At 39.0% G+C, this 143,200-nt stretch overlaps 12 protein-coding genes and 1 long non-coding RNA gene across 22 annotated transcripts; 8 read left to right on the top strand and 5 right to left on the bottom strand.

Annotated features, from left to right (window-relative positions):
- Nucleotides 1–5,592: 5,592 nt before the first annotated feature.
- On the bottom strand, nt 5,593–9,088 carry LOC116197033 (carbamoyl-phosphate synthase small chain, chloroplastic). Of its 3 annotated transcripts, none has more exons than XM_031527037.1 (11): nt 8,727–9,088; nt 8,401–8,612; nt 8,146–8,278; nt 7,697–7,785; nt 7,553–7,613; nt 7,400–7,467; nt 7,189–7,317; nt 6,961–7,070; nt 6,507–6,854; nt 6,208–6,373; nt 5,593–5,968 (listed from the first exon to the last, which is right to left on the bottom strand). In XM_031527037.1, the coding sequence occupies exons 2-11, from the start codon at nt 8,516–8,518 to the stop codon at nt 5,919–5,921; spliced, it is 1,272 nt and encodes a 423-aa protein (XP_031382897.1). In that variant the 5' UTR covers nt 8,519–8,612; nt 8,727–9,088; the 3' UTR covers nt 5,593–5,918. The 3 variants fall into 3 exon arrangements, with proteins under 3 accessions (XP_031382897.1, XP_031382896.1, XP_031382895.1); XM_031527036.1 differs by having other exon boundaries at nt 8,401–8,589; nt 8,680–9,081; XM_031527035.1 differs by having other exon boundaries at nt 8,401–8,589; nt 8,727–9,081.
- A 4,938-nt stretch (nt 9,089–14,026) lies between these two features.
- Nucleotides 14,027–14,999, top strand: LOC116193657. The gene is made up of 2 exons (XM_031522397.1): nt 14,027–14,344; nt 14,439–14,999. Exons 1-2 carry the CDS (start codon nt 14,027–14,029, stop codon nt 14,997–14,999), a joined length of 879 nt encoding a protein of 292 aa, XP_031378257.1.
- Nucleotides 15,000–32,108: 17,109 nt separating this feature from the next.
- LOC116193808 (hexokinase-2-like) lies at nt 32,109–54,084 on the top strand. 4 transcript variants are annotated; one of them, XM_031522553.1, is made up of 10 exons: nt 32,109–32,270; nt 32,353–32,651; nt 50,213–50,360; nt 50,444–50,626; nt 51,046–51,120; nt 51,299–51,454; nt 52,000–52,098; nt 52,190–52,320; nt 52,548–52,629; nt 53,332–54,084. In XM_031522553.1, exons 2-10 carry the CDS (start codon nt 32,380–32,382, stop codon nt 53,677–53,679), a joined length of 1,494 nt encoding a protein of 497 aa, XP_031378413.1. In that variant the 5' UTR covers nt 32,109–32,270; nt 32,353–32,379; the 3' UTR covers nt 53,680–54,084. The 4 variants fall into 4 exon arrangements, with proteins under 4 accessions (XP_031378413.1, XP_031378412.1, XP_031378415.1 ...); XM_031522552.1 differs by having other exon boundaries at nt 32,111–32,651; XM_031522554.1 differs by lacking the exons at nt 32,109–32,270; nt 32,353–32,651 and adding an exon at nt 48,967–49,348 and having other exon boundaries at nt 53,332–53,679.
- Nucleotides 54,052–57,596, bottom strand: LOC116193807 (receptor-like protein kinase 5). The gene is made up of 3 exons (XM_031522551.1): nt 57,234–57,596; nt 54,721–57,084; nt 54,052–54,604 (listed from the first exon to the last, which is right to left on the bottom strand). Exons 1-3 carry the CDS (start codon nt 57,535–57,537, stop codon nt 54,171–54,173), a joined length of 3,102 nt encoding a protein of 1,033 aa, XP_031378411.1. The 5' UTR covers nt 57,538–57,596; the 3' UTR covers nt 54,052–54,170.
- Nucleotides 57,597–63,778: 6,182 nt separating this feature from the next.
- Nucleotides 63,779–66,067, bottom strand: LOC116194752. The gene is made up of 3 exons (XR_004154519.1): nt 65,404–66,067; nt 64,499–64,603; nt 63,779–64,404 (listed from the first exon to the last, which is right to left on the bottom strand). It is a non-coding gene; the product is annotated as an uncharacterized LOC116194752 (long non-coding RNA).
- Nucleotides 66,068–71,740: 5,673 nt separating this feature from the next.
- LOC116197660 (probable 3-hydroxyisobutyrate dehydrogenase-like 1, mitochondrial) lies at nt 71,741–73,123 on the bottom strand. The gene has a single exon (XM_031527854.1). The coding sequence runs from the start codon at nt 72,987–72,989 to the stop codon at nt 72,048–72,050; it is 942 nt and encodes a 313-aa protein (XP_031383714.1). The 5' UTR covers nt 72,990–73,123; the 3' UTR covers nt 71,741–72,047.
- Nucleotides 73,124–76,728: 3,605 nt separating this feature from the next.
- LOC116197519 (probable 3-hydroxyisobutyrate dehydrogenase-like 1, mitochondrial) lies at nt 76,729–78,123 on the bottom strand. The gene has a single exon (XM_031527687.1). It carries the CDS (start codon nt 78,008–78,010, stop codon nt 76,979–76,981), a length of 1,032 nt encoding a protein of 343 aa, XP_031383547.1. The 5' UTR covers nt 78,011–78,123; the 3' UTR covers nt 76,729–76,978.
- Nucleotides 78,124–86,096: 7,973 nt separating this feature from the next.
- LOC116196153 (uncharacterized tRNA/rRNA methyltransferase slr0955) lies at nt 86,097–88,088 on the top strand. The gene is given in 2 exon segments (XM_031525736.1): nt 86,097–87,596; nt 87,599–88,088. Coding segments are annotated over 2 exon segments (1,662 nt in total). The 5' UTR covers nt 86,097–86,266; the 3' UTR covers nt 87,931–88,088.
- A 515-nt stretch (nt 88,089–88,603) lies between these two features.
- Nucleotides 88,604–91,379, top strand: LOC116196154 (senescence/dehydration-associated protein At4g35985, chloroplastic-like). The gene is made up of 5 exons (XM_031525737.1): nt 88,604–89,385; nt 89,863–89,993; nt 90,284–90,450; nt 90,556–90,640; nt 90,965–91,379. The coding sequence occupies exons 1-5, from the start codon at nt 88,765–88,767 to the stop codon at nt 91,131–91,133; spliced, it is 1,173 nt and encodes a 390-aa protein (XP_031381597.1). The 5' UTR covers nt 88,604–88,764; the 3' UTR covers nt 91,134–91,379.
- Nucleotides 91,380–93,425: 2,046 nt separating this feature from the next.
- Nucleotides 93,426–95,332, top strand: LOC116193656 (zinc finger BED domain-containing protein RICESLEEPER 2-like). The gene is made up of 4 exons (XM_031522396.1): nt 93,426–94,212; nt 94,320–94,405; nt 94,505–95,092; nt 95,198–95,332. The coding sequence occupies exons 1-4, from the start codon at nt 93,426–93,428 to the stop codon at nt 95,330–95,332; spliced, it is 1,596 nt and encodes a 531-aa protein (XP_031378256.1).
- Nucleotides 95,333–96,935: 1,603 nt separating this feature from the next.
- LOC116197755 (uncharacterized protein C3F10.06c) lies at nt 96,936–101,300 on the top strand. Of its 4 annotated transcripts, none has more exons than XM_031527990.1 (7): nt 96,936–97,310; nt 97,546–97,703; nt 98,694–99,366; nt 99,585–99,685; nt 99,827–99,935; nt 100,070–100,167; nt 100,686–101,300. In XM_031527990.1, exons 1-7 carry the CDS (start codon nt 97,019–97,021, stop codon nt 100,710–100,712), a joined length of 1,458 nt encoding a protein of 485 aa, XP_031383850.1. In that variant the 5' UTR covers nt 96,936–97,018; the 3' UTR covers nt 100,713–101,300. The 4 variants fall into 4 exon arrangements, 3 of the variants coding, with proteins under 3 accessions (XP_031383850.1, XP_031383849.1, XP_031383851.1); XM_031527989.1 differs by having other exon boundaries at nt 96,938–97,310; nt 100,070–100,129; XM_031527991.1 differs by having other exon boundaries at nt 96,976–97,310; nt 97,551–97,703; nt 100,070–100,129.
- A 17,745-nt stretch (nt 101,301–119,045) lies between these two features.
- On the top strand, nt 119,046–126,520 carry LOC116197806 (putative ABC transporter B family member 8). Of its 2 annotated transcripts, none has more exons than XM_031528055.1 (10): nt 119,046–119,441; nt 120,067–120,121; nt 120,860–121,038; nt 121,953–122,410; nt 122,529–123,069; nt 123,362–123,541; nt 123,638–124,606; nt 124,760–125,092; nt 125,206–125,624; nt 125,971–126,520. In XM_031528055.1, the coding sequence occupies exons 1-10, from the start codon at nt 119,163–119,165 to the stop codon at nt 126,320–126,322; spliced, it is 3,765 nt and encodes a 1,254-aa protein (XP_031383915.1). In that variant the 5' UTR covers nt 119,046–119,162; the 3' UTR covers nt 126,323–126,520. The 2 variants fall into 2 exon arrangements, with proteins under 2 accessions (XP_031383915.1, XP_031383916.1); XM_031528056.1 differs by lacking the exon at nt 119,046–119,441 and adding an exon at nt 119,712–119,730.
- Nucleotides 126,521–131,177: 4,657 nt separating this feature from the next.
- On the top strand, nt 131,178–131,728 carry LOC116193655 (RING finger protein 141-like). Its single transcript, XM_031522395.1, has 2 exons — nt 131,178–131,557; nt 131,653–131,728. Exons 1-2 carry the CDS (start codon nt 131,178–131,180, stop codon nt 131,726–131,728), a joined length of 456 nt encoding a protein of 151 aa, XP_031378255.1.
- Nucleotides 131,729–143,200: the final 11,472 nt, after the last annotated feature.

Here is a 143,200-nt window from a genome sequence, read left to right as displayed (position 1 = left end):
TAACATAATGTATTTAAAATAGATGAGAAGATTTTATTATAGGTATAGATAGATATTATTTAATAATCTTGGAATTTTATTAAAAATTTCATCGCATAAATATTAACATCAAAATAAGTATATATTCATACAACATATATATATAAATATATGGCCTCAGAATACTTGGTTTCTGAATGAAATTTAATAAGTACATATTAGTGTGTGTGTGTGTGTGTGTGTATATATATATTATTTTTTTGAATATATATATATATATATATTTTTAAAGGAATTTTCTATATTCTTATTTTCGTTATTTTCAGAATTACTTTTAAATGAAAATATCTTTTAAGATATCTCATCATAAAATCTAATCTATTGATTTCTTTAATTTTTTAAAGTTATATAACGCGATGTATTTGAAATAAATGAGAAGATTTTATTATATATATATATATATATATATATTATTTAATAATCTTGAATTTCTCAAAATAAAAATTAATATTTCATCAGATCAATATTAACATCAAAATAAGTATATATTAGCATATATTTTCTAAAAGGAGTTTTCTAGGTTTTTATTTATTTTTATTTATTTTCGAAGTTATTTTTGATAAAAAAATTCTTTTTTTAAAGATATCTCATCATAAAATCAAATTTTTTGATTTCTTTAATTTTTTAAAATTTATATGAAATAATGTATTTGAAATAAAAGAGAAGATTTTATTTTATATATACAATATTATTTACTAATATTGAATTTTTTAAAATAAAATTAATAGTTCATCACATCAATATTAACATGAAAATAAGTATATATTAATAAATATATTTATACATAATATAAATATATTAATATATGGCTACATGGACAACCTTCAATATATATAGGAAGAAAAGTATCTATAAATTATATGTTTTTATAGAAATCTATTTAAAAAAATAAATTAGATAATATTTTATAGATATATCTGAATTACATTTTCTTTTAAAAAATAAATTAGATTTATTCACCAAAAAAGAAAAAAATTCATATTATATTTTATATAGATTTTGTATGATAGTTATAAATATGAATTATCATACCCTATTCAGCTCTCAAACAATATATCTACAACTAGATGCGAGCTCTCGAAACATATGTCTATCCTTTTTCTTTTTTTTTTGGCTAACCCGGGATGTCCAAGATTCGCTCGACTAATCCCCGGGGCTTTGTGAACCCCTGGCGGCGCACAGAGATGGTAATTACACCAAAGGCGCTCCAATAGCCCCAAGGGAATTCGAACCCGAATCTCGATGCAAACTTAGGTGCACATTAACCACTAGGCCGAACCCCTTGGGGTTCATATGTCTATCCTTAGATGCAAGTGAGTTGATTAAATTAGGGGTTTTTACTAAAATGGCTCATGGTTTACCCGTTTTATCAAATCTATCATATGCTTTTTTTTATCAAATCTATCACATGGTTTACTTTTTGCATCAAATCTATCACGGCATTATCTTTTCCGTCAACATTTAATGGTCGTGCTGACGTGGCACGTGGAGAGATAGTGGGCCACACTTGCCACGTAGATGCCACGTTAGCACGGCCGTTAAATGTCGACGGAAAAGATAACGTCAGGATAGATTTGATGCAAAAAGTAAACCATATGATAGATTTGACCAAAAAAAGCATATGATATATTTGACAAAACAGGTAAACCATGGGTCATTTTAGGTAAATTTCCCATTAAATTAATGATTTGATTTTCTTCTCTCATTTTTATTGTTATTTTTTATTCTTTTCTCTAATTTTGCTTTTTTTTCTCATATTCTTTTTCTAAATTGGTGATGTAAGTTTCATCTTTTTAAAGACTACCCCTGTACGCAAGCTCTTAGGAAGTATGTTTGTCTAGGTTTATTGTTTATTTTATTATTTTTGTTTCACTTTTGATTCTCGAAGGAATTTTTATTCTTAATTTTTAATTATAATTTCTTTTCAAGTTAATTTACTATCTCGTCCAACGCACGGACTCCCATATATATATATATATATATATATATATATATATATATAGAGCACGAACAGCATCTGAGGCATAGTGTGTTGATTGACAAAATTGATGATTAGAGTGAGATTCACAAGATTGTGGGATGCGTGAACACAAGGACTAATAAAGTCATTAGCCTTGACGTGATTTTCCCTATGAAGAGGTATGTTTTGGTATTTTTGCCTAAATATATTATTTTGAATTACAAAACTTGATTATTATTTAATTATTATTATTTGTAATGAAATCAGGGTTCTTTAATGCATGCAAGCATAAGAAAGTCTCATATCGATTGTTTAAATTGTTACTTCGTGAAGGAAGATTATACGGCGTCAAAAATTTCAAGATAACTACAGCCTCATCGAGGTATTGCCTAGTGAATGCTAATGTAAAGATATTATCAAAGATAAGTCTGTACTTTAGACATCTAATACTACATTTACGTTCTATCATATAAGAAATAGACAAAGGACGATTGCCTACTACAACATAGTTAATTTAATATTCACATAAAGAATTCTTCTAATTAATGTATTTAATCTTCATAAGATTACATGAATTAAACATAATTAAAAATTAAATTAACAAAAGTGCCCGCGTACGAGCGGATATTCACCTAGTTTGCAATTATTACACCATGTCACCAAGCAGTAGTTATTTCAAATAAATTTATACTCAACGTGACAGTTGCATTAGATTAAATTGGCATAATATCACATGCATGATGTAGGGGTCGAAATACACTGAAAGCATTTCGGCACAAAGACCATGTCCATAAGCTAGCTAACAACATCGGTGATATTATTGAAAAATTACTCTGATTTTCCAAAAACCTCTCTTCTTCTTTTCTTTTTTTCACCCAAAAAGAAAAATTAAAACCGGTTAATCCAATTTCGCAATAACAACATCATATTTAAATTTACCAAATAAGATTTTTCTTTTTCTTTTTTTTTTGGGATAGTGTTTCTTTTTTTCTTTTTTCTTTTTTTTCGGTGAATGAAAGCTATATTGTAATTATAAACCAAAATTCATGCAGAACCAGACATAGAAGATCAACAGAGTGATCTGTCAATCCATGGAGTCTTCAAGTTCCCTGAAATTTTTACTTCTTTACATCCTGCATCTATCAATTGAACTGAGCGCTTGCTCCGGTCCGATCGAAGAAACCTTCGTTCGATGTCTATCAACTAATTCCAAGCTTCTTGTTCCTCTGTCCTCATACTACACACCCAAGGCATCTGTGCTCAACTCTACTGCACAAAACCTTCGTAGTTTTCCCATGGGAAAAAGAGTAACGTTCACAGTTTTCCCATGGGAATTTGCATGACCCTCGGCATCGGCAGTCACATCACTGGAGGTGCATATGGTTCAATGATGAGGAAGTTTAGCCTCGGGGCTGATAATGTGTTGGATGCTCAAATTGCAGACTCGAAGGGTAGGATTCTAAACTGAGCAGCTATGGGGGAGGATCTCTTCCGGGCTAGCCAAGGAGGACGACAAGGTAGCTTTAGGTTCATCCTCTCATGGAGGATAAAGCTAAATGTCCCAGAAACCGTGACAGTCATATTGGCGGCCTCAAATGGGAATGGATACCACGGCGAGACCAAGCTCCCCCACCGGTGGCAGGAAGTTGTCCCCAAGCTCGATGACGACCTCTTCCTAAGAGCAGTCATATTGGCGGCCTCAGATGAGAATGGAACCACCAGTAGGACTGTGACAGCATCATACAACACCAGTTCCTGGGGAGCGCGAGGAGACTCCTCGAGGTGATGGGGAAAGGATTCCCCGAGCTTGGCTACACTAGGAAGGACTGCATCAAGACAAGTTGGATCGGGTCTGTCCTCTACATGGCAGGGTACCCCAACACCACAGGGCTCGATTTCCTCCGCCACGCCATGCCCTCAATTAAGCCAACCTACTTCAAAGTGAAGTCGGACTTTGTGTGGGTGCCCATCCCTGAGAGTGGGCTGCTCGGGCTGTGGAAGCTCTTTCTCGAGGATACAACCTATCCATTGTATGGACCCCTAATGGATAGAATTCCCGAGACAGCAACTCCTTTCCCATACAGGAGGGGAATATTGTTCAAGATCTTCTATTTTACGTATTGACTTGATGGGGATGAAGACTCATCGAAGCACGTGAACTATATGAGGAGGATTTACGATTACATAGGTCCTTATGTGACAAAAGTCCCCTACAGAGACCTATGTGAACCACAAGGACCTCAACTTAGGGGTGAACAAGAACAGGAAGAATGCCACTGATTATAATATGGAGGAGGCAAGTGCTTGGGGAACTAAGTATTTCAGAGGGAACTTCTATAGGCTTTTGGAAGTGAAGAGTAAAGTCGATCCCGAGAACATCTTCGGGCACGAGCAAAGCATTCCTCCTGAGCCAACCAAGAGGCAGACCTGATCTGATTCTGATCTGAGGGAGGCAGTTCAAGTTTTCCTTTTATCTATATGCATTGTTAGATGGAATTCATATGCAGGCACCATTATTCACAGATCTTTCCTTCTATCTGACATGAGTGTGCGCACAACCACAGGCAGTACCAATAATCGTGCGATGAATCAAACATATGTGATGTGGTCTACACGATTTCTTTTTTGGTCATTTTATTTGCTTCTCGACATAATGAAACTACATTTTGGGTGATCTCATTCTTCTCGTTAGTCTCTATGGCTCGGTGGTGAGGCAGAGGAAGCGTGTAGGGAAAATTATCATCGGCTAATGCATCTGTAATTGTCCCAAACCGTACTTTGACATGGACCAAGGGCGTGATTAATTTATAACCAAGATTAGTCTCAAACTAATTACAACATGATACATTGTCCGGTTGGTCATCAATTAGTTCGAGGGCTGATGATCCCAACATCAAAAATTGAGAGAATGTGTTGATGAATTAAAATCAGACAATTAAGCTAGATACGAACAACTAAGGAGTCTCAAAATGGATAAAGCTGACATCAAAACCAGGAATCCAATTGGCAGACCGCCAAATTGGTCTTCGTATAGATAACTAACAAGTGTGACGAACGATTTTTTGTCTCCGCTCCAGGGGCTCGTGAGGAAGATCACCCAGGACTTTAAGGTGGAGCTGAGTTCCGAGCAGCGCAGAGGCGGCGCTCCAGGAGGCAGCGGAGGCATACCAGGTGGGGCTCTTCGAGGATACCAGCCTCTGCAACATCCACGCCAAGAGGGTCACCATCATGCCCAAGGACATTTAGGGCGCTCATCTGATCACGGGTGAGAGGCTTGATCACTAATTATTAGCACGACCAAGGTCCTTTTGGCAATTTCATGCTTTTGTTGGTGGGTTTCTCTTTTGTAGCGTACTGCTGTAATCTAATTTCATCAGTCAAGAAAATAAAATGGCTCCTCTCTATCCGTCAATTGTTGATGTCATATATACTACACGTCATGGAAAGAATGACAGAAGATTCCCCATACTATTTTGCCTGAGAAATCTTGATTTTTACACCTTAAACTCCACTTGTCGAGGTGGCCGAGCCCATCCTCAAATTGAATTGAGGCCGGTGTTGGTTAGGTCTCGACAAGCTTGAAGAAAGTTTGGTGCTAAAGCAAATACTAATGCCTTCATTAGTCAAACACCGTTAACAACACATACTAACCATACAAATTTAAGCTACGCAGTAATCACATACCAAACGAGCTATGAAAAAAGAACTCGCATTACAAATGGGTCTCTTCTCTTGATGCCCAATCTACATGAATGATTAAAGGCTGCTACGCATTCTCCGAACAAAACTGCGATAAATCAACGCCAACTTCATGATGCAATAGCCCAAACTGGTTCTCTGATAGGCATCCATCCATCTTTGATCAATTGGTTGATTCGTCCATATAGCTAATGATTAAATTCAGAAGCTCATGTCTCGCTCAAGCACTTCTTTTAGCTTGTCTCATTAGTTCTATGAATTCCCCAAAGACTGCAATAAACACATAACCCTCAATCAATACAGAAAGCAGAAATCAAGAACCTACAGCTGATAGCATGCAAATGAGTGCAACCTAAGAAACTAATTAAATGTTGCATCCGACTCTTGATATTTGTCTTCCAGGTAACGGTTGTACACAGTTTTGGTTTATATATGGCTTATGCACCTTCTCTGAATTAACCCTACTGCTGTAAAAGGAAAGCTAAGGGAAAGGGAAAAATCCAACTTACCGGAATCCGAGTCATGGGGTCCGGGGGATGCCTCTGGATGATACTGGAGGGTCATGATGTTCATTGAAGGGAAGGCGAGGCCCGCACAGCTTCCATCATTGAGATTTATGTGAGTCACCTCCACACCCTCAGGCAACGACGCCGGGTCCACGGCATAGTTGTGATTCTACAACATCAATTGAATTGAGACGAACCACAAGAGAGAGAGTAAGGAGCAAATTGCAGGAATTATGCTACACGCAAAGTACAACACAATCTTTATTTGAAGAAAAATTAAAGATTTCATAAGACGGATCCACCTGAGCACTAATCTCAACACGGCCATTGCGAAGATTCCGAACAGGGTGGTTGCCTCCGTGATGACCAAATTTCATCTTAAAGGTTTTACCGCCTAATGCTTGCCCTAGCAACTGGTGACCCATGCAGATCCCAAAAACGGGAACCTTCCCTATTGTTTCCTTAACTGCCTCGACAGCATAAGGAACTGCAGATGGGTCTCCCGGGCCATTGCTAAAAAGAACTCCATCTGGGTTCATCTTGAGGGTTTCTGATGCAGGCCACGTCGAAGGGACAACAGTAATTTTACATCCATATGATGCCAAGCGCCTCAGTATGTTTTGCTTGATCCCAAAATCATAAGCAACAACCTTCACATCCATTCATGAACAATTATAGAGACAAGTCAGTGGGGTCTATCAAAGAGTATGACCGTCATATATAAAATAAAAGGAGATGTTTAGTCAAAGTGCAGACCCTGAAGCTCTCTCCACCTCTACCGTTGGAGTTGAAGCCCCATTCGGAATCTGTCCTATCAATCCACTCGTAAGGAGTTTTGCACGAAACACCACTTATCAAATCAACACCTACAGAAATTCAGAGGAGATTTTAGTGATTAGCGTTTAGCTAGAACTTTTTTTTTTATAATTTCTAGATTTTAGTGATTAGCGTTTAGTCAAATAGCTCATTAAGTAAAGTCCTCACCCACAATGTCCCAGGTGCGAGACATTTCAAGAAGTTCTTTGTCTGTCTTTGACTGCTCTGTGCTTAACACACCAATGAGACTTCCATCCTCTCTTAAACGACGAGTAATTGCTCGGGTGTCTACATCATCTGCCTCGCACATAAAACCTTGAAATCAACAAATGAACTAAAAGAAAAGGGCAACTTGAAAATTAATTCGTCAGTTGCTTACATATTCCCATAATGTTCCTCTCTGCTAAATAATCACCAAGTGTTTTTGTGCATCTCCAATTTGATGTACTACAGAATGCCACAAAAAATAAAAAATCAGATCAACCTAACCCCATGAACACATTTAAAGAATAGAAAGAAGAAAAAAGCAAACCTTATACTTAAACTTCTGATAACAAGGCCAGCCAGAAAGCACTGCCTCGACTCTTCATCATCTAATGAGGGATGGACAGTGCTCACCATTAAGCTAAAAGTATAAGATCATTAATTAAGCCAGAGAATACAAAACTTGACTTACCAAAATTAACTCCGGTGTTCCCAATATGTGGATTCGTCATCAGGACAAACTGCCCAGCATAACTAGGGTCAGTGAGAATTTCCTGGTACCTGCAATCCCAGCACAAAAAAACTTAAAGTTAGAGCTGATATGTTCACAATCAGCCAACCCACGAAGCTAGGCAGAGATCTTTGGCAAACGAAACGGCCATCGATGTATGTAATCCTTCTTCAAAGTAAGAATTATTCATGAAAAAACTTCAAGATAATGTACTAAGTGAAAAGAGAAACTGCTACATAATTTTTTGGACATGACAAAGTATCCAGTGCCCACGTGAAATTGGTTCTCGAGTTCTATCTTCGCATGTTCTGTTGAGTTAGTTCGATCAATTTGATTGGACACTTCATTTTTGCACAGGAGCAGCTCTTTTCCACAGGGTCATGATAAAAGGAAATCTTTTTTCTCCCTACCCAGTCAAAGAAGTATTGAATACAACTTCACCGACTTGTGTCCCAGAAGCACCAAACGACTTGGCCTTCCAAATCGAGCCATCTTGAAGAACCAATCTCGCGTCAGCCACCTTCCAAGGCCTTTCAGCGACTCCTGAAATCAACCCACCAATTTCAATTTACCTTACGAGTCAAAAAAAAAAAAAAGCTTTTTATTGTTGGCTCTATGCACACTCTAATGAGATTCCGGAAATGAGTGGCACGGCATAGGGATACCTGTGGAAGCGCCGGAGGACACGGGGACCGAGCAACTGACTCTGAAATGCCGGAGTTTCGACGAGTTCGGTGGTACAGCAAAGCCGGTGATCAGAAAGTCTACAGCTTTTGCCGCCATTGCTTCTCCCTCCCTCTCCCTCTCTCTCGTTCTGTCCCTCTCTGTGGAATCAGCTGAAGAATGCAGATGCACTGCACGGCACAGCAGAATAGACCTTCAATACATACATAGTTCAATCACCATCAACTAATTAATAACCAGCAATTAATCACACTACCCACAAATGAGCAACTAATTAACCAGCTCGGGAGCGGAGGAAGGGACCAACCACCAGCCAGAGAGAACTCGAGTCCTGTGAGGTTCGGTTGCTCGGTTCTTCGTGAGCTCAGTTCTTATCAAGGAGCCGGAGCAGCGGACCAGGAGACGAGCAAAGAAGGAGCCCGAACAAGAGGCTCTCAAACGAGCAGAGCCTTTCGGACCAGGAGACGAGCACGAGCTGTAGCTGAAGATGACCAGAGCCGGATCAGGAAGGAGACGATTCGGAGACGACCGAGCAGGGGACGAGCAGAGGTCCTGTGGAGCCCCAGCAGGCGAAGACCAGAGCCGAGAGCGCTCAGTGGAGGCGGAGCAAGAGACAAGGAGATAGGGTTTGAGAGAGCTTGAAATTGACAAAACGGAAGAAAATAAAACAAAATATATATATATATATATATATCACATTGTTAAAAGTGCCAAGCCAGCTGCCTTTACTTTTTTTTTTTATCGTACAGGTCAATCTACACGTGCAACTTCTCGATTAAATGGTAATATGCAATGCATATAAAATATTAAAAAATTAAAAATTAAAAAAAATTAAATTTCATTTGAAAAATAGCATCCAGGCTCGACCTGGCCTGCTCACGAGTTATTATCGATGCCCATGCTTGGCCTGTTTTGGCACGGGCCGATTAATTCCTGCCCCAAACAGGGCAGGCCAGTTCATGTATCCGCACACGCCAGGTATATTGCCATCCTTAAGAATCACTTTTCTTAGAGAGCTTGCTTTCTCACAGATAAAAACACGCCTCGGCACGGGTAAGGCCATGCGGATTCGAGCTTGCCCTTACGAGGGGCAGTCTGATCTGCCCCGACCTGCTTTAGTTAAAAATAAATAAATTCTGTAGACACCTCATTTTAACCTAGGGATAAAGGCATCCAAAGCAAAAGGAGAGTCTGGGGCAAAACAGTTAGAGTGGCATATTGACACATCGAGGATGGCTGATATTTTCACAGGAGGAAGGAGCCCAATGAGACGTACATTCTAGGATTTTATGACGCTCATAACTCATTTCGGATCCCAAGATACGAGTTCTCGAAGTCCGAACATTAGAGATACTGAACAGAGAAAACAACTTCTCTGTACTTCATATTTCAATAAATCTAAGCCCCATCCCAACCCAGAGGTCAATATTTTTCCATTGAAATTCAGTAAGTCGGTGACACAGTAGCGCAAAGATCACCCCGATGGCCCATCAGAGCTAAGAGATGTGATTTTTAAAAGTCGGGATACCAAAACAGTGCACTGGAGCTGCATGAGTCCAAGTTTGAGCAGGCGTATCTCGATCAATTCGGGACCAAATTCAGAGATTCTTGGGAGCATTCAGTAGGTCATCGAGTTAGCTTCGAAGTGACATATAGCTCACCCCATGACCTCTCTCGAGGATTGAGAAATAAGCCATTATTTGAACAATGCGCGAAACAATGAAATCATGACAGGTTTGACATGCCTAACGGAATAAATCATGAAAAATTCTCATGCCATCCATTTCCCCTATATGTACTACCACTCTCTTGCGAAGCCCTAGACATTACACATTCCCCTCCCCAATTCTCTCTTCCGCCTCCTGCCCAAAACAAAGGAGAAAAGAAAAACAATTTATATATATAATAAAGGGAAAGAACCCTATCGGCAAAAGGAGAAAAAGGGAAGAGGAGGGTTCCATCTCTGCACGATTCGACCTCCGGCGAAGCCCAAACCCCAAGCGGCGACCTCCCCTGTACAGCCACCACCCGATAACCTCTCTCGTCTTTGTCTCTTCCCTGTGCAGCTCAGCTGGGGTCCAACTCGTCCAAGTCACTAAGAACTACAGCAGCGACGACCCTCGTTCCTCTGTGGAGCGACCTCCAATGCCTCGGGAACTTCTACTTTGTCACTTGGTTTCGTTTTAATAACAATCCATCATTGAAATCTATTTCTATCTTGAGTCGGATATGACACATAATAAACTTGTCTTACTTGCTAGGCAATAACGAATGGATCGTCATCCCCTATCTTGGCACCACGCATTACCTCGACAATGCCAATGTCGTCGTATTTACGAGATGATGTTGGGTTGAACCATTGGCCTTGGAAAAGGACGGTCGTCTTGCTTAGCAGTCCAACATAGACTAATATTCTACGATCTTGTTTAGGATGCCGTAATAATCACTCTTAACACCATCACCACAAATCCCCTGTAAACCATATACCAGTATTGCACGTCGCATTTCCCCACCCGTAATCATATACCTAGAACTCGTATCCATTCACGAAGTACGTGGTATATTTTCTTACGCATATAGCAGGGCCCTAAGCGAGATCCAATAACACTGGATCTTTAATCCCATCATTGGGATTATGTACCTACGAGTACATGCCTATCGTAAGACGCGATGCCCATAACCATGCGTATAACATTGGGATTATAGTAAGTTGTACTTACGAATATTTTGAACCTCCAAGGGAAGACATTTTGATTCGGAGCAACATTCGTACTATTAACAAAGTAACTGCATTTTCAATACCAACGTGCAAGTGATTAGCCATGATCATCAGATGTTAAACTTACTCAATGTGGCATGAATAATTCTTTAGATGTTCTTACTCAATGAAAGGCTTGACTTCGGGGCAATTTATCGGCACAATATATTGTGCGACCTTCTAGTTCCCATCATTCAAATATTCTTCACTGAGATACCTGGAAGCCCGACTAGGTTGGTTGAAAACATTATACAACAGCGTTGCAATAGTTGAAGGACCTCTATCATCATTGCGGGGCACTCGTGTTGTACACATTTGAACATGGTCTTCAAAGTAATATGAGCAGAAATTGGTTGTCTCTCGAGTTAAATAAGCCGCGCATATTGAACCTTTAACCTGAGATTTCTACTTCACGATCCATTTTAGTTTCCCAAGATACCTGTAAACAATATCATTATCCTCTGCAGGTTTAGCATATCAAAATCGTCAACGAAAGTTGAATAATGCTTTTAGATAGGGTTACCTCTCGAAAGGGTACATCCGCATGTACTGTATGGGCCCTCCATACAGTGCTTCCTCAATAAAATGCATTAGCAAGTATTCCATACAGTTAGGGGGGTGGATGTTCTGCTCCATAACGTCCAGGTCTTCGTGTCTTAAAGTTGTTGAACACAAATCTCGAAAGAACTTGCTGAATTTAGCCAAAGGCTTCCAAATGTGGTTTGGCAGTTCTCTGAAGGTGATGGGCAGCAGTTGTTCCATGAGCACGTGACAGTCGTGGCTCTCCCATCCTTGGAAAGTGCAATGGTCAACGTCCATTGATTTTGCTAGATTCGACAAATATCCATCAGGCATCCTGAGGTTCATCACCCATTCATGTATGGTTCTTCGCTAAATTAATGCCAACACGTATTGGGCCTTCGGCTTCATGGTTTGTCCATTCGACATTTATCCCAAACTTTGTTCGAGACATCTACAAATTTCTTGCATATCCAATTGAGCTACAACATTGTTCTTCGTCTTATCCTTGATGTCCATGATGGTGTTGAAGATATTGTCAAACACATTCTTTTCAATATGCGTGATATCTAAATTGCGTCTAATGGGAAGATCTTTCCCATAAGGTAACACCCAAAATATATTGTGTTTTCTGAAATTTTGATTTCTCCGGTGACCAGCAGGTTCGACTGGTTCCCCCTCTTTGGTCACTTTCTTCATATTGCGAGAAAGCCAGTATAAGATTTCTACACCACTGGCTTAGGAGGTAGTGGGTCTTGCTCGTCCTTCCCTTTTTAGGGGTTTGTTTGGCAAATGAGCATGGGTTCAACTCTGCTCTGTTTAACTAGCAGAAAAACAAAATTGGCCGCAACATGCATCTGTACCCGTGGGTCCCAGATCTGCTGGTTAGTTTGACTAATGCATATAATATATGTTTTGTTTTTTTTGGCCCCTGTCGGTGTCAAGCCAGAGAACCGTTGAAGCTGAGTAAAGACACTGCCGCTCCTCTTCATCCCCTCATCCTTCCTGCATTGATCCCTTCTTCCTTCTGAGCTTTGTGCGCATCGGCCGAAATCGAAGAAATTTCTTTGTTCTCCTCGGTCGGAAACTGTCTGTTTACTGATTTGATTTTACAAATTTCACCGATTATTATGGACTTATGAACGCTGTTCTCTGCAAACAGGCTGTTCGTCCGTGATCTTGCCCTTGTGCATCTTTGGTGCGAAGAACAGTGAAAAGCACGACCTTTGTAGGAGAGATTCGCGAAGGACGTCATCTCTGTCACCAGCTGCCAGAGATTCTCGACTTTCGTCGCTATCGGGGCCCCTCCAGTTCGCTGGTCTCCATCAGGGTTGGGGTTTAAAAAGCCCAGGAAGTTGTTGTTTTGGAGAGGCATTAACAGTGAGGTAATTCTTGTGATCTCTATCTCGATTAATGATTTATGATTGCAAGAGTTGGTGGAATTTCGACGGTGATAAAACTGTTATCGCCTTCGGTTTAATAGCCCCCATTGCCTTCTCCCTTTCCTTCTCTGCAGACTGTATACTTGCAGTTCTGATTACAGAATTGAAGCAGTGGATCATTTTATATATATCAGAGGATTTAATTAACTTTCGTGCGAAATATATGTCTAGATAAAAACCAATCTTAGGTTGTTATATGCAATATCAGTTGAACTTCTTTTTCCTCCTTCCCCTCGATTAATCCAATAGTTTTTTCTATTCTCCTGTACACTTTACTAAAATGGTTCCATGCTAAGGCATAATTTGCTAAATTAATGCATTTACTGATATATAAGATTATTGAGTTAATCGGAATAAGCGTTCTAATTGATAGTAGAGCAAATTTTATTGCTGTCTGCTTAGCAAGACCTCCTTGGTCATCTGGTGCCCTTGCCCTGTTACCGTAATGTCGCCTACTTGTGTGGGGGTTCATAGATCTGTTCTGATTTCTGATTGAATGAGCCTTGTTTGTTGTCCTTTCCGGAATAGGCCAAAGTTATCAGCTTGTTCTTCCTGATCTGTTAACATAATGTTTCCATGTTGTTGTGGGTTTATGGTTCGGACTATCTGGGCTTGTCTTCCTTGTATGGTCAGTTAATTTCACTGCTTCTAATGTGGTTGCGCTACTATGCGTTGATGCCATGCTGGTCTGGTTCAGAATTTTTGTTTGTTTTCAAGGTTGCCATCTTACTGTGCTTTCTGTCATAACTGGAAGATGCATGTTATTTGCATTTCAAGAAGGAAAAGACTGACTAAGTTTGGTGTTGCATACTGTTGTTTATCGCAACTGATAGATCATTGTTAAGTGCATTGTTAGATAATTGTTATTCTAGACCAAGTGCATGCATTATGGCTCCTAAAGGCGAAAATATCATCATCGACTGGAGTGATGAAATGGAGTTCGCTTTCATAAACATAATGCTCGAGAAGCTGAGAAGAGCACACAGTACAACATGGAAGAAAACTACTTGGAAGGAGATTACAGCTGAGATGGTAAATCTATTTCCAGAACAACAGCTGTGTTTGCAAAAGGTAAAGGACAAGCATCAGAGAATGAAAACCAATTTCACCCGATTCTCTGAAATAGTTAGGTATACAAGCGTTGGGTGGGATGCAGACACAGACACCATCACAGCCGACCAAGATGTTTGGGATATGTTTGCAAAGGTACATTCTCATAAATTGTTTGTTCGGCTTCTAAGGTTGTTTTGAATGAATTGTCACTGATCTTTTTTGAGTCATGTCGTACTTCATCGTATAGAAGAACAGGGCATACAAGGCATTTCGGAGCAAGGGCTGCAACCACTACGATTTGCAGAAGCAACTCTTTAGTTCTTCAGTGGCTACCGGTGCTCTGCGCATCTCCTCGACCGATCCACCTCCAACGTTAGAAGAAGAACGCCGATTAAATGAGGAATTCTTATCTAGGGGGAAGGGGAAGGGGAAACAACATGTCGACCTCGAAGAAGGCTCCGATGACAGTGACGACCTCGTCCATGTTCAGGCAGAGCCCATGATAACCGAGTCTCGACGTAGAGCGCCGAAAAGACGTCTAAGCAAGAGTTCACAAATGCAGGAATGCATGGACCTGTTCAGGGAGAGTTACACGAAGCCGCAGCCACAGAACACCCCACCGTCGGCAAAGAGAAGCAAGTCGGTAACGAGCCCTGAGAAACCTGAGAAGAATAGCATCGAGGAAGCCCTGGAGGAGTTGGCAAAATTGAAATCGAGAATCCCTCACTCCCTGTATGTGAAAGCCGCCAAAGCCCTCCTTGATCCGGGAGCACGGAGGCTTTTCATGTGGTTCAAGGAGGACGACTGACAGGAATGGATAATGCAGCTTCCTCATACTTGAAGAATCTGTGAACCCATTTTAATTTTTATTTGGCTATTTGACTATGGTTTTTTTTAAAATGACTGAACTCTTGTTTGTTTTGTGTGTTTTTTTTTTGTTGATGATTTTCTGTTTGCAATTCAATGATTATGATTAATGTGTTTCACTGTTAACGAAGTGTTCGTGATCTTATGTCCACACCGACAGGCGATCATTTGTCAAACAGCATGTCTCGTAATGCGTCGTCTTCGGGCTATGCCAATAACTCTAGTAACGACGATCCTGACAGTAGGCGACGGGCGTTCTTCTACTTGATGATGCAATATGATCAGCTCGATGATCCCGTTCCACGTAACAGGCCTTGTAGAAATTCAGCACTTCAAGGAAGACAGTACATTGTTGAACTACTAGGGAGTGATGTTCGGTGCTTCGAAAGTTTCAGAATGGAACCTTACGTGTTTAGAAATCTATGCGACACACTTCGATTGCGGTGTGGCATCACAGATACCAGTAGAGGTATCACAGTGGAAGAGCAAGTCGGTATGTTCTTGTTAGTTATTTCACACAGTATGCGATTTTCAATGGTGGCAGAAAGGTTTCAACACTCGAAGGAGACGGTGTCACGATGTATCAAAAAAATTGCACGCGGAATACAACAATTATCACAAGATTTTATAACACCACGGAACGTTTCTGTCCAGCCGGAAATTGAAAATGATGAAAGGTGGCGTTTCTGTAGGGTATGTTTTCTGCTAATTTCATACTATAGAAAACTATTTTCGGCATACTATGTTCGGTACATATAATTATGCGTTTGTCATGCGGCATTGTATTAGAGCTATCGATGGAACCCATGTTGCTGCATGCGTGCCACAGGCGAACAGAGTACCTTATCGCGATCGAAATGTCGAGATATCTCAAAATGTATTGGCTGCTTGTTCACACGACATGATGTTTACATACGTGATGACGGGTTGGGAGGGTTCCGCACACGATTCACGAATATTTTCCGAAGCTGCATCAGTGGAAAGTTTTCCAGCACCGCGTGGTCGTGAGTATTTGCTTATACATGCAACGGTTTTCTATGAAATTGCAACTCTAATTTAATTAACTCTAATTTTCCTTATATTCTTTGCAGAACAATATTATGTTGTTGATGTAGGATTTCCAAATATACCAGGATATTTGGATCCGTACAAAGGGGAACGGTACCACCGGAGTGATTTTCCTCGGCAAAATCCGCCAACAACGGAAAAAGAGCTATTTAATCAGCGCCATGCGTCAGTGCGTAATGTAATCGAACATTGCTTCGGTATTTTGAAAAAGAGATTCGCCATACTAACTTTAATGACGAATTTCATACCGTATACACAAGGACAACTTGTCCTTGCATGTTTTGTTTTGCATAATTTTATTCGCCGTAATAATTACCATGACAGATTATTTTTAGAGTACGGCGATGCGTGGATGGATTACGATGAATTTCGCAATCCTCCACTACAAGAAGGAAATAGAGTGGATATAAATATGAGTAGCGCTGAAATGAACGCTGTACGCGATCGTATCGCTAATCGGTTATGGCGTACAGAGAGATGAGTGCGATGACATGCACTTACATATTGTATTAGGAGTTGTCTTATTTATTGAATGAAAAATATGAATGTATGTAATAACTTTTGTACGTTTCTTTAACGTGCTTACTTTAATCTGTCAAATGTGCGAAAGTGTATACTTGACCTCTGAAAAGTGGCGACATTTTCATGTAGCAAAATGCCAAGGAAAGCTGAAAAAGTAAAGGAAAAAATTTTGAACCTGAAAAAATGTTAAAGACAATTTTTGAATAAAAAAATCAACACCTTCGAATACATTCCAATTCCTAGAACTAAGAACAGGTTGGAGCTCAGCAAAAAAATTCAACCGCCCTCCATTGTTGACCGTCGTACATGTGCTGCAACGCCTGGGTCCCACATGAAGGAATTTTGCTGGCAATGTTGTCCTGTAGTAAACCAGGATTGAGCAGAGTTGAGCAACATTTGGTTTTCAAACAGGCTCTAGATGTTCTCGACGTTCCTCTTATATTCATGGGTTTTAGGTAAGAACATCCTATGGCAGTCAAACCAACTGCACTTACGACCATTCTTGAGGAAGAACGCCTTATTATAACTCATGCAATGAGAGCAAGCCAATTTCCCATGGGTAGTCCAACCAGGCAACATGCCGTAATCCGGGAAATCATTTATGGTCTAAATCAAAGCCACCCTCATGATGAAGTTTTGCTTTGTCGAAGCATCATAAGTCAGCACCTAGACGCTCCAAAGATTCTTGAGCTCATCGATCAATGATTGTAAATAAACATCTATCATGAACTTTGGATTTTTGGACCCTTGAATGATACATGTCAACATCATAAATTTCGCCATCATACACATCTTCGAGGTAGGTTGTATGGATTTACAATAATATGTCAACAAGAGTACGACTCTTTCCCTCTGGTACAAGGAGCGAACCCGTCCGTGCACAATCTGAGTCGAACATTACGAGGCTCACACAATTCTTGTGCATGCCGTCGTAGTCCTTCCAAGCTTTTCCATCGGACGAATGACACATAACATTTGCTGGTCGACAATGCTCGTAATGCCATCTCATTTTGGATGCAATCCTCATTAAAGCGTACAATCTCTTCAATCTCAAAATCAAAGCACGTAGTGCTTTTTTTCCTTGTCGCTAACTTCGCATTACCGTACTTGTCGTACCCTTTCTTATATCTGGGCTCACTGCAGAATTTGCAACATATTAAATCAGAATCATCCTTGTAGTGTTGCATGCAACCCTTTGGACACCATTCTATTGTCACAGAGCTTAGACCAAGAGATGACAATAACTGCTTTGCCTCATAGAAATTCATCGGAACATTGTTGATCTCAGGGGCAATCTCACTTGAAAGTATGCTGATAAGGCGATTAATGTTGTCCTACGGGATATTAAAGTCACATTTCACGCTCAAATATCTGGCGGCAGTTGAAAGGTTGGAATACCGCTCTTGGCCATCCAACATTAGCTTGTTATAATTCTCCAAAAGGTTGTAAAAATTTCATCGCCTCTGGATTTGGACCTTTAGCATGCATGTCTCACCCATAATCATGTCCAATCACATCATCTACCATGTCCTTATACCAGTTTAACGGATTGTTAAAGTCCTCCAATGCTGGAGGATCTGGTACGAATGCATCTAAAGATGACTCCCCGGCATTAGGATCCCTCTCTCTATGATCAGTCTAGTACCGATAATTTAGCTTGAAACCGTCCATATACAGATGAATGTGACTTCTTCTGCAGTCAAGAAACGTCCTCTAAATTGGCACTTCTTCTGCAAACTGCTCAGTGTGCTTAATAAATTCTTTAACCACATCCGTGAAGGTTCTCTTAAGACCCGACCTATTAGGATGAGTCCTATCGTACATCCACAAGCAATGTGAAGGAATATTCATCTACGAATAATAAATTACCAACATATATAATTTGAAAACTTATAATGCTAAATTAGTAAAACAAATAAATTCATTGATTCATCAAGATAATGTCTTTATTACTAAGGAATAACCAAATGCACAATAGGAAGGCTACAAATATTCCCCAAAGCTCATCCTCTTTTTCCATAATTATTTAATAAGTAAAAGCGACTCATCTAGGCAGGATCATGAAAAATCAATAATCGATTTGTATTTAAAGTATATCGAAATTCGAGCCTACTTCAACCATGTGTAATCAAACAGCAGGTAGAACGCTTATATAATTTGAAATTGCCAACATATATAATTTGAAAACTTATAATATTAAGTTAGTAGGAAAAATTAAATTCTTCGATTCATCAAGATAATATCTTTATTACTAAGAAAAAACCAAATGCACGATGGAAAGGCTACAAATATTCCCCAAAGTTCAACCTCCTTTTTCATAATTATTTGATAAATAATTGCGACTAATCTAGGCATGATCATAAACAATGAATAATCGATTTGCATTCGAAGAATCTTGAAATTCGAGCATACTTCAACAGTGTGTGATCAAATAGCAGGCGGACTACTCCTAGATGCGATCAACAAACCTGCAACATTATAAATTTAATTTGTTAATAAATTGTTCAATATTTGTGCTTAAAATTATACATAAATTAATGTAACTAAAAACAAAATAAAAATGCACATATTATCTATATATATTTATACCCAAGCATATTAGTTGAGATAGGCAAGGAAGGAGGGCGTTGGGAAGGAGATGAGGTAGGGGGCGACTATTGGGAAGGTGGGCACTAGCGCGAGTAGGGGGCAGCTAGCACCAGCAGGCCAAGTCGGGTCAGCACCAGCAGGAGGATCACGGGTTAGGACAACAGGTGGGACGAGAGGGAGCAAGGCAAGAGTGTGAGGAAGGGACCTCGAGGGGGACGGCCACCAAGAGGGCGAGAAGGGAAGGGAGGCAGAGTAAGCACGGGGTCAAGGCCTAGAGGGGGCGGCCACACCGGGAGGGTCAGGAGGGGAGGGAAAGGCGATAGAGAAGGGCGCGGCCACTGGGAGGGCGAGGAAGGGCAGCATTAGCTGGGGCCAGCATCGGCAGGGGGCGTGAGGGGCACTATTATATAGAGAGAGAGGGAGAGCTTAGAGAGGGAGACAGCGAGAGAGAGGGGGGAGAGCTGTCATAGTAACATTTTGGTATCAGAAATTGATCACATTCCACATAACTTTGTATTACGCAACATTTCCATGCTCCATGAAATATATATATATTAATCGTGGAGTTCGTGTATTGCACATGATAGAACGTGATTCATTGTTCTTTCTTGTGAGTTTTATTAAGTATAGCATGCGTATTTTAAATTGTTATAATCATTCAACAATCCTTAAAATTATATTACATTATGTATATGGCTAATGTTAATTGACTTTCGCAAACATGATAATAAAAAATGATATTACAGATCACCCATACAATCATATATTATGAGAAGAAATATATATTTATTTAAATATATTTATGTCGTATGTATAAATATATGTGTAATATTGCCATATATATATTTTAAAATTAATATTGATATAACTAGATATTTTGTAAGATATCGATATAATATAATATTTACTCAAATATATATTTATATCGTATGTATAAATATATATCTAATATTAATGTATATGTTTTAAATATTAATATTGATATAATTAGATATTTTTAAGATATCGATATAATAGAATATTTACATAGATAATAAAATTTTCTCAAAATGTTTCAAAAATCTTCTATTATATTGATATATTAAAAAAAATATTCACTCAAGTTTTTTAAAAATTCAAAAATAGTTAAAGAAAAACTACATTAAAAATTGCCCCCACAATCGTATGTTATCAAAAAAATATAAATACTAGTATATATATACACTAATATATATTTATTTTAATATATATTAATAGTAAAATTCTACGAGGCCTATAAGTGATTGGACCCATTTTTAACCCAAAAACTTAAGCTGGTAAAATGCGGAACTTAATTTCATATAAACTCATTCAATTCTTCTTAAACTTTTCATTTGGGATCTAAATCTTTACACATGTCATCACATGGTAACGTGTGGACTAACACGTGCCTTGTAGACTTAAACATCCACCCTCAACAACTGACGACGAGCCGAACATTTTCTTCCTTGCTCGGGTGTGGGGATAAACTTAAACTAACCAGTTCTACACTTGGGTCTGACAAATATGAGGTGCACTTTTGACTGCCTTGAAACTTAAACTAACCAGTTCTACACTTGGGCCAAAGATGGGCGCACTTTGGCTACCCTCAATAAAGAGACTTAGCGCGGTATGAGCTCGCATGGATGAGGGCGGAAACATAATCCGTTCTGATACTATGTAAAATTCCATTTGGCCTATATGTGATTGGGCCCATCTCCAACCCAAAAACTCAAGTTGGTAAATTGTGGAATTCAATCTCATATAAACTCATTCAATTCCTCTTAAAGGTCTTGACGTGGGATCTAAATCTCTTCATTAATATTAATATTTATGTGATTAGATATTAATTTTTTATTCTCAGAAGAAAATTCAAGGCTAAAAATTATATATTGAAAATAAAATTTTCGAAAAAAGTCTGAAAAATATCATGTTATATTGCCATCTATTAAAAAGATTCATTCAATGTTCAAAAATAAAAAAATATGTGATTTATTGACTATTTGTAACTAACAACATTTCATCATAAACTAAAAGAGTTTGATGTTTTATTCGGATTATATCATGAGCTATATTATAAAAATTAAAAAAGAAGACATTTTTATTGAAAATGTTATAAATATTAAAAAACTCAAAAAATTGTGAAAATTAAAATTTAATGGGCAGGACAATTTGAGTGCATGGCTCATCATATCTCCGTTTTATTTTACAAATACAAACACACAATATATATATATATATATATATATATATATATATATATATAGATGAAAGCAAGACTGAGTTGGGTTCGCAAATGTTACATAGAATTAAATCTTTTATACTTTTCTCACGCTTCAGTTCGATAGAAGCAGTTCTACAAAAAACACTTCTTGGTAGCTCGGCTTTCTAAATAGAAAACACGGCAGCAAACATCTTTCAAGGATCAATCGCCGTACTAAAGGACGCCAAGGTTTTCGTTTTTTTTTTTGAGTATTTTCTGCTAAAAAGTCCAGCTAATTTTGCCTGATAAGTGCAGTGTCTTATGAATGGCGGCGTTTAGCCAGACTCCCTATATTATTTCTGTTGCAGAACACTAATTGGATTCTCCTTTAGTCCCCCTTAGATTCACCATTGGGTTTTATTGTATTTTATTCTTTTTGGATGATATTATGATATGATATACTCCGCCTGATAAGTGCTAAAATCTAGCCTACGGGTGGATGTGAGGCCGTAAGAATCTCTGCCTTATGGAGATCCCGGGAATCATATTTCATAAAATCTATGAATCTTCAGCATCCACCGTATCCTATATTCTCTCTCATGATCTGATCATTACAGATCCAAACACTCTATCTATATGTATATATTTAAACGTGCTATCTGACATCCCACACTTACCAGATTATTGAGATTGAAGGCGAAGGAAATATATGGACAACAACGAAGGAAGCATCAGTTGCATGCTCAATTCTTATGAGGCCATTGATGTCGCTGCCGCCAACGGTGGCATGTCTATTGATTCTACTATGGGCACACAGTTACCAGCGCCGTCTATTGATGCTACTATGGGAACACAGTTACCAGTGCCGGTAGCTGTTCCCAAGAGTGATGGACACCATGGACAACTGGCTATCGTCTCAGGTGAGGTAGGCCAGCAGCCGGAGAAGAAGGAAGCAGTCAGCGAGGCTGTCGATGATGCGGCTGGACAGACCTGGAATTCGGGACAAGAGCACGGACAGGATGCCGTCGCCAATGGTGGCATGACTCTGAATAAACATTTACCACCACTGGTAGACCGTCTCGAGGGTGATGTAGACCATGGACAGTCGGGTATCATCCCAGGGGAGGCTGGCCAGAAGCGAAGGAGGAAGGAAGCAGTTCGCGAGCAGGTGGAACAAAAGCCCAAGAGGAAGAAACCCGTCCCCTGGACTGAGGATGATTACAAGTACGTAATATACTGATATTTTCTTCGACTATCTCTTATTATGACATTCCGGTGGTGTGAAGAAAGAGAGAGAGCAATTCTCTGCGTTTTCTTGTATTGCTAGGAATCGTTACATAGGACTTATATGAAGAGTTCGGCTGATAATCAGTCCTACCCATAAAAGCATAGCTAATATATTACAAATCAGATCCCGAGATCAAACGTGTGCATGCATTAGTCCATAGACAATCTTGTTGCCCATTGTTTGCTAAAATCACTAGTCCTTCCAATTTATTTACTTTTTGTGTGTGTATATATATATATATATATATTAATTCGTGCTTTGTGACAAATAAATGTTTCTTGACTAATAGGATATTCTTGCTGGGATTGAAACGCTTGGAAACATGCCCAGAAAGATGGAAGAAAATGGCAACATATTTGTTGCCGAATAAGGCTCAAAGCGAAATTGCAAGTCATGCCCAAAAGTACTACAAACGGCAAGGGCACCAGGAAAAGGGGCAGAAGAGGAAGAGCATCAACGACACAATCCTTCGGGAGGAGGATGTGGTCAGACTTAGCCCCTTGATCGAGAAAATGCTCCAACCTCTGCAGCGGCTCGAACTATCCCAAGAAATCCCCACCGTGGTGCAGTCCCATGCCGGTCAGTTTTATCAGGTTCCAGGAGCGTCCTTTCCTGTACAGGAGCAATACCATCTTAATCAGATGCCTGTGATGGGGACCCCGGCAGAATCAGATGCAGCCCGCTCTGCAATATCTTGAACTATCCCAAGAAGCCCCCACCGTGGTGCAGTCCCATGCCGGCCGGCAGTTTCATGGAGTCCTGGGGGGGTCCTATCCTGGACAGGAGCAACTTCATCAGATGCCTGTGATGGAGGCCTCGGCAGACCCTAGGCCAAGCTTCGGCGAATATGGTCAGACTCAGATGCAGCCCACTCTACAGCAGCTCAAACTATCCCAAGTAGGCCCCACTGTGGCGCGTTCCCATGCCGACCAATTTCATCAAGTCCCGGGAGGGTCCAATCCTGGACAGGAGCAACTTCATCAGATGGCTATTATGGGGGCCTCGGCAGGCCCTAGGCCGAGCTTCGACGAGTGTGGTCAGGCTCAGATGCAGGCCCCTCCACAGAGGCTCAAACTATACCAAGCAAGCCCCACTGCGGCGCATTCCCATGCCAACCAGTTTCATCAAGTCCCTGGAGGGTCCTATCCTGGACAGGAGCAACTTCATCAGATGGCCATTATGGGGGCCTCGGTAGACCCTACGCTGAGCTTCGACGAGTGTGGTCAGGCTCAGATGCAGGCCCCTCCACAGAGGCTTAAACTATCCCAAGTAGGCCCCACTGCAGCACATTCCCATTCCGACCAGTTTCATCAAGTCACGGGAGGGTCCTATCCTGGACAGGAGCAACTTCATCAGATGGCCATTATGGGGGCCTTGGCAGACCCTAGGCTGAACTTCGACGGGTGTGGTCAGACTCAGATCAGCTCCAATGTTACTTGGAGCATGGCGCCAAACACACCCAACGCACATCTTCGCGAGGAACTCTATAGATTCATCAGAGGAGTGCAATCCATCAGACAGGAGTTTCAGCCCGTGCCTACTGTTCAACCAATGGTCCGGCCCCATATCCCGAACAGTGCCAGCACATTGATGCCACTACCAATGGGTCGGGACTTTCCGATTCAAGGCTTCAACATCTCTAGTGGTGCCATCCCGATATCTCCGGTGGCAGAGTATCAACAAGTCCAACCGTCCTTTTACGACAAACAGTGTGTGCCCAGCTTTCCGACCCAGCCTATGCCAACAGCACAACCAGGGCAGAGCACCGGCGCACATGAGAAATGGCCTGGCTTCTTGACCAATTAGATGTGATCCAGACTGTCTTCCATATGGACACAACTGTTGCCATTAATACTTGACCAAGATTTTCTGTAAATTCAGAGATTCTTGTTACTTTTTATATGGCTGAAGCTGATCTACTTTATTAGTACTTTGGTCGAGATAATTTGGAAATTTTGAGGATTAGCCTTTGAAAGGTATTTAAGGCACAAGAAAGCTAACAAATTAACAAAATGGAAGCTGAACTTTTTTGGGTTACACACCCAAGATAAGTCTCATATCCCCTGGAAGTGAAGAGGGCAACCATGTCCAGATCAGAGAACCTCAGAAGCAGGCCATGGAAGCTGGTACACAATGAGAGGAGGGTAGTCCAAGCCCCAGTAACTGAGATCATTGCTGGTGCTGTTGGTGTACTTTGCCTGCAATCTCTAAATGGCCCCTGTAGGGACAGGTCAATGACAGACAAGTAGTTAAGGCAGGTGTTTTCTTTTCAATGCCTTCATAAGTTAAGAGTTTCGGTTTCCACACTACATAACCGAGTAAAATGAAAAACTCTTGCAATAATTAGCCGCTATCTTTCGATTTGTCCACTGGAAAAAATAGAAATCAGTTTTTAGAAGTATGGGGATTCGAACCAACGACTTCTTGAACTAGATATGTTGAAATAGCCTAAGATCGTTTATGCATCCTTTTAAGGATCTATCTGTTGCAGAACATTAATTTTCCACCATTCTGGCATCATTTAAGATTATAAACAAACAAAATAAAATAAAATCTGCATATAAACTTAAGTCGGGTAATCCATAGACTAACCATTACATATCAAAAGACACTCTAAATAAACGCTCTCCTGACCTGCACATCCTACGACACTCTTTCCCTCATAGCAATCGCTCAAGGTCTCAATGGAAAACTCCAGTTTCAGATAGAGATCGTGGACCGTTTTTCTTTGGATTTTGATGATTTTGCAGAGGGTGGCAAGACTCTAGATGAAATGCCGAATAAAAACTTAGCATCCCTGCAGGAAACCGTTCTCAAGGGTGAACTACCCCGGGGACAGTCGGGTATCGTCCAAGGCAGGGCGGGCCAGGAGCAGAAGATGAGGAAGGAAGCAGTTGGCAAGATGAAACAGAAGCAGAAGAGGAAGAAAGTAGTTCATTGGACTGAGGATGAGCACAGGTTTGTACTCATATGTTCTTTTACTATCTCCTATTAATCATAAACATTCTGGTGGCATAAAGAAAGAAAGTAATTGTCTTTGCAAAGGATCGTCAGAATGGCTTATATGAAGAGTTCAGCCGATAGTCCTATGCATAAAAAGTACCGCTAATATATTACAAATCAGATCCCAAAATTAAATTTGCATATATTAATCGATAGACAATAATTTGTTCCCTTTTTTTTTGCCTAAATAAAATAAATTGCATTAGCTGATCTTGTTCTTCTCATTGGTCTCTTAATTTGTTGGTTTGGTGACATTCTGCAGGTTGACTTACTGATAAATAAGAACAGATCAGCTATCCTAGAGTTTGTGTTGCAAATCGGCTTGGAATTTATTAGCCCAAAAGGGTACTTCGACATAAATCGAATTATCAGCTATGCATATGGTCAGTATCAACTTATCACCTCATAACGTTGGTAAAAATAACAGATATTTTCCCTCACGTCCCTCTTCAATTTCTTTGTTATTTTTTAGAGTTTCTGCAGATTTATGCATTTCCTTGAGTCTCGATTCTATGTATAGTAATTACTTGAAAGCTGAGCCCCCTGTCTTGTATTTTATCAGTTCTTGGCCTTTTCTTCGATTTTTTCCTTTACCGTGCTTGTTTTATTATTTTTTTTTTCTTTTTTGGGTTTTGAAAACAGAGAGCACCGCAAGATTCCATTAAGAAAAAAGAAAGACTACAACGAGAACAGCCTTCTATACTGCACTTCATTTCTATTTTTAAATAATTACTCTTCCCTCAGAATTTTATGAGTTATTCATGATAAGCAGTCTTGGCATAAGGCTTGGTCGCCCCTTCTGCTTATACTCTACAGCCCTCGGATAACACAAGCTTGCAACTCACGGCATGCAAGCTGAACGGGAACGATTACATGACGTGGTCGAGAGCGATGATGATTGCTCTCAAGGCGAGAAACAAGCTGGGATATGTCAATGGGAGCGTGAAGAGGCCTGCAGATGGTGACCCGATGGGATTCTTGCAATTGGCACGTAATCTCGTGGATTATCAACACAATGGAGCAAGATTTTACAGTTGAGCGTTGTGTATGCTGACAGCGCCAAGACCTTGTGAGATGATCTCCGAGAGAGATATTCACAGGGAACGAAACAAGGGTCTACCAGCTGAAGGCAGAGACAAGCCTTGCGAGACAGGAAGGTCTCCCAGTGGCAAAATACTATTCCACGTGTTTTTAGTTGTAAATTTCTTACTCGGGAAATTACTATAATGGTTCGATTTTGCAATTAAACATCGTAAAATACGATGCAAACTTAGGATTTTTCTTGTAAAATTAGAACTTTACATCCAACCTGAAAACCCCACAAAGGAGGAGGTGACATCGGTGGGCTTAGGAGCTGCGGGAAGTTGGGCCAGAGCATTGATGGGTGCTGGTGGGTTGGTGGAGGGTACGGCCTGCACATGAAGTTGGGCAGTGGGTTGGATGGACAAAGGCGAGAAAAGAATCAGTGAATTTCCCCTTGAAATATGTCCCGAGACATTAATTAGTTTATGAAAAATCATGCTCGATGAACCGGATACGGAGAGATATGTAAATCGGACCCGATACACGTTCAAAGGCACCAATACACTTTGGTAGTGAGGCACATAGCCCAGAAAGATATCGTGCTTGGACCTAGGTTCAACGTTATGGGTCGTATATATAGGCTGCAAATATTAGAATAAGATGTGGAGATAAATATCATATATACACAATAATATCTAAAAGCTAAATCATATTTAGAATACACCAAAGAATGTATATCAATTTAATTAACTGATTGATACAATCTTTTTCATATAATTTAAGATTTAAATTATAGGATAACATGTCTTACCGCAAATGCGTAACATATTCTATTCTATGTAGGAAATGACAATAGCACGGCTGTACGGTTATAGAGATCGTGTAAATGTATGGTTCCTTTTATTATAAATTTTTTAATAACAATCACATCATGCATTCAATAACTAAATAGGTAATGTTCCCTATAGGGTCGAAATAAAGATGCAAAAAGAGAAAAACTAAATTAACAATTTCATTTGTGGGAGAGATATCTCACGTCAATTGATGTAAAATTTGATCAACGACCTATTTTAGATATAGAATATATCTATCGAAATTGAAGCTGTTAATTTACTCAAAGAAAAAATATTATATATATATATATATATAACAATATTAATTCATACTTAACTAGAATAATACGTGGACACACGTGGGAACAGGTCCATTTCTTCGTATCTGACGTGCCAAGTATAATTGAGGAAGGGTAACTTGTCTTTGTTTAGCTTTTGAAGAATATGATATTTCTTGAAAATGGATGCTTGTTTCGACAGGGACAGATAGGTATAGGACCACCCTCGAATCCTTTTTCTTTTATGAAACTCCGAGCTCACTTCAGAAACGGTGGTCCTAAAAAATTGGTGAAGAAGATATTACATAACCTCAAAATATTTTCGAATATTTAAATTTATAATAGAAATTTAATACGACTTTTTATCGTGAAGAAACATACATAAAATGTGCTGTTTATGGTATTCAGTTTGTCATGCATGTCCGGTCAAGTAAAAGTGGCATCCACAGAGAAAGTTATTGCGGGCATGGAAGCTGGATTTAATCATCACTGCATATATATATATATATATATATATACACGGTGTACTAGTTATACTAATCACGCAAACACGACCTAATAATCATGTCGTTGGCACATATATACCGTCATAAGAATGAATCATTATCCTTAAAAATCAAATAGAATTATTGTTTATTAGCAAGAAGTTAAATCATTTTGCATGTATATAATTAAATATGAAAAAGTGATGTAACTATCAGTATATCCTCGTAGCGCATGCATGTTAATTATGTGTAAGAGGTTAAAAGTAGTACGTAGGACTTTTCGTCTTCAACGACAACATGCAGGTGCATAATATTTTTTTTTATGTACATAATTTTTTTATGTACATCGTGATATTCAAAAATTCAATTGGCCTCAACTAATCCAGTTCGGGTCGAGTTGATCCATTAATGGATAAAACTCTTCTAACATGGCTATTCTACATTTACCAAATTCGAATCCGAAATCTTAATTGAATGAACAAATATTGAATCATTTGAATCAATCCACTGATGACATGATTTCTGATCTTATAATTTTCTTTTTCTTTCTTTTTCTTTTTCTTTTTTTGTTTTTTGAGATTGGTCCTTATCTTATCGACTGTATGACTTTTTAATTTAGCGAATAATATAATATAAAGAAAATTTCACTTGGTTAATTAGCACCGGCCGGAACTGCGGTTTGCGTGATAAGATGGTGAACACTTCCACACCAACTAGCAAGCCGAAATTCAAAGACAAGTAGCCAAACAAAACAACCACCCAGTTGCATGCTTCTCGGGTGTTGCAATTTCATTTTTCCGAAGTGGATTAGATTTGGAGGTATTTGACTTCATCAATATCTCCAAATCATTTTGGATTTTGAGCAAAAATGCTCGTATATGTCAGGAATATATTTTCATTTCTGAGGGCTTACTACTTATAAATCCGTTGGCCAAATTGATCGTGACATAATTTGGTATTTACATTATTTATAACATAGCTCAAAACAAAAAGTAGGCCTTATTCTTATTCTTAAATAAAAGGTAGGTTGTTCTTGATTTAAAATAAGAAATTAGATAATTTATTTTTTTTATTATAAGAGGGACTCATGAATCTAATATAAAAAAATTGAGAATCTAATTATTAAAGCAATATAGATAGTCCCACCACAAGAATCAAATTTGAAAACTCTTAATTAATACGTATGTGTCACTACCTTACATTCTTTTTTTAAATAAGTCGTTTTCATATAAAACCAGCTCGTTTTATTTTCTTTTTCCCCTTAGTTTTACAAGATTGTGCATGCATGGGTTTCGTGATTTCAGAATTAGATAAAAACTAAAACAATTTCAACTTGGTCAAGATAAGATGCGACTTTAATTAAGAAAATGGGGAAAAAAATAAAAAGGTTTGTAATTTATACTCATAAGAATTACAAACCAACTTGAACTGATATAAACGGTGCGGTATCCTTTTTTTAAATAAAGATCTATATTTGAGTTTTATGAATAGAAAAAATTCATGATTGGAAGACCCAATTTACCTCTTAATTAAAGTGCTTATCTTACTCGAACATGAATTAAGAGCTTCGCAAAAAAAAAAAAATTACATCCTCTCAAAGATAATCACGCATCTTTCAAAAACTATAAGGAAAAGCCATGATTAAAAGAAAAAGGAGTTTGAGAAAAAAGACTCTACTTATTATTATTATTATTTTGCTGAACAAGGCTCTACTTAATTAATTTATACGAATCAGCAGCTCAATGCATTGTTTACGAATGAAGGTGGTCCCCCATAAAGGTTTATATTATATAAAAGAGTTTAATAGATATTCAGGAAAAAGAAAAAAGAAAAAAAGAGTTTGATAGATTTTGACTTGGGAGTTAAGAGAATATAAACACATATGTAATGAACAAAGGATACCTATGATTCATGTTCACGCGTAAAGCATATCCAACTCATTAATTAATTAATGAAATTGTAAGCTAATACTATTTTATAAAATTTGAAATGACCCATCAACAATATTAACTTTATCAAATAAGGAATTGTTGACAAATAATTACTTGAAAAACCAAGGACCCTTGACCTTACATCTGCTATTGTTCATCAAAATGAGGTGAATAGACCAAAATGGTCGATGGACTTTTTTGAGGAGACTATTCGATGTTATTCTACATGCTGAATCAATACGAATCGTGTTTTAGATTTGAATCATAATTGAAATCCGAATAAGAAAAGATGATAGTTACCCTAAAGTTTTTCGAGGCCATAATTGTGATTTAAGGCAAAGAGACAGACAGGAATATATAAAAGTCCACATTTTCAGCCACCTATGGATGTGACCATCAATATAAATGTAAACCATCCACGGATCAAAATCCAATGCTAAAATGGGGAAAAAAAAAAGAAAGAAAGGAAAATGAGATAGATTCTGTAATATTTGAGCTCAGTATGGATTTGAATCATCAGTAATTCTTGTCGATCATCATATCTTTTTCTTCTAGATATAAATTCACTCTTTCTGCTCCTATTATGCTTCTGGGTCTATATATCGACTATGCTTCACATTGACATTAAATTTAAATGTAGAGATAAATACATAAACTCGAGATCATCAGGTGAAAGAGTATATGCAATTTTTTTTTAATAATAGCATAGAAAGATATACGTTTTAAATTTAAAATCTATCGGACATTTCAATTATTATTAAAAAAAAGTTCGAACCACTCTAACTAATATGGGACTCTCATGGATCCTTTTCCTTTATATTATTCACTAAATTCCTTATTTTATTAAGGTTCGAGATACCATACCACCTAACACCTCGACTTCTAGCAATGTCAACCTTCAGGTGTATTGCCTCTAATTAATAACCTTTTTAACATAGATCCAATTGTGACCGTTGTAGGCCATAAAGTGTTCTATTTATTACATCTCCCAAAAGAATTTCGTAACTTTCATTCTTTTTTTTTTTTTTTTTTTTTCCTTCTGAGAACTTTCAATTTCTATTGGAAAATGGAGTCCTAGGCACTTACAATGTCAGGAAAAGGGGATCAATGTTCTTTAATAAAGGATTAACATGGTCTCCCGTAAGCAAGGATTTACATCACGGGGTCTTTTTTACAGTATTAAGACAGATTTCACTTGTCTAGAAACGGAGAAAGTCTATCCGTTGACTCTCTTATGCAATTCTTGCTTGGTAAATTAAAATTTGGAAAGGATAAAGTTTCCACATACGGGTGTTTCTTTCTAGCCGGCACAACTTTTTTTTTTTTTTTGCTTGCTTGAGTTTCTAGCCTACACCTTAGAATGAGATGAAGCAAAATTTCTATAATTACAATTAAACATTCACAATTTTTTTTTTGATATGCGGGTATTTTACCAATGATATTCATCATAATTTTCGCCAATTATTAAATACAAACTATGCTAAGTTAATTGATACTGGTAATTTGATATTTATTCCATTTAAATATGTCTCGTATTCGAATTTTATGAATAAAAATAATTTACGATTGAAAGAAATTTATCCATTACTGAATCAATCTGGGTAGAAATTAGATTAATTGGGTCTACTGAAATTTCGAATCTACCTAAAACAGGTTAATTTATTTTCAAATGGATTATATTCATGGTATACTATTTGGTAATCTAGCAAATTATATATATCTTTAAAAAATCAAATCAGCTTATATATCTATATCTATTGTGTGTACGAACCTATATATATATATATATATATCTATATCTTTCTATTGTATAATCGAAAACAGAAGAAAAATTGTCGGATGACCTCGTCCGTTGGATATATCCGTAAGAGAATCCTGGCCATAAACTGATCATTCGCTACGGTCCGAGAAGGATTGCAGAGGGTCCGGTCCGGATCCCATTTATGTGTTGAACGCCACATCTCTGCTCTGTTCTGATGCTCTTCTTCTTCGGTATCAATAATAATCTCTTCCTCTTTGATTCCGGTCAGCTAAACTTTTCCCCTCTGCAATCAGTCTTCCTTCAAATCTGTAGAGGAGTGGCGGCAATTGGCGGTCCGTGATGGGCAAGAAGGCGGCGGTGCTGGGGGCGTGTGTGGCGGTGGCGGCGGCTGCCGGGGCGGCGGTCTTGGTGAGGAAGCAGATGAAGAAGTCCGGCAAGTGGGCCCGGGCCATGGGGATCGTGAGGGAGTTCCAGGACCAGTGCGACTCACCCATCGGGAAGCTCCGGCACGTGGCGGACGCCATGACAGTCGAGATGCACGCCGGCCTCGCATCCGAGGGTGGCAGCAAGCTCAAGATGATCATCAGCTACGTTGACAATCTCCCCACTGGGTACCTCACTCCCTCGCTGCCTCGCGTTTCCTCTGTTCCCGGTCAACCTTTGGGTTTGCACATCGTTCTGCGACCCATTAACCCATTTCCCATCTCCAAATCTTGATTTTTGTTTGAGCTCGAGGTGGTCTTGATTTGCTCAGCGGGGAGTGAACATTGATTGCCTGACTGATGGAGTATAGATAGGCAAAGTTGTCTGATTTACGAGTGTAGGGGCTTTCAATTGCAATTACTTGCCATAACATCTTGTGGGTCTTAATTGGTTTCTTATGAGTTCGGAGTTTTATGGTATGGAAATCTTTAGGTGGGCACTTTTGTTCTTATGCAATGAAAGCTCTGAGCTTTAAAGGCAGCTCTGATCGAAATGTATGTTGGTTGACTGCCGTGGTGTTCGATGTTCTTATCGAATCGATTTATGGAGCTTAACGCGTCGGCCCCCACTTTTCCCTTCTTGTTGAGAGATTTTTCTTGTCCATGGAGATTCAAATTATTGGTCATGAGGGGCCAATTTTGCAAAATCTGTCGTTTTGCCAATATGAAACTCTTCTGTTGGATTACAAGAGCGAAGTTGGCATTATTATTATTATTATTTTTTTTTTGTTGGGGAGAATATGGTTCTTTATGTATTGAGAGAATTTTTATCCTATGTTTGTGATTCTAATATTGAAGGCTTAATCATCTAGTGCTCTTACTTTCCTGCTGCAAAAGCAAAAACCATCATATGTTGTTTCATAAGATCAAGAGATTTGTTGGAGGACACGAATAATTTTGTATTTTTATTGTTGTGACAAGCTAAATCGCCATCTAGCTCTCCCTTTGCTGCTTGATCATAGCTGTTGAAAAAAAAAAAATCTTTAGTACATTGTTTATTTGAGAGTTTCATGGAGGCAATTCTTACCAATAACATTTCCATTGGTGTTAGTTGATAAGATAATAAAGTAGTCAACTTTTTTGTATCCGGAAAACATACTGAGTATCCACGAACTCATCTCTTTTGCAGTGATGAGGAGGATTGTTTTATGCTTTGGACCTTGGCGGCACGAACTTCCGTGTCCTACGGGTGCATTTGGGTGGGAGAGGGAAAGGTGTTGTCAAACAAGAGAGTGAAGAACTCTCGATTCCACCACATTTAATGACCGGGTCTTCACATGTAAGTATATCTCCAGAACCAGATTAATTCAAGCTTTCCCTTGCCTTATTGGTTAACATGCTTTTTTTTTTTTGGCAACTTCTGTTATAGGAATTGTTTGATTTTATTGCTGCGGAGCTTGCAAAATTTGTTGCTGGAGAAGATGAGAACTCCCACCCTTTCCCCGTCAGACAGAGGGAGTTGGGCTTTACTTTCTCTTTCCCGGTTAGGCAGACATCCGTAGCATCAGGAACCCTTATAAAATGGACCAAGGGCTTCTCAATAGAGGATGCGGTAAACCCCGATCGAGCTGTCTCTTCTGTTGGGGTTATTTATTATTATTCTGTCTTGCATTAGGGGCTTTTTGGTGAAAAAGATCTCCCATAGTTGAAGCTTGTAGTCGGCACGCTTAATGACTGAGATTGAGTGATTATTCATCGGCCAACAGTTGATTGCTGTCCAAAAATAATCTCTATATTCTTTTAAAAACTTGCTGCCCGTTGAATAGTTCAAGGTGAATTTCGAAGGTTTTTAATCCCTATTTATCATAGAAGTCAAGATTGTCCAGATTTTGTCAAAATACTTAAAATCTGGGATATAGAATGTATCTTCTTTTGGACATTTTTATTTATCCTATTGACTTCTGACCTTTATGATAACCTTTGCCTCTGTTGGTCCTGGTCTAGGTTGGAGAAGATGTGGTTGGTGAATTGACTAAAGCCATGGAAAGAGTTGGCCTTAATATGCGTGTTGCAGCTTTGGTACGTATAAGCTTTCATCTAACTCGTGAGAGCTTAGCTTTAATGAGTGTTTGAAGTATGTCGGAGCATTAATAGGCAATTAGACATGTTAATCTGTTGCTACTTCACATTTGGATTTCTTGAATGTCTCAAATTTGATGTAGGTTAACGATACAATTGGGACACTGGCGGGAGGTACATACTATAACCCCGATGTCATTGCCGCTGTCATATTGGGCACCGGCACGAATGCAGCTTATGTTGAAAGAGCCAATGCTATTCCCAAATGGCGTGGACCTTTGCCAAAATCAGGAGAAATGGTGATTACTTACTCTCATTATTTCTTGTCTTTTTGATCTGAGCAATTTACCTTTTGTCTCGTTGAGCTAAATGGAAGGCTTCAGCTTTACTCAACTCGAGAAACTCGAGCTCGAAATTTGCTTTAGAGGATGATCAAGTATCGTTTTCAGTCAAGCTGTCTTGGAGTCATATTCAATAGACTAGAGCTTTGGAATGTAAAATCAATTTTGTAATTTAAACTTGACTAATTTTAGAATAATTAATTCATGAATTCCGACCTGAGCTTGAGTTGGGCTCAACTAATTTGAGAATATCAGGTTGAATGTGATACCATCATGAAACCCTAGTAGCATGGAGTAACTGGGCTTGCTTCTGCAATATATTTTTCTGGATTTTGAGCTTGATTGATGACCATTTCACTGGTTAAATTCAATAGGTTATCAATATGGAATGGGGCAATTTCCGGTCATCACACCTCCCTCTTACAGACTATGATCATGCACTTGATGTCGAATCTCTGAACCCAGGAGAGCAGGTGATAGATGTTTCTCTTTTGAGTGGATAGTGAGATGACTTTGTTACTATGCTCCATGATTCAACAACAGCTACTTCACCAATTGCTTGCAGATATTCGAGAAGATCATTTCAGGAATGTATCTTGGGGAAATTCTGCGGAGAGTTCTGTTGAAGATGGCTGAAGAAGCTGAATTTTTTGGTGATACTGTTCCAGCAAAGCTGAAAATTCCTTTTATATTAAGGTACAATGATGTTAATAATTCTATAGTGCTATCTGCTTCTGCAGTTGATAATAGTTGCTTGAGTTGGACTTGGACATTTTTTAGATAAAATAACATACCTTCTTTTCATTTGCATCTTTCACTTGCCCTTTGATTCTTAAATTTGTGATGCTGTAAATGCAGGACACCTCACATGTCCGCAATGCATCATGACACGTCACCGGACCTCAAGGTGGTGGCAAACAAACTCAAGGACATCTTGGAGGTATGGTTTCTTACCACCCAAATTTCCTCTAACATATTGCATTTAAATGAATGGCTGAGGGAGATCCAAAATTGACATATGTTGTGACGTGATGCCTCCATCTACTAACTTGACCACTTCGCAAGACATAATCCTGCATATTTACTTTCTGGGAGTTCCATCTCTCAATTATTTATGTGTTTTTTCTTTTTGAATGTTTTTGTTTGGGAGTTCCAGTCTTTTTCTCTCCGGAAAACAGAGAACATTGAACTGGCCATGCTATGGGTTGAATTGTGGTTTAGAGGATTTAATGTTGTTTTAGGTATATGTTATGAGGTGACCGTTTGAAAAGCCAATTTTAATGATTTGAGAAAGGCGCTTGTTCAAGGTTTGCCGATGGCAGTCACCTGCTTCTTTTGCATTACGGTTTTCTCTTTAGAACTGGACAGTTAGGATTCTGGTTCTTAACAGTCCGGTCAAAGCAGTCACTCTATTCTGGTAGTTTGCGATTTGTATTGATATAATCATGATGACCCTCTCACTTTTGTTGGTGTTGCTCTTTCTTACGTACCAGATAAATAATACCTCCTTCAAGATGAGAAAAGTGATTGTTGAGCTATGTGATACCATTGCGACACGCGGTGCCCGATTATCTGCAGCAGGAATTTATGGCATCCTCAAGAAACTTGGACGGGACGCTGTGAGGGACGGGGAGAAGCAGAAGTCCGTGATAGCTTTAGATGGAGGATTATACGAGCATTATACAAAGTTCAGCGAGTGCATGAAGAGCACCCTCAAGGAGTTGCTTGGAGAAGAAATTTCTGATGACGTTGTCATTATTCACTCAAATGATGGCTCCGGCATCGGAGCGGCCCTTCTTGCTGCTTCTCACTCTCAATATGTCGAGGTGGAAGAATCCTGAAAATATCAGGATCCATGATTGAAGGACTAGGATGATTGATCAAATTTTCGTTTTTTTATTTTTTTTCCTTGTATATTATCTGCATCCTCCTTTCCCGGGACCTTTTCGGATCTTTTGGCGCTTTCGGGACACCAAACTTGGAATGCCTGGGAAGAACAGATCTCAATCGATAATTAATCGATGCCAGGTAAGGAATAAAGGGTGAGGATGCAGAGTGGGTGTTTCCTTAGTTAAATGATCTCCTTTCATAGGACAGCTTGTCTAGTTTCTAATGCCAATAAAACAATTGTACCAAATTGGGATTTTTGTAGTTTGTGATTATTTAGAATGAAGTGGAGGTTAGAGATGTAGTTGAGTTTCGGTGAACACTTTTACAGCCGAACCTTTTCTGGTTTCTCCATCTCATTCGCTCTGTAGTCCATTGTTGGCTAAAGATGACGCTAAGGGATTTGGCAATTTCCAGTTATATTACCTTCTTCTCCGATATATATACATATGAGCATGTATTTAAGATCTAATATGTGCGACTTTGGAGGCTGCTGTCCTCATCTTCCAGTGCTCGCTCGCGCTTAGAGTTCCTGAGCAATGGAGCGGTATCAAACTCATCCCTTGTGTTCTTCTGCCCCCGGATATCCAACCGGCTGGTGCATCTTTGCAGGACCTGCAAGACTGACTTCATGGAAGGACTTTGTTGGCGCGGGGGTGGGGGGGTGTTGGGGGGTGTGTGCCTGTGCAGATGATTCTGAGCTTGAACACGGAGCTCATTTCGTCCAGGTAACTTAGCTCCCTGATCTCATCTAAAGGGTCTGAAATCCAGTTGCCTTCTTGCATATGGCGGGACGCCCACTCAGCGAGGGACATCTTCGTCTCCGTCATTGGGTTCCCTTCCGATGGCCATCGTCAACAGGATTACTTGAAAACTGTAGACATCAATCTTCGCATTTATTTTCGTCATGTGAGCGTATTCTGCATGAATGTATTACAAATTAGGACCAAATGTTTGACTAAGAGACCGGGAAGGTACATCGATCGCTTGTACTATAACATTGATTACTTTGAAAGCAAGTCATAATTTATTACCTTGGAGCGATGTAATCTGAAGTACCAGCACCCGCCGACACTGCATCGACTTCGCTCGGCTTGATCAGCATGCGGGCGAGGCCAAAATCTATTTGGCATTGAACTCCCGAGTGTAGCAGGACATTGCTCGACTTCATCTCCCTGTAAATAATCGGAGGTGAGGAGTAAGGAACTCTTTTTCAAGCTGTAGTCTAACTTCCTGGTGTTGAAAATCTTCTTCACTGCTACAAAGCTGCCTGATTGATTGATCGGGACCTGGTAAACTTTTCCCGATCTTCCGCTCCCGACAATGTTTTGCTCTATGAGGAGAAACAACCTTTCAAAAGCTCTGGAAGATCCCATGAGCCCTATATAGCTGGTCCCTTTTCACATGCTTAATAATAAGATTGCCTCAATACACAAATGAAAGAGATATCAGATCTGGTTTGATTGGAAGGAGTGACAAGGGCCATCGATCCCCATTTTCCAGAGCCTGGACCAACTTGAGGCAATCGGGTAAAATCGTACTCGATCTTCCTGCAAGTCTCGCGGCTAGTTGGAGTCCCACCCTACAGCCCAAACGTTCGGCCACAAGCGGGTCGTCCCCTACCACCTTCTCCACTCGTACCTCCTGAATATCTCCTCCATCATAAAGAAGAACAGCTGCCCCAAAAAGCAATGACGAAGGTCCCCTGTGTTGTACTGCGCCATCCACTTCAATGTGTTGTTGAAGGGACCTCTCCTCCGGTCGATGGGCTTTCCTTCAAGATTCATCTAATATACGGAGCAACCCTGCGTGAAAAACTTGGTCAGAATTAAAAGCCAATATATTTTCATTCGAGACATTCAGGATGTGTGATGATACTGACCCCACGGTGGGAGATTTTCTGTCGAACACCACTGGATTCCTTTCACCATAAGACAATGCATTTAAAAGGCAGTAAATCATCCAAGCAAAAACTGATATCATCACAATCCCTATAAAACAACCAATCCCCTAAGCCACCGATATGTATAAACTGAGTCTGCACCCTCAAGCTGCTCGCATACCAAACCCTTTTCACAGAGTCACATTCCCAAAAGAGATGGAATTCTGATTCTTCTTCGTGATTGCACATGGGACATCGAGCATCCCGCTGCGGCATTCTCTTCTTTAAGTTTCTTCCTGTGGGTAATTCTCCACGCAGATTTCTCCAAGTAAAGATCTTCAGTATATATGCACCAATGATATTGATAATGACTTTCAACGATGCTGAACCTATTGCTAAAACAATGAAGATAAGGCTCTTTGAGGAGACTTCTTGTTAAACTCTCACCCACTCACACAGGACAGAGAGAGGGAGGTGGAGGATAAAAGGAAATGTATATTCACAGTGTTCAAACCGAGTCTGAGTACAAGGAACAAGCATAAAGAGAAAACTGAACAAAAGCGCAAAATACTCTCAAGAACTACCTCTGCACACCTGTCCCACAATCTTTAAAATAAGCGACCTGAGGAAACTGAATAAGCAAACTAGGAAACTGTCAAACAACAACTGCAACCTAGAATAACTTCTTAACTGACAAAGGACTAAAACGACACAAATAATAGCAGCTTTGAGACATCGGCATGCAACATACTCCTCCTTGGATCAGGAGTTGCTGAAAACTCCAATCTTCTCCCTTAACTCAAATCTTCCACCATAAAGGGCTTGGTAAAGATGTCAGCAAGCTGGTCTTATGTCTTGCAATGCACAAGCTTTACTTCTCCACTTTGCCACACTTCTCGATGAAAATAATACTTGACCTTGAAATGCTTGGTCCTTCCATGAAACACAGGGTTCTGTGATATAGCCATTTTGGCTTGATCATCCACAAACACATCAGTGCTTTCTTCTTCTTCAATCTGAACATCATTGCAAGCTCTGGGAGTCTCCTTCAGTCCATAGAACTTCTCCTCCTGTCCTGGTATAATGAAACCCTCTGGCTGCTCAACATAAATCTCTTCTTGAATGACACCATTTAAGAAAACAGAATGCACCACTTGTCTGGCCCTGTTCTTGTTCACTGAGCCATCAATCGAGTTTTGTCTTGGGCTCTATAATGGCCAACTCCTCCTTCTATGCATCTATATCCTTCTTTGATCTGCTTTGGCTTCTCCATATCCTGCTGGTTCTAAAACAGCAATATTGCACCTTTGATATTTGTCTGCAAGTGACTTTGTCCCTTTAACAGACCAATCATCCACCAGATCATCATGCTTCATCTCCATTGGATTCAAACTGAAGCTTTTAACCTGCATCTTAATTACCTTACCACTTGAATCAATGATCAGACACTTTCTCTCCTCAAACAACACTTTGAAACCTTTCTCAACAAGTTTGGCCAACACTTAGTAAATTCTGATCAATCTCATGTACATACAAAACTTCATATATTTGTTTTGTACCTGTGTAGCTCTCAATGGCTACTCTCACTTTTCCCTTCACAGAGATATACTCTCCATTTCCAATTTTGACTCTTGATGTTACTGATTTATCAAGCTCCCTAAAGAGATTTTCATCACTTGTCATTTGGTTTGTACAACCACTATCAACAAGCCAACAACCATCTAAAACACGTGAGGTAAAACAATAAGCAACAAAGAGTTGCTTTACCTCTTCTTGATGTGCAGTTTGTGCCTCTCCTTGCTGCCGAGCCTCATCCTCCTTGCAGATGATCTCAACATGCCCTAACTTTGGACACTTCTTGCATCTCATGTCAGGCTTTCTCCAACACTTGTAGTGCGAATGGTTCCTTCTTCTACAGTGCTGACAAGGAGGATGATTTCCCCCTTCGTTACTAATTGAAGCATCTGCACTTCCTTCACTCGCAGCAATCTCAAAACTACTGCCATTCCCTTTCCATTTCTTGCCTTTTCCTCCATAATTCTACTGCACCTTGGCCTATAAAGCTCCCTCTACACTTGCTTTTTGCCTCATCATTCTTCTTTGCTCTTGTGCTTGCAAAGCACTCAACAATTCTGTCAGATCCTTGGTGTTCTTTAGAGATGCAATTGTTGCCTCAAATCTCTCTGGTAGAGACACCAATATCTTCTGCAAGAGCCTTTTATCCTTCAAGTCAGTCCCACGCACTATGATCAGAATACTCCTTCACAGTTTCACTCTCCTTCATCTGTTGTCTCTCAAATTCTCTCATGAAATTCAGCACTTTCATACCTCTCACCTTCTCGTCTCCTTCGTAACTCTCACCTTCTTGAGGAAGTCCCAAATAGCTTTGGCTAACTCTCATCTCACGATCTTGGCAAAGATTGTTGGTGAAACTGCAACATAAAGGCACGACTTTGCTTTTCTCGTTGTCTTCTCCTTGTGTAACTTGATTAGAGCCAGAGTAGGATTATTAGGAAGTGGTGGAATCTCATAATCTGTCTCTACAGCCTCCCACACATCACTACCCTCCATGAAAGGTATTATCTTCACAGTCCATGCCTGATAATTCTCCCCATTGAACACCGGTGGTGCCATGACAGAGAAACCAGTTGAACCTGCCTCCATCTTGCCTTGAACTTCTATGGATGCAGACAAAAAAACACTCGATCAATCTAATACCACTGCTAATTTACTTTCACACGCACACACAGACAGAGAGAGGGTGGTGGAGGATAAAAGGAAATGTATATGCACAGCTGTCAAATCGAGTCTGAGTACAAGGAACAAGCATAAAAAGAAAACTGAATAAATGTACAAAATACATTGCAGAACTACCTCTACACACCTTTTCCACAATACTTAGAATAAGCAACCGGAGGAAACTGAATAAGCGAACTAAAGAAACTGTCAAACAACAGCTACAACCTAGAATAATTGCTTAACTGACAAAGGACTAAAACGACAGGAATAACAACAGCTCTGAGACATCAGCATCCAACACTTCTTTTGAGCCTCGCGATTCGGCATTGCAAGCATTGAGTTGGACTGCTCCTTTCAGTTAAAATCCCAGGTTCGTCCTTGGACTGAATGTAATTATAATCCATTTCACTAAACAAAATTATACGAAAACATACACACAGGTAGACGGACGCAGAATTTGAATTGAGGGCACGTTCAGGAAGAAATTTGTTTTTCTAATTAAGGTCGAATACAAGAAACTTCATCAAATTTGAAAAACAATATATAATTTTTTGCGAAAAATATATGCCATAGCATAACATTTTACTTTTGTGTTAATTTTATCATAACCTTTTAAAATTACACTATATAGCACATCATTTAGAGTGTAGTGTCAATTATGGGCTAACATTAAATTTTCTATGAAAATCGAATGAAAGGTTGACATGGCACACCCGTGAATGAATAGTGGGGCCCTTTTACCCTCCTGACTCCCTTACCATCAATATCCAAATCTCATTCCTGCCTTTTCACATACTGAATTGCTCTTTCTAAAAATGACCACATCATCAATAGAATGAAAAAAATTACATATAAAATTTATTGTAGTTCATATAGTGAACAAGAGATGAAAAATTGTTAAAAAGAAAATGGAAACTCATACATGTCAAAGAAATGCAAACCTTAATTATTTTTCTTCTATGGGAATAAAAGAGGGAGAAGTGTGAAGAAAGAAACTGACAAGCTCATGGGTGAAGAGAGAGGAGAAATGACAAAGCACTAAAGAGAAATTTGGGATTGCAGTGAGTCGGGAGAAGTGTGAAGAGGTAGGAACGGGATTCGGGTATCTATTGTGGGGGAGTTGGGTGGGTAAAAGGGTATCGGACAGGTCGGAATATGGTATTTCGTACATGGCAAGAGTCCAAGCTCACTATTCATCCAATGCGTGCCCCTTATCATCCTTCCATTTAATTTTCATGAAAAATATGACGTCAGACTATAATTGACACTATACCCTAAATGATGTGCGATATAATGTATTTTTGAAAAATTGTGATAAAATTAATACAAAAGTAAAAAGGTTGTAAAGTTATGACATATATTTTTTCCAAATTTTTTTATGACATTTAAATTTTAGAATAGGCGATTGTCACATCAGCCCCTAGTGAGGGGAGTTCCATGGTCGTTTATACACTTTAAAACTAGTGACTGGTTGGAAAATACCACTATAACAAGCAGCCAAATCCAATTTCCAAAGTGCAAGGCTATCTTAATTTGAACATAGACTATTATTATAAATTCTAGACCAATCAAAAGATGTTTCGAATCTTTCGATGCATTCGAAAGAAGAACGCCTTCTTTGACCGAAACCCTCAATTTGTTTTGTGGTTGGCGATTTAATTCTTCTTTGGCCTTCGTCGTGCTTCTTGATTTTGGGTTCTTTTGGTAATGTCATAATTAAAAGGACTTTCTGAGACTGACGATAGGAAGATAACACATAATTAGAAGCAAAATTGAACGGAAATCACTTAAATTGCAATCATAGAGTCGATGGAATACAAAGATAAAAATGAAGAACATAACTCAAACCACAATTACAAAGGATGTCTTATACTGCTTTCCATTTAGCTAGAGTATAATAGGCTGTGAGACACTGATCTGAGGTCACCTCTATCAAGGATGAAGGATGCAACCACGTTGAATAGCTCAAAGCAAATAGCCATGCCGTTGAGAATGGATCCTACCATCACAGATTGGTGAATCTGAATTGTTGATGAAAACCCTGCGACCACGAGCTCGAAATCTATGATCTAAGATAAGTTACACTACTCTGAGCGGTAGACTACTAATGATATGCTAAAATATGTGTTGATAAAAAATTCTCGTCTTCCAGTATTTATATATTTCCTCCATGCTTGAGCAGTTATGGTCTACTCTCTTTGAAGTGGTCAGATTGTGGGTTGAGCAGTTGGAGCATGGCTTCATCTTCACGCAGAGTTTTAGAGCTCATTTATCCCCATTTTCATTTAATTCCAACACGTTATAAACGAGCTAAGGTCGCTCAGAGTGACTAAGGAGAAACTCGAGCTTTGCCTTGCTTCTAGACTATGTCGTTTGTTCAGATTCAGAGGTCGTTGATCCTTCTTGCCTCCAAATGATGCCGTATGCGGCTGCTTCTGGGATTCTGATTCTAATTTTTACCGACAGTGTCTGTCACACTTAAGATTTCAATCACTGTGGCTCCATATCGCCGCTGCTTTAGAGGTTCCCGGTCTCCTTTCTATTGGTTTATTGAAACGCTGTCTTTTCATTGAAATGAACTTGAGTATTACTTAGACAGTATAACATTCAATAAAAATGCACGTAAATAGTAAACATAGCCACGATAGTCTCACAGATTTCCACTAGTTACATGCATTTTAATTGGTTAGTTGTTACTTAAACAGAACGAACCGGTAACGCTCATTGAATATTTAGTCAAATAACTTATAGGCCCAAAACCTTTCACAACTTACTTAAACTAGACGAAAGACCTGTGTATATGCTCGGGTTAAAATTATCGCGTGTATATATATATATATATATATATATTAAAAGGACTGGGTAATAATTAAATGGACATATAGCTATAAATTTAGCCGTGATTAATATTTGTCTATGAGGAAGTTAATTTCCATATTCTTCAATTATGACAATTTATTTACTTTGATTAGAATATTCATTTCTCTCGTCAGACCAACTTTCACGATAATGAGAAATTCCCATAATTTTGGGGTAGAAGAGTTTTTTGTTTTACTCTTGCGAAGATACTAAGGGTGCATATCAATAAGTTCAGAGTTTTTTAAAAGTTTTGAACGCTAGGTGTAATATATATGTCTGCACATATAAATATAAAAAACTTTTCAATTTCTATAACTGAAAATTTTTGGAGTTTGGTAGGTAACGTGAAACAATAATAGCACATCGTTTACCGCATAGTGCTTGGTTGAAATTTAAGTGTTACTCAACTATAGACTTTGTGTGAGTAAACTAGCAATTTCATCCCTGACTTACGCAAATTGCATCATCTGGGTCCCTAAAAAAATGTTACATCGAATTCGTCCCTGGTCATATCAAAGTTGTCCATGTTTACATCGAATTTGTCCTTGGTAACATCAAGTTCGTCTCTCGTCACATCAAATTCATCCCTGGCCACATCAAATTCGTCCCTGGCCACATCGAATTCGTCCATGGTAACATCAAGTTCGTCCCTAGTTACATCAAATTCGTCCATGGCCACATCAAATTCGTCCCTGGTCACATCGAATTCGTCCCTGATAACATCAAGTTCGTCCCTCGTCACATCAAATTCTTCCTTGGCCACATCAAATTCATCCCTGAACACATCGAATTCGTCACTGGTCACATCAAGTTCGTCCCTGGTCACATCAAGTTCGTCCCTTGGCACATCGAGTTCGTCCATGGTCACATCAATTCGATCTTCTGTCACATCAGTTTGATCCTTGGTAATATCAAATCCATCCCACGGTCTTTTGCCGTTATAGCTCCGTGAGAGACCCAGATTGATGTGTATCAAAAAGGTCCTTATGTATCAAAAATGTCATTATGTTATGTACCATAGACGAGAGGGAGTGATAAAAGCGGGACAAAAAAAGAGGGAATAAATTGAACAGTTACATAGAAGGACGATATTGATGAATACAATGTTTTTTCGTCCAGTGTTAACGATAAATTTGACGGAGGGATGGATTTGATGTTACCGAGGACCAAATTGATGTGACCAGGGACGAATTCAATGTGCTTAGGGAGGAACTTGATGTGACCAGGGACGAACTTGATGTTACCAGTGACGAATTCGATATGTCCAAGGACGAATTTGATGTGGCCAGGGACGAATTTGATGTGACGAGGGACGAACGACGAACTTGATGTTACCAGGGATGAATTCGATGTGACCAGGGACGATTTCAATGTGACCAGGGACGAATTCGATGTAACATTTTTTTTAGGGACCCGGATGATCCAATTTGCGTAAGTCATGAACGAAATTGCCAGTTTACTATATCCACCGGGACATCAACTCCCGAACTCGTGTAATTACGAAAATGCCCTCTGTGCGCACCCGACTTTCGTCTCATCGGGGCGCGCGCCTATGCAACGCGGCTTGGGAGTGTCCACCTTCCCGGAGACGCGCGACAGACACACGTGAGAAAGAGTCGCCACTTGCCATTTTACGACCCGAAAGTCGAGGGCCGGCAAGTTACCCGGGTCTAGGGGTACGGGGTACACCTAAGATGCTAAGGCAATGGTCTGTACGGAGCCGAAAATTCTGAATTCGGGGGTTCTATTACGTGTGGGCCTATATCCCACATGCCCTTTCGGTACTCTAGCTTGTCTAGGCTTGCCATTTTAATTTAATTACCGCTTTATTAAGTTCCGCTCATCTTATGCGTTTTGACACCGTAAATTCGAAGAAACACTCTGACCGTCCACTCTCCGACCGGGATTTTACATGAATATATGTATAATATAAAACCTTACATTGTTCTCTCAAATAAATAAAAGACAACTACAATGACTAAATCTCGGTCGGTTCGCATTCGGCCATGATTTCACTCATGCTCACCGTATAGTTTTGGAAAAGACCGAAAATCAAATTAAATGCGCACTCGGTGTATGGGGGTATTGGATCCCGTGATCGACGGTTATGGGCGTTGGACCTAGTCTGAATCGAGTCCTAAGGGATCAGGCTCGATCTGCATAACAATCAAGTGCAAAAGATGTAACAAGCAAGCTCAAATAAACAATCAATGGGATTTTGTTATCGCCGAATTTACGTGAATTAACTGATTATTACCCGAGGTATCTTGGCATACAAATCCTACCTTAAAACAAGCAAAAAGGGGTGATGGATAGAGTATGTAGCATCCGGCATTATTTTAACGGACTCGACAGACGTGATGTCCATAGTCAAGTCTCGAATGTGTGGGTTGTTGTTAGATTATTCTGTATCGTGACAATATGGCTTTTACAGATTAAAAGTATTTTCACCTAAAACCCAAAAAACCTAACCCTCTAATTGACTATTGCCCATGTTTGATTTAAGCCGAGTTTGTGATTAATTTGTTTTCCCATGTTTTGACCAATTCTAAGCACAAACCTACGCTAGGATCACGGCAGAACAAGAACCGGTAATCATGTCCTTGAATCGGTAAATATGTGTGTGCATGAAAATCAAGATTACGTTGTTCGTATCTCGGTGCTTTTGAAATTGTGAATTTTGAAAAAGGCATGACTAACAGTTCTTGAACTGTCGACGCTATTACAAATTATTAATCAATTCGTGCAATCCAATTAAAGAAATCAAGTGATTTAATTTAGCCAAATTTAACGTCCCGATTATCCCGTATGTAGAATTTTAGGTTAATTAAAAAATTGCCGAATGCTTTAGTCTACGGATTTCGAGCTGTCGAGATAGCCATTACTTGACCGCCCGATAAACTCTAATTTCCAACATGGTCACATTGTATATAATTACAAAAATGAAATATTTAAATGGGGGACATACATGGTTGGTGGGTGATCCAAGTAGAAAAGGATTGGATATTTTTAGAAAATGTCCAAGGGACTGAATTGAACGATTTTAAAAGAGCAGAGACTGATTTGAAAGTTCTGAAAAAAATTGGGGACTGATTTGAAAATTCTAGAAAATCGAGGACTGATATGAAAGTTCAAAAACAATGGGGACTGTGTAAAAAAATTACTGAAAATGTCCTAGGACTTATTTGAAATGAATTTGAAAATCTATACTGATCTGAAAACAAAAAAGGCCCTAGGACTAAACTGAAACAACTTGGAAAGTTCCTTAGGATGCTTGAAAAATTCTGGGAATTCCAGGACTGATTGGAAAATAGTAAAATGACTGGGACTTGATTGAAAAGAATTTTTGAAATTCGGGGCAGATCTGAAAAGAGTGAAAAATGGTCCCGGGACTAAATTGAAACAATTTGAAAAGTTCTTTGGGATTCATGGAAAATTTCTGAAAAATCCAAGGACTGATTGGAAAATAATAAAATGACCGGGGCTTGATTGAAAATAATTTTGAAATTGGGGGCAGATCTTAAAAAAATAAAATACGTCCTCTGGACTGAAATGTGACAAAATAGAAAGTTCGTAAAATCGAGTTCGGGACAAATCCGATCACCCACGCGACCCAAGAATACTCATTTCACATTATATCCATCACGCAAGCAATAATACTCAGGAAAGGAGCCCTAATCGTGCCACTAAGTCGAGAATTTACCTAGTTCGGAAAGTTGAGGGGCTTCTCTGTAAAAATAAAAAAAAATCGCCGGATGAATCGGGCCGGATCAGATCGGACCGGACCGCCCGAAGGAGAAACCGCCCAGAAGAACGCTGGGCCGGACTGGGGAAGTTGGGCCTGGCTGGGCTTGGACTAGGCCTGCGAAAAAAACGAACTGGGCCGAGGCCCGTTAGCCGAAGGGCGGCCAGGATCGGGGGAAGCGGCGGCAACGAGGCTGGGGGCGGCAGTTCTCGCCCCTGGATGCCGCGACGACGGCACGAGAGGGCTCGAGTGACGGTTCTGGACACCGCCGACGCCTCACCGTGGTCGATCTAAGCCTCACCGGAGTTTAGGCGGTCGGAATCGGGGGGAATTTCGCGATTTTCCGGCGACGGTTCCTGAATCAACCGATCTCCAAATTGGTCCAATCGAGAGCAAAATTTCCGTTTCTTCTTGCTGGGTCGTGTTTCCGTCGATCCGAATTGCTTTTCCGTTGAATTCCAACTCCTTTTCCGTTAAGATTTCGGCCGATTTGGCCGAAATCGCGAAAATCGCGATTTGGCGATTTCTGGGCTGGCGGGGATCGCGGGCAGCTGGCGAGCGCTGCCCGGCCTGCCCGAACTGCTCGAATCTTTTTTTTTTAATTAATTAGGGCCGGCGAGTCACGGGCAGCCGGTCAACGCTGCCCGGACCTGCCCGGCCCTGCCCGAAAATTTTCTTCTTTTTTTTTTTCTCTTTTTTTTCTTCTTTTTCTATTTATTTATTATTATTATTAATTAATTAATTAATTATTTTTAAAAAAAGTGATAAATAGAAAAATGACAATTTTGCCCTTGGAGCCGATGGACCGAAATTAGGTGCTGACACCCTCAAACACGTAGCCCAACTAGGAGGAGTCGCTACATGTACGGAGTTCGAAATCGAATTTATGCCCAGCAAGCGGGAAAATTGTGCCATAATTTCGTCAATTATTTTGATAAAGATTCTCGGACATTTTATAATGTTTTCTGAGGTTCAAGGTGAAACCATGTCCCGAGGAGCACATAAATGCAAGAATGTGATTGTGAAAGAAATGTCAGGTGACGGAGTCGCTCGAACAGGCCAATCATCAAAGCCAGTGCTCAGTGATGGGGAAGAAGGCGGCGGCGGTGGGGGTGTGCGTGGCGGCGGCGGCGGCCGGGGCAGCGGTCTTGGTGAAGAAGCAGATGAAGAAGTCTGGGAAGTGGGCCCGGGCCATGGCGATTGTGAGGGAGTTCCAGGACAAGTGCGACTCATCCATCGGGAAGCTCCGGCACGTGGCGGACGCCATGACCGCCGAGATGCACGCCGGCCTCGCATCCGAGGGTGGCAGCAAGCTCAAGATGATCATCACCTACGTTGACAATCTCCCCAATGGGTACCTCGCTCCCTCACTGTCTCACTTTTATCCTTGTTGCTGGGTTTGCACATGGTTCTGCGAACCATCAACCCATTGCCCATCTCAAAAATCTTCAATTTTGTTTGAGCTTGAGGTCGATTCGATTTGCTCAAGTGGGAGAGAACATTGATTGCCTGATCGATGGATTATGGCGTATATGATTAGATGGTCAAATTTGTCTGATTTACGAGTGAAGAGGCTTTCCATTGCAATTACTTGGCATACAGTCTTGTGGGTCTTGATTGGTTTCTAATGAGCTCAGAGTTTATGGGTTGAAAATCTTGAAGTGGGCACTTCAATTCTTCTTACATGGAATGAAAGCTCTGAGCTTTATACCAAACTAAGGCAGCTCTAATGAAACTGTATGTTGGCATGTTCTTATTGAATCGAGTTTTGGAGTTTAACTAGTCTTCCCCCATTTGCCTCTTCTCGTTGGGAGATTTTTCTTGTCCATGGAGATTCAAGTGGTTAGTCATGGGGGACCGATTCTGTAAAATTCGTCGTTTTGCCAGTATGAAACTCTTCTGTAGGATTATAAGCTCAGCGAAGTTGGCATTACCCCTGATTCTTTTGTTTGCGAGGGGCTAGTCGGTTCTTTATTTATTGAGAGATCTCTTATCCTCTGGTTGTGACTCTTGGATTCAAGGATTAATTATCTGATGCTCTTGCTTCCCTGCTGCAAGACAATAACCATAATATGTTCCATGAGGTCAAGACCTTTGTTGGAGGACTCAGAAGTCTCAAATGATTGCATACTTTTATTTTTGTGAGAAGCTAAAACACCATCTCTCTCTCCCATAGCCACTTCATTAAAGCGTATCCATGAACTCATCTCTTTTGTAGTGATGAGGAAGGACTGTTTTATGCTTTGGACCTTGGTGGCACAAACTTCCGTGTCATACGGGTGCATTTAGGAGGGAAAAAAGATGTTATCAAACAAGAACTTGAAGCAGTCTCGATTCCGCCACATTTGATGACTGGGTCTTCACATGTAAGCTTATCTCCAGAAGTAGACTAATCCAAACTCTCTTGCCTCATTGGTTAACATGCTCTTTTTGGCAACTCCTACTGTAGGAATTGTTTGATTTTATTGCTGCAGAGCTCGCAAAATTTGTTGGTGGAGAAGATGAAAATTCCCATCCTTTCCCTGGCAGACACAGGGAGTTGGGCTTTACATTCTCTTTCCCAGTTAGGCAGAAATCCATAGCATCAGGAACCCTTATAAATTGGACCAAGGGCTTCTCAATAGAGGACGTGGTAAACCCCGATCACGCTGTCTCTTGTGTTAGGATGATTCTTTTTTTCTTTTTTTTTCCCCTGTATTGCATGAGGGGCTTTTTATTGTGTCTCTTGTGTTTGTAGTTGAGGCTCATAGTTCCGCTTCCAAAAAATAAATGACTGAGATTAAGTGATTATTCATCGGGAAGGTTGAATATTGAAATGTTGCTGCCAACAATTGATTGTTGTCCAATGTTTTCTTTTAACAGTTTGCTGCCTGTCGAGTAGTTCAAGGAGGATTATAGAGGTTTTTAACCCTATTCATCTGCTAGGTGTCAAGATTTTGTCAAAGTACTTCACTTCTGGGATATAGAATGCATCTTCTTTTGGACATTTTTATTTATCTTATTGATTTCTGGCCTTTATGATAACCTTTGCCTGTATCGCTCCTGGTCTAGGTTGGAGAAGATGTGGTTGGTGAATTGACTAAAGCCATGGAAAGAGTTGGCCTTGATATGCATGTTGCAACATTGGTATGTATAGTCCATCATCTAACTTGCCAGAGCTTTTTTTTTTTGGGTAACTAACTTGTGAGAGCTTAGCTTTAATGAGTGTTTGAAATATATTTGTGAGCATTGACAGGCAATTAGATATGTTAATTTGTAGCTATTTCATGTTTGCAGTTTCTTGAATGGCTCAAATTTCATGTAGGTTAATGATACAGTTGGGACACTGGCAGGAGGTAGATACTATAACCCTGATGTCATTGCTGCTGTTGTATTGGGCACTGGCTCGAATGCAGCTTATGTTGAAAGAGCTAATGCTATTCCCAAATGGCACGGACCATTGCCAAAATCAGGAGAGATGGTGATTACTTCTCTTATTATATTGTTAACTTTTTGAATCTGCGCAATTTACCTCATTGTCCTGTTGAACCAAATGGTAGGCAGCTTTACTCGACTTGAGAAACTCGAGCTTGAAATTTGCTTGAGAGGATGATCTAGTATCATTTTTCAGCTCAAGTTGGCTCAGAGTCATGTTTAATGTACTTGAGCTTTGGAATGTGAATTAATGTGTAATTTCCATTGCCTAAGCAAAACCAGTGAAAGCACTGGATTTTTCGCAGCCTCCTTTCCCAGAAAACTCTTGCAGTAGTAAGCAGAGTTCGTGCAAAAACCGATCCCTGATGAAGAGATTCAGAAGGACGTGTTAAATTAAAACCTAACCAGTGCTTTTGCAATTTGAACTTGAAGAACTTGGGAATAACTAATGCTTTAATTCTGAGCTGAGCTTCGGTTGAGTATAGTGTTGATTTAATTCCAAGTAGCATGCAGTAACTGGGTTTGCTTGTACAATATATTCTATGGATTTTGAGCATCATTGATGACTATTTAACTGGGGAAATTGAATAGGTTATCAATATGGAGTGGGGCAATTTCTGGTCATCACATCTCCCTCTTACGGAATATGATCATGTACTAGATGTCGAATCTATGAACCCAGGAGAGCAGGTGACAGTTATTTCTCTTTTGACTGTATAGTGGGATGAATTGTTACTATGCTTCATGTTTTTAATGCAGTTTCTTCACCAACTGCATGCAGATTTTTGAGAAGATGATTTCAGGTATGTATCTTGCGGAAATTCTGCGGAGAGTTATGTTGAGGATGGCTGAAGAAGCTGAATTTTTCGGTGATATGGTCCCACCAAAGCTGAAAATTCCATTCATACTAAGGTATAACGGTGCTAATAATTTTATAGTGCTATCTGCTTCTGCCAGTTGATATAATCTGCTTATTGGTCAGAGATATAATGCGCTTGAGTTGGTCCCCTTTTTTTGGATAAAATAACGCGCTTCTTCATTTGCATCTTTCACTTGCTGTCTTATCTTATTGTTTTGATCCGTGTTTGTTGGCAAATCCTTTGAACCCTTTGATTCTTAAATTTGTGGTGTAAATGCAGGACATATCACATGTACACAATGCATGACGACACGTCAGCAGACCTCAAGGTGGTGGGAAACAAACTAAGGGATATCTTGGAGGTATGGTTGCTCTTAGCACTCAAATTTCCTCGTACATATAGTATTTAGATGAAGGGCTGGGGGAAATCGGAATTGACATGTCTTGTGTTGTGACGCCTCCATCTGCTAACTCGACCAGTTCGCGAGAAATAATCCTGCTTATTTACTTTCTGTTGTTCATGCTATACCGCTCCCAATTATTTATTTGGTTTTCATTCGGGAACAAGAGAACATTTAACTGGCCAAGCTATGGGTTTAATTGTAGTTCAAAGGATTTCAAGGGGTTTAGGTATATAAAATAAGAGCATTTGAAAAGTAACTTTTATGCTGCGTTTGGTTTCAAAGTAGGATTTTAAAATCAGATTTTGATTTTGAAAAAGAGTGGTATAAATGGGGTCCACCCTTTGACTTTTTATGAGTTATTTTGTTTTGTTGTTGAAAAAAAGTGGTATAAATGGGATCCGCTCTTTGACTTTGTATGAGTTATTTTGTTTTGTTGTGGGTAGAATTAGATTAAAGTAGTGATTTTAAAATCACATTTGCAAACCAAACAAGCCATTCTGGTTCAAGGTTTGCTAGAGCGGTCACTGAGTTCTTTTGCATTGTGGTTCTCTTTAGAACTGGACAATTAGGAATTTGGTTCCCCGTGGTTTACGATTTGTTATTTTATCGATGTAATCATGATAACCCTCACTTTTGGTTGGTGCTGTTCTTTCTGTACAGATAAGTAATACTTCCTTAGAGATGAGAAAAGCGATTGTTGAGCTCTGCGATACCATTGCGACCCGCGGGGCCCGATTATCTGCAGCAGGAATTTATGGCATCCTCAAGAAACTTGGGAGGGACAAGGTGAGGGATGGGGAGAAGCAGAAGTCAGTGATAGCTTTAGATGGAGGATTGTTCGAGCTTTATACAAAGTTCCGCGAGTGCATGAAGAATACCCTTAAGGAGCTGCTTGGAGAAGAAGTTTCGGAGAATGTTGTCATTATTCATTCAAATGATGGCTCTGGTATCGGAGCTGCCCTTCTTGCTGCTTCTCACTCTCAATACCTCGAGGTGGAAGAATCCTGAAATATCAGGATCCGCGATTGAAGAACTGGGATGATATATCAATTTTTTTTTCCCTGTATATTTTTTCTGCATCCTGCTTCCCCCAGCCCTGGTTTTGGATCTTCTGGAGATTTCGGGATGCCAGACTTGGATTGCCTGGGAAGAACAGATCGCGGTCGATAATTAATCGAAGCTAGTGATGAATTAAGGGTGAGGATGCAGAGTGGGTATTTCCTTAGTTTAATTATCTCCATTCACCGGACAATTGTGAATGAAGTGGAGGTTAGAGATGTAGTTGAGTTTCGATGACAATCACACATCCGAACCTTGACTGGTATCTCCATCTCTGTCTCTGTAAATATAACGGGATACCTATTCTGTAGTTGCTAAAGATGACGCGAAGGGATCTGGCATTTTCCAGTTGTATAACTTTCTTCTCCTCTGTACATGTATGTATGAGCATGTCTTTAAGATCTAATACGTGCTTTTATCAAAAAAAAAAAAAAAAAGATCTAATATGTGCGACATAAGAGACTGCTGTCCTCATCTAGCAGTGCTTGCTCGCGCTTGGAGTTCCTGAGCAGGGGAGTGGCAGAGACCTCATCCCTTGTGTTCTTCTGCACCCGAATATCCAACCGGCTCAAGCATTTTTGCAGGACCTGCAAGACTTCCTTCATGGAAGGCCTTGCCGAGGGGAAGGTGCCTGTGCAGATGATCCCAAGCCTGAACACACAGCTCATCTCGTCCAGGTAACATGGTTCCCTGATCTCCTTATCTAAGGCGTCCCAAATTGGGTTGCCTTCCTGCATATGGCGCCATGCCCACTCGGCCAGGGACATGTCCTCAGTTCCGTCATTGGGTTCCCTTCCAGTGGCCAGCTCTAACAGAATTACTCCAAAGCTGTAGACATCAATCTTCGCATTTATTCTCGTAGTGTGAGCGTATTCTGCATGAACGTATTACAAATTAGGACCATATTATTCGGCTATGAAACGGGCAAGGTACATAGATCCACTAGTAATATAACATAAATTGCTTGTAAAGCAAGTCTTAATTTGTTACCTGGAGCGATGTACCCAAAAGTACCAGCAACAGCTGACATGGTATCGACTTCGCCTGGCTTGATTAATATTCGGGCGAGGCCAAAATCTGCAATTTTGGCATTGAATTCCGAGTCTAGCAGGACATTGCTGGACTTCACGTCCCTGTGAATAATCGGAGGTGAGCAGTCGTGGTGCATGTAGCAGAGCCCCTGAGCGGCCCCGATCGCAATCTTCAACCTCTTGGGCCAATCCAACAGGACATCGTTGCTATTAGACTGCCTCTTCTTTAGGTGTAACCACTGGTCCAAGCTTCGATTCTCCATGTACTCGTACACCAGAAGCTTCGAGTTCTCGCTCGAAATGCAGCACAGAAGCTTCACAATGTTCAAGTGCCTTATCTTTCCAAGGATATGAACCTCTGCCAGAAACTCTTTCTCAAGCTTGTAATCTAACTTTCTGGTGTTGAAAATCCTCTTCACTGCCACAAAACCGCCGGATTGATGGATCGGAACCTGGTAAACTTTTCCCGACCCTCCACTCCCAACTAGGTTTTGTTCTATCAGGCCCGACAGAATATTTGATTCTGTAAACTCCAACCTGTGGAAGGGAGTCAATTTCCACGTATAGTTGGAGTCCGGCTTCCTATTCTGGTAGATCTTCGGTATATATGCACCAATGATGATAACCGTCAGGGATGCTGATGCTATTGCTAAAACAATGAAGATGAGGGTGTTTGAGGAGACTTCTTTTGAGCCTCGCGATCCACCGTTGCAAGCTTTGAGTTGGACTGCTGTGGGATTGCTTGCACAGAGTCCGGTGTTGCTCAAAAAACTGCTTGAATACGCCGAATTTTCGAGCTCGTCCGGTATTTTTCCGGTAAGTCGGTTTGAGGATAAGTTGAGGAAAGTGAGCAGCAAGAGACCAAGCTGGGAGGGAATATGCCCCGAGAGCTGGTTGTCAGACAAATCTATCTGCCTCAGGACAGGAAGCGAACCAATCTTTTCGGGAATCGGGCCAGAGAGTTTGTTGTGGCTAAGGTTCAACATGGTCAGGGACTTCCATGAGACGATGGTCTCAGGAAGATTTCCTGACAGATTGTTCTGGCCAAGTGAGAGAGTTGTTAGAAGAGGATGATCAGTAAGGCCAACAGGAATTGGACCGGAAAGGAGGTTGTTGCTGGCCTCAAACACGACAAGGCTCTTCCAGGCGTTAATGGCTGCCGGAATATTCCCTGAGAACCGGTTATTATTGATCTCGATCCGGGAAAGGTTCCAGGAGATCCTATCTGGAAGCTCCCCGGAGAAATCATTGTTATCCAACTTAACTGTCGACAAATTCAATGAAGTCCACAGGCCTTCGGGGATCTTCCCTGAAAGCCGGTTATTGCTCACGGTGACAATCCGCAAACTGTCGCATTTCCCAAGCGATTCTGGCAGTTCCCCCGTGAGATCGTTGTCGTATGCAGCAACTCCAGTCAATTTCCCAGCAAGGCACAGGTTCTCTGGCAGTGGTCCAGTAAACTGATTTGAATTGACCTCAAATCCCTCGAGCGGAGAATACCGCCCAAAATCAGGAGGTAGAGTGCCTGAAAAATTGTTGGAAAACAATCTCACATCGGTCAGGGCAGGTAGTCGCCCCAAGCTTTCTGGAATTTCTCCTGATAATTGATTGTATATCAGGACTAAACTCTGTAGCTTATCGAGTTTCCCGAAACCATCTGGTATTTTTCCTGTCAGGTTGTTTTCAGAGAGATCGATCACGCTCAATTCCAATGATTCAATCCTCTGAGGAATCTCCCCTGTCAAATTGTTCGCGAAGAGATAGATTTCACTCAGATTCTTCAATGTGAAGATGCCACTAGGAATTTTTCCGCTCAATGGATTCATGGATAAATCCAGGAACTGTAGAGCCTCCATATTACTAATGGTCTCCGGGATTTGACCGACTAAGTTCATATCGGCCATCCACAAGTAAGTCAGCTTCTTGAGCCCGGTGATAAATTTCACAGGGAAAGTAGATGGCCTGAACTTCCGGTTATAAGCCATTCCTAGAGCTTCGAGGTTGGAGAGACTTGCTATTTCATCGGGATAAGTGCCATTGAACTGGTTCTGGTATAAATAGAGATCCTTTAGCTGACTCAATCTTCCAATTGCCGGCGGGATATCAAACGAGAAGTTATTGGCGGCAAGGCTGAGGTACTGAAGATTGGCCATTCGGTCGATATCCGATGGAACAGAACCCACGAAGTAATTCTGCGAGATGTCGAGGTGCTCAAGCTTGGAGCAGCTGTAGAGTACCGTTGGAAATCCTCCAGGAATGTTGTTGTAACTCAAGTCGAGGGTCGTGAGGTTTCCAAGCTCGCAGATGAAAGATGGTACAGTACCTGTTAGAAGAAGAGAGCCATTAGAATGCATTCATTTCAAATGGACAAAGCTATATTATCGAAAAGACGATTTTCCCGCGGCCAAACACGATGAACCGAAAAGGGATATCTACACTATATGGAATCGAGAGAATGTCATGTATATGTACCGCTTACGCCCTTGTTGGCGAGGACCAGTCCGGTGACTGAACCGTCTGTGCACGTGATCTCCGGCCATGAACAATGGGAACTCGAGGAGTTGGGGGAAGCCCAGTGGTAGAGCGTTGGCAGGTTTTCCCAGTAATGCCGTAGTCGCGATAGAATCTGCTGTTCCTGAGTTTGGAGTTGCTGGGACTCTGCATGGTTGAGGAAGAACGGGAGGAAGAAGAGGAAGAGGAAATGAACGGGATGAGCCCTTGAGGTTAGTTTGGGCATTTTCGTTTTCTCTGTGGGTGAGGAGTTCAATACGCTCATAAGTTAGATACTCTTGCAGAACATGTGAGTGAACGGGTTGGGTGATTATCTTGGAAGTCGTCTGCTAATATATATATATATTCAAAATCCGGACTTTTTTTTGTCCGTTGCTTTTTTAGTATATATATATTTATTTATTTATTTATTTTTCGTACTATACCTAACTAATTTGAATCCTTAAATTTTTCTAAATCTAATATGGACCGTCCATTTTTATAAATTTTAAAATTTCAAAAATATTCTTAAAAAATCACAATTCAGTCTATTTATTATATAAAATGTGATTTTTGAGCAACCAAGAAAAGGGAAAGGAGGAGGAAGAAGAAGAAGAGAAGAAAGGAGAAATGTTGAACGGAATCAGCTGCAGAGAATTAAAGATTCCATTTTTAAATACTTGATTTGTCCTACTAAATCCCAAAATCTAATCTTGGATCGAGGAAAGTGTGAGATTTTATGCCATATACGAGAAAACCACTCTCTCTCTCTCTCTCTATGCCTCCGTCTCTCTCTCTCTCTCTCTCTCTCTCTCTCTCTGTTATCATCACTGGATTTCTAGCTATGGCGATTCCCTCTGCCCTCTTCTCATAGTTCGGTACCTGTGAAGGGGCAGTACTGTCATTTCACAACTGATGTTGGACTTGTCGTCGCCGTGGAGAAGCGGGGTGAGAGTATCACCCCTCTCTACTGCTCGCTCATTAATCTTGTTTGATCTATTTAATCGAGAAAACAATTAGTGGGCAATTAATGCAGTGGATTCGATGAGTGGTTTATATTTGATAATGTGACACTTTTTTATTGGTCCATGCGTGAGAGCTAATTTATAAAACTTTTGAAGGTTTGTGCAATGAAAAATAGGAAAATAAGGAATGGAAATACTTAAAAAATATTATATATAAAAAAAGTTCATATTAAACGACGAGAGATCTAAGAATTTATATTGATTTTATACGCTATAAAAAAATTAAAATTATACACCGTAAATTTTGGACTTTTTATCATAATTTTTTTCTTTTGATTGTGATAAATAGGTAAAGTTTTAATTTTCTGCTTTCAAGGCGAGAATGTTCATGGATTTAAATGAAGAAAATGAAACTAAATAAATGAACAAGATAAGTAATATTAGTGAAAATTGATTTCTGAACCTCTTAGTTTTGGGTAAGGTGTGTTTACTAGTATACGTCCACCGCAATCTTAATAGAGTCTATTAGTTTGTACTTAATAAAAAAAGTTGTGAATTTTTTAAATAAGTATAAAAAATATATATTTAATTTTCAAACATAAGGGACAGCGATGGACCTCTCACTCTCCTTAAACATGTTCTCTAGAAGGAGGAAATGGAAAATACCCAGCTTTCAATCAGTCAAATGATATTATTATTTTTCCAATTATGAACAAAATTTATGACTCTAGTATAAAAAAAATAAAAGTTATCATAATAGTTAATAAAGAGACACCTAAGTTCACAACGAGTATTGAATCCAAAACTTCTTGATTATCAAGTGAAGTAAATTATTGCAATACATATACATGTATTTTTATAAATGATATTATCATATTAGTTTTAACTAATCCACTAAAAATATATAGGTAATCTCCCCAAGAATATCCTTTCCTTTGGTCCGCAGTCAACTTCATTTAGCAAGAGTCAACCCAGTCTACATTCTAACCAAATTATTTGCTGATTTGTTCACCCAAAACAAAATTATTTGCTGATAATGAGCTCTTTTTTTTGGGTAAAATGCCGTCGTATGAGTTTATTTGCTATATATATTGGGACAGAGATTTATATAAGAAACATACGTGTATGATTCAGCAAAAAATAAAAAAATACATATATGTGTGTATATTCGGTGGAAGAATATATATTTTATATTTCACTAAATTCAGAGCACGTGATTATCTACCGTGGTTTTAGAATCCGTATTCCGATTGAATTGTGAGGTTATTTTTATTAATTAATCATACGATGGTCCATGTAGAATAATTAATTACAATTTTGTTTACTCAACAAATTGATTTCCCTTTCTGTCTTTTTTTCCTTTTAATCTTGAGTACTTTACTTAGAAAATTGATCCTCAAAAATCAACTCTCTCACCAAACAACCCCCGACCCAAAAAAATTACGAGTTCGAACCCTTCCTTCTGTATAGTCAGTATAGTGGCCGAAAACAAATCAAATTACTAAATGTTGAGGAGTAGAATGGGATAAATCCCACATCGAAAAAGAAAAAGAAAATCCATGGGTTAATATATGGCTTGGGTACCACCACTTATCAGCTTGAACTTTTAAGTGGATATGGGCCTAAGCCCATATAAGCCCAATGGAATTTAATATGGTATCAGAGCGGGTTATGCTTCCGCATGCCTACGCACGTATGCCCATGGACTCATACCACGCCAGGCCCAATATGTCCGAGTGTAGCCAAGAGTGTACCTCGTGTTAGTGTCCCCCCTTGCCCGAGCACGGAAGATGAGCCCAACTCGAGGTCAATTGTTGAGGACGGGTATTTAAGGGCACGTGACAACGTGTAGGCAGAAATAGACCATACATTGCACGTGAGGGCGGGTGTTGAGGAGTAAAATTGTGAGGGCGGGTGTTGAGGAGTAAAATGGGATAAATCCCACATCGGAAAAGAAAAGGAAAATTCATGGGTTAATATATGGCTTGGGTACCACCACTTATCAGCTTGAGCTTTTAAGTGGATATGGGCCTAAGCCCGTATAAGCCCAATGAAATTTAATACTAAAGCTCAAAAAAAAAAAAAAGAAATCCGAAGTCAATCTGTTAAGAACCATTTTGTCTGATTTTTATTTCTGAACCAATCATGTTCGTGGAGACTTTGGCATTATAAGACTAAAAATACAAGGGAAAATCTAGCATGACCTTGTATCACATTGCACAAGGTCATCAAGGCCATCCATTTGCAGGATCGCAAGCGGGCCCTACACTTAATGGACGATTGTGATATCAATGTCAAGTGACATCGAGTCATGTTAGATCCATTGAAAATATAAATATAATTCATTTTTTTCACCAAAGAAATTATATATAGATGAATATATATATATATATATATATATATATAGGAACCGAGCAAAGATTTGAACTGAGAGCACGAGATCCTTAAAGAAACGAGCAGGAAGATTTTTTTTTTCTTTCTTTGAATAACAGAGAAAATATGAAAAATTTTAATGAAATTCGAGGAATAATGTATAAATTTTTTTTAAGCCATCAAAATTTTAGAAGTGATTGCTTTTTATTTTTGGGTGAATTTGGGGGCCCAAGCCCAAAGGCGACTACCCGTTTTAGTCCCTCTATTATGGAAGCTTTTATGGCGGTTTAAACGGACAAGGTAGTTACTTCTCGTAATCTGCTTTAGTTCAAGATCAAGTCTGGTTGGACAACAACCCTTGAAACAAACAGCCGAATCCAATTTCTTTGAGTGTGAAATTCTTAGGTACTCAGGCTGAATTTTCAGTCACGGGTAAAATACAAAATCAGAACTCTTGTTATACAAGAGTTTGAGTTTTACACAAAAATATTTCTTTCAATTACAAAAGAGTTCAAATAAATAATATAATGAAAGAAAAATCTTAAATAATTAATAAAAGAGCATGAATAGTCCTACTAGGTATCGAACTTGTGACATCTAAATTAACATGCGAGGACATACGCTACTGTGCAACACTATCTTTTGATTGTACAAAGAGTATACGGACAAGACTAAAAACTTTTGTATAACAAGAGTAAGTGTTTTGTATTAATTTTTAGTCACGGAACCAAGCATTGTCCTCTTTTTGAAGTGCAGGAGTCCATCTTAATGAGAACATAGACTATTCTATTATTCTAACTTCCAATCAATAGAAGTTTCGATGCAGTTCAAAGGAGAACACCTTCTTTGACCGAAGACCCACAGTTTTTGATTGGTGCGTAGTTAATTCTTCTTCGGCCTTTATGATATTCTTGACTTTTCTCCGACGTCTTTTGTGGACTTTCTCTTTTGTCTTTTTTTCAAATAACAGCATGAGTATTATCAACTTATCGGTGGAAACTGATTCAAGCTTAAGCTCTGAATAAGATGTGCTTCCATTGAATTACGAAACCCTATATTTATACGATCTCAATCGAAGGGGTGGTGGTCGGAATTGAGGCCTTTATCCCCGGAATCGGAAAAACTCTCAAATTGAGTATTCTTCCGATTCAGACGAGTGAAACCACAACCCCGGCCGGCGCCGTCATCCCCCGATTGGGGTCGCCGGCGCCCTCTCCTCGATTGGGATCGCCAGCACCCTCTGCGGCCTTAATTCCATCCAAATTAACGAAACATTTGACGTCGTAATAGAATTGTTATTAAATCTAAAATTTATATATTTTTAGGTTAAGAAAAAAAATTCATGTTAAAATGTGAAAAATTTATTTGTGTTTTTTTTTAATTAACCCATATATCTAAGGTAGTGTGGTGGCCCTGGTGGGAGACTTTGACTTGCTTTTTTTCTGTGGAAAGTTGTACCGTTTTTCCCTTCGATCGTGCTCTTCAATTATCACCCACAGTCGCCCCACGAGGCTACGATTCCAAACTACTCCATCGCCAGAGGACCACGATGGAAAAATTTATCAAATTGGACTAGCTTGTCAGAAGACTTATAGTTGTAATTAATGGTCATATCATTATCTAGTCGAGAATAATATCTTGCGTATGAGCAAGGTTGGAATAAATTATAGCTACTCATCCTATAAAAAAATTATGGGTTAATAATTAAAAAATCTCAAATTTCTTACATTTTAACATGATTTTTTTCCTTTTGCACCAAAAATCACAAACTATCGATTTAACAATATTGTTAGCACGGCCTCAATATCTTCGTTAATTTTAATTGGATTGCCGACTCATACTTATAGTGTCACGTGACTCACGATGATTGACTAAGTGGGTCCAAATGTTTTTTTCAAATAAAAATATTCTAAAAAGCAAAGGGAAAAATGAAAAAGACCTAGGGGAGGAAGCGGGGAGGTGGTTGGCGTTGGGGGTGTCGTTTCTGGCCACCATCCCCAACTAGGGTTGCCGGTGACCACAATTAGGGGGGAGGTTGCAGGGCCACGTGGCTCACGATGATTGGCCGAGTAGGTCCAAATGTTTTTTTAAATAAAAATATTATAAAAAGCAAAGGAAAAAAAATGAAAAAGACCTAGGGGAGGAAAGGGGAAGGTGGTTGGCGTTGGGGGTGTCGCTTCTAGCCACCATCCCCGACTGGGGTTGCCGGTGACCACAATTAGGGGGGAGGTTGCAGGGCCACGTGGCTCACAATGATTGGTCGAGTAGGTCCAAATGTTTTTTTAAATAAAATATTCTAAAAAGCAAAGGAAAAAAAAATGAAAAAGACCTAGGCGACGAGGGGGGAGGTGGTTGGCGTTGGAGGTGTCGCTTCTGGCCACCATCCCCAACTGGGGTTGCCGGTGACCACAATTAAGGGGGAGGTTGCAGGGCCACGTGGCTCACAATGATTGGCCGAGTAGGTCCAAATGTTTTTTTAAATAAAAATATTCTAAAAAGCAAAGGAAAAAAATGAAAAATACCTAGGCGACGAAGGGGGAGGTGGTTGGCGACGGGGGCCCCGCTACTGGCCATCATCCTCGACTGGGGTTGCCGATGACCATAATTAGGGGTTCGATGGCCGGCATCGATGACCCACCGGTCGAAATCTGGGGGTTCTTCAATTTCAATGGGTGGGGGGCCTTGACATCGACCACTGACCCTCCTAATTGGAGTCGTCGATGACATCCTCTCCTTTTAAAATAAAACACTTACTACTCCTTCTTTCACTTACGTGGCAACTGACTTGGCCTATTTGAGTTTTTTTTAAGGGAAAAGTACAAAAACCTCCATTGTGGTTTGAACTTGAAACAAATTGGACCATGTGATTTTTCAAGAGACAAATAACACCTCGTGGTTCCATTCGTGGGATATAATGGACCTCACTGTTAATTTTTTCACCATTTTTTATCCTTAAACTTTTCTTTTTATCATTATTACCCTCAAACTTTTTACTTTTTTTTTTCAATTTGGTCCAAAAATTAGGGGGGAAAAGGGGGAAATGGCTAGAGTCGCCAGCCAGCAACCCCAACCCCACCACCTAGGTAGCATGCATCCATAGAGGATGCCGGCGACCATGGAGGTGGGGTAGAGGCTGCAGATTGGTGACCCCCGCCCTTGAATAGACTAGGATCTCGAGTTTGAGATCCCGGTCGATTCGGGGGTTGGGGCCACCAATTGGTGATCCGACCCCACTCTCGAGGTTTTTGGCGTCCTCTGTGGACATCGACAACCTCGGTGGTGGGGTCAAAATAGCCGACCGATGGCTTAAGCCACTTCATTTTTTTTTCCCGAATTTTAGGATCAAATTACAAAAAAGTTGAAAGTTTGAGGATAATAATGATTAAAAAAAATTTGAGTGGCAAAAGTGACAAAAAAATTAGCAGTGAGGTTCATTATGTTTCACAAAGTGAACCACATCTTATTACTTATCTATCAAAAAACCACAGGATCCAATTTGTCTTAAGCTCAAATCACATGAGAGTTTTTGTAGTTTGCCCTTTTTTTATTTAATAATTTTGTATATTTTTAGTTTTTAACAAAATGTTATGGTTATTTTAATTTTAAAAATAAAGTAATTGCGACTAGGGTCCCCTCTGGTAGCCGGCAGACTTCCCTCCCCGGACGATGTCGCTGGAGGACAGAGATGTCTCTGGTGATCTCGTCTGAGAAGGGATCAGTGCCCGGAGGGCTTGCCAAATCTCTAGGTAAGGCCTGGTCATCCGATGTTGCTGCAACCTTCATCAATGTCTCGATGATGCACCGGCAAAATATACCTGAAGGATAAGAGGCTTGTTGGGGCAGTGCACATTCAAATTTTTGTTTGATATGATTCACTTGCTTTCAGTATCGTTTGATTGGGTCCGTTACCTCTATGAGCACAAAATGTCTTGCGTGTTGCCTATCTCTTACTCTTGTCAAGGGGCGTCATTTAAACATATGCATGGATTTGATATATCTCAGCAGCAAGAATTTCTATGACACAGTTGTTCAAAAGCTCCGTTACTTGGGGGTAGACGAGGAAGAAACTCTTACTTATCCGGGGAAAAAGGCCAAAAAACTGGAGTCTTTGTAAGCCAGTTCTTGAGGCAGTATCAAAGTTAAGAAAGTCGAGACGCAATATTTAGAGGGATAGTGTATCTTTTGAATATGTTTGATCCAAGACTTGGTTACTAAGCATGCTGTTTACGGCCATGGACCTAATTTAGTGCCTTAAACAAGTCACACATAAAGATGAAATAATGTAAACGCAGAGGTAAAAAGATGAGCTTGTAATGGCCATGAATAAAACTCAACGTAGCTTCCTACGGCAACCATCGCTTACTACTACATTGATTAATTTTGAAATAACAACAAAAGGAGCACACGAAGAAACAATGCAAAATGTCATTGGTTATTTGGATCGTACCCTAGAGTAGGGGTGAAATGCTAATTCTTTAATGCTTCATCTTGTACTAAGGCAAACTTCACTGATTTTCCACTACAATTCTAACCTAAGTTGTCTCCTTCGCTGATAACCTATGAAGTATAAACTACAACTATTTAAGTGAACAGAAAACTGCAGATCCTGCAGATAATATACCCACAAAGTCGGCATGTTTTCTCCACAGTGACCCAAATGATAGATAGTACAGCAATCGCTGGCATATTACGAATGAAATCCTTCATGTGATGCTCATGTAAAAATTGGTTCCATGTAGGTCTACAAGTCAATGTATAAACTCCAAATATAACAAAGAAATCGAGCTTAATTGCCCTTTTATCATCTCACGTACCGCTTTCAATAGCTTTTCCCTCTCTGCTACTCCACACCCTGCAATGTAATGGGGTGCCAAACTACCCGAAGCAGCACATATGATCCTGCAAAAAATCTTATTGCAGAACCATGATACTCTAAAATGTAATTAATTATCCCAAACAACTCAAGCATGAGAATATCCCAATACCATGAAATTTCAGCATAGAGAATTACCTAAGTAAAGGAAAACAAAGAGATATACATCGGTAAGATTGTGACTGCAACTGCAAATTATGATCCATACAATTGCAGCAATACACACGAAGAGCAATTATGTTACAGACTTACAGTGGAGTGGAGATAAACTCCGAATGGGCAGCGTAATCGATTCCAGAGTCCAAACATTCTGCCTGCCAATCCTACGTATCTATCTTTTCTTTTTCTTTTTTTTCCCATTCACATGTTCTCTCGTAGTACCAAACATGGTAGATAACATACGAATATCACAAACTACAGCGTATAATATCCACCAACCTCGATTGAAGGGAGTGGGGTGGTTGGCAAGGGAGATCGAGGTCATCGGCGGGTTCTGAGCCCACCGGCGACGTCAATCGGGGGTGGGTTGGCCGGCAGGGGTTCTCCCACCCCCAACCAGAAGTTTTGTGTTTTTTATTTTTAATTATTATTATTATTTAATTTGTAAAAAGAAAGGCCGGAATTTTATTAGAGTGGGCAAAGTGCTTATTTTCTATAGAGGTTTGAGGATTAAGTGTAACTTTTTAAAGGTCGAGACCAAAGGTTGTCTACCCTCTAAGGTCATGGGATAAATTGCTTTTTCCTCTATAAGTAAAAGCACTTTTCATAAGCACCTACTAAAACACTGGAGAAAATCACATTTTCAACCGCTAAAATCAACTAAATCATACTTTCGAAATAATTTATCAAACACTATTGAGACTGAAAAGACAGCGAAAGAAGCACTTATACAACAACAGCCGCATCCCAAACGATGTTGTGAATGATTCATTACAGATTATTATATGCAGGAATTAATGCCTTCATTTCCATTTATATATAAAAAGAAACTCCCTCATTTGGCAGCTTAGTATAAATACATTGAATCACAGATCATTAGCAAGAATTAATGCCCTCATTTCCATTTATATATTAAAAGAAACTCCCTCATTTGGCAGCTTAGTATAAATACAGAGACTGCTTCATCATTTGGGTTCGGATTTTATCCTCTATGTGGTTTTTTACTAAAGACTGTAATTTGGCCATGGCATCCTTCGGTAAATAACAGAAGAATGATTCTAAAGCGGGACGCAAAAAAAGTCTCATGATGGCACGCTAAATTTTTTTTATCAGATATAGGTCCTTCAAATATTTAAAATTATATTTTAATTCATAACTGTTTTCACCGTATCACAATTTCGTTGGGTCACATCCGAAATTCATCAAAATTCTCAAGATTGGTGATGTGTATAGAAAGCTAAACCAATTTAACAGACCGGTCCACCCACTTGAACCAGCCATAAAAAAACTGAAAGTTCGAATCAGGAAGTAGAAGAAGAAAATGGGAAGGGGGGTGGACGAGGTGGACGGTGTCCAGGCTGCCTCATAACTAATTTATTAGTTATGTTTAATTTCAATTATAAGTTATTTAATCATAGAAACCATTATAGACAAATACAAATTAAATATCTTCCTCGCAAGACATAAGAACAATTGTAATAATTTATACATAATACATTAGTTAGAGCCAGATTTACACAGTTGGCCCATACTAATTGATAAAAAGACACATCGTTAGTACCAACTACCAAGTGTTATCTGAAACATATTTCACTTCCGCCCATTCGGCTTATTGTATTTAAAGTGATTTTGTGTATCTAGATCAATCAACCTATTGTTCCATACCGTAATCAGAGAAGATTTAGGTAAATTATGTACTTTTGCGTGAATAAAAGAATCAATTATATGAAATAATAAATGTAATATATTACTTGTAAAGCTGAAGAACATCCATATTATCTTAGAGAATACTCACTTAGACTGAAAATTATATTGCCCGCACTAATATATAAATTTAATATTATTTTTCCGCAAACATCTTAGTTTGAGCACATAACAGTTTTAGCTAGAACTAATTTTTAAAGTGAAAAATTTTATCTGGTAAATTGGCAAACAATAGAGCTATCATTGGCTCAGGGAAATAATAATAACTGTCAAAAGTAATTTCTTGACAAATATTGCTTGTCGCCATTGGAAGACTCTACTGAGATTGGTAGTTGGAGGTAGGATGGGTAATTGATCAGATCTAGTATGGATCGTACATGGATGGTAGTTGGAGTCGGCGGCTCTCCTAGGGTTCTCTCATTTGGGATTCCTAGGGAAGAGGATCAAATTGGCCCTTGCGAACAGTTTGATGCACCATCTCCCTTCAATCCTTTGAGCGAAATGTGGCAAAAGGAAGAAAAAATCCATGGATTGACCCTATAACTTACTCACAGTGGTCAAGGCACATACACAGTAGCCAAATTTATATTGCAAACATAATACACGTGTTCAACCATACAATGTCAAAAATATAAGTGTAATACGAATGAAATAGTTGTATATATATGCAAGCTCAATCCAACTGTTATACACAGGGGGATCAATATCAAATATTATGAATTTTGTTTTCCTACGAAAATAAATCAAGATTTGTCATTACTAATAGTTTGATTAGCTTGAGCCCAATGTATAAAAAGTTCAATATGTTACTATTAGTAGACCAACTTAAAGTACCATAATTTTATTCATCAAGTTTTTATTGACTACTACTGTAATAAACAACGGGAAATACAGAAGAATAAGACACTATGCCATCTAAAACATATTTGAGCCCTAAGAATAGTACATCCCAACTTTTGACATGAACAAAGAAACCCCTCGATAACTAATTGAAATGGACAAAACCCCTCGGTGACTGTTGATGCCTCCAAGCACAGTAATATATAAGAGCAAATAAATAAGCAGGTTAAGCAAATTGGAAAAGATGTCCAACATAGTCTATTCATTTAGACCAAAGTAAGTACGGGCTCGTGCCAAAAATAAGAACTAAAATAATATGAAAAATAAAGTTATTTTCTGTGTAAAATAAAAAATAAAATAAAATTATAAAGTTGATTCTTTTATAACTGTAAAATGAAAAATTAAGATATAAAATAATGTATAATAAGTAAAATAAATGAATATTATAAGATAATATTCTTGTAAATAAATCATTTTTTCAATAAATATATACTTTATATAAATGTTATTTATTGTAAATAAAATTTACAAAGTTTGCAATGAATTATATAAAATTAATTTGAAAAAAAAAAGAAGAAGCTATGCTGCTGCAATGGAGGGGGCAGGGAGGGGGTACGTCCGCCCGGATCTATGGCGCCGGCAACCTGAACGATCATCATTAAATGTTAAAATATATCATGTATGAAATTAATATTCCCCTATGGAATCTTTTTTGCGTCTCGCTCTAAAATTTTTCATAAATTCCATTCAAATAAGGGTTAATTTCATGTACATCCCTTGTAATTTTGTGAAATATTAACCATTCCTCTCCTTTTAAAATAGAACACTTGTTACTCCCGCTTTCATTTATGAGTGATAGCTGACCTGACAACATGTGAGCCCCTAAGTTAACGTGGCACCGAAATTTTAGTAATTTATCATAAATATTAAATAATTGTAAATTTTTAAAAAAAAATTAGAAAAATGAAAAGAAAAGAAGAACTTGAACTGGCCGAAGGGAGGGATGGCTGGGGTCTCCTCCGGTAGCTGGCTGACTTCCTTCCCTAGACGAGGTCTCCGGAGGCTAGAGAGGCCTCTAACTAACGACCTCATCAGAGAGGGGATCGGTGACAGGAGGGTATGCCAAATCTCTAGGTGGGGCCTGGTCATCCGATGTTGCTGCGACCTTCATCAGCATCTTGATGATGCACCAGGACATCGGGAAGATACCTGCATGATGAGAGCTAGTAGGGGTAGTGCAAATTTAAATTGTTGTTTGATATCATTCCCTTGCTTTTGAGATCGATCGCCTGTGCCCGTTACCTCTGTCTGCGAGCAGAGTATCTTTTGAATATGTTTGATCCAAGATTTGGTTACTAAGCATGCTGTTTACGGCCATGGATCTAACTTACCGCCTTAAACAAGTCACATATAAAGATGAAATAATGTAAAACGCAGAAGTGAAAGGATAAGCTTGTAATGACGATGAGTAAAACTCAACGTAGCCTCCTACAAAGATAGAGTAATCATCGCTTACTTGTACCTTAATAATTTTGAAATAACACAGAAAGGAGCACACGAAGAAACAATGCAAAATGTCATCGGTTATTTCGATCATACCCAGAGGATACGGATGAAGTATTGCTAATGCTTCACCCAGTATTAAGGGAAACTTCACGGAATTTTCAATCCAGTTCAACTGAAGATTTGCAGTTCAGATTCTTGGCAATGGAAGGGCATAGCTCGGGCCTAGAATCGAGCTGCAGTAGGAGCAGCCTGGATGGTCCGGAATGGACAGCGTGTGATGTTCTGGGAAGATAGGTGGGTCGTTGGATACGGACTGTTGTTGCAGCACATCATAAGAGCACCTGATGACGCCATTCTCAATCGGAAGGTAGCGGAGTTTGCCCACTCGAGTGGATCGTGGAATTGGGAGTTGATCCAGGACCTCCTTGATAGCACAACTATGCTCAGAGTTGCAGCTCAAAGACCACCTAGCTCGGATAGAGGAGGGGACAGTATCTACTAGTCGCTGGAAGCTACGAGTCGATTCAAAACCTCATCGGCCTACCAGCTCATGGCAGAAGAAGACTGAGATGCGGAAGATATCCTGTGGAAGCTTATATGGCGATGGCATGGTCCTTAGAGTGCTCGACAATTTCTATGGCTGATGGGCCACGACCGTTTGCTCACAAATGAACACCATATGTGCAGGCATATTGCGGTATCGGGTGCATGTGGAAGCTGTGCTGATTTTATGGAGACGACAATACATGTTATACGAGACTGCCCTCGAGCCCGTAACCCCTGGATTCGGCTAGTTCCGATGGCGAATCGCCCAATATTTTTCTCGATGCCTTTACGTGATTGGATGTTGAATAACTTGATGAATTCTGTTGGAGGTTGGAGTTGCCTATTTAGAACAGCATGTTGGCTCATTTGGAGGTGGCTGAATCGGGAAATATTTGAGGAGAATTATTCTCGGCCTTCAGATGGTGCTTTGGTTGCTAGGAAGATGACCGAAAGTTTCAATCGAACTTAGACCATACGAACCACACTTCAGAGTCCAAAAGTGTGGAAGTGGATTCGGTGGGCTCGGCCACAGCAGGGGTGGGTCAAGGTTAACCCCGATGGCTCATCAAGCGGTAATCCGGGGCTTGCAGGTGCTAGTGGAGTTATACGTGGGGAGGATGGCAATGGATTGACGTCTTTGAGCACAATGTCGGATTCGCGACTTCAGTCATCGCCGAATTATGGGGGGCCCTCATAGGCCTTCAACACGCATGGGATCTAGGACTTTGGCAAATTATATTGGAGGTGGATTTGGAGGTTGTGAAGCTGATGATCACTCGCCCGTCCTTGACTGTGGCATCTACCGAGCTCTTAGTGGACGACATCCGAGAGTTACTTGTACGGGATTGGCAGGTGCAAATCTGTCATACATAGAGGGAGGGTAATGCGTGCGCGGATTGGATGGGCCGGTCGGCGACTCGTCTCTCACCGGGGTCTCATTTCTATGCCCACCCACCAAGTGGCGTTCTACCGCTCCTTTTGGGCGATTTATCCGGGGCCTTCTTACCCCGCTTGTGTTTAATGTAATTTTTGTTTATATTGGCTGATGGCCCCTATTCTAACTAGGAAAAAAAAAAAAAAAAAAGAAGGAAGATGTCACCTTCGCTGGTAACCTATGAACTACAAGTGAAAACAGAAAACTGCAGATCCTGCCGATAACAAACCGAAAAAGTTGGCATGTTGACCCGAACGACGGATAGTACAACAATCACTAGCATTACGAATGAAATCCTTCAGGTGATGCTCATGTAAAAATTGGTTCCCAACTAGGTCTGCAAGGCAATGTATAAATGTAACAGAGAAATCGAAATTTAAACACCCTTTTATCGTCCCACTGTTTTCAATAACGTTTCTCTTTGTGCTACTCGAATAAGATTTATCTTCATCACCCCACACCCAGTAATGAAGCAGGGTACTAACTACCCGAAGCAGCACACCCCGAGGCCAATAGTGCAATGATCCTGCAAATCTCATTACAGAACCATGATACTCTATGACGTACCAAACTACCCCAAAAAACTCAATCATGATAATATCCCAATAAAATTACCTACGGAAAACAAAGAGACATATATCGGTAAGATTGTGACTGCGACTGCAAATTATGGTCCATACAATTGCAGCGATACGCACGAAGAGCAATTACGTTACAGACTTACAGTGGAGTGGAGATAAACTCCCAACGTGCAGCGTAATCGATTCCAGAGTCCAAACATTCTGCTTGCCAATCCTATGTATCTCTCATTTTTTTTTTCATTCTTATGTACTCTCGTACCAAACATGACAGACAAAATACCAATATCACAACTACGGTGTATCATATTCACCGACCTATGTCGCAGGTGCATTTTCGAGGGAGACATTGTTGAGCCTCTCAAGGACCAAGACCAGAGCTTGAGTCCCCAAATTGCCGTCCCCGTGGGCCTTGAGGGACACATAGAACTGCTGGGCGAGGGCAAGCCCGGGGAGCGCCATCCCCATCCTCTCGCATTCCCTGAGGCAAATCCCCAAGTCCTTCACGAAGTGGTTCACGTAAAACCCGGGGTCGAAGTCCCTCTTCAGGATCTTCGCCCCGTGTGCCTCGAGTAACTTGGAGCCTGCAGCCCCTGTCGATATCGCGCTCAGCCATGACAAGACATCGAGCCCGGCCTTATGGGCGTATACCATGCCCTCGATCAGGCCCACCATGGTGGAGGCGACTATGGTCTGATTGGCCAATTTCGCGAATTGGCCCTTCCCCGGGCCACCCATGTGGTTCACCTTCCCCAGGAGGGAGAGCAGCGGCTCGAGGCGGCGGATGGTGGGTGAGTCCCCGCCGGCAAATATGGCCAGGGTTCCGTTCCGGGCACCGCGGTCGCCACCGGATACAGGAGCGTCAACAGCGGAGCAGCCCTTGGAGGCGGCGGCGGAGGAGATCTCGACCGCAAGGGAGGGGTCCGATGTGGTCATGTCGACAAGGACGCCGCCAGGCCTGAGGCCGGAGAGGGCGCCGGAAGTGGGGTCGAGGAGGACGGAGCGCACGTCGGAGGGGAAGCCGACGATGGAGAAGACGACGTCCGACTGGGCGGCGACGGAGCTGGGGGTGGAGCCGAGCTGGGCGCCGAGGTCGAGGAGGGGTTGGGCCTTGGACAGGGTTCGGTTGAAGACGGTGAGGGAGTAGCCGGCTTTGAGGAAGTGAGCGCACATGGAGCAGCCCATGACGCCGGTGCCGATCCAGCCGATGCGGGTGGTGGCGGGGGTTATGGGTTGGTCGGCGCCGGCGGAGGTAGCCATAGAGCGGCTCGTGAAGGGCCGGCGAAATGGAGGAAGATGATGTCTGGTCTGCTGAGAGTAGAGTGAGCGGAGGAGTCAGAGGAAGAAGTCAGCGGTCGTCAATGACAGCCCGCCATGCTATTTACTGAACGCACGGCTGCACTCTGGTTTTCATACCCTGCATTGCATTCCGCGAATTTACTGTGCACATTAATTTATTCATTTTCTTAAATTTTTTTATGATTATTCAATTTCTTAGTATGTAAGTAAGACTAAATCATAAGGAGTCTCGTTAAAAAAAATGTTTACTTTTATATAGATTATTTTTCTGATATACTAGTATTCACATATAGTTATTCTTGTTATATCATCATGATATGAAGATTTCAAACTAAATTAATCATCTAAAACTGTTTCAATATATTTATATTATGATTTTCCGGATAAGATTTTGGTTGCACTTTTATTTTTTGGTTAGTTATACATTTTAAAAATCATTTTGGTGCAAAATTTGTATACTATATCGATTGGGATGAATCAAATTTAGAAAACAGAATTGGAAATGGTTTAACCTATTATAAGAATAATAATCAATATATTATAAAAGTATTATTAATAGTTGAATGCCACCAATTTATATATATATATATATATATATATATATTTCTTTTTGGTAGCAAACGGGGAACCTCATAGATTAAGCAGTGATAGAGTTCACTTCATTACGTATATTTGTAGCCTTTGTTGCTTACCCATATATGTGGCCTTTTGTTATCTTGGCGTTAATAAGTAATCATTCAAGCATGACTTTTATAGCTTCTAGTTGTAAAATTAGTAGAGGGAAAAATGGTTCCCAATTGAACTTTTTGTATATAACAGTACTCTAATTGAATTTATGAGTGAAAAGATATCAAATATAAGCATCAATTCTAGTAAGCTAGAAATGCACATCACCCCGTCCTTAATATTTTGCTAGAAAATGAGCATGATTTCAACTAGTTCCTCTAATGAACTGCAACTAAAGCAAAATAAGAGTTATATATTGATAGGCTATGTTTTTAAGATAATGAGTAGACTAATATTTTAAGCTATTGATTAATTCATCTTTATAGGTTTTTCTCCCTTTTAATTTACCAGTTGGAATGTTTAGTGCGTTCCACATACTATGCATAAAAAAACCCATATTTATTTTTTTTCTTTTAAAAGATAAGTGTATTATTGTATAGCGTGCATATCTATATCTATATATATATTTAAAGTATGTGTTGTCTACGAAGAGTATCCCAAAGGCATTGAATAATCTCAACTAATGAAAAAGAAATTTTGTAATGGTGCTCAATGAATCAGGGAAAAAAAAAACGAAAGGATCGAGGAAGAAAAAAGCACATTACCTTTGTAGTAGAAAAAAAACTATGAACATGGTATATGAGTTACGTAGAACAGCTCATATATGGAGCATTCTAGCTAAAAGAGCATGAAAATAGAGCAAGTAACGAAAAAAACAAAGAAGTTGTTGCAATGTACGAAGTTACCAAGCAAATTCTGTCTTGCACTGAAGCAAGGTTAGCTAGTCAAAAGAAGATTATTAGACGAGAGCGAACATTTTTTCTATTAAGGTGGTGTCTGATAAATAATTAAGTACTTGATTAGTTAAGATAAATATGTATAAGAATAGAGGAGAAATGATAAGGATGAAAATATATTAATTAAGGAAGAGTTAAGGACATCGACAAATAAAAAATGACTTATTTTTTATTAAATAGTTTAAACTATCATCTTTCATTTTTTTCTCTTCTTCCCATTCAGTTTCCTACATAACTAACTTGTAACTAATTTTAAAACACTTATTTGATTAAATTGAAACATACCACTATTAAGTCGTCACACTAAAATTGTAACCTATCATAAATAAAATAATAAATTCTTTGCATATTTTTTGTTTTGTTTTCTTCCGTCACCTCAATATGCTTCTTAAAAATGACTAATGGAAAACAGAACTAAACTATTACCCATTCTAATACAGGTACAAGAGTGAGGAAGACCTCAGGAGATGATAGAAGTACAAACCTAATATATAAGACACGACTAATGTATATTAAAAGAAGACTAATATACCAAGCGAAGAAAAAGAATCATTCTGCACTTTAAATCCAAAAAAAAATTCCTATTATTAAACTTGCTATATACCTTTTTTTTTTAGCTAAATAACTTGCTATATACCTTATATAGGAGCGATACAATTTTTACTGGCACCACTTTTGTTAGACAAGGATTGGATCTATTACATTAGGCTATTGGACCTCTTTTGTAACGGAAAATGATTGATCTACTATATATAATACTAATAAGCTCTTGTTCTACCATATAATAAACTCATAACCGAAAAGATTGATCTGCCATATAATACTCATAAGCTCTTGTTCTTATGGCATGCGATAGTTTAGGGGGAAAAAAATCCGAAAACAAAAAAACGAAACAGAATTTGCCACCTAATATCGAGCAATGTCCCTATCGATCAATTAGTCTGGAATAAATGTGATGAAATTAATAAAATTCTTGTATCGATATTATATTATATTATATGCCACCGGTTTACTATCTCTGTACCTCGTTTTCATTGGATCATTTTTCTTTTTATTTATCTCTAGGTTTTTCGGATTCCTCAGTACCTAATAATCTTGAATTGCAACTGTAAGATGTCCATAGGATCACGGTTCTATCCATTTGCCATACCATTTCATCTGGTTTGATCCCAATACTATAAAATTGTTTGAAGTGGAAATTGAAGAATACTCATTCAAATGGCTGCTTGATGTCATCCCCTTGTAAGGAACGTTATTTAAGTGCGGGCATCATTAATTGGTCTTAGCAGCACGAGGAAGAAATGTTATGACACGGTTGTTGTTCAAAAGCTCACTTAACTGGAAAGAGACGAAACGGGTCGAGTCTTGGCAAGCCGATTCTTGAGGCGGTATATCAAAAAGCTGGAATTCGAGACTTGGTTAATAGGCGTGCCGTGGAATACCATGAACCAAATTTATCACCTTAAACATGTGTCAAATATAAAAATAAAAGATGCACTGACGCAAATGCAGAATTGAAAAAAATGAGCCTGTAGTAATTATGAAGGACGATGCATAACCACAACATAGCTTCCCACAAAGACTCCAATAACTTTGAAATAACCCACGAATGGACCACACGAAGAAACAATGCAAAATGCCATCGATTATTGGGATTGTATCCTGAGAATACTGGTGAAATGCCAAATTGCTTGTTGTCCATGTATACCAAGCGTAAACTATGAACTGCAACTAATTTAATGCAGATCCTGCAGATTCTAAACCCTCCAAAGTCTGCATGTTTTTCCACAATGACCCAAACAACAGATAGCACATAAATCAATGGCGTTACGAGTGAAGTTCTTCAAGTGATGCTCATGTAAGAATCGGTTCCATGTAGGTCTGCAAGGCGCATAATTCAAAGCCTCACAAATAAATCGTACTTATAGCAGTACCTTTTATCGTGTCGGTTTGAATAAGGTTTCCCTATGTGCTACTTTTAATAAGAATTCTCAGTTATTACCCCACACCCTGCGATGGAGCAAAGAAATAAACAACCGAAAGCAGCACAGCTCGAGACCAATAATGCTATGATCCTGCTAATATCATTTCAGAACCATGATACTCTGTAATGTACTAAACTACCCCAAACAGCTCAAGCACGTACCATGAAATTTCACCATGAGAAGGGAAAGCGATAGGCAACAGTAAGATTGTGACTGCAATTGCAAATGATGATCCATAACATTGCACCAGTACACATGCAGTAATATTGGTACACTGCAGTCGAATAAACTTCGAACGGGCAGAGTACTCAATTTCCAGGATATAAACATTATGCAGGTCGATTCTATGTATCCGCTCCATCTCTATTCTTTGTACTCTCGAAACAAAACATGATACGCGACATACCAGTACTACAAAGTACAGTGAATCTCATTCACCGGCCTATGTCGCAGGTGCATTTTTGAGGGAGACATTGTTGAGCCTCTCGAGGACCAATACCAGAGCTTGAGTCCCCAAATTTCCCTCCCCGTGGGCCTTGAGAGACACATAGAGCTGCTGTGCCAGGGCAAGCCCAGGCAGGGCGATCCCCATCCTCTCGCATTCCTTGAGGCAAATCCCCAAGTCCTTCACGAAATGGTTCACATAAAACCCGGGGTCAAAGTCCCTCTTCAGGATCCTCGCCCCGTATAGGTCGAGCGACTTGGAGCCTGCGGCCCCAGTCGATATCGCACTCAGCCACGATCCAACATCGAGCCCGGCCTTGTGGGCGTATATCATGCCCTCGATCAGGCCCACCATGGTGGAGGCGATCGTGATCTGATTGGCCAATTTCGCATATTGGCCCTTCCCCGGGCCACCCATGTGGTTCACCTTCCCGAGGAGGGAGAACAGCGGCTCCAGGCGGCGGATGGTGGGTGAGTCCCCGCCTGCGAATATCGCCAGCGTCCCCTCCCGGGCACCGCGGTCGCCGCCCGAGACGGGGGCGTCGACGGCGGAGCAACCCTTGGAGGCGGCGGCGGAGGAGATCTCGACAGCAAGGGAGGGGTCGGACGTGGTCATGTCGACAAGGACGCCCCCGGGCCTGAGGCCGGAGAGGGCGCCGGAGGTGGGATCGAGGAGAACGGAGCGTACGTCGGAGGGGAAGCCGACGATGGAGAAGACGACGTCCGACTGGGCGGCGACGGAGCTGGGGGAGGAGCCGAGCTGGGCGCCGAGGTCGAGGAGGGGTTGGGCCTTGGATAGGGTTCGGTTGAAGACGGTGAGGGAGTAGCCGGCTCTGAGGAGGTGGGCGCACATGGAGCGGCCCATCACGCCGGTGCCGATCCAGCCGATGCGGGTGGTGGCAGGGGTTATGGGATGGTCGGTGCCGGCGGAGGTAGCCATGGAGCGGCTGTGGCGGGCCGACATGGAGGAAGATGTATGGTGGGCGTAGAGTGAGCGGAGCAGTGTGAGCGGCCGTCGCGGTCTAAGCATTATCCTCACTCAGTGACCGGTTTTGTTCGATCCGAACGTTGTCTTGTCGTCGACCGGTTCGGGGCCGCGGTGCTTTCTCGTACTGTATCGGGCGTTTCACTCGAATTGCATTTACTGTAGGCGGCATGGATCTTCTATTAACATTACAATATTTTTTTAAAAGAGTGTAACGTAATGAAGTACGCTTTTATCTATTTATCTAGAGGTCACAGATTCAATAACTAGTGGACTACTCATATCTTTTATTAATTATTTAAATTTTTTTTATTATATTAAGATTTATACCTCCTTTTAACCAAAAAAAACGTTAGACCTTTTTTTTTACTCACCAAAAAGAAAATTACACTAGATTTCGTCACTTGCACTTTATGGATTTACTGTGGATATTAATTTATCCATTTTTATTATAAATTGTAAGATTCAATCATGAGAAGTTTCATTGAACAAATTCTGATTTATATATAATATTATTTGTCTGAAATACTTAGAGTATTCATATAATCTATCTATCTATTACTAAAATTTAACTTGAGTGCATAATGAATTAATTTAGATTTATAATAACGAAAATAAAATGTATCTGATTCTCTTACTAGCTATAAATAAAAAGATAATAATTTGGGTGCATAATGAATTGGCTTGAGTGCATAATAAATATAATAAATTGTACCTAAGATTCCGTTTGTTTCACTGAAAATCAATTTCATGAAAGTATTTTCCATGTTTTCCTGTGTTTGGCAGCCCAAAAGTTCTGCAGTCAATTGAAAATACTTGCAACCAAATCCAAAATTAAAGCACAAAGCGAGGAAAATATTTTCATAAAAAAATTATGGAAATTCATTTTCCCTGTCTCTCTCTCCAATGTATCTCCCTCTCATCCCACCCACTCATTCCCGTCGTCTTCTTTCTCCTAATAGTACCTCTCGTCAATATCTATCTACAAATGATCCCGATCAAATAAAACATAAAATGATCCCATACACTATCGGTGCATTTGATTTCAGAGTTAAAGTAATTTTGATTTTGATTGTAAAAAATGACAAATATTGTGTAGTGTGTTGAGTTAAAGTTAAAGTTAAAATTAAAATTTTTGACTTGAAAAATATGTATTTTTATTATATAGTGTGTTGAGTTAAAGTTAAAGTTTAAATTTTTGTGATTTTAACCTTGAAAACAAATAAGTCATACGTTTTCTACGAGCCCAAGACTTTCTCAGGCCAAATCCACTTCTCATTATTTTTGTCCATTCACCTAACTTAGAGATCTTTATAGCTGCCACCATCCACTCTCACTCTAACTGAGGTTGCTATAGAGGTATACTTCACCTCCACTGGGATGAGGTTTGCCATGGACAGTATTCGGATGCCGATGGCCTAGAAGGGTTGGACGGTGGCTAGGAATATGAGTGTTTGGGTCTAAGTGTCTTCTTTTTTTTTTTCACGATACTCGGACCTTACTTGTAAGGAACAAGTTTTAAGATTTTGGAACCAAACCTTACCATGTTGAGTTCTGAAACCAGAACTTACTCAGAACTTATATTATACCATAAGTCCCCGATACCCTGTTCAATGCCAGAATTGCCCGAAAGAGAGAGATTCTTAGCACCCCCTTCCTTGTCTTATTTCAATGCTTTGAAAGACAGGGCTGTGGACGGGCTTAGAAGGCTTCTCAAAATCCCCTGAAGTTGAAGTACCCGATTGAAGGGAAGGAAGGGTTGCATAGCATTAGCTTTAGCTTCGTTGCCGGCTAGAGCTCTTAGCCGACGACAGGCTACCCCTTTTGAGCTCAGCTGACCCCTTCTTGATTCAGTGTTTTCCCTATATGAGATAGATGAATCAATAGAACTTTGATCCCCGGTTCCTGCTTGGTCAATTCCTGGAAGGCCCCTATGTTTGATTTGATTAAACAATCACCCGTCTCAGAAAAAAGCAAGTTATGAAAAAAGAAAACAACAATCAATGATTCAATGTCAGAATTGCCCGAACAAGGGGACACACCGAGGCCGTTGACAAATAGAACTAATCAAGCCTCACCAAGAACATACCGAGGTCATTGAACCAAAGCTGCTGACTGTTAGAACCCCTAAGGGGTCCAAATGGGACTTGAGTAGGTTGAAAAAAGACATACAGCCTTGGCAAGAACGGTTTCCGCAGAATATATGACTCATGCTCCTTTAGGTTCTTTAAATTTTGTTGGTGGCGTTGCTATTGATATCAATACAGTCAATTATGTCTCTCCTAGAAGCTGGTTAACTACTTCTCATTTTGCTCTAGGATTCTTCCTATTTGTAGGTCATTTATGGCATGTAGGAAGGGCTCGTGCAGCTACAGTAGGATTTGAAAAAGGAATTGATTGTGATTTTGAACCTATACTTTCCATGACTTCCCTTATCTGATTTTTTTTACTTACCAGTACCACCGAGAGAGAGAGAGAGAGAGAGTATACATGAACCGAAACCAGAACCGATTTTCTTCGGTTTCTTATTTTAATACCATGACTCTATCCTATTTTCAGTATGAGCTACTCGAATTATACCCTAATGGATATGTTCCGACGGATTTCGGGTATACCTGATATACGTGCAAGCTCTTAGCTGGGAATAGCCCCTGCAGCCTTAAATGATCTACAATAATTTAGTTTTTCTTTTTAGCCCTTCAAGTCCGGACTGATTGATTGTCTAGTCTAGCTCTTTTTTTTTTTCTTTTCTCCATCTCTGGCCCTTTTTTCTTAATTTTTCTAGTGAAAATCCTATTTTCAGAGTTTGTTTTCCTAGTATAACCAAACATGCAAAGTTGAGTTTCGTAATATTGTCCCAAACACCCGAAAAATAAAAGTACTTTCCTGGAAATCACTTTTCTCATAGATGATTTTCCCATGCAAAATTACTTACGCAAACTCTTACTAACTACAAATAAATGAAAATTTAGAAACTATGAAAATGAAAATTAAAAACAAAGGGTAATAATAAAAAAATAGAATATAAAAAAATTAAATGAGAACTTACTTTTAAATTATGGAACAAAAAATCTATCTTTTTTTTTTTGATGAATAAAAAAAAAGTAAAAATCTATCTTTACTGTATAGCAAAACAAACTATGGTAATTCCCCCAAAGAATTGTCATAGCCACTAATTATATTGATGTATAATAATAAATAACGATTTTGTACACTCGAAAAGTCGGTGTTGTAAACCTATGGTCATTAGTAAAATAAAAAAAAAGGAATACTTAAAATAAAGATTTCTTAAATACTATTTAAAAAGGATAAAAATAATTTTTGTTGTAATTTCTAAATTATATATAAGTGATAAATCTATATATAGTAAAATGAACTACGCCATAATAAATGAGGATCCTAATAAATGCTGATATCCTATGAATAAATTTATGTATTATATTTAATTGAAGAAAATTATGCAAATACATTATCATATATACATATATACATACACACATAGTAAAACTTAATCCAATTGAAAAAAAATGTATAATTTGCTTGCAAGGGCAATAATGAATGTATTTCCAAAATTATAGAATAGAACACATAATTTGATATAACAATGAACTACTAAAGCTAATAAATGCTATTTTACAAAAAAAATGTATAAATGTTATATTCATTCTTAAAATTATGATAATAAATAGTATATTGATTCGACAACTAAAGTGCAAATTAATATTAAAATAATTTCTATAAAAAATAATTAATTAAACATATATACACGTTATCACAGGTCACTAATTATATCAATTTGAGGTCATAAAAAAAGATATTTAATACTTCAATAAAAATTTTGGAAAAATATCCTGAAAATAAACAAAATGAAATTGGAATGCCTGAATTGAATATGTGTAAATACAGCTATTATAATAACAAATAAATAACTGTGGAATGGATACGGAAAAAAAATAAATAGATGCGAAATTTTCATTGAATAATATAATTTTATTAGTATATAAATAGCTGAGTCGATGACGATTTCAAAAGGAATCATAAGTTACTTAAATACGAAATCATGGTCATTAAGAAAGTTTAAAATAAAATCTTGATTTATAATAGTAAGGAGATTACAAAATATAAAATGTGAACTTTATACATGTAATGAATTCGTCTAATATAAAGGCGATCAAAATGAACCAAATTAAGATTCATGACAAAGCTGATTTCCTTGGAGCTGTTTCACAACAACTTCTTTGGTCTCATGCCTCACAGCCTGGATCATGAACATAATTTATTTACCTCGAAATATCTGAGAATCTTCGAACAGGATCCATCCCCCTCGACATGTGAAAACAAGGGACTATGAAGAAGCTATTGATGCTCCTATATAAATTCTCCGGTTAGATCCCAATCAGTTACTCCTGCTACCCGACTTTGATCCAATTTTGAGTTAGCAGCAATAGCCTATCATGAAGTCCACTCTGGGATATGGGGCCTCTCAAAGGCAAATATCATTGACCTTGCATGAAATCAGTTTGCAGGACCTATAACTTCTAACATAGGAAATGCAAAGTCTTTTGGCAAATTACTGATCAACAAGAAACAAGAAATTTATCAAGTAGGAAGTTTTGATGCTTTTCAAGATTATACAATAAAAACTGTTAAAAAGTCTATTCCAATTTCACAAGAAGCTATTAATCTTCCGATTTTTGTGAAGGAATCCATTTGGACCATTTAAAGAAATGTATATTCTTGCATTTAAGTTTAGTACAAGTCGCAACTAAACGTCTACATGGAGTCAGTTTGAATATACCAATTTTGTTGTGTTTAAGAGATGCTAGAATTACCACTTTTAAGAAATTTCATTTGTATGTTTTGGAATCAAATTTTCATTATGATGCTGTCTTATTTTAACTGTGATCCTAACTTCTCTATTGATTTGAATGATCCTTTAAATTTAGATACTTTAACTTTGAATGTTCAAACCCAAAATCATGATTTTGCATCGCGGAGTAAAGGTTTAGTTTTAATTTATAAGATCTGTTATAAATTCAGGTCACCTAACTTCTCACCTAAAGTCGTAAGACAATCGCTACCTGGTGAAACCGTTTTGTTAGAAGCAAATACAAGTAGATTAGGAGTTATAACACCTAAACTTTTAAAATGGGAAGAAATTACTTTTCCGAAATCAGGGAATTTGCATCAAGTAATACCAAAACCCAAGTCCACCTCTAATGACATTCCGTCAAGGATATATGAATTTGAAGATGGCGGTTTTCGATTAAGTTTTGACAGGCCCTGACTTAAAAGAATACCTTCATATAAATCAAGAATTCACAGTTCTGCTTTCTCTTCATTTGTTCCACCTTCAATTCCTTCACGAGATTCTTTTCGTACTTTTTGTGAATTTGGAAGGCATTGAGTAGGGAAGTCAACTAACTCTTTCTCTTATACAATCTGAAATAGAAGGGAATAATCGCTCCCATAATTTGTATATGATTTCAAGAAAATTAGATTTTGATAAAGAAAATCTTAGAAGAGAATTGTACAGTAAGAAAATGAAATGAAGAGAATACGATTTTTTTTTTGAAAATTTCTCCAGAGATCAACGTGATAATATTCGAGAAGAATACTATAACTTTATTAATACGTGGAAAATGGAAGTTTTGTTCTTTAATTGGTTTGACACATACATAGATTTGAAAAGATTTCCCATTGCAAGAACTACTGAGTGTCGGAATTCTTTGGAAGGATGAACTTTTTTTTTTCCTCGAGTAAAAAGGGGTTGAGGGCAATCGATGTGGCAACCCTACAGGACGTAATCATATGGGCTCAAACCCAACCGCAAAATGTCTGATTTGAGCCATAGCTACACCAAGACCTGAGGGTCTAGGCTCGTCACTGCGTCCCAATGAGGTATTAGAGGAGCACCAACTATTTGCAAGTTTATGAAAGTATTATTACCACAAGCGAGTTTGATAACAAATAGGGGACCTTCCCTCCCTTATTTCTTCCCAAGACTCCAGGAGACTTGAATTCATGATCTAGCCGTGTACCTCGATGTAGAACTTTTCCGCAAGTGAGTTGATGTATGTTATTGCACCACTTGTACTTTCTCTATTGGTGGGTGAATCGAAAGGTCACGCTGCGTTCTATATGGTGTTCCCAATGCGTGGCTCAGCTTTTATAATTGTGGATAAATTTGTATTTCTAAATTACAAATAATAATAATCATATTTATTTCATCATAAATTCAAAATAGAAGTATGACTCATGGTCTTTCATCCTTTCGACTTCGGTAAGCGAGGTGGTTGTATGTTGTTGTACCACTTATACTATCTCTATTGGTTGGTGAACCGAAAGTTGATGCAACAAGAACCTTCCCGCGACCTACATGGCGCTTCTCAAAGCGTTGGCTCAGCTTTTATAATGTATACTAGATGAAAGGCCCGTGCATATGCATATGCTAGAGGTAATGGGATTATTGACCAGTATTAGAAAATGATAAATAGTCAAATAAAGAATATATTTCTTGAGATCTCTACGAGCCAAAATAGAAAAGAGAAAGGAAAGTAGAGGAAGTATTAAATCACCAACCTCACGAATTATTACTCTCAAATGAAACTTACATGACAACTATGTGAAGAAGTAAATAAATATTCGTCTGAATAATGTAAATCCTATGCATGTGATCACAATATCAAGTGATTACAGAGGGTGCATCACAAACTTTATATAAAATATGGACTTCCATATTGAAAAACTTTTATTCGAGTTCTTTGCATGGTTAGTATAGGGTCTACCTTCCAAGAACAATCAACTATTAAGATTGTATAATACGTAGAAACTTTAAGTTATTGTAATAACGTCCATGTTATTAGTTTCATAGATAGCAAAAGACCCACAGCCACAGTTTGTTATCAGGTTCCTTTACTGGAGTTCTAGTCTGAAACATTCTCAATTATCTATGCAGTCTTATTGAATTCAAACTGAGTAAGTAGACATCTATATTGATAGTGATTAAAAAGGATATAAAGCTAGAGCTTTAATTCAACAAGCGAATAAATATTTTCAATATCTACAAATATTTCCGTACCTACGTAATGGGAAGTACTAACATGACTCTAACATCTGAATTTTGTAGTTCTTCCTAAATCACGATGAACGCCTTCTCCGAAAAGTTGGAATTCTATTGCATTTCTATTGCGTATTCAAATGTCGGAACCACTTCTTTACCTTGTGCATTCATCAACGCCCACTAAATATGAAAGCTTGATGACGTCCTCCTCAACCAAATTGTAGGCAAAAGACAGCAGCCCGAGAATAAAGAAAAGCTCTGATCTTGTGATCGCCCACTCCAATGCTTGACTGAACTTCCTACCCCTGTCTCATAATGCTCTATTACTTTAATGTGATCTTTTGTTTTCTCATAATAACCACATTTAGTTGAGTATGAATGTAAGTATAAATATGAGAATAATGGTCTTACATCATTTCGACTGCCATTGTGATGTGACAGTGTGATATAGCACTGTTTGTCCAATCTCTATTAATAATGACATGAAAAGTCAGGCACAAAACTCCTTTCATATCCTACATGGTATCGCACCATGCTTTGTTCTAACTTTTATATATGTGAAGATGTAAAGATATATATACATCACTAATAGTGAAGATTGCTAAATTATCAAAAAAAAAAAAAAAAACTCCTACTGCAATTGTACAGAGATTGCGTCAATCATGTCTTGGGTATTTCTAAGCACAGTTGACCTATAGAGTATATACAATTTTTACTTTACACCAACTATATTTGGACTTCGTCTGTTGTAAAAACATCAACGGTATATCCTAGGTGGAAACATCATCCTTAAACCCATTTGATCCTCTGCCCTTCTCTTTTATATGTGAGAACTGTCTATCAGATTTTTACAAATTGGAACAAATAAATGAAGACCGTCACTACCACTCGATATAAGCTTTTTATCGGAACTCCGGATCAGACGACTAATTGTTAATTAAAATCGAATAAACTAAGTTCTATTTATTTTTTATACTTGTCGCCAGAAATGCTTGGACCTGCACCTAGTTAGCAGTTGAAAAAAAAAATTAAAAAAAAAAAACAATTTTGGTCAAAAGCGGGGAAGACTCTGAAGCGGAAGCGGCGTCGTTGTACTGAGCCGGTGAGGGGAGGATAGGAAACCTGTTGGGCTTTGTTGAGACGAAGACAAGCCGAACAGTTTTCCAATCAATTCAGGTTCTGCTCTTCAATTTCTGTAAAATCTTCAATCGTTTCGATTCCCTTCCCCGAGGTTAGCCATGTACACTAACCTCTCAAAGACGCAGGCTTTCTCCTCCACCGTCAGGCTCTGTATCAAACCTCAATTCCTCCCTTCTTCATCTACTCCAAAACCCCAGCTAAACCCTGGTTTCCTTAGCTTCAATGGCCGCAAAGGCCCAACCTTGGGGATGGCCACCAGGAAATCTCCTCCGGGAATCGGTAGCTCAGCAAAACCCAGAATTTTTTCAAGGGGGTTTAAGGTTAGAGCCCCTGCTCTGCACTGTAAAGTTGCAAAACTTCAGGCTTTTTCGAGTTTAGGTTACGAGGAAATGGGCGGGGGAAGCTCTGCGGCGAGAACTGGGAAAACCCTTCCGTGGCTATCGCCAGATGAAGCTCGGGAATCGAAACTTTCGACTAGGGCCTCTATGAGAAATGATGTTCAGTCTTCTTGGGAACAATCGGCAAGGAGGTTAGAGGAGGAGGGGTTTGATAAAGCTAAGTCCTTTAATGGGAAGAATAGCACATTTGATCGGGTCGATGAAGGAACGAAGAGAAATGGTGTTGGTGTGGAGGAGATTAGGCATAGCAGGATTAAATGGAGGCGCGATGACGATGAAGATGGTGAACGAGGGATGGACGACGAAAGAGGAGGAGGAGAAGATGAAAGGGATGATGACCCAAGATGGGATAAGATTAAGACGAGGTTCGGGAGATTTGGGAGGTCTGAGAGACCGGAGATGCGGAGGTGGAGTAACCAGGAAAATTGGGGCAGAAAGACGTGGAAGGAGGCCACGGGACCAAGCCCTCCAAAGATGGCTGGTGAAGGAGTCTACGGGGTGGGACCTGTGCTTGCTGCATTATCAGCTGCAAGAAGAGAGTTCTATGCTCTTTACCTCCAGGAAGGGCTTGATTTGAGCAGTAACAATAGGAGGAAGAAGGACAAGAAAGGGTTCGAGAAGGTCCTGAAAATCGCTGAGAAAATCGGGCTAACTGTGAAAGAAGTCTCAAAGCATGATTTGAATATGATTGTCGATAACCGCCCTCATCAGGGACTCGTTTTGGATGCTTCGCCCCTTGAAATGGCGAAAATTACTGAACTGGATCCTGTCTCTGTTGGGGAGGGTGAAGGGTCTCTTTGGGTTGCCTTAGATGAGGTAACCGACCCGCAGAATCTGGGGGCAATTATTAGGTCTGCTTACTTCTTCGGAGCTTCGGGGGTAGTCCTCTGCGCGAAGAATTCTGCTCCCTTAAGTGGAGTTGTGAGCAAAGCCAGTGCTGGGTCCCTTGAGCTGATGGAGCTTCGGTATTGCAAGAACATGATGAAGTTCTTGACATCGTCAGCGGAAAATGGGTGGAGAGTTCTTGGAGGGTCGTCTTGTCTAGATCAGTTCCTGTAGATGCAGTAGCACCTGGTCCGCCCACAATTCTTGTTTTGGGTAGCGAGGGAACTGGACTGAGGCCATTGGTGGAGAGGTCATGTACTCAGCTGATTAGGATTCCTGGAAATATCCCTGTGGATGTCAGTGCCGGGGATAATGATGCGGAAGCCGAAGAGTTCCGATCATTCTTGGCTGTTGAGAGCTTGAATGTGAGCGTGGCAGCAGGAGTGCTGCTTCACCACTTTATCGGAGACAATTACAAGAGGGATCAGATTCAGGGCATAGATGATAATGTTAATGACCCAATTGAGTGTGTATCTTAAATTATCTGTGCTGGCGAAGTCTGGCTCACAAATGTCTTCACAATACAAAGGCTTTTGTTTCGGGTTGAGTTAGTATTTAGTTTTGATATGCTGAATGCAACTTCTCTTCTCCTATGGCTGTTATATTTGCTCCAGTCAAGAAAAATTATTCCCAGTTACATCGGGTTCAACAGCCTGTTTTGCCGTTGATGTTTGCCTTCTGAAAGTTACCAAAACCATTAGAGCATAGCGAAAGCTCTTGAAGCCGAGAGCCCTTTTACCATTTTCCTGTCCTTAAGTTCAGCTTGCATAGCCACTGGTTATATCAGTTCGCATTCAATAACGATTTGGCCGCCATGGCATATATGCTTTCAATATCTGTTGTTTATATGCCGGATTATATCTTCTTAGTTTCACCGTCCAAATGATATCCTCGAGCTGACCATTCAGTGCAATGCTTTGAAAAAGTGCCTTCTATGAGTTGTCTCACTGCTAAACCATTGATAGTTTGAAAAATATCTGCGGGTTCACACTTGACAGGACATGGAATCATTTGGATAATGTTCTTTTTAAAAAATTTTCTCTACCTTTGTGGGGGTCATTATTTTTGCTTTGTTCCACCGAAAGGGCATAAGTCGCATCTCAGCTTTTAGCAGTAACATATTTCAAACAAGGAACAGAATAAAGTTAAAGCCTTTCGAATCAAACACAGCACAACTTCCTCTGTAAGCCATTCCTATTCCCTTGCCAGCCAATCACAATGTTCTTCTATTCCATGTCCTGACAAAACCAAACACAGCTCTCTCCAAGAACAGGTCCACTTCATCTGCGGGAGAGACAGAGAGGAAGAGGAAGATGGGCTGTTTCAGCTGTGGAAGCAGCAGAAGCAACAGCAGCAGCAGAGGAGGTTCAAATTCTACGTACTTTGATCCTTATGAGACAACCCAGCAAAACTCGGAACCCAGAACGACCAAGCAGCAAGTTCTGCTCCAAATCCCGTCATGCACCGTCCACTTAATGGACCAAGGAGAAGCTTTGGAGCTCTCCAGTGGCAGAGAGTTCACCCTTCTCACCATCTCGGACGAGAACATCTCCCTGGCAACCATCATAAAGGTCGGTGATGACCTCCAGTGGCCGCTCACCAAGGACGAGCCGGTCGTGAAGTTAGACTCCCTTCACTACCTCTTCTCCCTGCCCGTGAAAGATGGTGACCCGCTCAGCTATGGAGTCACTTTCATGGAACAGTATGTAAGCTATTTGGGGTACTTGGACAAGTTCCTTGAAGAACATTCGTGCTTCTCTTCTTCGGCTCCTGCTTCTTCATCTTCATATTCTGCACCGAACCGGAACCTTAACTGGAAGGAGTTTGCCCCGAAAATCAATGACTATAACAATGTCTTGGCTAAGGCCATTGCCGGAGGGACTGGTCAGATTGTTAAAGGCATCTTTATGTGTAGCAATGGCTACACCAATCAGGTTTGATTTCAATATTAGCATTATGCTTTTACGAAATCGATTGCTTTAGCCATGGTATTTATTTCTGACTTCTGAGCAGCTTCAACTTTCACCTTTTAAAGTAAATTCAGAGTCTCATAGGACTTGAGTAACGCCATCTTCGAGCTCGAAACACTGCCTAAACTTGATTTTGAGATGATTATAAAGCTGTTTATACGGAATGTACCTGAAAGCGACTGAAGTGCTGGGGTATTAACTTAGCTTCTCAGTTTGTCGATGCAAAGATGAAGTTGCGTAATGCCATTTGAACTAGAAATATAAGGAAAATTGGTTGTATTTTAGAAAATTGACTTTGAGACTTGATAAGACTGAGTGTGTATTGGATCTGAAAGTAGATTTAAGTTCTGAGGACTTTTAACATACTTTGATTTTTAGTTTGGTGATGGCAAAGAGAAAATTGGTTTTATGTTTTAATATTTGAAAATCGTGACCATCCAGGTCCACAAGGGAGGAGAAATGATCATGACTAGTGTTGTGGAGCAGAGGAATGGTTCGAGTTACCATGAAAGCTATGGAGGCAGCAATGGGGGTGCCCAGAAGAAGAGCGCAGTCAATATAAGCCTGAAACGGTACCCTTCAATATGAACATTGTACCAGACAAGTCTAGGGGCATTATCAATTTTATTTATTGTTAAGTTGCTGATAAACCAAACGCTTAAGCTAATATGAAGGTGTACGGTAATTCATTAATCATGTTTTTATCGGCCCGACATTAGCCATGGTTAAACACTAGCTTATGTACAAGTCTGATGTTGGAAAAAAACTAGGCGCATAAAAATAGAATAAACTAAGCACAGCAGAAGGGTGCACTAAAATGTATGTTGAGCATAATTTGACTGTTTCGTTGTTTCTCCCCAAGTGTAAGAAAGGTGTCTAAAATGACTGACAAGATCAGCAAGAAACTGCTAGATGGAGTTCAATTTGCCACTGGATCGGTAATGGCGCCGATGGTGAAGTCCCAAGCAGGGAAGTCCTTCCTAGCAATGGTTCCAGGAGAGGTTCTGCTGGCTTCACTTGATGCTGTCGGTAAGTGTCATTAACGTTCAAGTTCGTCAAAAGCTCGAGCCATGTTTCTTTCAAAAAGAGAGTCAAATTTTCACGTCTCAATGATGTCAATTCTGCGTGTTGCAGATAAGGTGTTAGATGCAGCTGAAGCGGCTGAGAAGCAAGCTTACTCGGCTACCTCAAAAGCTGCTACGAGAATGGTCAGCAGAAGGTGCAAATTACTCTCTCCACGAACTCACACTCTCATATTTCTTTGTTCTTTCCGCTTGCCGAAACATCAAGATAATAACTCTCATTCTGGTTTTGATTTGAATTCTTCGATTATGGGCGGAAGTCAACATAAAGCTGTCCAATTGACAATTTCCTTAAAATGCTGTACAAAACATGGATTGCTGGTTTCTAAGTAAGAAAGACAATCTGCCCAAAGAAGACGTTTCAACAATACTGAAAATCAAACTCCCATTGCCACGCTTTCCGAAACGAATTGTAAAACAGTAAATAAATCATTGTGCTTTTATCTTGTTCGAGCAATCAGGTTTGGAGAGAGTGCAGGGGAGGCAACAGAAGATGCGCTTGCAACAGCAGGTCACTGTGCAAGCACTGCTTGGAACGTCTTCAAGATCAGGAAGGCCGTCAATCCGGCATCTTCCGTCTCCACTGGGGTGCTAAAAAATGCGGGCAAGGCCAAGAATTCATACTCTTGAATTCAGTCCGATTCAACTCTATTAGTTAAAGTCTAGATGGACTAGAAACAGCATGCTCGGGTTTGTAATGGAGTCTGGAATATCTGTCTAGAACTAACTGAGAATGATTTGGTATATCATTTGCATATTGCCATTGCTGCTTCTTTCCTCAGATAGATCTTCCAATGTATGTCTGCACAATTTGTACGTAAGACATTTTTAATGCGTTTGAATTCAGAGTTAAAAAGTAACTTTAATTTTGATTTAGATTTTAATTGTGGAAAATGATAAATGAGACGTGATTATAAATTTTGACTTGGGAAACGTGTATTTTTGTTGTGTAGTGTGTTGAGTTAAAGTTAAAGTTAAAATTTTTGACTTAAAAATGTGTATTTTTGTTGTGTAGTGTGCTGAATTAAAATTAAAATTAAAGTTAAAATGAGATATTTAAAAATTTAAACAGAGCATTTAACACTTTTCCTGGCAATCATCATCTCAAATTAATGACCTGTCCATATCTTATTGGGATTCTTTTCTTGGAAGGCCACCCAACACAGGGGTTAGCACATTCAATGGAGTCATTTTTCACTTCTCTTTATCAGATTTGAACTCGATACGAATTTTATTATTATAAAGGACATGAACAACCCTTTTTACAAATCCCTTGAACTGAATTCAACTCTTTAATTGATGCAATATGCATAAAAAATATTTATGAATACTTTGAGCCGACTTTCTTAGGACTGATCCCTCACTGCAGTATACTCCACGCTGAGTACTTTCATTAGGGCCGGTAATATTTGATACGACACGATTACACGACACGGAGTTAAACGGGTTCGGGTTGGGTATTTTTGATATTCGGGTTAAACGGGTCCAACTCGTTTAGACACGATTAATAAGCGTGTCTTACCGGGTTGAACCCGTGTAACCCGATTATACACGATTAAACACGTTTAAATAAACGTGTTTAATCGTGTTACTATAATTGTGTAACCCGTTTAGACACGTTTATGTATATGAATTGACCAAAATATCCTTTATGTAACCCTAACTCTAACATTCGATTTCCAATTCGCAAACCTATTTTCATTTCCTTCAGAGTTCAGACCTTCGTTGCTTCCAGATCCTCCAGAGTCCAGACCCCGACGGACCTGATTCACAGACCTGATTTCCTTCCTGCAAGCACGATTCCACTCGATTTCCTTCGAAATCGAAGACAGACCTGATTTCTTGAATTCTTCCAGATCTAGCGTCCACTTGAGTCAAAGACAACTTCGACTGTCCGCTCAAACGATAGCACCCAGACGACGAAGGTGACCTTCCGCCGTTCAGTCGACAGCACCCGGAGTCCTAGACGAAGGCAACTTCACCGCGCGTCCTCGATCTCGGGTCAACTCTGCGACCTCCCTCTCTGAAGCAGGTTCGATATCATCTTTCCCCTTGTCAAGGTATCATCTTTCTTGGTTTTTCATCTGTGTTGGCCCTTGATATTGGTGTGAAGTCTTGGTTTACCGATTCTTCTTATTTTGCTTTGTCTTTTTTCTTTGGGAAGATGAATTGATCCATTCTTTGAGCAAAGGTTCGATCTTTGCGGATTCTTTTGGATCTTCAGCAAAAGACGAGCTTCTAATCTTTGCGAAATTTATTGGGTACGGTTATGTTAGATTGGATTGGTGGCACTAAAACCTCGTATTTCTTGTAACGACGAGAACAATTTTGTGGAGTAGTATTGCTTTCAACTCTGATGAGTTCTGCTTTCTGTTTCCTGTCATCGTTGAACACTTATCCAGGGTCCTTTCCGTTTGAGATTATGTATTCTGTATGCTTCAATACATAGCTGTGTGTGCATCTAAAACTGAAATGCAAAATCCAGGAAGAAATCAGCTTCTTTCATTAATTGATTCTTCAACCCATGAATATATATGTATGTACACACACAGAGAGCGAGCGAGAGCGAGAGAGAGAGAGAGAGAGAGGAGGGGTTTGGGGATGAAGTGTGAGTGAAGGACCTGAAAATCTGCTGAATTATGGAACCTCGGATGGGTTGGTGTCTGTCGCTGTGCCAAACTCGGCGGACGCACTCGTAAGGTCTGGGGCCGGGCCTTGGCATCTTTCAGTCCTTCTCCCTCAGCAGTAGAAGAAGCTTAACATCAACCACTGGTGTTATGGAAGGAAAAAAACACTAATGCAACTGATATGTTGATGGACCTATTTACAACACAGAACTTTCTAGATATATTGATGAATACTGTAAATTGAAGTATTTCTAGACTTTAACCAGTTTCTCATTGTTTGTTTTATTTAGGGATAATGAGTTCAGAAAATAATTTGGAGGTGAACTTGGAATCCTCTAGGAAGGAAAAATCCATGGCCACGATAAACGAAGATGATGATGTAGTGGAGCTTGATGCAGATGAGATTCAAGACACTTCAACAGGAACTCAGGCAGGGGCATCGAAAGGCAAGCGAAAAAGAAGGTTGACATCACCTGTTTGGCAATTCTTTGAGAAGTTGGCAGAAAAGTCGATTGATGGTGAGAGCTGTTGTAAGTGCAAGAAGTGTGGCTCTATTTTTATTTGTAATAGTCAATATGGGACGGGAAATTTGAAAAAGCATAGTGAAAGATGCATTCGTAAGGACACACGAGATGTTGGTCAGCTGCTGGTGAATCATGATATGTCTTTGAGAAATGCTATATTTGATCCTGAACGTTTTCGTGAGTTATTGATTGCTGCCATTATTATGCACGATCTGCCTCTTGCCTTTGTGGAGTATACTGCGATTAGATCTGTATTCGCATATTTGCGCGAGAGTGTGCCTGTTATATCTCGAAATACTGCAAGGGCTGATGTGTTGAAAGTTTATAAAAAAGAGAAGTCACGGGTTAAGAGCTTGCTTGAGAAAGCTAGTGGTAGAATTTGTTTGACATCTGATTTGTGGACCTCTATTGCTACTGATGGGTATCTCTCTTTGACCGCACATTTTATTGATAAAAATTGGAGTTTGCAAAAGAGGATTCTGAATTTCTCCCCGATGCCACCTCCACATACTGGTGTGGCATTAAGCAATAAGATTACCTCTTTGTTGGCTGAGTGGGGTATTGAGGGAAGATTATTTTCTATTACTTTGGATAATGCCTCTCCGCCAATGACACTTTCGTGAGCTTGTTGAGATCACATTTGAATTTGAAGGATGCACTTTTAGCCAAAGGTGAATTCTTTCATCAACGATGTTGTGCGCATATCATTAATTTGATTGTGCAAGATGGACTGAAAGAGATTGATGTTGCGGTAGGCAAAGTGCGGGAGAGTGTCAAGTATGTTAAGGGGTCTCAAGTTAGAAAAGAAAAATTTCTTGAATGTGTAAAACTCTTGTCTTTGAATCCGAAGAAAGGCTTGAGGCAAGATGTCCCTACTCGTTGGAATTCAACATTTCTTATGCTTGACAGTGCATTCTATTATCATCGTGCATTTTGCCACCTAGAGTTAAGTGATTCCAATTATACGAATTGTCCTACCTCACTGGAGTGGCAGAAGATTGAGAAGATAAAGAAATTCTTGGGGGTTTTCTTTGAGATTACGAACTTGTTTTCTGGAAGTAAGTATCCAACCGCAAATCTATACTTTCCTTCTACTTTCAAAGCATATGTGTTGCTCAAGGAGTATAGTGATGGGACAGATGAAGATCTGAGAGCAATGTCGTTAAGGATGCTTATGAAATTTGAAAAGTACTGGTCTGAATTTTCAGTGATTTTATCGATTGCGGTGATATTGGACCTCAGGTATAAACTTGAGTTTGTGGATTGGAGTTACAGAAAGTTATATGGTAGTCAATCTTCAGAATTTCAAACTATTCGGGACAAATTATTCTCATTTTATGAAGAATATACAGCACGTCAGAAGGTGGATCTATCATCTGCATCAAAAGAGAAGGTGGTGCCGGATCATCAAGAGTCCGAGACCGTGGATATGCTGGAGGTAAAATTTTTAATGATATTATGTATTACTTTTTCAATTTTTTTAGTTGTCAGTTTCGCTTGGAATATGTTTGTCATTGGTTTATTATTTTTAATTTTTTATCAGGAGTTCGATGATTATGCTGATAATGTGTATTCAGCATCTTCAAAAAAGTCTAACCTAGAAAAGTACTTAGATGAGACAAGGAGCCATAGAAAGACGGACTTGGACATTCTTGAGTATTGGAAAATTAACTCCTAACGATATCCGACAGTTGCAAGGATGGCTCGTGATATTTTGAGCATTCCCATATCCACGGTTGCCTCCGAGGCAGCATTCAGTTGTGGAGGTCGTGTTCTCGATCAATATCGGAGTTCTTTGAAACCCGACCTTGTGGAAGCACTCATGTGCTCTCGAGATTGGCTTTATGGATTAGCTGGTAAGTTTACTTTTCAGATTTGATTTCTAAAGTTCTTTTGTTAATCTTTCTCTTTTTTGAATGTAGATGGTTGTGGGATTTCCATGGATCAACTCACAGAGGATGTGATGAACTTAACTATTTGCGATGAGCCATCAACTCAAGGATCCAATACAGTGGTTAATTAAGGGAGAGATTACCTTTTAGGAACATCAACGGGTTCATGGAATGGAATATCTCTTGGTAAGAGTTGTAGAGCTCTACTGCTTCTTATTGATTTTTTCATTGGAATATCTCTTGGGGAGAATTAATTGGAATTTTGTGGTATTTGTCTGGATTTTGTTTGGCGTACTTCCATCAATTCATGCCTTCTTGGCTTGAGTTCTGTATTGATTCATTCGTTTCTCTTTTTTCTCCTTTCTGCAGCAGTAGGGACAGACCCAGAGAAAGGCGTAGACCATCTGCTTGGGACCTGTGAGAACTGGATTCAGCGTGTACTTTTTCATGGTCTGAAGACCTGTTTGTGTTCAACATTTTAGGTGGGTAGTTTTACTTAACACTCGTGAGAGCTCGTGCACTGACATGAATTCTGTCGCCTCTGTACCAAAAGCTGAGTTAAGATGCATAATTTCACGTGAAGTCCAAATTGAAGGGATGTCTTACGAGCTTGACTCTTGTTTGTTGTCTTGTAGTTCATCATTTTCTTTTCTTCCCTAATAAGTCTATCTATGTACAGAACTTTTACAAATTTGTTTTGAGCATTTGAAAGAGCACATGAAATTTGCCCCCTTCCTCATTTATCTCCTCCCCTGGCATTCATTCTCTTATGATATGAAGTGCCTCTGGCTGCATCTCAGCTGGTTTTATTACTGGAGATGAGTTTATATTCTCTCTTGGAGCATCTCTGGTTCCGTTGTGAGTCGGGGTTGGTGCAGGGTTATTGTTCTCATTCCTTTTCTTCTCGGGTTAACGTGTCCCGTGTCCGGGTAACCGGGTTAAATGGATAAACGGGTCGTGTTAACGTGTCCAGGTAACCGGATTGAACGGATAAACGGGTCGTGTTACGTGTCCAGGTACCGGTTATAATCGTGTCGTGTATACGTGTACCTGTTATGACACGATTTAATAAACGGGTATAAACGTGTCGTGTACGGGTTAACACGGATATAATCGTGTCGTGTTCGTGTATGCGAAACCTGACCCGTTTAATAATCGTGTCGTGTACGGATTATAACTTTGATGACACGAATCCGTTTAGACACGACACGTATAAACACGATACAACACGAATTGCCACCCCTAACTTTCATGGCACAAATTGGAAGAAATATAAAAATTTATGAGGCAAATTGGTTAGAAAAATAAAGAATAGGGTACATACTGCATTAGAAACGAAATTTAAGGGCCAAAAGTGAATTTCTTTAAGTTCTTGCCAAGGAGACACCACTCTCTCTCTCTCTCTCTCTCTCTCTCTCTTCGTCTGCACCGCCGTCGAAGAGGAAGGCGGGAATACAGCAGAGGCGGCGATTATGGCGGCCGACGGAGACGCGGTGAAGCTGAGCATATACAGAGCGGCGAGGACCATCAAGAGGAGGGACAACAGTCTCCACAACGCCCTTAGATCAATCTACGAGGACTCCATCTTCGTCGGCGAGATATCTCAGCTGTGGCCGGATCTCCCGCTGCTTGCGAACCTCCGCTGCGGGCTATGGTACTCCCGCCAGTTCCACGGGACGTGCTACTTCAAGTCCACCGACGGCCACAACAATAACTGGTCCTTCAACACCTCCCGCCTCAATCTCCATGTCGCACAACTTGCCCGTACTCTCTCTCTCTCTCTCTCTCTCTCTCTCTCTCTCTCTATCTCTGTCTTTGTGTGTGTGCGTGTGTGTATTTCGGCAAAGAGCAGTTTTTTTTATTGTTCTTTAACCTGAAATGTGCAACAAAGAGATGAAATTTCAGGATGGAAATTGGAAACCTGAATTTAATTTTATGGGTGAGCGTATCTTCAAAATCTTGTTTAAATTTGGATCCAATTTTTTGGTTTGATGGGCAGTACAGAAGGGAGGGTGTATAATCGTCGATTCAACTCGGAAAGGGAAGAGATTTCCCGACAGCATGTCGAAGACGATACCCATATGGACGTGTGTCCTGAATCGCTGTATCGCCCGATATAGGAGTAAAATAAGAGATAACAGCTTGACAATTGATGAGGTAAGTGCCTTTTCTTTTGGTTGTAGATGTGCCTTGAATCTCATGCTTTAGAATCGTGCGTAGGCTGTGATAGTTAATTTACCCTCTTGCTTTGTGAATAAGATGATGTTGTGTTAACGTTAAGCAACCAATTTTTGGAATGCATATGCTGGGAGGACGATGCACTAATAATTAACAAAAAGGCTATCTGCATGTTTTAACAGTCAGCTGCATGAGAAACTGAGCTAGGATTAGACAAGTTCAGGTATTCAAACAACACTGAACTGATTTAGACGGGACTGGTAAGTTGTAAGGTTGTCAAGGCTTAGAACTAGGTAGCATGGTGCACCAGCATTTGAGAGCGAGCATGAGTCGACATTTTAGTCTTATCCCAATTGTGGTGCTTATAAAACTTTGAGAAGGTTTTCGTAAATTAATTTTATTTAACCAGTTTCGAATCTTGCTTCTGAGGAATATAGCTAAAGAGATTGTCATGATTGTATTATTAACTACTTTGTCGTCACTTTGGCCTTTTGCTTGATTGAGAGAACATGATATATTCTAAAAGATCAGCTGACAGTCATAGTAAAGCCTAAGCTCGCTATATTCTTCTCTTTGCGTTTTTGGCTAGACGACAAACCATTTATTCTAAGTGTAGTCCAGAATAAGCCAACAGGAGAAATGAAAAAGAAATAAACAGATTGCAAACAGTAATAGCAGCTAGACAAAAAAAGTAAAACCGAAGCCAGCAGTCATTTGGAGATGCCTGCTGTGGCTTTGGACTCCTCTGATGGCAGAAGTGGTGGGATCATGAACCCTGAGCTTTTGAACCTTAGGACCCATTTGGCCAGTTCATGGGGTCTCTTGGAGCGAAAGGTGACTATAGCAAAGGAATCAGTCAAATTTTGACATACAAATTTAAAGCAATTTGCTTGATGGAGGCGTTATGATATGTTTATATTTGACAGACAAATATCAATTCGTCATTTGTTATCACGCACGTATATGCAGAAATTGGGTAATTCCACTCAATGCAAAGAAAACGTCGCAGAAAACTCTCTCAATTGGGACTGTTCCTTGCACCTTCCCCTGTGGGTTTCCGATGTTGAACGGGCATCCATTGAAGATCGGTTAGAAACTTGGACTGATGAGCTAGAAGCCATTGGAGCGGATATTCCCTCTATTGTCTCCTTAAAGAAACCATTACGTCCTTTATGGGTTTCACAAAAGACTGTCATTTGGCTCAATGAAGTCCCAGATCACGGCTCTTGGGATTTTACGCCAATTATACTTCTCTCCGCTTCTCGTTCAACTGGGCCAGTGCAACAGGCAACCACCTCTGAGTTTAGCTGGAGCTACATTGCTGGGGCAGGAGATGATGAGGAGAGCTGGGCCAGGGGTCTCTCGCCATCTCTCTTCTGGGCCCATGCATATGAACTCATAAATGCAGGACCCGACTCGTGTAATCAGAAGGTGGCAGATATAGTCGAGAGGGATCGAGTGTGCCGTGCTCACAGGGGACTTGTTGCTCCACAAGTCATACTCAATGGTCCCACATTGAAAGGAAGCACAGATGAACTAAATTGTGCAGAGTTGTTGTCTGTTTCTGAAATGGTCAATGATGAAAATCGCTCGGTCACTTGGTTGGCTTCAACGAACATTGCAGTGGGTTCAATATCACTCGGTAAGCATATCAACTTTAGTGATACTTTGAATTTTGAATTGCTACAAGATGATGCAAACATCCCAAAGTGGAATCATGATATTGACCCAGACTATCTTAATATTTCACTAGTATCCTAGACTATTGTTTTGACGTTTGATGCATTTTTTTTCTTTACCTGAAACTATTCCTATTGAGTTCTCTTGTCATAGTGACTTGTATAAACATTGTGACTGCAGCTGCAAAAGCTTCCAATGTTGACTGCGTGCTCAATTGTGCTCAAGAGTCCATTTCTGTTAGTTTACGTAGTGCTGAGCTGTACTTGCATCTTCCAATTCAGGTGTGTCCAAAAATAGACTGATTCCTTTTTCTTTTCGGATCATTTTTTTACCCCTCCTTCAGTGATCATTTCTGATATATTAGAGCTTGTGCACTCTTTCTCTTGGCGGACAACATCCTAATGATTGATCGTGGTGTTCAGAACTCGAAGTTTGATCGCTTCTCCTTATTAAACAATCTTCCATCTGCAGTAAACTTTGCGAGATTTAATCTTAGCAAAGGGAGGACAGTTTTTGTTTGTTGCCAAGATGGTAAGAATGCTGTGGAAAGTATTATTTTATATTTTACAGCCATCTTCTTAATATAAATTTGATGTGCTTTGATAATCTGATTTGATCCATTAATATTTAGTTTAAAGTGAAAATTTTTTCCTTACTGTTTGCAGGGGAAGATATTAGCGTATGTGTCTGCCTTGCTATCTTGATTTCATTATTCACTGATGAAGGTACATGCCTCTCTCAGATTTGTTGGTTGAACATTAAGGTACAGCATAAAATGCTTCGAATGAATAGGATGAATAGAAGTCTCTGTTTTACATGTTCATTTGGCCCTATCTTAGTTCCAGTGCGATAAAAATTGGGTCCTAGCTTAATTAGCATTGAGAAATTTGGAGGGATATTCTTACATGAGCTAGTCAATGGTACAAATTGTTCTGTATTCCATTTTTATTGTTTGAAGAAAAGGGGAAAGTAAGAAAAACCACGTTGAATTGCATTCTCTAAGACGTGTAGGATTACTAAACCGATGAATTGCAATCTAAACCATTTTCCCCTTCTATTATTTCCACCATCTTGATTGACAAGAGAGAGAAAAACTAGAAAGTTCTCTATTTATTCTAAAACCGAAGATACTGCGAGCCATTTCCAGCTGTTCTAAAGTTTTAAGGTGTGGTATGTTGTGTATTACAACCCATCTGCATTGTTTTCAATGGAAACATGCTGCTGCTCTTGATTATATGAAATGATGCTATTCTAATGTTTTTTGTATTCTGTTCTTGTTAGGAACTTACGATGAAGGAAGAACATTAGATGAGAGATCCATCACGAAATGGGAGATGCGACGGAGGCTTGTATTTATCTGTAAATATGCGGCTTTCGCCCGTCCTTCAAGAGGAAATCTCAAACAGGTGTTTGCCTTCTTAAGTGGGGGAAGACCAGGTTCTAACTGATCGAAGCCAAACTTCCTTTCTTTTTTTCCTTTGGTAGTTAAGGAAATTTTCATTGCTAATCATAATTGCTTGCTTTCAACCAAATCTTGCCTTGATGACTTGTAAAAGATAAGAAGAATGAACATCTAATTTAGTGTATAGTACGAAGAATTTTGTCAAAACTCAAGTTTCACTGAAAGAGGAGATAGTCTAGAGAAGAACAATCTTTACATATTCATAATTGAGCTAGTATGGCAATACCGATATCTTGTGCTCCTCGCACCAAGCTGATCCTGCCCTGGATAGCAGGCTGTTTTGTGTGGCGTATGGCATTCTTAAGATTACTTATCCTAATCGCATAGCATGGCTCGAGCTCAGCACTGGTGTAGTCCTAAGAGAGAGATACTTTGTGAACCTTTTCATGCAAATGCTACAAACATGAGAAAGTCATCTCAGTTATTAATCGTTATTTAAACTGTTATGTGGATTTAACTTGTATGGGCTCATAAGATTGTCGCATTTAGTTGCACCGCATTACTGGTAATTTCGATCATGGCAATCCACATTACCATCAAATTGGTAATATGCGTTACCAATATGGGGATAAATATGTAATTACGGACTGGGTGGCAATCTTGATTTTTTACCCATGTCTCACATCTTCGAAAACCATCTGCACATACACTGCTGGTGCCTCTGGTTACGACCACCAATTCCGACTACCAGCACCATCGGAGGCCCCACCTTCATCAACACCACCATCAATTGATGAATCCCAGCCCCTTCAATCCTTTTTCTTTTTATTTTTTCCCCTGAGTCGAGGAGGCTTTGATTCGAAGCACACAGCCTCCAATCGGAGCCGCTATTAAAGCACATCAATCAAAGACTTTTTGCTCTGGTTGAAAGCACAAAAACTTCGATTGAAGCTCCAAGGGCCTTCAACCGGAAGCAGCCTGAGGCGATAATCCTTCTACAAGGGATGAACTAAATAAATATGTGCATTTTCTTGACTAAATAAAATAAATATACACGTTAAAATACCCCGTCACCCTTGACATTGAGCTCCGACAAACAGAATATACATTTATATATGGGGAAGATTCAGGATGGATGATCTCATTCCTTTTGATGTCTCCTCTACGACCAGATATTGGTGAAGGTTTGATTAATATTCAAAAGGGGTTGTGGGGTTCATCATCCATCATCGCATGGTTCGCCCTTAAAGCGGCCACTTGTCAAAAAAAAAAAGAAAAATAGGAGGGGAGGGAGGCGGCTGCAGCTTTGATCGATCATTAACCAGCATAATAGATCGATCATTTCTCCTTCATTAACCACCTTGGGAGCAGTGGCCTGGCCTGGAAGCTTACAATAAATAAATGCCACCAATAAGTTGCTCGATCAAAAAAAAAAAAGAAAAGAAAAATAGAAAGACAATAAGTTGCAAAATTAATTGAGAACTGAGATGGTGTCTAATCCGTGAATTTTTTTACTTAGAAAAAAAATGTTTTGAAAGGGAAAAGAAAAGGAAAAAAGATAAATTTTACCTATTGCAGGGACATGTGGTTACATCGTGACGATCTTGAATCTCAAAGGAAACAAATAAAAGATTTCTTATGGATATATAATATTTACGGTTATGGATGAACATATAGTCGAATACTCGATAATATGAGCTCCCAATCCTATTCCAGATGTTCCAATTCTAACCTTATGGAACGTCAAGTAATTTTTGACCGGAAATAAGCTAGTACTCGACATGTTATTTATACTCCATAATGAAGGACATTTGGTCTGCCTATGAGGAACCCGACCAGACCCGAGTTAATTTGGAACCTTACTATCTCTCGTATATTGAATATGTTGACCGGTATTATTCTCCTATTTGCTGTGCGAGAATAATGGCATGCAATTGCCGGTTACAAATCACTTGTAACTCCCGGAATAATTTCACACCATTAATCTCGATTAATGGGAATAATTAGCAGCACAAAATATTCATTCATATATGCTACTATGTGGGTGCATTGCATATATGGGTGTGTGCGGCAGTGTGTGTGTGTATGAGATATATACACTCTTGGAGAGAAAATACAAGCCTGCCCGTGAGAGTCTTTGTGGCAGTGTGTATGCACGTGGCGTGCATACCGACAGGGTGCCCGAGAGGGAGAATTATTCGAGTGTGTGTGCTCTCATTAGAGATAGTGCGAGAGAGACTCTTGTGCTGTAAATCGTGCTTGGTTCCCGCTCGATTACGTAGTACGAATCCATGGTCGGTGTCCTTTTGCGTTTGCTCTTGTAGGTTATTTGGTACGTGATCAATTCCGATTAACGATTTCTTGGGAACCCGATCAAAACTCTAAGACATAATCCGAATCTTTTGTTGGGTAAATTATTTCGGGGTTATTAGCATTCGGGTCATGTTTTTCTACACATAAGATTGGAACGTCGAGTTATTTTATGTTATTTTAACTGAAATTTTAACTCGCATGTTCCATGAGATTGGAACCGAAATTTATCAAGTACTCTATAATTTTTAGTTCTTTTTAACTCGATAACTTCCCATCCGATTCTTCACTTAATCGAATAGTTGATGATTTTCGATTCCACTCCTATTCTAAACGTTCCAATTCTTGTAGTTTGAAATAGTTTCATGTTATATTCTATTATCAGTTGTCCAAAATTTGTGTTGCTTTCCGCAATTGTTCCTCGGGGTTTTAGTCGTTCTTCGGCGGCTAATTCAGTGAGGCATGGTTGGCATAGTAGGTCAAAGGCCGCTGTCAATGAGCAGACTTTAACTGCAACATACGTATAAGTTCAAGACTCAATCAAATCACTTGATACATAGCGAGCATAGATAGACGTCCGAGTCGAAGTTATTCTCAATAAGCAGGTTGAGATAGCCGCGGAACATCATCGGAGAACCTTATTAATTAAGAAAATTTTGGCAATAGTATCATCTAGTTTTAGGATTTAAAATGAAGATGAGACAAACTGATATAACCTACTCGCGACAAATTAACTAAGCAAAATATAAATAACGCGCTACAGACAGATATCAAGTGTTACTTGATAAGTAAAAGGATTTTTTTTCCACCGGAAAAGGGGTTTCATTCTTTTCTTTTCTTGTCCACCAAGCATGAAAATTTAATAAATACACATGCTCTTTATGACAAAAAAGATTCAATACATGCTAGTACGTACATCTTCTGTAAGAGAAGACAGACATATTTTTCAATATATTACTTTATATTTTTTGTACCGCATTGATTTAATTAATAAGTTTTTTTGTCATGGACACCAAAGTATATATATCATGTTAGAACGTTGGAATGGTGGGAAAATTTCGAGCATGTGTATGTAACTCTCTTGAGGTTAGGTAGCGAGGAAGACTGCACAATTGAGCGAGCGATCTAGAGCTCAATCGAGCATTCATAGGAATCATGGCACATGGACAGAAGTCGGAGGTTTGCCTTTGTTACTTGAGATGAAGATATATCTTCTTTTTTTTTTTTTTTGCTGAACAGATGGAGATATATCATGAATTTGCGAAAAGATTAATAGTTTGTTTGGATCATGGATTATGAAATGATAAGGAAGATCAAGTGATAGTAAAGAGTTATCAAACAAATAATTTTCCATAACTCATTCTTCAACATAACTCTTCCTAACCCATAACTCGAACAAATTTTTCTTTTGATAGGCATGATCCAAACAAGTCATGAGAGAGAAAATCACATTGCATTTGGTTTCAGAGTTAAAATAACTTTGATTTTGATTGTGGAAAATGATAAATGATTGTGTAGTATGTTGAGTTAAAGTTAAAGTTCAAATTTTTAACTTGGGAAATGTGTATTTTTATTGTGTAGTGTGTTGAGTTAAAGTTAAAGTTAAAATTTTTATAATTTTAACTGCGAAACCAAACGGAAAGTTTGAGGTGGCTTTCACTAAAAAATAGTTGCTGTGAAATAGAGAAAGACGAATCTCTTTTATTGAATGTAAACTAGATAATAGAATAACTTGCAAGACTATAAATAAATAAATAACGGACTTCTTTTTTTGCTGAAACAATAAATAGATAAATAAGTAAATAAATAAATAAATGAAAGACTTCATGTAGCTAATATTTGCGATAACGGATCAATGGAACATATGATATTAGCCATAAATATAAATAAATTATTAAAAGGTACAGAATCTTCCTCTCAAAATTTTCTCTTAATCGAATACTTTAGACTCGATAATTTTCGATTCTAGTTCTATATCCGATGGTCCAAATCTAGTTTAAAATAATTTATAATTCCATCAAACCCATGGCACAGTTATGTAATATGATAGAATTGGTAGGTGTAAGTTTGTTAAAGTTATATTACTGGTTGACCAAATTCAAATTTGTTTTTCTTTATACAATAGTCATCGAGGATTTTAATTGCTCTTCAGTTCCTTCAGCGAGGGATGCATGGCTGGGGCAATATTGGTACGTAATTTTGAGTCCAGTGCCCCCATTTTAAAAGCAACACATAAGCTGGCACTATTGGCTTCCAACTTTAATTACATGACGTTCTTCCGACAAAATCTGCCTTGGATCAGATGTAACGATCAAATTTAAAAATATAATTAGTTCTATATTAGTTTTCTTTATATTTTAAAGAGAAAAAAAAAGATATATTCCCTTGCTCCTCAAGAGCCCTAAACTTAACCAATATATCTTTAGTATTTGGGACTACTTCAAATCTTCCTAATACTTTCCTACTCGCGACCGTAATTAACCCAATAATTTAGAGGAAATGACATGATCACCACAGTGACATGTACCCTACGGGCAACACGTCGCTCCTTTTCTTCTTTTTTGGTAGAAAGGATTATATCATTCGGAATAGCTACGAGGGAACGATGGTGGCATAATTTGTACAAACAGTTCTGGCACATTGTTTGACGCAGCGTAAATCACGGTTTCTCTAGCTTAAATTCGAATTTAGACTCGAGGGAGTAAAATAAGTTTAAACTCTAGCGATATGTTGAAAATAAAGAGTTATGACAAACTCCAAGTATTATTAAACAATAGGTCCTTCTAAGATATCCTCTTGCAATGAGGTGAATAGCATATATATATATATATATAAGGTGAAGATACCTTCATTGACTATAGAATAAGAAACTGACAATTAAACTCTCATAGATAACTTTCCTAAAACGGAACAAGGAAACAATCTAAAATAGAAAACTTAAGACTCTTGTCTCAACCTAATATGTGAAATAATATCTAATTAAGAGAAACTATATTATAGCAATATTCACTTCTCATAGCAGCTTGTGGAGTCTTCTAGAATATGAGCCGTTACTTTGGGCTGGACTTCTCGTCGTCGCTCCTCTTTGAATCTATGAATACATCCCATTCTAGATCGAATGATTCATCTGATTACTATTTTCTATGAGTCATAACTTTAATCAAAACGAATAAAAAAACTCTCCATAATGAAAAGATTTGTCTTCAAAAAATTACCAAATAAAAAACTTTGCCTTTAATAAGTTGAATTTAAGTTACTTAAATTAAGATTAAAATTCGATACGACAAATGACAAAAAATTTTTATTAAACAAATCTTCAGTGTTACCCAAGCATGATAAGCATTAAGATAAATACTCCATGAATCCATGTTTTCCTTAAGTTCGTATCATGATATTACTCTTTATTATTCAGTAAAATGTCACGCAACGATTAATTGCAAGAAAAATATTTAAAAAGTTTTAAATTTCTTCTTTCTTCACAATTTAAAAAGAAAACCTTCTGCAATCTTTTTTTTTTATAACTTTTGTGATCAATCTTGAGCACATGATTATTTATTTTATTTTTTGATCAAATTTTTTTTATTTGATTCTTACTCTAATAATCATTGTCAGCACTCCATTTTGGTTCACCAGCTTTAGGATAGGACATCAGCAAGGCTCTCGACTAGGACTGCAAAACTCTAACAAAAATGGCGAGGGAAACATATAGAATTTCATGGCACACACAGTTGACCCTGAAGAGTAAACACGAATTGTCAACATTCAAACCGAAGGCAGTGGACAAAAAGGAACTCACATCTCTTTATCATTTTCTTCGGTGATTACAACTACCTTTATGGATCCCAGAGCCAAGTTTGGTATTTTTAGATCAAGGTTTGGTAAGTCGGGGACATTTCAACACAAGAATCACATCGAGAGCCCATTCGAACAAAGACATAAAATTCGATGAGCTGGGGTGCCCAAACAGTGAATACAGCAGCTCATGCATGGGATTCGACGCATCATATCATGATCAATCTTGAATCTAAAAGGGAGACTCTCATATTTTTGACCTAGGAAATCGAGTTAGGTTCAATTTGACGGGTCACTCATCCCAAGATTCAATATGGAGAGAGAGTTATGAATTTTTGAGCGCATCATGGCAGAAACTGTTAAACCGAGACAGCCTCTGCCAGTTGAGGGAGAAAATCCATAAAAAAATTCAATTCTTCATATTTTCAAGCACGGCCAACGTCTACAGATTCCCAATTCACTGAAGATTCAGAAAATCAAGAAAAACAGGATCCATTTTAGGCTAGGTTAGTACAGAATTAAAGGTTTCCTCACAGATCAGGACCAAATTTCCCGGTTTTGGCCAGCTATTGAAGAAAAATTGCTTCAAGGACTTCCCAAGGTCAAACGAACTTCAAATTTTACGAGGATGTCCCTAACTCGTGTAGGGATCAAGGAAAAATATCAGAGAGACCAAAAGGCTCATGAGAACAGGATAAGCATTAATAAAAATGCTCCATGAGTCCATGTTTTCCTTATTTTTGTATAGGTAGTCCATGTATTCCTCAAATTCGTATCTTGATATTACTCTTTATCATTTTACTTTTAATTTCTATCCATGTTTGGAAGAAAATATATTTAATTAATTCAATATAATCTTGCCCTCAAATGATATGATATAGTCCTTATATTTATTTAGAGATACTGAGAAATATTAGTTTTGAGACATATATGATTAGAATGTGAATTTGAAATATAAATATTTTTTTTTCAAAAATTAATCTGCAGCATCGAGTGGATTTCTTTTTCTAGTCCCATTTAAAGACAAGTCCGATGTTTATATTCCATGCCTGCCTCACTTCATCTCTATTTACCTAATTTTTCCTCTGACCACGTGCAAGTGAGCAGGGCCAAACTTCTATTTTCATGCTCGAGTCCGATTTAACCACAAGGTGGGCTTTGCAGCATCGTGTGAATTTCTTTTTCTAGTCCCATTTAAAGACAAGTCCGATGTTCATAGTCCATGCCAGCCTTACTTCATCTCTATTTTCCCTAACTTTTCCTCTGACCACATGCATGTGAGCAGGGCCACACTTCTATTTTCATGCTCGAGGTACTAACCACAAGGTGGGCCTTGTCTTTCGCACTCGGATGAGAGGTGACAACTGGCTATGAGTCGGGCTTTCTACTTCCGGACTTGAATTTAATAACCACAAGTTCCGCACATGGATTTGATGAGATGCAAGCCTACATGGACTATAATATCATCTTAAAATTTCATTGGACTTACAAGTGATTAACCCACTCAATTGAAAAGGTCGAGCTGAGGATGGTAATATCCATACCCATGGATGGTAATTCATCGCTGCTGAATTATTCTTGTTTTGACTCTTATGAAAACACATCTTTTGAGGACAATTGTGTTGATCAAGTCCAACGCAAACAACCACCAAAAGTTAGCGGTAGATATAGTGATTCTAAATTTACTCTAATGTGATTTGATAATTTTAAAATTCCAGCTGATTCAAATATCTTTTATACATTTGTTCATGAGAAGTGTGCTCATTGAGCCTGAATTTAGGGGATACCGACATTTACGAATTATACTAGATCTTTAGTGGTACTACGTAACACTGCATGGTAGGGCGATAAAGTTACCACTCTTAGTACCGTCACTTTTTTCCTTACAGAAAAAAAAAAAAGAAAGTCCAAAGCAAACAGAGTGCGTAGTCTTGAGCAAGAGTTTCATGTAATGGATCTTGGGCCCACGATTTCATCACAATTCAACCCAATGGACGAGCGGAATCATGGCCGTATTACTGTAACTTATATATGTATGTGTATATGTACATATATTTATATAAGGCTATATTTCTCATCAATATAGTACGTTATATATGTATGCATATGAAGCATGCTCAACAAAACTATGTGGAGCAGTATGCGCTGATGGTGATAATTTTTCTTTTTCTTGTGCTTTTACTTTGAGAAAGAAGCCACGCACCAAGAACAGTTAAAAGAACAACCGAGGATCGAGAACAAAAGCAAGCAGTAGCAACGCAAGAAAGGGGCAGCCATTCTCTCCCCTTTCTTCTGAACGTCAATCCACACACAAAGGCAGCAACGGTAGCAGTACATTCACTGCTTTTCTCTGACTAGTCTTACCTTTACGGACTCCACCATCACCCCTCAGCTCGTCTCCTAGATAAACGAGAGCTAAGTCACCGATCGGCCTTTCCTCTTGATTTTCTCTCACTACCTGCTTGACTTTGATATGCTCCTTTTTCATGGCTGTTGAGATATATTGTCCCACATTGAAAAATTGAGAAAGAAACCACAAGTTTATATGAGCTTGGGTCCAGTAACCTATTAGCTTAAACTTTTGGGTTGCAATGGGCTCGAGTCCGTGTAGGCCCAAGTGGGTATTTTTACATGGTATCAGAGAGGATTATACTTCCGCGCGCTCATGTGGGCTCACACCACGCCAGATTCGATTTCGAGGTAGCCAATAGTGCGCCTCATGTTAATCAGGCCCAAGAGTGGTCCAGTCCAGTTGCGAGGTAGCTAAAGGTGCACCTCTAGTTAGGCCCGAGTGTGGAGCTCGAGACTAGTTTGGTATTTGTCCCCCTTGCCCGAGCACGGAAGAGGATGCCCGGCTCGGGTCAGTTGTTAAGGGCGGGTGTTTAAGGCACGTGACACGTATTGGACCACACATTGCCACGTGAGGGCGGGTGTTGAGATATGTTGTCCCACATCGAAAAATTGAGAAAGAAACCACAAGCTTATATGAGGTTTGGGTCCAGTAACCTATTAGCTTAAACTTTTGGGTTGCAGATGGGCTCGAATCCGTATAGGTCCAAGTGGGTATTTTTACAATGGCTGCTGAATTATTCTTGTTTTGACTCTTATGAAAACACATCTTTTGAGGACAATTGTATTGATCAAGTCCAACGCTAGCAGCCACCAAAAGTTAGCGGCAGAGATAGTAGTTCTAAATTTACTCTAATGTGATTTAATAATTTTAAGATTTCAGCTGATTCAAATATCTTTTACACATTTGTTCACGAGAAGTGTGCTCATTAAGCCTGAACTTAGGAGATACCGACTTTTACGAATTATACTAGATCTTTAGTGATACTACGTAACACTGTATAGCTAGGGCGATAAAGTTACCGCTCTTAGTACTGTCACTTTTTTCCTTACAGAAAAAAAAAAGAAAGTCCAAAGCAAACAGAGTGCGTAGTCTTGAGCAAGAGTTTCATGTAATGGATCTTGGGCCCACGATTTCATCACAACTCTACCCAATGGACGAGCGGAATCATGGCCGTATTACTGTAACTTATATATGTATATGTATATGTATATATATATAAAGCTATATTTCTCATCAATATAGTACGTTATATATGTATGCATATGAAGCATGCACAACAAAACTATGTGGAGCAGTATGAGCTGATGGTGATAATTTTTCCTTTTCTTGTGCTTTTGCTTTGAGAAAGAAGCCATGCACCAAGAACAGTTAAAAGCAATCAAATTAAAGAAAGTGATGGCGACAGATACTTCTGAGTGCTGGATCGACCCCTGTCTATTAGAGAGATAAGTCCCCACTCTAGGATAAATTAATTAGTTCATGTCTTAGGCAGACAATGTAGTTTTAATTGAGTTATTGAAACCTATATATGGGGTTTACACATTTTTCGACCTCACAAAACCGCCAAACATTTTCTGAATACGTACATAATCAATATCTTCTTTGTGCTATCTTAGCTAGCATTTATATTACACTTACAAAAGTTCATTTTCAATTTCACAATATAAATATAATTAGGTTCTCACATAATATTTACCAAAGATTTCAGATATATGAATTGAGAAAAATATTTGGCATCTTCTCCTTCTATAAATTGGAAATAAATAAGCATAAAAGATACAAGTTCGTCAAGAAAGTGTACAGAAAATATAGACACATTACACAGTTTCATATGTTTGCTGAAAATTAAGTTAATAATATTTAAAATTTTATATTTGATGTTATTTGTATGAATAACCGGTTTTCATATGCCTGTGTTTTAAGGAATTGTTGGCTATACCTATATGGCTATGATTTCCTCACTCGATCATAAATCAGAATGAATGAGGATTAGGAGGGAGAAGCAGAAGAAGATGATTGTCTCATTAGGTCATGAAAAGTTACATTCATTTATAAGCTGATTAAAATTTACTGATAACTAATAAATTTGACCTTTTTTTTTAATCACTGAAACAACGCCTTGAGTATATATATATATATATATATATATATTGGTAGTTAACAGCACGTTAAGTTATTACTAACGTAATAAATCGTACCTCTCTATTGGGGAAGCATCTTTTTTATTCTTTTGGCAAGAAAAATCCCTTAAACTTAATAGAAAATAGAGGGCACAAACAAAAAGTATGGAAAATCCCACTGATGAGACAAAACTCAAAACCTCTTAATTTTAAAGTCGAGAGAGCAAATGCCAGAAGATGTGCCTACATATTTCGGTATTGGAACATATGTGATAATATTCTCGTTCTTTGGTATTCCAATTTCTTCATTGCATATACTCTAGGTGCTCTTTTTGTCATTTTTATACTCGGACAAAGAAAAATGAGGTTAATGTTTATTAGGTTGGTTCCCACTTGACTGAAGATTTATGATTTTCTAGGTAACATCTAATGGAATATATGTCCTGTCGTCTTTCAAAGGACACAATGTGTGCTATAGTTATTTATTTATTTATATATTGAATTGTTCATTTAATCCTTTTGCTCGGCAATTATTCTTTCTTTTATATGACTAATCGGGCTTAACTAATTGATTGACTTTACTTGAGAAATGGAGCTTGAGATTGACCATATATTAGAATCCCTCTCTTTCTTTTCTTTTAATTTTTAATTTCTTGAAAACTTTTAAATGTTTTTGCTGAATCAAAGGATTAAATTAGATATTTATTTGTTCCCAAAAAAAAATTTTTTTTTTGAGGCTCAACAAATGATAATGACACTCCATCATTTATGATCTAGAATGACATTGGAATGGATGCTAGCTCGAAATAAGGCAAGAGATGCTACGTCTGCTTATTCCTGTCGTAACTTCGTATTTCCTTTCGCAATGATATTTGGCAACATGGTATAAATATCTTAAAAGACTGAATTTTTTTACGAAGAATATGGATGCGTGCAGCCTCACTTATCATGGGGTCGGGGGTCGGTGTGTCCAACAATCAAATGTGAGTGACAACTAATCAATTAATAACTTCATATCTAAGACTGAAGTCTAACGGGCAGAGCGACTCAATTGATGCCGTCCACAATAGCATGCTTTTGATTATATCCAATGAACAAGTTAGATCTCAGTTGTTCGACTTTGGTCCAAAAAAAAAAAACAATCATTGTATATGGGAGGAATTTTTTATCACGTTTCTGATTGAAAGGCTTCAGGAACAGATCCTTAAGTCTGATTGATAAATAAGTTCTATTTGGACAACTCGAAAGTAGATTGTCTCTAATTAATCATATGACCAATTATTTCATAATCCAATAATAATGACAATGATAATAATTAATAATGATAATCCACATGAAACATGGCCTTTGCTTGATGCCTTCATAAAAGTTATGCGCATTACATTGGAAAGTGGTGGAATTATCTGCATACTTATAAAACTTTGTCATGTCGTAATCACAAATGTGCATATGCAAATTTACGATGATACCAAGGTATAGATCAAGATGTTTAATGTGGTTTGGTACATTTTTTTTTTTGTAAATAAAATTTTGGATTCAAATTTTGAGAAAAAAAAAGTTTTACAATTTGAAAAACATTACCTTTTAATGGACCAACCTTACTACTGAATTAGTCGGGCTGCACTGAGCTCTCAGATACCAAGTGCACTACGGATGGTACGGTGGTGCATGCAAAAAGAAAAGGGAAAAAAAAAGATTAAGAAGGTGTGAGAATGGTTATGTATAACATAATTCGTACTAATTACCTAAATCAGTTTGTGTCCGAGACTATGTAATTACGTATGCAGATCAAATTCTTGATGCAATTTTAAAATTTATGCGCCAAAACCAAGAACTTATCTTTTCTGCAGACAAAAAGCTAAAAGGTTCGATGTTCTTCCATAGATCTACCCCGACATGATACTGTTTTCGATAAATTTACTCATGGTTTCTAGAATTTCTGAATTCCACCTATATTTAGCCTTCTGTTAGTTTTTGTTAATGAAATCCCCCATCACTCCATGAGGCAGCAAATTAATTAATAATGGGTTTAACTGTAGAAAAAGTAATAGAAAAAATTAAGGGGCAATAAGGAGAAAAGACTGAAGAAATCAAAATTCAAATCAGTAATCTCGGAAGGTAGGCCAAGGCTTGGACAACAGTAAGAGGGCTCCTTACACTACTAAATCAAGAAAAGCTTCACCTTGGCCAAGTTCGATGTAATCCTAGAATTGGTGAGATTGAGCAATAACTAAATATCAATCTGCAACAATATATAACATAATCAACCGAGATCAACCTCAGCTGTGCTGAAATCTCTATTTTGTCATATGATGAGCCACATTGATATCAAGAATCAAAATGGAATTCATTAAGATACTTGGTTTAGGCTCAGCCAGTTAAGCAAACCAATCTATGTATCCACACGATAGTTTAAACTAGACTTAATTAGCATGTGTTTGATTCAAGCAAAAAAAAAAAAAATTAGCATATTTTGACATCTATGGTCTCCTGCTACCTCGCCTAGAAGGTGGTGGCCGGGATTTGGACCACCAACGCCCTCAATTATCCCTCTCTCTTCAAAAAATCGAAGAGAGAGAGAGGGACAAATTAAATCAAAGCAGTTGGGGCTTCGTCGTTGACCCCCCACGGACACAAAATGAGTTCGCCGGCAACCACATATATCAAACACACTTTAATATGTATTTGTAAGTGCTAAAATATAAGTATTGAATTTTTAAGTGTTAAATGAAATAGGTATACATTTAATTAATTCAATTTATTTTGGTGGGAGTACTTAGGACTAAAATTTTATATTATTTCATATTCTAGTTATATAATAGCCACAAAACTTTTTTCTTTCAACTTTTTTCCCAATTAAATTCAAAATTTTTCAAAAATAAGAAAAAAAAGGATGCAAGATCGAATCTGCAATGAATGGATTGTAGTAGCCCCCATCATCCTAATTGAGGTCATCGGTGATGTCAGAGTTTGCTAGCAACATCGCTTCGGCAATGGTGGCCATGATCGGGGCCACAACCACCCTTAATCGTTCATCACTCTCTTTGATTTTAAAGAGAAAGACGCGCAAAATTGGGGCCGCAGAGCTTCGTTGCCAGCCCCTATCGGCACAAAGGAGGTTTTCGATGACTACAGATGTCACCGGCGACCAATTCTGTGTTGGGGGGTCAACGACAAAGCCCTTACCGTTTGATTTCGTCCTTCTCTCTTCGATTGCAGCCAGTCATGGCCTCGACGCCGGCCACCGAGCTCCAGTTGAGGTCGCAGATGACTACTGACGTCGCCGACGACCCTAATTGGTTGTCGTCGCAAAGGCCCCCTCCGCTGGTCACCTCCTCCCTCTTCCCTTCGCTTTTTGTTTCATTTTTGTTTTTTCATAATTAATTTCATTTGAAAAAATACCAGTCAATCACCGTGCGATACGTGACACTCTGATGTACACGTCAGCAATTTCTTTTAAAAATAACGGAGATATTGACCTTGTTCTAACATCATTATTAAATCGATAGTTTGTGATTTTTTGGATGAGAGAAAAAAGTTCGTGCTAAAATCATTAAAACGTGATAAGTTTGGAATTTTTTTTTGTTATTAAACCAAATTTTTTATATTGTATTAGACTTAACTATTAATTGATTCTATCTAAAATATATTATTGTTTTAAATTCTGGTTAATTATTTATGTGAAAAATTTAATCCACATGGAGATTGCCTCATGAATGGTCTTTCTTGGTATCACATTTATGTCAATTATTATAATATATGAAAACCGATGCACGAAATATGATTGCTCCATTTGATAATGCTCCGCTCCTGTTAAGATGTGTTCGGCTACTCTAATCAATCTATTTCACAACTCTCAGCTCCATGTAAATTGTCTTTTTAATTTTAGTTAAATGAACTTATACAATATTATATTCAATGAATGTTAGAAATTTGTCTAGATTATTTACATGTAATAATATATAATCAAAATTTTTTAAAAAATTTAAAATTTCTTCGATAATCGGAATGAACTCCTTGAAATACGTGATACTCTTCAAGTTTAATGTGCTAAATTCTCTAGAAATACCCAACAAAATTTATTTTATCCATCGACTTTCTATTCACTATACTTTTTTCTATGCTCCTTCACGATATCTCTACTTTTCATAAGATCTTATACATATTACTGGATTATGGTCTCTTTATAAATATATTGTTCGCTTTATATGTCTAGTGTACGCATTTATTTATTGTTATCGTACAGGTATAGTTGGAGTAGGTATGGGCCTATTTGGTCGTGTTACACACGGGTAAGTTTCTTGTATTTCTAAAAGCACAAAAAAAGAGAGTTAGTATTATACGTGTTATTTGTTTTCACAGGTATATGTGATCAGAAGCGGAGTTAGAATTTTCATCTAGGGAGGGAAAAAATATTACTTAATACAAAGAGTACATAAATATTTTTTTTCATGGGGATAAAATACTAATTTTACATAATTTTGGGATAAAATTTTAAAAAATTCAAAGTTCAAGGGGCAATTGCCCCCCTGCCAATTAACTAGCTCCGCCCCTGTATGTGATAACACTAAAAAGAAGAAATGTGATAATTCATGCATAAATATATTAATTAAAACCCTAAAATCGCTACATTGAGATACTATCAAATCAGACCCTCCTATAGCTATATGCTTTATCACTCACTAATCTATTAAACTTTTTTTGCTAAGTACATTAATCTATTAAGTAAACTGATATATGCTCGATTGAAACAGTAAGTCTGATTCTTCCATATCCAGCGAGGGGGAAAAAAAAGTCTGATCGTTTTGTGCAACTTTAAGTCCTGCCCAGGGCATGACAAGGATTTCTTCTTTCTTAGTTTTTTTTTTTGGCAAGCTGCATGACAAGGATTAATTGATAATGATGATCATAAAAGTCACCTGCAGTGCAAATATATCTTTTTAACAATTTCCTTCAACTGTACCGTCCAAACGTAAATATCCAATATTTTTTTATATAATCGCAGAAAATCTTGCCCGTGATTTAATTAATCAAATTCACGATCGCAAAAGTCGTAGATTCCCGTTCATGTGAAAATTGATCGAATCCATTATTATAGAGTTGTTTAATATATATTATGAGATCAAGGGCTTGCGTAGGATATGGACCGTGCACCTCCTATGAGTGCCAAAACCACAGCACACCAGAAGCCTTTTACTAATATAAATTATTCTTAGAAAATAATAAAATTAGCCTAACATGTCTCCTCGCATGCATTTTATTATTTAGAATAAAAACCAACTTACATTGATTCAAACGATTCAACACTTATATCCCTTAAATAAGATTTCGGATTCGAGATGTGAATGAAGAAAATCCATGATTGTGAGAGTTTTATCCCTTAGTAAACTGAATCGGTTTGAACTATATTATTCTGAGCCTATTTGGACTGATGCACCACCAAAAAAAAAGAAAAAAACTCGCAGGAAAAAGTTTTGTAATAAAAAAGGATAAAGAGGAACCCTAACATCACAATAATAAGAAACGTCACGAATGGAGAAAAGGAAGGAAAGCTAAAGACAATTTGGCCAATAATCGGACACCGGCCATAGTTATCTATCTTTGACAGGCTATATATTAAATGGCTTCTCTTTTATGAGTGGAGTGCGAATTATTTTTCTGAAAAAGAAAAGAACAAGTGAAAACAACAAATAGGGTCGTTCACGGTTCATCAAATGAAAGTTGTACTCTTTTGAAAAACTCTCTTTCACAATCGATACAATCACTTTTTTCAGTTAGAGCACGATGTATATTTAATCCACTAATTGAGGTCGATTCTCACTAAATTTCAGCTTGGTTCTGTCCACGAAGTGTGTAATAATAACAATGTCATAATTAAAGTTCAGTGTCCATTTGAAGAGCAGCTCACCGACTGCAGCACTTATAGTGCATTTGCTTTGAATTGAATAATTTGCATAAAATTATCTAGACAATGTAATTCAAATCTTCGTAATTTACTAGAGTCTAGGTAATTTGCATCTTTGGGTGCTCAAAAGTGGCTTTTACTAAAACTATATATAGGCAATTTACTCAATGTAAATAATATAATTGCAAGTAGTTTACTGAAAGTACTTAGTTAAAAAGTTTACATACAGGTAATTTACTTGGAAAAAAGGCGGGGAAAATGACAAATGAAAAACAATTGCTAAGAGATGTGATCTAGTAACTCTGCAAGGACAAAGAAGATCTATTAGTACAATAAGCTAGTGCTCAACCGATATTTTGAGTTTGATTCTAATAAGTAAATTCCTTTATTTCCTTTCTTCCATCATGTAGTCTACCCGTAAATAGGCCTTCCTGACTCGAAAAATAGGGCGTAGCGCAGTGGTATATGCTCTCGCCTCTCAAGTAAAAGGTGCAAGTTTAATTCTCGTAATAAGACTACCCGTGCATCTCTGTTAGCTATTAGAATTTTTATTTCATTGTACGAGATCTATGGCCTCCATTTGTAACCGAATAAAAAAAAGGGTCTCCTTAACTATATATATATACACACACAAGATAGAGAAAGACCTTAACTACACAGCAAGGCCCCCTGTAGTCAGAAAATAATAAACGGATGAAAACTAAACGAGGATGGCTATATCCCCCGAATCGGCACCGCCAATTGTCTAGTAATTACATGAATTATGGGTGGCTTTTTCAAATAAAGAGACAGTCGCTGGCATATCATCCGAAAATTTTCGGAAGAAAAAGATTTTCTCAAACTAAACCCAAGGCATTAGCAACGGCAAAAGCCTAACCATATGCTTTCAAAATATAGGAAGAAGAGCAAAATTTGAAAGCAATTGTCGAACAAAGTCCCTAAAATTCATTTCATCACATGCCCAAGAAACAATCCTACAATAGAAATTTTTCTAAAGGTCAAAGTAATTGCCTACGCCTATTTTCCATGTGTAAGCCAAACGGTGTGGTGCGTGATTGCGAAGAAACAGTAATAAACCCCTGAAGCCAACAGTTATAGGCACTCGGTTCACTTCCTCGACAGAAGGTTCGAGAATAGGGTCGTCTTCTTAAGATTCAGATAAAAAAAAGAGTTCCAAACCTGTATGCCTGCACCTCCGTACCGGCCTCCGGTGTAGAAGCGGTACCAAATTAATTACAATAATCAGAAATTATCCGACATAGACCTCAAAAGATACATATAAGCACATGGAACTCGAGGTTTTTTTGGGTTGAAGAACTCAAGGTTCGGTACAAGCCTAATATGTTTCATCCACTGCCAAATATATTTAATCACTGACATGGGCACACATACATATACAATACGAAAATGAATACTATATTATATTACTATATGATATCATATACATATATATATATATATATATATACACGAAATCCTCAACATGAGAAGCTCATGGCATTTGTATAGGCCTATTTCATGGAAACCACTCTTAGTGTATACACCCCAATCAATCATCACTTACTTCCTCTTCCCTCTCTCTCTTGGTCTCTCTCTCTCTCTCTATATATACAATACGAAAAAGAATACTATATTATATCATATATATATATTTACATAGGAAATCCTCAACATGAGAAGCTCATGGCATATGTATAGGCCTATTTCATGGAAACCACTCTCAATGTATACACCCCTATCAATCATCACTTACTTCGTCTTCCCTCTCTCTCTTGGTCTCTCTCTCTCTATATATATGCGTATGTGTAGGTCCATGAGCCAACTCCCTTAGCTTACAATCTTTTCTCTTCATTTCTCCCCAAATCAGCAGAATAAAATGGGTTCTCCTCCCGTCCCTCCTCTCACTTCTTCGGAGGGAGGTGGAAAGGCTGGGGTACAGAGAGAGAGCACAAGATCAAGGACGTCTGTGGCAATCATCTTCAGATACGCTGACTGGGTCGACGTGCTGCTAATGCTCTTTGGGACGGTTGGAGCCATCGGAGATGGAATGTCTACTAATATCTTGCTGCTCTTTGCTAGCCAAATCATGAACAGTTTGGGGTACGGTGGCTCCGGACAGAGCCGTGGAAGCAGCTTCATGGCTGAAGTCGAAAGAGTAAGCAAAGCCCAAGACATATAAAAATTCTATCTCATAAAGTTTTCTGATACCAAGCTAGGCTAACAGGCTGGTATCAGTTATATGACCAATGATAGGCAGAGGTGCAAGTGGGCCCTCAGCATATCAACACCCCTACAAAGTCATAGGGTCATAGTATTAGAACCTTATAGTTTTGGAAAGATAGGGTCGTAGTATTAGAACCTTATACGTTTTCTTCTTCTTCTTCTTTATTGAGATCCTACAACGAATGGGAGTCACATATATAGAGATCTGAGCGTCTCACAAGGTTTGATGTTCAGTTCATTGATTGGATGATCCCTATATATCCTTCCTTGATATTATCTTTTTCTGGTATTCTCCTTCCCAGATTTTTTTAGTATGCACTGAATCGAACTTTGGGATGCATATTTTTCTAGCTTTCAATAGTTACTATTTATATTAATGATTAATTATGCTTCCCACACAGACAGCAAGATCGTTCCTTGACTTGGTCTAATAGTTTTAGAGATCAGTTTTGACTTTTGATTGTATAATTATTATCTTGTGCTTCGTAATTGCCTGATTATTACTCACTTCTTTGTCTCACTAATCGTTTTTTTTTTTGGGGCTTTCGTTAACGCAGTGCAGCTTATACTTTGTGTACTTGGGATTAGCAGTCGCGGTAGTGGCTTTTATGGGTAATCTCTAAAAGCCCTTTCTTTTGTTATCTGCTTTGCTTTCTCCCGACAGGGTTACTGTGAGCATATAGTTTTATCGGACCTCTCAATCTAAATCCTGGCCCAGAAAGATGATCAACTAATCAATATTGTGTCTTCAAATAAGAGAAACAACACTGGATATCGATCCGCTCGAATATGCCTTATTCGGTAATACAAGAAAAACGGGGGCGCTAAAAATTTGGAAAGTTTCTTTTTCAATCATGTCTAATATGCTATATATTATGCTTAGCATGAAATGGAAATGTAGCAAGAGGAATTGAACAAGGGTGGTTTTCTCAAAACCCTTAGATCAACACATGAAATTTCAAATAATTCGAACCAAAAGAAAAAAAAAGGAGGACTTTTTTTTGGCGAGACACTAGCTATTAATTGAGACTAATCCTGTGGGGGTTGGTTTGACGTCAACTTTGGCTATGAGATGTTTCCACTAAATTTTGAACCTCTGCGCTGCTGAAAATTTTTTCATCGGAAGCTAATTTGTCATTAAATCACGTCTTGTGATTAAAGAGAACCTTTTCAGATAAAAAATTTTTCATCGGAAGCTAATTTGTCATTAAATCACGTCTTGTGATTAAAGATAACCTTTTCAGATAATTCCCTTGATATATATTAAAAGAAAAGATCATTTTTTTTAATCATAGCCCCAGTAAATAAGTACATAAGCTGAAATAACTTTTTGGCAATATTATATTACAGAGGGTTACTGTTGGAGCAAGACTAGTGAGAGGCAGGTGCTAAAGATACGTTACAAGTACTTGGAGGCAATCCTCAGGCAAGAAGTTGGCTTCTTTGATTCCCAAGAGGCCACCACTTCAGAAATCATCAATAGCATTTCCAAAGAAACTTCTCTCATTGGAGAAGTCCTCAGTGAGAAGGTCCACAATTAATTGATGTCCCTTCTTTGTCTCCTCAATCATTAATTTTATATACTATTTATGTTTTGGGTTTCATTTTATTCATTGCTGTCCAAGGATTTTTATGAATCATGTAGTGACTTTCTGATTCAAGCCAAGCTAAGACGGCATCATGACAATAAGTCTAATTTTCTTAAAGTACGCCCACTACCTTGCATTTGGGTTCAATTAATTTGTGGCTTTTGCATACATTGTTTCAAAAGCAAGAACTCTTCTCTCTCCTGCGCTCTTTTTTTTTTGGCCCATTTACAAAGTAGGACCATTAGCCTAATAAGAGATAGAGGAAGAGGAAATAAAGAACAACGATGATACTAATGGGGAGATTGAGCCAGGGACTTAGCTTAATTTCGATCAGAGAGCAATAGTCACTTGCTTTAGAAGCCCCTCTCTCTCTTATTTTCGATGACCAAAAAGAGTCCATGGCCTAGTAAAGGGACAGATAGATATAGGAATATAAAAGAGTACATGAAGTCTCATTAGCAAAAATGTAACCGAGAACCTAGACTGCGTTGTTTCCTATTTCTCTCTCCGTAATTTTGGTACTGTATGTATCATGCTATGCTCAGAGATATCAAACGTACAATCTGATGAGCGCAAAGTAATGAAAATGGCAAACTTAACTCAGCTTGATCATATATTGCTGAATCATGCTCTGAGTACATTGTTGATACTCTGCAGCTTCCTATGGGTAGGCTTGTAGGAAATAAATTGATCACTTAACTCTATAGTTTATTTAACTGCGGGTAACATGAACTTTGGTAACCCGTACCATTATACTTGGCATGTGATCTGTTTACAAGTTGATTGCATGTAAAACGACATACATATTGAGGTCACTAACAAAACTTATTACTGACTGTGAGTTGATTGTCCAGGTGCCCATATTTTTGATGCATGCCTCGGTATTCATCTCGGGGCTAGCCTTCTCCACGTACTTCTCATGGAGGCTCTCTTTGGTGGCATTCCCATTACTTCTCCTCTTGATCATCCCGGGAATGATCTACGGCAAGTACCTTCTTTACTTGTCCAAGAAGTCTCACAACGAGTATGCCAAAGCAAACAACATCATTGAGCAGGCTCTGAGCTCCATAAAGACAGTGTATTCCTTCACTCTCGAGAAAAGGATTGTCGAGAAGTACTCAGCAATCCTCGAGAGGACTACAAAGCTCGGGGTGAAAATGGGGATAGCCAAGGGGTTAGCTGTGGGTAGCACAGGCCTCTCCTTCGCTATATGGGCTTTCCTGGCTTGGTATGGCAGCCGTTTGGTGATGTACAAAGGAGAGAGTGGAGGCAGAATCTATGCTGCTGGGATTTCCTTCGTACTCAGTGGATTGTAAGTTCCCTATTCCAATATGTGTGTGCGTATGTGTGCACGCCTATTCATTTTATTAGGGTGCCGGTTGTTAGTTTGTGCCTCCTACAAAGCCAAAGAACTGTTGAATTTTGTTCAGATCTCTTGGGATGGCCCTCCCGGATGTGAAGTACTTCACCGAGGCCTCAGTTGCCGCGACCAGGATATTTCATCGGATTGATCGGCTGCCTGAGATCGATGGAGTGAGCAAAGAAGGAATAACACTTGAAAAGGTTTCAGGGCAAGTGACGTTTGAGCACGTGAAGTTCACATACCCTTCTCGTCCTGATTCTGCAGTCCTGAAGGACTTCAACCTCAGGATCAAGGCAGGAAAAACAGTCGCTCTTGTCGGAGCAAGTGGGAGTGGCAAGTCCACTGCAATAGCTCTGCTGCAACGGTTCTATGACCCTGATGATGGAGCTGTCCTAATCGACGGTATTGATATAAGGAATCTGCAGCTCAAATGGATTAGGCAGAAGATGGGACTTGTTAGTCAAGACCATGCTTTGTTTGGGACATCGATAAGGGAGAATATATTGTTTGGGAAGCTCGACGCAACCATGGAGGAAGTTACTGCTGCAGCAATGGCGGCCAATGCTCATAATTTTATCCGTCAGCTTCCTGAGGGATATGAGACCAAAGTGAGTTCAACAATTCTCTTAACATGGCTAAATTTTTAATCTCGTCCTCATGAGTAAATAAAATTGAGGTAAAGGAATCGTAAGATTATATGGATTTGAGATGTGGAAGTAACGAGAATTTCTTGGGCGATAGGAGCTAAGATTTCAACATGGCAGATATCTACGAGTTAAAATGTACTTCTGAACATCCTACCTGATAGTTACATTGGAGTTGCTTTTTGTTTTTCCGGAAACCAATTTCTGTGTGAACTTCGAGTAGTTAATGAGAAATTTTAAATGATTTGGATGACAGATTGGTGAAAGAGGAGCATTCTTGTCAGGAGGACAGAAGCAGAGAATTGCCATTGCCCGGGCAATCATCAGGAACCCAGTGATCCTCTTACTGGATGAAGCCACAAGCGCACTTGACTCGGAATCAGAAGCCGTGGTCCAGAATGCCTTAGATCAGGCCTCTATGGGAAGAACAACTCTGGTACTAAAATAGTTGGTTCCTAGTGCATATCCTAGCACACACGTCCCGTCATACATGTTTTTCTGTTAATGACGTGTTTTGCTTAACATTTTACAGGTAGTAGCACACAAGCTATCCACAGTGAAGAATTCCGACTTCATTGCTGTGGTAAATGGAGGCACCATTGTCGAGATCGGCTCTCATGATGATCTAATCAATAAAACAAATGGCCAATATGCAAAGTTAGCAAAACTACAGCGACAAATTACTTACGAGCAGGAGCACCAGGATCCGTCCTCGGAGATCCGCTCAGCTTCAGCAGCACGAAGCAGTGCAGGAAGGCTCAGCACTGCCAAGTCGAGCCCTGCAGTACTCAGTTCTCCTCTTGCCATCCTCGCAAGCCCACCGAGGAAATCTCACCCTGCCCCATCCTTCGCTCGGCTCATATCATACAGTTCACCTGAGTGGAAGCAGAGCTTGATTGGGAGCCTCTCAGCAGCGGCCTTCGGCGCAGTTCAGCCCATCTACGCCCTCACAATTGGAGGAATGATTTCAGCCTTCTTTGTGCCATCCCATGAAGAGATGAAATCTCGTATTCGAACTTATGCTCTAATCTTCTCGGCCCTCTCTCTGGCCTCCATCTCAGTGAACCTCATACAGCACTACAACTTCGCTTACATGGGAGAGCGACTCACCCGGAGGATCAGACTTAGGATGCTTGAGAAGATCTTGTCCTTCGAGGCTGCTTGGTTCGATGAGGATGAGAACTCAAGCGGGGCCCTCTGCTCCCAATTGAGCAATGAAGCCGCAGTGGTGAAGTCTCTCGTGGCTGATCGAGTATCTCTCCTGATCCAGACAACTTCAGCAGTTTCCCTTGCGATGATCCTCGGGCTAGTAGTCGCGTGGAAGCTCGCCCTCGTGATGATTGCCGTCCAACCTTTGACCATCCTTTGCTTCTACACAAGAAAGGTGTTGCTGTCAAACCTGTCATCAAAGTTTGTGAAGGCCCAGAACAAGAGCACGCAGATCGCAGTTGAAGCCGTTATCAACCACAGGATTGTCACGTCCTTTGGGAGCATTGGAAAGGTAATGACGAGGACAATAGCTTGGTCCTTGGGAAAGAGAATATAACCAGAAACCAAGCTGAGATGCAAAGCAAATTGAACTGAAAATTTCTGGCACATCTAATTTCCGGATAGTGACTGATACATATTAGTAAAATTTTTTAAACTGGTTCAGGTCCTGGAACTGTTTGACAAGGCACAAGACGAGCCCAGGAAGGAGGCAAGGAAGAAGTCGTGGCTGGCAGGGATTGGAATGGGCTCGGCACAGGGCCTAACTTTCATGACTTGGGCGTTGGACTTTTGGTTTGGTGGGAAGCTGGTGGAGGCGGGGCAGATATCGGCCGGGGATGTCTTCAAGACTTTCTTCATTCTCGTGAGCACTGGGAAGGTTATTGCCGACGCTGGTAGTATGACTTCTGATTTGGCCAAGGGATCTGCAGCTGTGGCTTCCGTCTTCCAAATTTTGGATCGTCAGTCTTTCATGGCAGGAGGGTTGGCCTCCACTCCGGTAAGTAAATGTTTGCAGCACTATATGACAAGGCAAACATCCTGCCTCTGCATAATGCTGTGCAATAAAAGAAAGACATTATTATTTTGTTTCCTTTCCTTGTCATTAACCAGGCAAAAGATGGAGCTAACAATGGAACCAAACTCAAGAAAATCTCAGGCAAAGTCGAGTTGAGGAACGTAGACTTCTCGTATCCGGGCAGGCCTGGGAGCCTAATCCTCAGACAGTTCTCTCTCGAGGTCAGGCCAGGGACAAGCATCGGGCTGGTGGGCAGGAGCGGGTGCGGGAAGTCAACCGTGATAGGACTGATCCAGAGGTTCTATGATGTTGAACGTGGGTCAGTGAGAGTGGACGGTGTGGATATAAGGGAGCTGGACATCCAATGGTACAGAAATCACACGGCACTTGTGAGCCAAGAGCCGGTGATTTACTCAGGCAGCATTAGGGACAACATCCTGTTTGGGAAGCTCGATGCTTCTGAAAATGAAGTGGTGGAGGCAGCTAGAGCGGCCAATGCTCATGAGTTCATCTCGTAAGTGGTCTTTCTGCGACCTGGCTTAATTCCAGAATGCCGAGCTGCCACTATATATAAATCTTCTTCCGTATTTGTACAGTCCATATTGCCTTGCTTCATCGCTGTCTGGAATTCCTATTGGTGACATTGAACTGCCAATAGCCTATGGAATTCCTAGTTTATCAGATGGTCTTTCAAGAAAAAGAAAGTCGATATGTACCCGAACCATGGCTCGCGTGTAATGAGAAACTATTGCATGAGCTGGGGACATATTACTGCATCCGGTCCAAACTCTTACATTCTATGAACATTCCAAATTTTGGATGGATAGGCTAATATTCATGTCATATTGCATGTGATACAGATCCTTTAAAGACGGGTACCAGACCGAATGTGGAGAAAGAGGGGTGCATTTATCAGGAGGCCAAAAACAGAGGATTGCAATTGCAAGAGCCATCATAAGGAACCCGACTGTTCTTCTCCTCGACGAGGCAACCAGTGCCCTTGATGTGCAGTCTGAGCAGGTCGTGCAGGACGCTCTGGACCGTATCATGGTTGGGAGAACAACGATCGTGGTGGCGCATCGGCTCAACACGATCAAGGAGCTCGACTCCATTGCGGTCGTGATGGACGGGAAGGTGATTGAGAGAGGAACATATTCCCAGCTCAAGAAGAAACGAGGAGCCTTCTTTGATCTTGCAGGTAGCCAAATATAACTAGCCGAAAGAGCACCTGCCCATAATTGTGTACTGTAATCAATAGATCGAGTGCGAAGCAGCTAGATATATTTGCGCTAACAAGAGAAAGCTGGACTAGTTGAATGTGAGTCCAGGTATATATTGGGAAGCTAATGAAGGTTGTTAATTAAAGCCCGAAGTTCTTAGTGAGACCATCTCATAAGCCTTTGGGTAAAATGTATAAAGCTGTGATGAGAGTATTTGCAAAATATGTCTACATTCGCAGCAGGGGTGGAATATCACTTGTATATGTAGCAGTAAAATATACTATAAGAATTTACCAAAAAACGACATATTTATTTATAATACATTATTTCCATATATTCTACGTTAATGTATCATTTTATCGGTTGAGGCAGACATCAAAAGCTATAGGACCGAAAGGCCACAGGATCAAAAGATCGATGTGGGTTATTGTATGATATATAAATACTGAGAAAGAAACCTTATAAGATTACAATAATTTGTAGTTAATGTGAGATTTTGTGTTGGAGATTGGCTCAATCGTTTAGTAATTTTTTTTTTATTCTACATAAAGACATTATGACTACATAATTTCCTATACTTTTAATTTAACAAAGTTCTAAAAAAATTCTAACATATATTTTGTAGTTTCATCCATTAACCTTATAGATTGATTTACGCAAAATTTATTTTAAGATATGTTTAAAGCAAATTTGTAAATAATTCATTCATGATAATAACTAAATTTGGCTTTTTGTAAATGGATTTAAAAGAATTGAATCAATAAGTTATAAGGTTTAGAAAGATAATAAAGAAACTAACATAAATCTATTTTGGGAAATAGTTTTTGAGGAAGTCTATTAGGGAAATTATTTGCAGAAAGAATCCTAGTATGGCCAGAAACTCCCTAAATTTGCAGAAAAGGAATATCATGAGTTTGATTTGATTTTGAATTCAAGCCGTAAAATAAGAAGGGTCAAAATTGCATCAACTTACGAAACATATTTTCCCTTTTTGGTCGAGTTCACATTACACCCTTCTGTCGATCATTCACTATCCACGACAGAAACATTTTTTTTTTTTGGGCGAAAACGAAACAACAGTATTTTACAAACTACGTCTTAGCACAACAAGAAGCCATTCTAATTGCGGAATTGGATAGTTGATGCAACATATTCCAGTTGGCGTGACAGTAAACCATATAAACAAAATCGGGCGACCGTCTTTTTTTTCAACAGAATTAAAATAAATCTACTAACCTAATTTTCTACGGGCCAGGAAATCGACCTCCCTATATATACTCTCGCTCTTTGCCAATTTAATTGTGAATAATAGTGACCTGCGCCCATTATTAGCATGCATTGAAGTAGGCATGGACCGGCATGTAGTATGCGGTCTATGATGAAGAATATACCCAATATCTTTCCCTTGCGGAATTTGTGCACAATTTATGCACTATTATAATATCTTATTATTGCACAAAATAAATTCAACGTGTCTAAAGCCAAGAAAAAAGAGTGCTAGACTGTAACACAAACAAGCCTCCATCGATCGTCTTGTTCCTCCTCTTCCCCAAAAATTAATATCTCAAGTGACTTACTTCCCATTATATGTTTTTTCTTTTTTATTATGAAAGAGAGGTCTGTGAACTTAAAAATGCTAGTAGATATGAGACCTAAAAAACACGAATAATTTCATTATTGAGAATCGAATGTAGCACCCAAATGACATAAATAAATTATTCTTAACTTTCTGGATCATATACCCCCAACTGTGAACTTCAATTGTTTGCCCATGTCCTCAACTGCATGCAAAGCTTTTTGTCACTTTAACTCCCTGATCAATTTTCATGGTTCCACGACTCCATAATTTAACTCCATTTGTCCTCCAGTCCAATGTCGTCTCCTCTAGGCTTCCATCTTTCTCGCCCAGAAGATTAAACTGCAACAAGTAGCTCCACACCTAATCGATTTTCTCTTAATTATGGATAGACAATCGAAAAGGACTATTAATCAAAAAGAAAATTATGTACAGTTTTATTCGATCCAAAGGTAAAACTAAGAGATTCTAAAGTTACTTATCATCTGTAAAAAAAAAAATCGGTGAATATTGCTGGAAATTTTTGAGTTCATTTATTGTCAATTTTCTTTTTGATGTGCTTCACATTTCAGCTTATGTCATTCTCAACAAGCCCATGCTCAAAGAAGCATATCTTGGACATATTAAGGAAATATTATTGTGATGTGGAAAAGAAAGATGATATGTCTTGATCTATAAAATTAGGAATAATATAATTTTAATCAGGTAGTATATTTTATTTAGGTAGAAAGATATTTAGAATTAGTTATTACTTCCTATTTTAGTTTGTGTCCAGAGTTCTTAAGTTTCCTATTTCATATTATTACCTTATTCTATTTTAGGAAAGTAATCTAGAGGAGATTAGATATCAGTTTCATATTCTAGAGTCAAGGGAGTGTCATCCCTCTATATAAATATCCACCTTATTATAAGAGAATATCAGAGACTATGAATGAATATTTTTGAATGAAATTGGTTAGAGCGTTTCTTATCTTTTCTTATCTAAATAAGTTCATTGTTTAGTGGCGAAAACCCCGATTCTTATCGTTCATCCTTGAGCGTGGCGAATCAAAACGACTTTTCTTACTCGTGGCGAGTTATCTTATCGAGTGAGTTTAGTTGGTTCTACCCTTCACCCTTCTTTCTTATCAAGTTCTGGTTCGTGAGCTTATCATTTGGTATCGGAGCGAAGGTTCTATCTTTGTTGGCTGAGTGAAACATGTGTGTTTGAGTGGATTTTTGATAAATATGCAAAGATAATGGCTAAAAGCAACCCTGAACAAGTTCCAAGAGGGTTTACTTTCGACCAAGACTTGCCTCTCACTTTCCAGCAGACGCGAGAGGAGTTCATTGCACGGCTCGAGTGAGTGACCCAAACCCTCGAGAGTTCCGGTGGAATAAGAAGACACCTATGGGTGCAGAGAGATTATCGCCCAAAAGGAATCCCAATTTTCAACGGAAGCTTGAGTACCAAAGAATTCTTGGCGTGGATTTCGGATGTGGACCGATTCTTCGACTACTACGGCATTCCCGATGATGGAAACCGAGTTGATCGTGTTGTTTATCGCTTAAAAGATAAAGCTTCTACTTGGTGGCACGTGTTACAAAGAAATCATATTGTAGCTGGAAAGAATCCGGTCTTTACTTGGAGGTGCATGAAACGACTTTTGAAGGACAGGTTCTAGCCATTAGAGTGTGAGCAACAGTTGTTTGAGCCTTCAAGTTATCTTCCGTTGACTGGCCTTCCTCTTGAACAAGGAAAGACAAATCTTGGTGATATGAAGATTATTGATGTTGTGATAGAAGATGAAAAAGTGTAGGTTGAAGAAACAACTTTCAAGAGGGATAGCCAAACAGAAGAGGAAAAAGACGTGGTGTCGAAGAACCAGACTATGCTGGAGCGAGATACACATGTCTCAATCATGAACGATTTATCTTTTGAGGAGAATATTTTGGAGGTACTAATTTCAAACTCTACGGAGCAAGTTCTGATGGAACCCACTTTAAATTTACCCCAAGTAGAACTTCAAGATGAAATTGCCATTGAAGATTTGTGGATGGTGCTTCATCCAATCGAGGCAAAATTTGCCAGAGCATATACGACTCCACCGAGGAAGCAACAGCTCGAGCAACGAGTTGGTTGGCGTGGAAAAACAAAGAAGTCAATTTATGAAGAATTAATGGAAAGAGTTTTCAAAGAAAAGATGTTGTTGAAGTGGCAAGTTAAGAAGTAGTGAAACGCACAAATCAAGACCAGGAGAACATCGACGAAGACTCGAGGTCGAGTCTTTTTCCAACCGAGAGGGGATGATGTGCTTCAGATTTCAGCCTATGTCCTTCTCAACAAGCCCATGCCCAAAGAAACATATCTTGGACATATCAAGGAAATATTATTGTGATGTGGAAAAGAAAGATGATATGTCTTGATCTATAAAATTAGGAATAATATAATCTTAATCAGGTAGTATATTTTATTTAGGTAGAAAGATATTTAGAATTAGTTATTACTTCCTATTTTAGTTTGTGTCCAGAGTTCTTAAGTTTCCTATTTCATATTATTACCTTATTCTATTTTAGGAAAGTAATCTAGAGAAGATTAGATATTAGTTTCCTATTCTAGAGTCAAGGGGGTGTTTTCCGACTATATAAATATACACCTTATTGTAAGAGAACATCAGAGACTATGAATGAATATTTTTGAATGAAATTGCTTAGAGCATTTCTTCTTTTTTTTTATCTAAACAAGTTCATTATTTAGTGGCGAAAATCTCGATTCTTATCGTTCATCATTGAGCGTGGCGAATCAAAACGACTTTTCTTACTCATGGCGAGTTATCTTATCGAGTGAGTTTAGTTGGTTCTACTCTCCACTCTTCTTTCTTATCAAGTTCTGGTTCGTGAGCTTATCACTTTTACCCCTACAAAGATTATATGTCTTTCTTATAAAAAAATTATTAATTACCCTAAAATGTATGATTATTTGACCAATCAATTCTGCTCCGAGTGTCCCAATCCAACCATATCATCTCACGGGTATTTTTCCTCTCTTTTATAATAAGTAACAGAAACTTGACTAAACTCCAAAAAATCATCTACTTGACCGACAATATCTATAAGAAGTTATGATATTTTTAATAAATAAAAAGAAAGTTGACATTTATTCAAAATGATTTTTCCCTATAAAACAGTAACCCAAACCATCATAACTTCCTCTCTATTTTCCACTCTTTCCTTCCCCCCTCCAAGTCCAACTCCAACGTCACTCTCTCTCCCTCTTCTCTACGACGAACTAATGGCGGCCTTACCGTCCGACAGCCGCTTTACCTATGCTGCAGCCGATTCAGCACCAGTCAGTCGTCCCCCTTTCGACTTAGACGAGGTCCTGGCCCCTACGGTTCATTACTCTTCCGGCAGCCAGTGCCACGAGGAGGCCAGCCTGAGATTGCAGCCCGACTGGCGTCCCTTTGTCTTGGCTTTTCCAGCAGTCGATCCCGGCGGGGCCAACCAGTGCACGGTGTGCATGGAAGGTTTCAGAAGCTCCGACGAATGCGGCAGAAGAATCCCCTGCGGCCACGTGTACCATGCTGACTGCATCACAACTTGGCTCTCCCTCTACGATTCCTGCCCCCTCTGCCGGCTCAAGGTTTCCCTGGAAAGAACCAATGGTGACAAGTGAGTTAAATAATATAAATTAGTTATACACTTACTTCGTAATTTTTTTTTCTTTTGTCATTTGTTGACTTGTAATTTTGACACAATATTTTTAGGATTTGTAATTTCGATAGCTCCTTATATGACCAGTTCCTCCCCTATGTGATGCAAAATGTCAGAGACATGCTTTAGACTTCCACTTAGTCAATATATAATTTTTTGTAGAAAAATTTATTATTCTAGTAGATCAATTGTCATATATATCAAAAAATTAATAAACACACGCCTCTTGATCATAATTAGAGATTATAAGACAACTGTATGGGCTGAAGAAAGAAAACAGTCATAATAGTCATTGTCTCGCATATATCTGCGAATTCGCTCCGCAGTGGTCAAAAAAGTTTTGATTTGGCTATTATATTGGAAGATTAATATTCTTCTGAGCATATGCTGAAATTTATATATATATATATTGAATTATAGAAGAGATTTATAGCCGAATAAGGGTTTGTATATGCATGGAAGACGGAGGACACGAAAACTTACATTAATGAAAAACAAAGTCTAAAGTCCCCTATTGAATTTCTCATTCATTCCCCTATTCTTTTGCTTAGAAATGTTACCTTTTAGGGATTGATATACTTTTTCCTTGCTTTCACACAAAAAAGAAAGAGGAAAAAGATACTCTTTAAATCAGAAAAAAAGATTTTTCCAAATTTCTTCCATTTGAGCAGTACCCTCTTTCATTGCAGAGTTTACCTCTCCCAATCTACCGAAAGGAAAAATATTAAACAGTTGTTCGGTGTCAGATCATCGACAAATTAAGAAGTTGTCTTTGCTTGAGTCGACAAGAAATCAGTTAAATCCTGTAATGAACACGCAAACTAAAGAAATATTTAGGCAATTGGCGTAAAAAAGCACAAATCACATTCCAACTGATAAAACTCAGCTCTAAGAGCACTGATGATGTGGCGGAGTACGGTGGAGATGCGGTGAAGGAATGGCCGTGAGCGGCGACCGGCGGTGCCTCTTGGAGAGTTGTTTGGTTGAGAGAAAATTTATTGGAGAGAGAGAGGTGAGGAGAGAGTAGATATAGAGAAGGGGTTTGGCCCATGGGTTTCCTGTGAGAGAGTGTAACTGTAGAAACTTGTCGAGTAAGTGAAGTGCTTCATATATTTATAGGCCCTCTCGAGATGTAGCTTCAGTTTATCAATCCAATGAATCGATACCCAGAGTTGTCATTTAAGCAATTGTTATATTGTTCTTAATTGTGATAACCTAATTGGGTCTTTCACTCACCACGTCATTGAAATGCAAGATCGTTAAAGTAATTTAATTTTATCTTCTAAGAAACGAAGAAGGCTTTTCTTTCTTTCTTTCTTTCTTTCTTTCTTTCTTTCTTTTTTTCTCCTTTCCCTTAAAGGCTAATTAGATAGAACATGGCCATTGGTCGCCATTCATTATGTGATTTATGTACTTCTTTGTTTTATTTTAATGGAAGTAGAGAAACGAGAGCAAGCTAGCTTGGGCAGACGAAAGATTTTGGGAGCCAGGATCATTAATTACTAAGAGATTTCCACGGGGTCCATTGCTTCGTAATTTGAATCTCATGCTGGGCAGAGGATGGTCCCAGAGCGTTAATTTGCAAGGCAGAAACTGGGTCCATTACTTTAATCTATTGTTCAGGGAGGGCAGATAGGCGGGTCTCCTCACAACGGATGGACCGAGGGGGGGTTTAGGGGTGGCAATCGCCCCCCTCCCCCCTAAAATTTTAATGCTATATGAAAAATTATAAAAAAATTTTAATTGAAATTATTTATGCTCGCCCCCTTTAGATCCCTAATGTTACTTTCCCTTTTGTCTCCTAACGACTCGCCACCCTCCGATCAAAATCTTGAGTCAGTTCCTGGGCCTCCTTGCCAGCCGTCATCCCTTTGAGGCGAGAGAGAGGAACTGGGAGATCAACGAGAGGCTCCTCGTCAGTCACCAACCTCGTAGGCATGCAAGGTGGTTGTTGCCCTGGAGCATGCCCTTGGCGACTTCGCCTGGAAGGGCAGTGCCAGCGAGGAAGCTCCCACCAATCTGCTCCCTTCGGGCGTATGTTAGAACTTAAATAAAAAATAATTTTTTTTTATTTTAAATTAGTTGTTAAAGAGGTTAAAAATGACTTCTTTTTGTGTTAGTCCACTTAAAAATAGACACTCACATAAGGTTTTCGTTAATGGTGGACGGGCAGACCAAATTAGTGGACAAAATATGGATGTTTAGGTTAAATTGGTGGAAAAAATTATTACCGCACTACATTGTTGATGCGAAAAAGTTAAGGTTAAAGTAATAACTTACTTTAACAAATTATTAGTTATTATTTTTTGTTTGGACAATAAGGTTATTGAGGTTTCATCCGACTAATTTCACAGTTCACTTGAACACCCTGTAATTCACGGGACAGATTAGTCCGGTTATAAATCGTACAGATGGCCTAATAGAAAGTGTTCTATAATAGGACTCGGGGCTCTGCATAATTTTTGGGATGACTTGATTTGGAACTTCTCCAAGGATCTTGTATTTTTTAATAACGAGGAGCCCCGATTCCATGAACACTTCACAAGTATATGGATCATCTAGCAATGGTAAAAAGGTTTGAAGAAGCGCTTAGTCAAGGGTTAAGGCAGCTATAATAATCTAGTAATGGTAAGCTGTTGCGGCATCTTAAATTTACACAGGTTGTACCAAATGGAAAGATGTTTAATATTATTCAATTTCAAGGTCGAACAAAACTAGAAAATCAGTATGGGCTGCTTGGTTCATGGAATTATTCTTAAAATCCAGGGATTTCTCGAGTTTTTCTAATAACCTTTCCATGTATGGCAGCAATATGAATCTCACGAAAACGCCAAAATTGGTTTCTCATGGAGGGGGAAAAAAAAAGGATTCAAGCATTATCAACCGAGTCACTCAAATATGTTCCCTTTTCCACTTCTCCTAGCATCGGGATCACGACAGGGCCAAGCCACTCTTATGAATTTTCCATTCAATAGAGTGTGATCACCAGCTTGTCACCATGGCCAGGGACAGCCTTGAACGGCAGTGCGCCATGTTCCTCTGCATGGGATGAGTTGGAGAACCGCCATGTAACCTGGCTCCCCGATGCATCTCCAATCAACCGCTCGTTGACTTTGAATGCCCCATCGGAGGGTGTCGTCTTGTTCCCTGGTTGTTGGCTATGATCTCAACATGATTGCATTGCCAAAAACTGATGCAGAAGAATGCCATCCCCATGTAGGTACTGTGGGCAAGGCCATCTCCTTTCCCAACCATGTCAACCCAAAAGAAACGGTAGCAAAACTGAGGGAAATTGCCGAGAGTGACCACGCTTCAAATTGCTTGGAACTTCATTTGGACTAAGGGGAAACATCAACGAAGACAAAGCCGGAGACATCACCTTACGTCACATTCCCACAGACGGCGCCAAATGATGTCGGGTATCCTATGAGGGTGCTTAACTGTGTCGGATTCAGACCGGAGCCCCCCTTTCTGGGGGCAGATCGTTCTTATTTATAGAGCATGGAGGGAGATAACTGCTCTTGGATGGACTCGTGGGCTTGTGTTTCGACTGAGCTTTCTTTGGACTTTCATTATACAGATCTTTTCGGGAGCCCTTATAATGAAGCCCATCAAACCCCATTTTTCCCTTCTTCCTATCCTTATCACTCTTGAAGTAAAAGATGATGACTGTAATTCATGTTTGCAGATGACTAATTCACAACAGTAAGACTAAATTCCCACTGTGTGAGGCAACAGGGAATATTTTTCACTGAATTTTATGATTATCAAGCAAATGGATGACTACCAAAATTGCATCATTTCGCATCCTACAATACTACATTTCCCTCCAAATCCTACTTTTCGAACACAATCTTTAAATTCCCATTCTGTGAGGCAACATAAATTTTTGGGCCTCACAAAAGCTATACCTTATCTAGCATCTGACTTTGGCCCAGAACCATCCGATCTGATAGCTACAAGCATATTATATTCAAATCTATCTGCAAGCGGCAAGCTGAGATCGTTGAGAAGTATTTGAATTTATACACGTGATCGTAGCAAGGATGCTAGGACTGAGAAGGAGAAATTATATATAACCTCTCAAATCTCATATATGTTGTGCAAAGGGAGATATTTAGGCGTAATTGTGACGTTCAACGACATACTTAAAAGCAATACTTGTGAAAAAGCACTTCATTAGGATAGATTATGGAATTACAGAGGGCTGGGGCAACCAGCTGTTGATCGCTGAGAAAGATCAAAATATGGTTTTACGTATACGGTTGCCATGCCTTGGCCGAGGCTAACTCTTTCCTTCCACCCCCCCCCCCCCCCCCCAATATGCACCGCTGATATTTGAAAGTTCGAATAGAATCCGTCCAACTTGAAATATTAATTAAGATTAAGAGATGTTGAATCAGTAGAATCTATCCAAGTAAGATAGTTAAATCTTATTTCACCGTTTCATAAAAATAATAAAAAGAAACTCTTATTTCACCCTAGTGGTTGCATCTTCGTCATTATCAGCCCTTTAATTACTTCGGAAAGGAAACCGTGATTTTTTTCCTCAATAGTCAATTTTTTTGGGGGGTAAATCTCAATAGTCTATATTAAGCTATTTTTATACTTTCCTCCTAAATCTTTTTATCAATTTTATCCTTGATATGTTTAAGAGTTGGTGCACGTTAACATAATACGTTTTCCTCAAAAACAAAAAAAGAAATTAATTAAAAATTATTTTTTAAAATTCAAGAAAATTTAAAACTTAAAAGAAAACTCACATAAGGAGACTATTTTTCTCGATTTCGCAGGGCTGGGGCCTTGTTAGTTGCCACCATCCCTCAAATAACCGAGGTCATGATTCCAATGGTCGTTGGCAATCTCAGATGGGAGAGGTGACTGCTGGTGAAACCCGTACATACCCTCTAATATTAAAAGAAATTCTAAAGAAAATCGCCTATAAGATTGGGGGAAGAGGCCGCTGGGGGACCTTGCGGGCCACCCGCCGTCGATGGGTGAACTTTCTGGCCCATCATCTTATAGGCATTTTGGTCTTATAGACATCGCTTCTCTCCTTTCTTGTTCGGTCAAGGGAGGTAGAGATGTAATGAACCCAATTATTTTTCCTATATGTTCTCTTTATTTGTTTAACTAGTTATTCACCTGTGCTTTGCACGGGTTGATTAAATTAATTTGTTTTTAAGTTAAATAATGAAAATTAATTTATATTTCTACACTCTTCATATAAATGTATGAAAATTTTTGATTATATATCCTTCAAAATATATATTTAGCTAAAGAAAGCTAAAAGTCAAGTCTTATATAACGTTCTTCAATTATTTGATTTATCTTTATTATAAGGTTGTTACACGATATAGATTGGAGGGCTATATATATATATATATATATATATAAAAGACTTACTTAGAATGTAATTGTATAATAATAAAATATAAATAAACCGTGATTCCACTTATTTTTATAAAGCTATGTGATCCATTTTGTTATCAAACTCTCAAGAAAGTTTTTTTTTTTGAAAAATTAAGAATCAATTGAAAGTACAAATTTATAAAAACGTATTCAAGTTATAAATAACCTAAATTATATTAAGCCAGCTCCATCCACCTTATTAGCTAAAAGATAATTGCATGAAAGAATCTATCGAAGAATAAATGCAATTAAAGAATAATATAAAATGATATGTTTTACTAGCATACAGTGAAATTACTTGATAGAAGGGACAGTACATGCTCTAATATGAGAAGTCTTCATTCTTGCTTTTTAGTTGACTCCACACCCACCTAACACCAAAGTAAAAGCCAAAAAGAGAAGGGGAAAAAAAAAAGAACGGTAATGAGAAACTAATACATACCACTATGGCGACAAATAAAATATGGGAAAATATGAGTTGTCACGATCTGACTCCTTGGCAATTTGAGCTTCTCTAAATCCGCTTATAAGTGTTTCAAATTCAATTAATTATAATAATTAGTTTGATCATAAACCAATTTATAGCAAATTAATATAAAAAAACCCGTTACTATTATTATCCTTGAAACATTTTTTTCTGATATCTAATTTTTGCTTTCTATACAAATAATCATCTTACATGAATTTCTTTCGGGTGGCAAATGTTATTAGTGTCAGGCTATACAATGAGGATATATCAGGCGTGATCGGCTTTCAAATATATATATATATATATATATATATATATATATATATTTGTGTTTTGTTTTTCCGGTCTGGGATATCTATCTAAAGGCCCAGCCTAATCCCCTCATGGGCGAATTAAAGTAGGCCATCTATGTTGAGCCTTGCACATTCATTAAAAATAAAAAATAAAAAATAAATAAGAAATAAGAAATAATAATAATAATAATAATAGTCAAAGAGGGTATTCTGCAGTAGCGCACCATCTCGCTAAATAACTAATAGGTTCAAGTTTGATATTTATGGTGAGACTATTCGAATCAGTTTATTAGCCATTATGGTTTTTATTTCATTATACTTATAGTCAAACGAAGAATTAAGTAAAAAAAAATTTTGGACCGAATAAATTGTTGCAAACAGAATCATACAATTACATTAGACCAAGAGAATTTTTACAAACGCATTCAAATCTTGTGAATTGACTAACTTTTTTTTTTCGTTTACAAATGAGGCTTAAAACCTAGTACAAAGAAAGATAAATCTTAAATAATTAATAAATTGACACAGGAAATCCCACTAGATATCGAACTTGTAACCTCCAGGTCAACAGACGAGATGTGCACAACTACGCTACATTCTCTTTTGATTGTAAATTGACTTATAGAAAACTTTTTTAGTTCCTCGTTTCCTAAATTTGCATAAATGGAATCCTTTATGGTATCTCGATTTCTCCGAGAGATCATCGTCCTTAGAGTTGGTGAAAAAATGGAAGACTGTAATAATTAGGCATTTTATAATGGGAAATTTACCTAAAATGGCCCATGGTTGACCCGTTTTTTCAAATCTATCATATGTTTTTTTTTGTCAAATCTATAATATGGTTTACTTTTTGCGTCAAATATATCCCGGCATTATATTTTCCACCGACATCTAACGGTCGTGCTGACGTGGCGCCCACGTGGCAAGTGTGGCCCACTATCTCTCCACTTGCCACGTTAACACGGCAGTTAAATGTCGACGGAAAAGATAACGGCGGAATAGATTTGATGCAAAAAGTAAATCACATGATAGATTTGACCAAAAAAACATAAGATAGATTTGATAAAATGGGTAAACCATGAGCCATTTGGAGTAAAAACCCTTTTATAATATAGGGTACAGTACAGTTTTCACCGTCTCTTTGTGTAGAGAACGTTTGAGTAATGAGAAAGCAGAGTGAAAAGGAATTCTGTGATGGAATCAAAGTCGATCGATTTAAAGAGTCGCACCTGCTTCCTCGACTCCAAAACGTCCAGCAGTTCAACTTATATATGTTTGGTTTGCGTGAGGTTTTTGAACCGGGAGCTTCACTCGAGAGTGTGCCTGTATTGAACTGAGAATGAGCAACCACAGCGGATGAAAGAGATAGAGCTAGAGGGACAGAGACAGAGAAAGAGAATGAAACCTTTAATTAATCGGCAGAATCGAATTCTCCGCTGCACAATTTGGAAGCGGCAATGAAATGCTCAAGCACGCAAGAGAATTGATGACCAGGCTGATATCAACGTTTGAAAGTGCGACAGCGTGCTTGTTTTGAGCAGACAACGATGGGAGGGAGACAGAGAAACAATCCTTCGGTTCCCGGAACCGTCCACGAAATGCTGCAACTATTGAATATGGATTGCACGCAAGAGAGAAAAAAAGATACATAGAAAGAGAAAGGAACCTTTTGTTGTCGGAATGGAGGTGTCCTCTTGATTCCTACTGTGGCGAAACAGTTGAAATCTCTTCCTACAGCGCAGGAAGAGAATAAAGCATCAACCTGAAATGAATATTTGAGTGGATGGATGATTCTACGTACTAAAATGCAATGCTTGGACGTTCTTTTTGTTGCTGCGAGATCAAAGATAAAGAGAGGACGTGGAGGAAGAAGTAATGGGGTGCAGTTATAGGGGAGTGGGGAGCTAAACTGCCTTCGTGACAAAATGCATAGAAGGGCAGAAGGCAATTTTCTGTTACATGAAAAACTGCTCACGAAGTTTCATGTGTGAGTGAGCAATTGTCGGAGTGTTTTTGGTCCTTTTTAGCATAGAGAGTGCGAGAAAAGTCAAATGGTCATTTTTACGCTTATAATCCTTTTTTTTTTCTATTGGTTAGGATATATTTTATAGGAATAAACTATCAATTTAGTCCCTGAATTATGCAAGTTGCATCACCTTGGTCCCCTGCATAAAATCTGCATTACTTTGGTTCCTAGGGAGATCAATTTGGTCCCAACTGAATAAACCTATTGATTTATCTTGTTTGTATACATAGGATGATCTTTTCATGACTTCCAAACTACCATGAAGTTATAGTTGTCAGTAAACAATAACTTCATGGGGAGAACTGTGATGAGAAAGAAGGCAATGGCAGCTAGAGGATGGGGGAGTGTTGTCTAGCTCCGAATTGGGGAATACATATGTCCATGTAAGCCAAGCACTTGCTCTAACATTATCTTGATAAAATTCAAGTTCAACTCTTAATTTGTAACCAACTGTACGATGCAGATGCCTAGTAAACCAGTAAGAACCTATTATCATGGAACATACGGTGGTCAATTTACTTCTCCAATGTTGATTCATCAACTGCAGATGCAAGACAACCAGAATCAACACCCTCAGCAACAACATGCCAGTCAATAGAGCTTTAAAGCATCATCTTCAAGGCTGAATAGGATGGATTAGGTTACTGAATATATGTATATTTTAGAGTTGGTGGAAGGTGGATAAGGTGGATGTGCATTTTGGAGTTGGATGGCTATATAGTTTGGATGTTTATTTAGCTTGAAAACTGTTAATGCCTGGTAGATTAGGGAGGTTAGCATTTGTATATGCCTAGGAACATGGACATGCCAATCTTCTGATGCGAATCTTTTGATCATCTTGCTGGCAAACTAAAATGAAGTTATGGTTTACTGACAACTATAACTTCAAGTTAATTTGGAAGTCATGAAAAGGTCATCCTATGTATACAAACAAGATGAATCAATATGTAGATTCAGTTTAGTTTATTCAATTCTCCTTTCTAGTCCTCATCTTATAATATTACTGAATGCTCAATTCTAGAGCAGCAATTTTGTCTTCCCATGCCTTGAGCTTCATCTCAGTAACTTCCATCTTCTCCTCCATTAGCTTCAGTAAACCATAACTTCATCTCACGGAGGATGTAATTGCATGCCTTTTTGACCAATTATGAAAAGTTCCTGCTAAAAACCGGAATAAGTGCAAAGTTGATGCTTTTTTTCCAGCAATTAACCCTATTACATATAGATATTATTGGCCCGTTTGTTTTCAGGGTTAAAATCACAAAAATTTTAACTTTAACTTTAATTCAACTCACTACACAACAAAAATACACATTTCCCAAGTAAAAAATTTTAACTTTAACTTTAATTCAATACACTACACAACATTTGTCCTTTTCCACAATCAAAATCAAAGTTACTTTAACTCTGAAACCAAACGCACCGATGATTCTTACAACCAAATTGGCAAATTCAACTTTTCCAATTTCCAGATTGCTCCAACGGTTTTCATGAAAAAGAAAAGAAAAGCCTCTTCTCCAACCTTTACATTTGCAACATTATAAAAAGCCAATTTTTTTCTTTTCCTTCTTATCTTTTCATTCTAACTATCTAAATTTTTACGGTCAGCAAAGGAAGAAAAAATTTATTCAATGTATTGTTGAGAAGTAAAGAATCGGCACAGAATAGCTGAATCCTTACTAATGAGGTGAGGTGTGTGTGTATTCGATTAAATAAGCACTGTACATGACTCATCTAGGAAAGTGCATAAATGTGTATTGATTACATGCCTAATATACAACAAGTATAAATGGAAAACTATGATTGCATATTATCCTTTATTACTCCCCTGCAAGCCGAATGGGGATATCTCCACGTGAAGCTTGGATCGAATATCAAAAAAGCGGGACGAAGATAAACCCTTTGTGAGTCCATTAGCTAGCTGATCAGAGGAGTTGATAAACCGAATTAGAAGTTGCCGGCGTAGGAATCTCTCTCGCACAAAGTGATAATCAATCTCAATGTGCTTAGTTCTTGCATGAAAGATAGGATTCACTGTAAGATAGATCGCCGAAATGTTATCACACCAAAGAGTGGGAGGGTGATGTTGAGAGATTCCTAATTCTTTAAGAAGAGACTGTAACCATAAGATCTCAGCAGTGGCATTTGCAAGACTTTTATACTCAGACTTAGTACTGGACCGAGCAACAATCCGCTGTTTCTTGGAGCTCCAGGATACTGGATTGGATCCAAGAAATATCACAAAACCACTAACTGAGCGGCGATCATCAGGATTCCCGGCCCAATTTGCATCAGAAAATCCATGAATAGATGACGTGGAACTGGGATGAATATGAAGTCCACCAGTGATGGTTCCCTTTGGATACTGCAAGATTCTTTTCACGGCCTGCCAATGAGTAGTGGAGGGACAATGCATGAACTGACAAACCTGATTAACTGTATAGGCAATGTCAGGTCTAGTCAGAGAAAGATACTGTAAACTGCCCACTACACTTCTGTAGAGTGAGGGATCTTCGAAAGAAGATCCATCATGAAGAGATAGCCGGGACCTTGTAGTGACAGGTGAGTTAATGGGCTTGCACTCTAGCATAGAAGTGCGAGCAAGAATATCATGGATATACTTGGACTGAGTGAAATAGAGTTTAGTTGAATTCCTGCGAGCTTCCACGCCAAGAAAGAAATGAAGTGGACCAAGGTCTTTCATAGCAAATAGTAGAGGCCGTCCTTAACCGATCCACGCATGAGCTCCTGGCGAGTATGAAGATCCTTCACAAGAAAACAATCCAGATGAAGCTCAAAAGAATATTTATTATCCTTGGCAAACTTTGATATAGAAATTAATTTTTTGGAAATATGGGGTGCAAAAAGAATATGATTCAAGTGCAAAGGACGTTGGAAAGATTTAATTGTGGAGGAACCAGATGGTAGGACCAGGAGTGCTTTACCATCACCTATGAAGACATGGTCCGAAGTGGGGTTATCATCATGAAGGTTAAGAGTTGAAAAATCAGATGTCACATGATGGGTTGTACCTGAGTCCATGTTCCAGTCGAGGTCATGAAGTCCCGAAGAGGAACTGTGGGCCAGATGAACCTGAGCACCAGAAAACTGACAAAAATGTGCTGTATGACCGGGCCTGTTACACAGCTGGCAGAGGACCATGGGTCTAGGCCCAAAATGCTGAGTTGGGCTGAAAGAAGGGTTGCTAAACGATACTGGGCCGCGATCAGTGAAGTTGGGCCTGTTGGAGAAAGGCCCAACGAGAAGGCGCGGGTCGCGAGTCTGACTCGCGTGCACTTTACCCGAACCGGAATAAATAGCCGACCCGAAGCTTTGAATTTTTTGCCCGTTCGACCTGAATCCTTCACCTTGTCTACTCGAGACCTGATTAGGGTAGAAGC

This window comes from Punica granatum, chromosome 2 (assembly GCF_007655135.1).
Source record: "Punica granatum isolate Tunisia-2019 chromosome 2, ASM765513v2, whole genome shotgun sequence".
In the NCBI taxonomy this organism is placed as follows: Eukaryota; Viridiplantae; Streptophyta; class Magnoliopsida; order Myrtales; family Lythraceae; genus Punica; species Punica granatum.
Note: the sequence above shows the minus strand (reverse complement) of the source record. Positions and strands in the feature narration are given on the sequence as shown.

Coding starts and splice junctions, on each gene's coding strand:
- LOC116197033 (XM_031527037.1), bottom strand. CDS start 8,518: ATGGCGGCAAAAGCTGTAGACTTTCTGATCACCGGCTTTGCTGTACCA. Junction 7,071..7,188: donor TCGCACCTGGGACATTGTGG/GTGAGGACTTTA, acceptor GAATTTCTGTAG/GTGTTGATTTGATAAGTGGT. Junction 6,855..6,960: donor GAGGTGGAGAGAGCTTCAGG/GTCTGCACTTTG, acceptor ATGGATGTGAAG/GTTGTTGCTTATGATTTTGG.
- LOC116193657 (XM_031522397.1), top strand. CDS start 14,027: ATGGCTCCTAAAGGCGAAAATATCATCATCGACTGGAGTGATGAAATG. Junction 14,345..14,438: donor TTTGGGATATGTTTGCAAAG/GTACATTCTCAT, acceptor TTCATCGTATAG/AAGAACAGGGCATACAAGGC.
- LOC116193808 (XM_031522553.1), top strand. CDS start 32,380: ATGGGCAAGAAGGCGGCGGTGCTGGGGGCGTGTGTGGCGGTGGCGGCG. Junction 51,455..51,999: donor TGCCAAAATCAGGAGAGATG/GTGATTACTTCT, acceptor GAAATTGAATAG/GTTATCAATATGGAGTGGGG. Junction 52,321..52,547: donor AAAATTCCATTCATACTAAG/GTATAACGGTGC, acceptor GTGTAAATGCAG/GACATATCACATGTACACAA.
- LOC116193807 (XM_031522551.1), bottom strand. CDS start 57,537: ATGAGCGTATTGAACTCCTCACCCACAGAGAAAACGAAAATGCCCAAA. Junction 57,085..57,233: donor CGCCAACAAGGGCGTAAGCG/GTACATATACAT, acceptor TTCTTCTAACAG/GTACTGTACCATCTTTCATC. Junction 54,605..54,720: donor TTTTGGGTACATCGCTCCAG/GTAACAAATTAA, acceptor ACGTTCATGCAG/AATACGCTCACACTACGAGA.
- LOC116197660 (XM_031527854.1), bottom strand. CDS start 72,989: ATGGCTACCTCCGCCGGCGCCGACCAACCCATAACCCCCGCCACCACC.
- LOC116197519 (XM_031527687.1), bottom strand. CDS start 78,010: ATGCTTAGACCGCGACGGCCGCTCACACTGCTCCGCTCACTCTACGCC.
- LOC116196154 (XM_031525737.1), top strand. CDS start 88,765: ATGGGCTGTTTCAGCTGTGGAAGCAGCAGAAGCAACAGCAGCAGCAGA. Junction 89,386..89,862: donor GCAATGGCTACACCAATCAG/GTTTGATTTCAA, acceptor GTGACCATCCAG/GTCCACAAGGGAGGAGAAAT. Junction 90,451..90,555: donor GGCTTCACTTGATGCTGTCG/GTAAGTGTCATT, acceptor TGCGTGTTGCAG/ATAAGGTGTTAGATGCAGCT.
- LOC116193656 (XM_031522396.1), top strand. CDS start 93,426: ATGAGTTCAGAAAATAATTTGGAGGTGAACTTGGAATCCTCTAGGAAG. Junction 94,406..94,504: donor TGAAAGAGATTGATGTTGCG/GTAGGCAAAGTG, acceptor TTGAATCCGAAG/AAAGGCTTGAGGCAAGATGT. Junction 95,093..95,197: donor AGACCGTGGATATGCTGGAG/GTAAAATTTTTA, acceptor ATTTTTTATCAG/GAGTTCGATGATTATGCTGA.
- LOC116197755 (XM_031527989.1), top strand. CDS start 97,019: ATGGCGGCCGACGGAGACGCGGTGAAGCTGAGCATATACAGAGCGGCG. Junction 99,367..99,584: donor AGTGGGTTCAATATCACTCG/GTAAGCATATCA, acceptor TTGTGACTGCAG/CTGCAAAAGCTTCCAATGTT. Junction 100,130..100,685: donor TTCATTATTCACTGATGAAG/GTACATGCCTCT, acceptor TGTTCTTGTTAG/GAACTTACGATGAAGGAAGA.
- LOC116197806 (XM_031528055.1), top strand. CDS start 119,163: ATGGGTTCTCCTCCCGTCCCTCCTCTCACTTCTTCGGAGGGAGGTGGA. Junction 119,442..120,066: donor TCATGGCTGAAGTCGAAAGA/GTAAGCAAAGCC, acceptor TCGTTAACGCAG/TGCAGCTTATACTTTGTGTA. Junction 124,607..124,759: donor CCTTTGGGAGCATTGGAAAG/GTAATGACGAGG, acceptor AAACTGGTTCAG/GTCCTGGAACTGTTTGACAA.
- LOC116193655 (XM_031522395.1), top strand. CDS start 131,178: ATGGCGGCCTTACCGTCCGACAGCCGCTTTACCTATGCTGCAGCCGAT. Junction 131,558..131,652: donor GAAAGAACCAATGGTGACAA/GTGAGTTAAATA, acceptor CAATATTTTTAG/GATTTGTAATTTCGATAGCT.